Genomic DNA, 138523 nt, shown 5'->3' with positions numbered 1-138523 from the left:
CCAGGGATGTGCGGGGGGAACCATTCCCACTGGGGACCAAAGGGCATGGATTGCTGTGGAGGACAGATGAAGCCCAGTATTAAAAGGATGAGTTTCTACAAACTGACAGACAATACTCTGTGCTACAAGGATCAAGCATGGCAGGGACCAGAGCTCAGTCCCTTTTGCTGCCCCAGTGCTGAGGCCTCGGTAATGGGGCTGGAGATGCAGCCCAGAGAAGGCTTTGGGCCACTCTACCCATGTGACAGTGTGGCTGTGCATTCAGCCTCACTGGAAAATCAAAACCTCGCTGGTTAATTAAAGTCTTGGGCCCTGAGATCTGCTTATTCCGTTCTGCAGCTGTAATGCCATAAAAGTGTTCCGCACAATTTCAGCTGCAGCGGCTACAATCACAGTTAGAAACCAGCGGTTTGGGGCAGGAGCAGCTCTTCTCCTTATTCCCCAGGCATCGCTTTGCATGGACAGAACAAATACCACAGGAAAACATGTGCTGTGTGCACACATCCCCACGGCAGCACCTCTGTGCCTACCTGTGCTCGATTGCAGAGGGTGGTCCTGCCGTGTCCCCATCCCGAATCTCCACCTTTTAAACCCAAAGCAGTCTCATCCACCCCATCATCACCCAGCCTGCTGCGCGGGCAGCCCAGCCCCACAGCCCCGCAGGGCTTCAGGGCAGGGGCCAGAGGGGAGGGGGCCGTGCAGGCGGGTGTATGCTTTTTATTTCAGTAATTCTTTTATCTTGTTCTCGCACCCTGAACAGTATGAGCGTTCATCAAAGTAATTGACGCGGATGAAATTAGCGCTTCCTGCTATGTCGGACAGATAAACTTTGCTGAATATTGATTTTGCACAAAGAAAATGACATGTGCTTGGTCCTCACCCTTTATCTGGACGGAGCAGGGAGATGCTGGGGGAGGCGAGGGGGGAAGGAGGCAAGCCTTCGCTGGAGAAGCATCCATAAGAATTACTTTTATCTCTTCTTCCACAAGAAGACAACAGAAGATAAGGCTGGGCGACAGTGCTGGGGGAGGCTAAGGGGGAACAGGGGAGAGGAGCTCAGCAGAGACCTCTGTTGGAGCTGGACGCAGGGTTGAGCTGGGGGCTCTTTGTCAGCTGCAGGGTTTGGGCATATAACAGCTTCCCAGGGATGTGCGTCACAAAGAGTGGAAAGGAGAGTGGGCTCCCCCTCATCCCACCCTCAAAATGCCCCCAGCAGGATGCCCTGCCCTGCAGCCCCAGAGCAGCGCCCGCCCATCCCCCAGTCCAGAAGCTCAGCTCCATCCTTGTCCCCAAACCACCATTTCCCACTCCAATGTTTGCACAGAAGGTTTGCAGGATGCATTCACCCAGCTGCTGGGTTTCGTGTTAACACCACGCTCTGCAGAGAGGGGATGTGGGAACAAAGCTTGTACATGTGCTGCTTTTCCCAGAGCGTCATTTTCCGAGACTTGGGGTGACCTGAGCTCTGCACACAGAGCATTTCGTGGTGTAAGCAAGCAGCCATAGGCTTTTCAAAGGCTACAAAATGTATTTATACATGGTATTCTTCCTGGCACAGCACAGCGCAGACCCCTTCAGATGAGAAAAGCAGAGGTAGCTCTGACCCAGGCTGATGGTTCCTGAATCACAGGAAAACTAAGCACTGCCTATTAACAGGGACTTGTGGCTGTTCTTGCGGAGCCTGACATCCTTGTCAATATCAGCTTACATAGCAAGTGCTTGGGAAATTTGAGGAGTTGTTTAACATTGCCCTGTCTGAAGCCCCGGGAGCAACAACGCAAGACTCGGGGCAGGATTATGCAGGCCAGGGGCAGCTCATCAGCACTAGCATGGGGATACAAATGGAGTTTGTTTGAAAAGACCAAAACAAGAGGGTGTAGAAGGCGATCTACCTGAATTCCCTCAGCTATGCTGGGACAGGCTGGGCATAGAGCAGAAGGCAGTAGGGACCTTGGGGATGAGTATTGGGGGCTCTTCAGCCCTCTCCTGAGTGGAACCATCAGCAGGTTCAGCCAGCACTCTGCTCTCCTTGTCAGGTTCAGGAACTTCATATAATAATGGATACTTGGTGCCAGCAAGGTGGTAAATAGTGGTGCAGAGGAGCTAGCGGTGGTCATGGGGGATGCTTGCTTATATGGATTTTGTTTACACATGTAGATGTGAAACACCACAAAGCTTCGCAGCAGACAAAGCTGAGGTCCTCCTGAGCAAGGTCATCTTGGTCTTTCACTGTTTCCTATGGTACAAAACTACAGGTGGACAGAAGGTGGGATCTGCCCTCATCTTCCTCCCTGGAGCTGGTACTGTACCCCATGGCACTGAGCATGGGAGCTGGGCAATCCCGGGAAGAGCCCAACACCCTTCAAATACCAGGAGTGTGAACCAGCCCAGCTCTGCTCTCGTTTGACTTCCCAACATCCATCCCGACACCTCAACTAGAGGAGTATTCCTCGCCTCCTGTGTTCCTTGGCAAAACTCAATCCAATATTAATTACTTCCTATCTGCAAACTTCAGTGTCATTTCTGTGTCAGTTTTTCTTGGCTAATGTCCACTGATGAAGGCTTCATCCAGCGCTCTCGGCGCATTCTGTGTCCCACTCACATCAGGCTCTCCTGTTTTCTTCTTGGGTAAGGGGAAGAACAGCCTCACATTGGTTGGATTGTTACAATTTCTAACATCCCTTTCTTGATTTACCCCCTCCCCAGACATACCAGGCCTTAGGGGATAAAAAATTTTAAAAAATAATTTTAAAAAAAAAATCAAAGCCCTTATTTTGCTGCTTGTATTTTCCAGATACCATGCCTTGACATTGGGAGCAAACAGTTATTAAATAAATGCATTGTTAGGCATGCTTTTAGTCCTGACACCTCTGGTAAATCTGCATTTGTTATTTAGTGAATTAACTGGTTTTAAATCAAGTTATAATCAGTGGGTGCCCTTGTAAGTGGTATTTTATATCCTTCTGATCATGCTTTGTTTGCAATTTCTGTACAATTTCTTTAGGTGCATTATACGTTTTCCTTGAAATAACAGCATTCTGCGTTACAGTATCCAGCTGCATAGAAAACTTCCTGCCATTAGCATTAGCCCTTCTGTCACAGCTCACCAGCCCAAACCTTGTCCACATGGGCTCAGTGTCTCTATCTTGATGTGCATCTTTTGGGGTGCCCATCCCAGCTGGCTGCCGCAGCAGGTCCCCATTTATCATTTATCATCCCCATGTCCTCAGGGAGGTTGTTCTCTGGGGTCTCATTGCCCACCCAGCTTCTCCCTGAGTGCATCTGCCAGGTTCGGCAGATCAGTGCTTGCTGCACCAGCTCCCGCCCTGTGCTCACATATAGGCAGAGCCGGTCCTTATACTGCAGCTTATGGCTGTTCTTCCTTCTGCTGTGATCTGCTTCCCAGCCTTAGCCAATGTGAGGCCACACAGTGGCCAGTTTGCCATGATGTGGTCACCTCCATCTGCCCATGGCCTGGTCACCTTTGTGATGTGTTCATCTCCATCCACGTTGCGATCACCTCCATGGTCACATCCATGACAGGGCCATATCTACCTCGTCACAGCAAGGTCTCACATAGAGCTTAGAACCCTGATCTGATACTCAACGCAGCACTTCTGTGGCAAGGACCAGGGCTGAGAGCCACCTCCTCTAACTTTCTGGTGTCTTAAGTGAGCTCTCACAGCTTGACCTAACGGTGAGCTTGACCTAGCCTTATGAGGCCAACATTGAAGGCCTTAAAAATGCAGAAGCTAGGGCTTGACCAGGCCCCAGGCTTCCCAACAGCCATGCAGCAAGCCCTGCTCACCATCCCATCACAGGCAGCAGCAGTCATGGCATTGCCCAGGTGCTGCCCTTTCCTTGCTGCCCATCCCTGTCTTGCCCCAGGGTGGCATCCACTCCACCCCACTCCCAGTCTGTTTTCCCATTTATCTCCTCTGCCTGGTGAATATACATAAATATGAGCAACTGTGTCTGTGTGCGACCTTACCTGCCCTGACTAAATTCATGTAGTGTCTGTGAAGATAATTCTAAAGCCGTAAGGAGATAATAAAAAGGAAAGATTAAAAAAAAAAAAAGGGCAAGCATTGTGGTTTGTGTTCTCTTATCTAACCTACTGCAGGCCTGGGTGAGAGCAGTCCCTTGGTATTTAAAGGGAAGCTGCGTCTGGGAACATAGCAGCAAAGGAATGGGGATGGGTACCACTGGGGACAGGCCCCTGCCCTCCCCATAGGACATGTGGAGACTTGGCGTCAGGGGAATTGGCCACAGGGAAAGCCCAGTGGCTGCATCCCCCAAACATCTGCCCGGCTTGATCCTTCAACACAACATCTACAAATGGTGGGCAATGGGAACAGATGGGGTGTGCCTAGGGTGGCAGCAAGTAGATGCACAGCCCCATGGGCAGCTGACCTCAACGAGCTGGGGAGACCAAGCTGGGAAAAATGAAGCTCCAGGTGTGATTTTCCATCTAAAAATACCACTGCAGCTGCACACAGCCTTTGCATGAGAGCGCATCGATTGCAGCAGAGGAAATTATCAAAGGGTTCATCTCAGCGGTGTCATCGTTGAATGGAGCAGGTTGTCAGATAAATGTGAGCATGCAAATGGAATGATCAGAAGAGAAAAACCGTGGCAGCCTCCTCAAAACAAGGTTCCGAGGAGAGGGTGAGATGCCCCCAGTTGTCCACCAGCTCTGGAGGTAATGGGGGCATGGTGAAATGTCAGAAAACCAGTCATTGGTGATTGCTTTCTCACAGGAATCATGTGTGCTCTGAGCTCAGAAGGCACAATGCTTGGGGGAAAATAAAGATAAACTCCAAATGTACACAAGCTTTGATCAAGAGCACTTTCCTCTTTTTTCCCCCTTTTCTATGGGGTTTTTCATGACTGGGATCTAAATGCAGTAAGCTAAATCATCAGAGTCAGTAAAAATACTAAAACGGTACGGAAGAACCAAAAAACTCCCTGAACCTGCGCAAGGACAAAGAGGTTATTGGGGTCACCACACCTGTGGGCCTCCCCACAGCCAGGGACACATGGTGGCACGACATCCCCAACGGGCAGGCTCCTGTCTGGGGAGCGGCTGATGGCTGAGGACAGCCACAGTCAGACACGAGAAGAGGGACACCAGCCCACTGCCCCCTCCCTCTCCCTCCCCCCCCTCCCGTACATGGAGAGGGCTTTCTTCCGCCTTTGTTCGGCATCTCCGAAGTGCTGTCGCCACAATGGCCGAGGTGAAAGGGGTTAATTCGGGGGACAGAGGTAGGATGTGAAGATGCAGAGCGGGACAATGGGCTGCCTTCCTCTTTTGTCAGCGCAGCCATTGTGCCGCGTGTGAAAAATGAAATCTGTTTCATTTTGCTTCCAGATGCGATCGGGCGCCTCTATTTAGAAGCCATCAAAAAAAGCCATCCAAGTGCTGGGGGGGACATGGCAGGGGGAGCACAGGCCTGCCAGACACAGGCGCAGCCCAGCCCCACCCCAGAGCAGCTTTTGTTTATTTACTTGGGATTTAACACTTATTTAGATTTAACCCACTCCCTGCCTCTGCCATTCAAGTGGCTGAAACAATCGGCAAAGTCAGTGGGGAGAGTTTTAGTTTAAGGAGTATCCTTCTGCCACAGCATCCTCCACCCAGAGCATCCTTCCAACAGAGCAACATCCCACTGAAGAATCTTCCATCCAGAACATCCTCTCACTGGAGCATCCTCCCATCCCAACAGCAGCAAGCTGAATGCTGGGATGAGCTCCAGCCCATGATGCTCTTCATGCCCATCCCATAGCTGAGCGCTGTGACAGCTGCTCTTAATGTCCTACCTCACCCCCAAGTTTTGCAGGAAGGGTGGGCAGCTTTGGTGTCATTATTCATCAGCATTTCCCCTTGCTCCCAGCACTTCAGGTGACAGTGCAATGAAAGCCAGGCCCGCTGCTCTCCCCCTCCTTCTCCCCAAACCAATCTATGGGTTTGCTACCAAGTGAGAAATTTTCACATTCAGGGAAGGTGTGAAACTTGGCAGTTTTGTTCCCTCCAAGGGGAATTACAGCCCTTGCAGAATGCAAACAAACAAATGCAAATTAACCCTAAAGAACTTGTTTTTTCAGTGCACATCTTGGCCTTTGCCTCAAATTAACAAATCCAGCTGCAAACTCTCAAGATTTACTTTTCCCATCCAAATACACAGCTGTTTGTCCCTCAAGATGTCAGTGCAGGAAAGGGACAACAGGCAGTAGTTACCAGATTTCGACAGTGGGCAAAAAAGACCCAAAAGGCCTGGATTTGTGCACTGGGCAGCCCTCTCCTTCCTGAAACCCAGCAAACTCACTCCAGCCATGGCTGGATAGTACCCTGGGCAGTGGGGAGAGTGCAGGATGGCACTGCCAGCATTGCCCCAGGCAGCCCATGGTCCCCAGCCCCAATTGGCCATGTGGGGATGGGGCCACTCTAGTCCTCTCTTCTGCATGACCATCCCATGGCAGATGGGCGGTCCTGCCTCTTCAGTGACTGCAACCCCACCCCAATCCAGCCTTATCTGCTGGCTAATTGCCCCCCTGTTTGTGCCCACCACCACATGGTACTCCCCAGCCTCCTAGCATCACCAGCGAGTGAGACCTCCCTGCACAAGGCAGGCAGGATGGCAATGTGGCAGTGAGACCGTGGGTGTCACATCACATAAATCAAGCTCCGGAGCCTTCCTATTTAACACACTCTTCCCCTTCGAGTTGTCAGTGAAACCGTTAATTAATTAGCTAATCCTGCAATGAAGTGGATTCTAAATGGGTCTCCCCTCCCTTCCCCCCATTTAGGTAATTACTGCTGAGGGAGCTTTTGTGAGAGTAATTTTCCAGCAGGGACAGCCCCGGATGGCTGAGGAAGATGAATTTAAAGAGTGGGGGAAATAATAATGGGGGGGGGGGGGTGGGGGGGAGGGAGGGGGGGATAAAGGACTCCTTCTGCAGGGTGGCATGCACCAGAGACCCAGGCAGAGTCAGCAAAGTGCTCCATCACTGCATCGAGGCATTAGGGTCCCTGCATCAGTTCGTGCATGGTGGGACCTGCTCACCCCACATCTCCACTAGCATCTCCCATCTGCGGCATGTACACATCTGGTTGTAAAGCGTTTTCCATCACAAGATATTCTACAGGAGGAATGAAGACAAAACCCCAAAGCCCCAAGGGGAGGTTCTTTTTCAAGCCAAACAAAGCAAAAGGGGATTGGCTTTCATGGCTAAGCAGAGAAATATCGAGCAGTCCTCAGGCCAGCACCTCTTGGAGCATTTATTTCAGAGCCAAGGCACCAAGGTTTCTCCATCACTTCTTGCTGTTTGCCTGCCCCTGAGCAGCTTCAGACCCTTTTTTGTTCCTTACTATGTCAAACTCAGTCTCAAAGTGAAGATTTCAAAGGCACACACTTTCAGATCCTCAGTTTTGCCTGCACAAGTCCTGCCGAGTCCAACAGAGATATGGTACAAGCAGTGCAAGCTGCCTGCTGCAGCTAAGCATCCTTTGAACCGCCTCGCATCACTCACAAAAGCATTCAAAATCAAAGTCTGTGTCTGAAATTCATGGCCTGGCTGTACTCCGGGTGCAGACACCCATCACAGCTGCAGACCTTGGCCTCCAGTTCCTGGTGGGTGATAAAAGTCAGAGTCCTGGGGACATCCTCAGCCTGGGGACTGTGTTGTAAGAGCCTCCCTGGAAGTTGCTGCATGCTGGGCTGGGTAGGAAAGTGCAGGTTTGGGTGCCCAATCTTCAAGTGATCTCACTGTCTCAGGGCAAGAAGATGGGCTTGCTGTGGGCATACTGTCTCATTTTAATAGCTGTCTGCAGCTCTTCTGTATGGGAAATGCTTCCTGAGAGTTTGGAATGAAGTCTTCTCTCTCCTTGAGAGAGGTTCCCTGAGCCACCAGCTGATTTCCCTAGATAGGCACACTCTCTATCCTCTGCCTGTGATGCAGAGCAGCAGTGTCTCCTTTTGGCAGCTCAATGCACACCACAGCAGGTCCCAGAGGAACATCATCACTCCCAGAGGCGACCTGAGAGAAACAGGGATGGTGGAGATTACTTTCCTCTGGGCCTGAGGACATGATGAGTGGGCTGCTACAGCAGTGGCTTAATACCATTTCCCTAGGGCTCTTCCCAAATACAGCTTGGAGAAAAGGGGGAGGCACCTCTGCAGCTTACCGTTTCCTGCTGCTGCTGCTGGTGCCACTGAAGCATCCTCCAGGACTCCCCACCCTCATCTTTTTACATGGATCATTCTCTTCCAGCTGTCTGCAAACAGAGACTTCCAGAGACAGCTCTCACTTGCTGCCCCCTCCCACGAAGTAGCCTGAAATCCAGTGTTTCGTACTACTGCCTCAAGATAGAAGTGTGCTGGGGCAGCCCTGGGAAAGGCTAGAGGGCCCTCTGAGCTGGGCTGGGAGAGGACCCCAGAGGTGATGACGAGGCCACCAGGGTCCTTTAAGACCTGGAAGGATATTTCATAAGATGTTGTGGAAAATCTGTAGCCTTTCTGGGTTTTGAGATAACGCTGGCTAAGCTGCAAGGCTGAGGAAGATGGGTGGGGTGATGTCTCAGATTTAGGGTGTAGCATCAAGAACTGAAGTGACAAGGGCTCAATGCCACATTCCAAGGGATGCCGTCTTGGCCACCATAGAGTGAGATGGTGCCATGCCTGCACAGCAGGCTTGGTCCCACCAGGACAGCATGAGGAGGGGGCAGCCCAGCACACCTACTCCTTCCCTGTATCTTCCTGCAGCCACAGCACCAGCGCTGCTCCCTGCAGCCTGCATCCCCCTCCCTGCCTGGCCAGCAGCAAGTGCACTCGGCTGGAAAATTAAGACCCAGGGTTGAACCCGGAGGGGCACAGCTCAGGGCCAGCAGGGATGGGAGCAGCCAGCCGCAGCCCTGTGGCACCGCTGTGCCAGCCCCACTCCCCAGCCAGGCCCCAGTGTCACTGTCACCCACCCTGGGGCCGCAGTACATCATTGGTGACAGCTCTGGTGTGCATGGCACAGCTCACGCGTGCCTGCCTGCTCCCACGGGCAGCTGGCGCGGGCAGAGGTCCAAGGTCAGCTAAGTGTTTAATGGGCCTCCTGCGAGGACCTGCGATGAAAGGCAGGCGAGGAGGGAGCATATGTCACCGCCAGAGCTCCAGGGCTGGTGTGAAGTGACAGGAGGATGCTTCCCATGCAGATAGGCAGGCGCAGAGCATTGCTTTTCTGAGCATGTATTCTCCCTCCAGAGTGCTGAGAACATCAGCACCCATGGGCCTGCATCCCGAGGGGTGAGGGACACCTGGGTGCCCACAGCACCATGTCCTGCTGGGACAAAGAGACTGCTGTTCTCACAACAGCTGCAACAAAAGCCAGGATACAAAGCAAACTCAATACAAGTGATCAAAGCCTACCCTGAGTTTGAGGTTCTGGGTCATATTGCCTAATGCTAAGTTAGAACATGCTTTGCCTCTTCCCTACAGATCTGATTGCTCCAGAGTCCCACTTCACTCCTTACCCAGCTGCACATCCTCTCTGCCAAAAGCAGTGCCAGGCAATGATGTCTCCCAATGGCACAAAAAGCCTGCAGGAGAACTCCCTCCCTGTGACAGACCCCAGGGGTTGTGGGCTTACCTCTGTGTGCCCACATCGCTCTGAGGCTCAGACAGTTTCATTTCAGGCAAGAAACCCACAGGCTCAGAGCATTCCTACCCTTGCTATAGGGCTGAGCCATGCAAGGGGCTCACAGGGGCTGCCTGCACAAGCCAAGGTTTATTTGGATGAGAGCGCTGTGCAAAAGGACAAAGTGTGGGCATGTTTGCAGCACTGGTTTCAGGTGTGAGCAGGAGAAACACGGGAGAGCAACTGGTGGTGAGCTACCTAGCAAGAACATGCTGACTGTCCCCTCGAGGTGTCCATCCAAGCACACCCAGACCCAGGTAGCCAAGAGCATCTGCTCACCTAAGGAGTGCTAGTCAGCATGAATACAAAACCTGTCTTGGAAACTCTTCCCAAGCTCCTGTCCAAGCCACAGGCAGAAATGAATGACAGTTTCCACAGTGTATTCTCAATGTGCTCCCAGAATAAAGCGAATGCCGTCCTCTGACTCAAACTCAACATTTTAGAGCCGCTGAGATATTTTGGCATCTGAGTGTTTGGCATGTGAGTGAGATTTTGATCTCTCCATGTCACCTCATTGCATCCTGTAGTGATTCCTCAGTAGATAACGACTTTCCTGTGCAAGACTTTCTGGATGAACATGGGGGTTTCTCAAGCAAGAGAAGTGCTTCTCACTGCTGCAGCCAAAGGAAATGTAGGCTCAGCCCTGTCCCTGGGAGAGCAGCTGGTTAAAAGGAGCCATTCACAAGCAAATGAGGTGCTGTCCTGCTTCCTGCAGGCAGGACTGCAGCTCCCATAGCTCCTGTAAAATCTCTTGCCTATCTCCGAAAGGAAAACAAATCACTACCTCTGTCCCATGCCAGCTTTCCCCCTTCTACTTCCCCACAACCTGGCTAAGGACCAAAGCTGCACAGGGACTGTGCTTACACTTCACCAGCTTGCTTGTGCCTGCTGCTCAGGCAGGGGTGGCATCCCAGCAGAGCACTCTGGGCCAGAGTTTCCCCACATTTGAGGGCTGGCAGCCACCAGCAGCAGGAGGACTTTGCTGCAAGGGGTGCTTCTGCACCCTACCAGACACGTGCACCCCAACCAGTGCACATCCAGGTGTCGGGGAGGTGAGTTGGGCTGGTGCCAAGCAGCACATCATGTTTGGTGGCCCTGCTAGGCAGGGGGGTTGGAACTACATGATCCTTGAGGTCCCTTCCAACCCAGGTGATTCTGTGATTCTGTGAGAGGAGCCCGCTGAGGACGTGGGAGGCAAGGTTTGCTTTTGCAGACTGAATCAAACGTTGGAAAGCTGGTGAATTAGCAGTGTTTGCTGAGCAAACGCTGCTGGGTGGGGATAGGCAGAGGAAGAGTGTTTAAGCACACAGTCCTTTATTTGCTAGCAAACATCTCCTTCTCCTCCTCTCCCTCCCCTGTTCCTCCCAAGCGTTCCTGAGTTTGTGCTCCAAAGAGGCAGGATGGTTCATCCCAAGACAAGGAGGGGTGAAATTCCCTAGAGAGAAAATGTGACAGAAGCATAGTTTAGTTTCATCAGCCTGTCTGCACCATAGAAACCAAGGGGGGGGGGGGGGGGGGGGGGGGAGGGGAAAGAAATTTTATCTGAAACCTACATTCATCTTCAGTATTGTTTATTTTCTATCTTGCTTGAGCCGCACTCTGGAGAGCAAAGACACTGAGGGCACTGCAGAGCACTGAGTATCCTGCCAGGGTTAGGTGTCATTGCAGAGAAGTTTGGACTTGGTGCTGCAGAGTAGGAGTACTTCTTGCAAGCCAACGCAGAATGCTTTTGGGTCTCACATGGCTCCTGGGTTTCTGGTGCTGATCTCAAACTCTCTCCTGGCTGCAGCCCCAGGGTGAGGAGTTCACCTGGAAGTAGTCAGGAGGTAAAGCAGGGGGTGCCATGTCATGCAGCACTTGCATCCGCAGTTGGAGGGGTCCGTGCTGAGGTTGGAGTGGCAGACCCACATCCAGCCATAAGCTGAGACAAATCTCATCTCACTGTACTGCAGCTAGCAATAGAGATGGTGGAGCTTCAACTCTCTGGAGAGAAACTGATGAAAGCACCAGAATAGGCTGGATCACACCTGCTGTCCAGAATTCATCAACATCCAGCTCACTGGGAGCTGCTAAACCTTTCTCTCGGCTCCTTCATGCTGTCTGGTCTTTAAAGCCTACATGCACAAGTACGATCTTCTGCAGTCACAAACTCCTTGATGAGATTTTGTTTATTCTTTGGGCCCAAACCTGCACCTTTATGGTATGGAAGCAGCACCAGACCTGGAGCACAACTTTGCCAGCCATCTGAGCTGCTGCTGGTGACATTCAATGGCTTTGGCTCAATGGACAGGACTGAAGACAGGAGCTGTGAACTCAGCCCTTTCTGACTTCTAAGCAGGCCCTGATACGTCTCCACTGGAAACCCTAGCTGAGGAATTCTGCTATCTTCCCACATGTTGATGCTCCATGTTACTCAACTGCAAATCTTTAATCGCTGGCAAACTACTGCAAAAATGCTTATGTCCAGGTTGTCACTCTGTTCATAAAGCATTCCCCTCTGGAACTGCTGGATTGGCTTTTATGGAGCAGCTTTAATGTTCATTCACCCTTTGAAGGCCAGGTGCTTAAACAGCAGCAGTGTTGCACACGGTGCTGTGTGAATTACTCATCACTGACAACGCATGCATCATTCATTATTAAAATGCTTGTGTGTTTGGCCTGCAACTTAATCCAGTGTCACCACAGCGGCTGCAGGAGAAATTCAGCATTTTCTAAGAGCAACAGCAGCCCCATACCCACATCTGACAGCACTAGCACTGCCCTGGTATTCCCACAGCACCCCAGGGGGAAAGGGTTAGAAAGCAAAATGCAAAAAATTAGTGCTCCTCAAGACATAAATTACAGGTGATGAGAAATCTTCAGCTGCTGTAAATCAACAGAGCTCTGCTGCAGTACGTGGAGCAGTGCTGATTTACACCGCACAGCAGCTCGTTCTGACCTTTGGGTCTTTGTCTGGGATTAGCAGGAGGAATTGTTGGGGAGGGGAACAGGCTCATTACCTTGTCCTGCCCAGCGCCTTGCTTTGCTCTGGTGTGTGTTGTTGTTGGGAGCTGGATCTAATTAGTTACTACAGGAAATGCCTCGGCTTCTGTCCCACACTGCATGGGAGGGGGGCTAATGCTGTCCAATGTGGGAACATGGGAACGAGAGTTGATGCAAAGATCCCTCGGTCCCCTAACTTGCTCTACACAGGAGCACATGCCTATGCACACAGAGCCTGCCCAGCAGAGAAGATGCCCACCAAACCCCTGCAACAGCCCCAGGCAGGGTTAAAGGCCTGAACCAGGCCCAGGGGGTCCCTGACCAGTAAGGGCATGAGATAGGGCTGGATACAAGCTGCTTACACTAAAGGGCCAGAGAGGGGCAGCAGTGTTGAGCTTTGGGTGGAGATGGGTGGACCCCAGGTGAGGCTCAACAGAGTAATTAAGGCCAATTAGTGCCTGCCGGGCTCTGATGAGGCTTATCTCTGCACATTCATGATTCCCTCCCGATGAGTTGGCTTTAGTCCTCTTCCATCAAGTATCAACTGCAATAACCTCGCGGACCCCCAGGAGACACCCTAGTGCAGGACACCTGGCCTTGTCCTGATCTCTGCTTGTTGCACACCCCAGTTAAGGTTTGGGGTGCTAATGAAGATGTGTTTCTTTGCAGATGGAGCTCAGTGAGTGCTTTGTAGGCTGTGGAGCGATGGACATGTGAATATTGTGTTCTGCAGATACAAGGTCTCTCGTGGGGATAAATGAGTGTTAGCAGGACCCTGAGCTCATGGCAAGTTCTGGGATCCCACAAAAATCTGAACTTACTGACTGGGGTGACCTAACTCCTTGTGACATCAGGACTGTCTTTCCCAGCCCACAGGGCTCTTCAGTTGAGCTCTGGCATCTGGCTTTCAGCTCACATGCTTGCTAGGTGTAGTCCATGCAGCTCAAAGTACTGTGGTAGTGGTAAATGCTAACAGGGCACAGAGGATCTCCTCCCATTGAAGAGGGCTGTGGTTCAGTGTAATGCATTTAGCATTGCAGGATGGCACAGGGCTGGTTTACAGTGAACCCAAAAGGTGGGATTGAAGGAGAGGGAGGAGTTACCACCTTCTGCAGCTGGACCAGTGCTGGGAGATTTCTCCTCGTGTCTCAGCAGCTGCAGCTCACCATCTGAAATCCCACACAGGTCCCTTCCTGTGCTCCAGAGAGTAGCCTCCAGCCTACCCCTATCAGCTGGGAGATCCTACAGACCAAACCCAAAGGTTTCCTGTGGATAAAACTCATTTCATGGGTGTGGGCTGAGCCATGGAACACCCCTCAGCAAATTTAATTTCTTCTCTGTTCTTGATTTATAGTAACTGAACCTTTGGCTTGAGCAAGGACATCTGCCAAAATCCTCACTGCCTTTTGAAATCCTCAATATTCAATTATAAAATTAAAAGAGCAGGAAGACATGAGCTGCTCCCAGTGCCTGATGGGGACAATCGTCTCTTGATCCTGAGACCAGCCTTGTTATGCCAAACCCAGGTCTCCGGACGGGCCCTCAGCCTCCTGGTTTGGTTCTGGTGACTCAAGTGAACATGGGAAGACCCTTCCTAGAGCCCTTGACTGGAGCACTGGGTGTTATATCCCTCGGCACCCCCAGCTTTTCTCCTGAAGGGACCTACTGCCACATCCCTTACACTTGGAGCTGAATAGGCCATGCATAAATCTTTCTGGGATCAAAAACCACATCCACAATGTCAGGGGGAGATGAAAACCTGTAGCTGGGGCAGGTAACACACATAATGATGCACGTGCACACACAAATGCACCGCTCCCCATCTCCTCCTGCTCTTTCCATCTCTTTCATTCCTCTGAAAGAAAACTTTGCCATTCCTGGGCTTTGTTGGTGGCAAGGAGGACACTGGATAAAGAGTCTGAGAAAGAGAAAGAGGGTGCGCATGGCTGCAGAGGGAGAAGGAGGGGAGAGCAGGAGAAGGAGGGATTCTCGGTATCTACAAGGGAATTAAAGCGCTTTTACTGAAGTGAAGAAATCAGCTAAAGAATGGCAGGCGAACAAAAGCAGCAAGGCTATGGACAAGTCCCTCTGAATAGATCCAGATCCCCTTAAGTTTGTAACACCCCCTACACACTTCTTTTTTCCCCTTCCCCCCCTTAAGCCTTTGCTCCTCACTCCTTCCAAGAACAAATGCAGAGGGGGAAAAAAAAAACTAGAAAAATAAAAAACCCACGAGGGAGGGGAGGAGTGGAAGAAAGCTAAGAAAAATCAAATAAAATAAAAGGTAATCCTCAGCCACTTTGCCCCTCTGGGGGCTGCTCTGGGCCAGATTAAAGGTCCGGTGTGAAACCATTCTGCTATTCAGATGCGATAAGCAGGATTTACAAGCAAAGAGAAAGAGAGAAAAGAATGGGTGAGAGGAGAAAAGGAGAATTATTTGTGTCTCTTAATACTTGTTAAGCACTTCTCTTTTGCTAGACCAGACAAGACACAGCTATGCTCAAAGTCCATGCACAATCCTGCCCGCTTGTCCAGCCCCCCCTTCCCCTTTGGTTTGCTTTCCCCCTGCCCCCAGCCAAAGCAAGCAGGCAACACTTTGTTGCTACTGAGCTGAAATTGGTCTCCTCTCCGAGCGGCACACAAAGAGAATGGCAATTAACCTTCCGTTCCCTGGTGACAGCGATCTAATCAGCGCAGCACCAGGCCTGTGCCAGCAGCTCTGAGCAGTGAGCTGCTCACACGGGGGGGCATGGCACGAGGAGGGGACTCTGCGACTCTGCCCTACATCTAGGATGGAAGGGGTGCTCCGTGGACAAGGAAATAGGAATATTTCAAGCTGGACTACTTGAGTGGACAAGAAGGCCCTTTGGTGAGACCTAGGTGGATGCAGGTGGGAATAGGGTGGGAACTACGTGCCGTGTCCAAGTGAACCATGAGCCCTGGCCAAGTGCATCCCTGAACAAGGTCGACAAAATTACTACTGAAGTCAGAGGGAAGCAGCAGCATGACGCTCCTTCCATCAGACCATGTCCTCGGGATGAAGTGGTACAGCCCCAGCATGGATGGTCCACATGGAAACAAAGCACTGGCACTTTCCCCTGCACCAGTACTCACGGGTTAATCAGTTCTCATGTTTTTTCTGCATGTGCTCCAAAGCTGGGTGATGGGAGAACGCCAGCTCTGGGAGAAGGGAAAGGCCAGCTCAAGCTCCCATCACCAGCACTCTACTCTGGAAGAGGAAGGTGTTCCACACCCAAGAACTGCATGCTGAGACCTGCAAGTGTAGTCCTTAGTTTTAAAATTTCTGCATGGGTTTGAAAGCTTTTTTTTTTTTTTTTTTTTTTTTTTTTTTTTTTTTTTTTTTAAATAGAAAATTGGCTTGTTAGAAAAACCTCAACTACCCTTCACAAAAGAACCACTACTCATCAGTGACACTTTTCAGCAGTGCTTCTCCACTCCATATTTTTCCTTTTTTTTTTGCAAGAGCTGAAGATGAGAAGCAGCTAGCATCTTGTTAAAAGACCAAGATGTAAGTGTTGGGTTTGTACTACTTTCAAGGGAGAAAAGTGAACCTCTTGGAGGTCAGCTGAAAATTGAGAAATGCTTTATTTTTTTAAACCTCTGAAAAATACAGCCGCTGGTTAGTTCTCTAATTATGACCTTGTATCCAAGAAACTGAAGCAGAAATCTCAGAATCAGCCATTTCCCTGATGATGAGCCTGGTTTCAGATCCCAGCAATGTTGGAAAATGGCAATGGAATGTCCAACGGAGGAAAGGGGAAGAAAAGAACAGAAAAAAAAAAAAAAAAAAAAAAAAAAAAAAAAAAAAAAAAAAAAAAAAGGAAAGAAAGAGAGAAAGAGAGAGAGAGAGAAAGAAAGAAAATTAAGAAAGGAAGGAAGGAAGGAAGGAAGGAAGGAAGGAAGGAAGGAAGGAAGGAAGGAAGGAAGGAAGGAAGGAAGGAAGGAAGGAAGGAAGGAAGGAAGGAAGGAAGGAAGGAAGGAAGGAAGGAAGGAAGGAAGGAACTGCTTTCTTTCTATTGCTAATTCAAAGAAGAAAAGAATGTCACCTTAGTACTACTGATGGGGTTTTCTCAAGAATTAAAATTCACCTGTTCCTCAAGTGTTTCAATAAATATTTCCTGCTGCATCTAAGCAGGAGACCCATGCCTACATCTCAAGGATGTCATGGTGGGAGATGGGCATTAAGCTTGGCAGTTTGACATCATGTCCCACAGGAGTTCCTCCACTTTGGCTGAGTTTCCTTACTCATTGTTTGAAGTGTAACAGCGCACTCGTATTTATTATCTGATGGCCTTTGTCCAATACACAGTGGCTTTTCAGGGATGAAATTCAAAGGTGAACCGTTGTCCATAACCAGATGATTAAAAACCAATTCCTGCTTGTGTGTGTGTGCCACAGAGCCTAAAGCTCTAGTCCACCAGAAGGGTGGCAAGGGCTCTTCTATTGATCTTTTCCAGAACTGGGCACATCTCAGGATGCATTAGCATGACCCTCCGGCAGGGCTTTGTACTCCAAAAAGGTGCCAACTCCTGTAGCTTCCTAACTTGCCTAGGGACCTCCCTGCTCAGATTTAGCCCTAGCATGCCCCAGCAACAAGAAAGGAGTTGACTGTGGGAATCCTCTCATGAGCCCACCTAGGGCCAACCATTAGGAAGGTGATCTAGTCACTGTCCTCAGCCTCTCTGATCTACAGTGCTCCGGGGGATAATTGCGTCTACCTCAGACAGATAGGCATAAACATCTCAATTACACCTGAAGAACGAGCATAATTGAGCCTGAATTGACTCAAACAGAGGCAATTAAAGCAAAACTCAGATCCCTGCTGAGAAAGCAAAGGCACGGACTATTTTTTACTCACAACCACCACCGCAATAAATAATAATAATAATAATAATAATAAAGCGGCATTACACGCACTCCTTTCAGCTAGAACGGCAGAGGCAGAGAAACCAACGTCAGGCCGCCCCGGGCCCGGAGCCGCGTTCAGCACCGCGGACAGCGCCACCGCCCGCCCTACTGCGGCGCCCGCCCCGCCGTGCCCCCGCCGTGCCGAGAGGCGCAGCCCGAACCTTCCGGGCTCTCCCAGTTTCTGTCCCAGGAACCGCCGGCCTGCCCTTCAGCTGCCTCCATCTCTCAGCTACGCCAAGCCAGGAGTGACCCAAGCATGGCTCTGCAACTCCGTCGCTGCCACTGCTTCCAGGCTGGCGAGGTGCGTGATGATGCTTCCCCTATCCTTAGGTGAAGAACGAGGGTGAGGTTGGATCAGCGTCGCTCCGTATGCGGTGCAAACAAGAACCATCAATTAGAAGTAATTACCACCCCCTCCCCATAACTTAAGAGGCTAATATTAGGCTTCATTTTTAAGAAAGGTAATTTGACGGCCATAAATTACAATTATAAAAACTTCATTAGAGTCGGTAGTAATCCATCCACCATTGTTCTAATTACACACTGTAGGAGTAATGAATGCTAATGGTTTAATGTACAATAATTACCACAATTGAAAAATAATAATAATACAGAAGAACCTCAGTTATCCAAATGTCACAGGGGACGTGGAATGGGTTGGGGTAATCATGGTTTCAGATAATTGAGGGGCTCTTCAGTGTGATTAATAGGTGATGTGACCTCTGTGTGGGGAACGAGGAGATTTAAATGACTGCAGCATGGTCAAGTGAGGTGAGGCTCTGAGCAGAAGGCGAAAGTCGGGCACCTTCCATCTTAGCTTTGGATTTTATAGGGCATTTTAAGTAAATCTTGTTTTTCAACATCCACCTCCTGATGATTTTCAGGTGTGGTTGAAAGAGTTTAATATAGAAATAGAGGAACGGTGCTCTGAAATCCATTCATATTCAATCCCACTCTGAAAAGTGCTGAGGTGCATGAGCAGCATAATGGGCAGATCAAAAGAGGCATTTTCAGCCCCTTGCAGCAGGGCAACGACTCATAACTGTCGGATATTTCAGGTGCAAAGGGAACCTGCCCACAGCAAGTTCAATGCTGGGTTCAGGCTGAGCTGCTTCCAGTCAGCTCCTCCAAATGGGGATCCCTCACTTACCTTCTCAATCTGCCACCCTGGCTTTGCTAGGTTGGGGCACAAATTCAACACAAAATAGTTTCAACATCTGTCTGTCTGTGAGTGCTATGTGAACAGGTCTTCCTGCCAAACCTCTCACCACCTCCTCTTCACAGCAGGAGAGGGATTAGGATAGGAAATCCATTTGCTGTCTCCAGTTCCTCTGACACAGGCTGCTCAGGGAATATGAAAATATTACAGACTGCAGAAAGCCATTGACAACTAAGGAAAAGAAATAAAATTTCCAGAAGAGAACAGAACACATCTGTTGTCTAGCAAAACAAAGCAGAACTGGAGGTGCAGCACATCAGCTTGCCACATTTGTGTCTCCTTGTGTCCACACAAGTTCAGCATCCCAACAGCCCGGTGATGCCACATCCCTACAAGAAAAGTGCATGCTGAAGAGCATCACTGGATCCCTCCTCAGTGCCCTGTAGCATCACCCCGTGGCTCACTGGTGCTTCTGAGCCTCAATAGCATGTGCAAGGGGCCAAGGGATCTGGGAGGCTTTTTGAGAGGCCAGATTTAGGCTTAATTCTCATCTTAAACAGCCCAGTAGGAAGGGAAATGGTGGGAGAACTCAGACTTCCCAATTAATTTGCTCCAGGGACTGGAAGATGCCACCTGCCTACTGTTTTTCTAGCCTTGACCAAAGTCCTGTGACTTAGTTAAAGTTTGCTGATAAGACATCCCTCTTATCAAAACAAGAAGCTGAGGTAAAAAAACTGTTGGTCCTGGGGCTCTTCTTCACCAACGCTGCCAACATTACAAGGCTCAGAAAGCTCACTGTCTCTACAGTGTGAGTGGGCATTCTCTTCCCGTAGAGCTGAAGGGAGCCCAGTGCCTGTAAATCAGCCCTGATCCCATCCACATCCCACAGCCTGGCTGGGAACAATGAGTTCTTGGTATGCTTCCTCTCTAATAGGATCCTAATTTATAAGAATGCAGATAATATATCAATGGAAATTAACTTCACACTCTCCTTACCCTGGCAGGTTGAGCTGCAGGTGAGTGCAATGTAATTAAGAAATTAAAAGGTAATTTCCACATATGCTTTCTGCTAATCTAACTCGGCAATCATTTAATTTACAGCAGGGGACTGGCAAGGAGGCAAGCCAAAATAAATAAGATAATACCACGTTTAATCACTGGGTGGAATGACAATGGAATGGAGCAGTAAGAGGTGCAGTGACCCTCAGGGCAGAGGGCTGAAACAAAGCTTGTTCTGAACATCACTTCTGTGTGGGTTCAGGATTTCAAGTCACTGCTACCAAATTTCTCCAAGTTCTGAATTAAAAAATAAAATAAAATAAAATAAAAATAAATTAAAAAAAAATTAAGAAGCTCCCCTTAGCAATGATCTTTCTGTAATTGTTTTCTGATACCTGACAACGTTGACTTCCTGACCCACACAGAGGAGTGAGAGGCTGCTCCTAGCTTTCTGGGTCATTTCCCCAAGCTCTCTTTAGCCAGAGACAAAGCTGTTGAGTAGAAGGCACTGCACTTGGGACCTCTTGGGGAAACTGAGGCATAGGATGACCCCCCAAGCATTGCACCCCCACATCCAACCCCCAGCCTTCTGGAGGGGAACTGGTTGGGAGGAGGGGATGAGAGGTGCCACAGCCAGAGGGGGCCAGCCATGGGCTGTGGGCTGAACTCTGCGGGGGGATTTGGGAACACCTGGAGCCATGCATGCCTCAGCCCCTCAATAGGGGCAGGCACCAGCCCCGGGGCCTCAGCAGGGGATGCCTCCCATGCAGCTCCGGCTTTTTGTTCCACAGCCCACACCGTGTGGGGCAGGAATGCCTCCTAACTCCACGTCCCCTCCTCCAGCCTTCATGCAGAGACTCAGATGCTTCCCCTCTTCCCCCCTCGGACAGGGGAGAAGCATTCATATGGGAGCTTAATCCCCCAGAGATGTACAACCCAGGGAGATGGAGCCATCCCTGCTGCCAGGCCCTGCCCTGTCCCCACTCGTGGAGCACTGACCGGTGCCCGTCAATCATTCATCGGGTGAATCTCCACCTACTTTCACCAAATGAATTATTCACAGCGCATGGGGAGGTTATATTTGTCCTCTTCAGGAGGCTCTAGAAATGGTCACATAATATTTGCCCAGCAAATTGTTAAACAGCGACTCTTCTGTCACTCAGTGAGTACATCATTTGCAGAGCCTCGTTTGCTCAGCCCAAGCTGCTCGCTGCCACCCTGAGCAAGCGGTCAAGGGGTGACACCACGTGCTTTGAGAAGGAAGGGGTCAGACTCTTCAGGAGGGTCTGTGGCGACAGCACGAGGAGAAATGGTTTCAAACTAAAAGAGGGGAGATACAGGTGGGGAGTTCTTTATGCTAAGGGTGGGGAGGCACTGACATGGGTTGTCCAGGGAGGTGGTGGTGTCCCGTCACAGAAACTCAGGCTGGATGGGGCTCTGTGCACCTGATGGAGCTGTGGGTGTCTCTGCTCATGGCAGATTGAACTGGATGGCCTTTATGTGTCCCTTCCAGCTCAAACAATAGTATGAATGATGGGCAGTGTGTTGGAGGACTATTCATTTGTTTATCTATTTTTACCAGTGCATCTCTTCTTTAATCTTGGGTCTCTGGAATAGTAGAAATGCTACTGAAGGACTGCTCCTTCCTCTCCTGCTGCTCCAGCACAGAAGTGCCCCTTGCAGAATGTACTTGGCTTTAGCAAACGCTGCTAGGTGCTCCTGCCAGCTAAGTAGGTACCTTCCACCCAGCTGCACAGAATGCTGCCAGAAAAGGGATAATCAAAACCCCAATCCTGGAAACATGTAGAAAAATGATATCTGCCCCACTGTGCTTTGGGTAACATGAAGGCTGTCCTGCACCACTTCCCCAGGTACTGGGAGGGGAAGCTCAGGGAAACCCATCTAGAAAAATAATGGAAATCTGAATTAAGAACATCTTGAGAGGTTTTCAGAAATAGGAGATTTCTCACACACGCACATGCGTACACACACACATGTGAACACACATACATATGTGCACACCCTTCTGCCTCCCCTGCCCAGCCCTATTTTGTATGCATGGCCTGGGAGGGCCAGGGCTCTCCAGCCAGTAATTTGCTGATTGAAAAATGTTCCAGGGAAGGGGCTGAGGACCAAGAGAGGGGTGGGGGGAGTGGAGATGGAGGGAGTGGGGAGGGATGAGATGGGAGTTCTCAAACTGCGAGTCCTAATACTAAGCATGTGGCCATATATTATTTTAATAAAGCCAGCACATCCTGCACTCACGACAGCTGCTGTTCCCTTTCTCTCATCCTGTGAATCTCATTTATTCCTCATTAGCAAAATCACCTGTTTGTCAAATAGGGACAGATCTGTAAGACATTAAATCGTGCTGAGGCTGGGGGAGTCTGGGGAGAGTGGGCAGGAGGAAGAAGGGCCAGGAACCTCCTGAGCCAGAACCTGGAGCCCTCCTGAAGGTTACAGTGCAGAGGAGGGTTTGGGGGAGCAGGTGGTGCAGCATCACCACACTTCCCTTTTTTCGTTTCACCCATTCCCAGTGGGGGAACTGCTGCACTGGGGTGGGGCTCAGCACCCACGTGCAGGATGGGCAAACCTGCTCCCTTCTGATGTGTCTGAACTTCTCTGTGGGGCCGCAGAAATGGCTTCCAACGGTTCTGTAGATGTCATCTGTTTTCACCATAAGTAGCTACACGCTTCCTGCAGTTTGGGCAAGCAGCAAATTGTTTTCCCTTTTGGAAGAGATGGGGCACAAAATGTCATCTGACTCACTGTTATTGGTGGGGTTTTCTTTAAATGGAGTAAAAAAGTTGTTGGGACTAACCCGTTCTTTCAAAGAATTGTGGTTTTGTTGAATCAGGATTTTCCACTAACACTGGAAAAAAAAATCCCTAGACTGCACTAAATTAAGTGTCTGTCGCCCCACAAGCCTGGCAATGGAGGCTTTTTCTGCTGGTTTTGCAGCTTACGAGGTGCTTTTCCTAATGCCAGCCCTGGCTTTTCCCTTTATCAGTTGAATGACACTAGGGGAAACAGCTGGCTGAAAATCAAGGCTTCTGGTGTGCTGAAAATTCTCCCTGGCTCTTTGAGATTTAGAGTTTTGGTTCAAATTGGCTCTAAACCAACTGCATGCATGTGGGAGATAGAGGGAGGAACTTGAGGAGGGCAGGGAGACCTCAGCCCCTGCACAGCACCATCCTCCTGCCAAAACACAGGAAGGGAAGAGCTGTGGGGCTTCCCCACATCACAGAATCATAGAATCATAGAATGGCCTGAGCTGAAAGGGACCACAATGATCAGCTAGTTTCAACTCCCCTGCTATGTGCAATAGTTCAATAAGGCCAAGTGCAGGATGCTGCATCGGGTCGGAGCAATCCCAGGTATTTATTCAAACCAGGGGAAGATTTCTTTGAGAGCAGCCCTGCAGAAAAGGACTTGAGGGTCCCCTTTGGCAAAGCCTGAAACCCCAGATTTCCAGAGCTGCATCCTGGAAAACCTCAGCCAGTGTCAGGTGTTTTGAGCAAGAGCACTGAGCGCAAGCGCTTGGCGAGGTCACTCCATATGCCACAGGCAGCCCAATCCGCCCGGAAACCCAGGCGGGGATCTAAGTGGGCTCATAGCCCTTGTGGAAGCTGTCCTTAAACGTGAGGGGAACAAAAGGCTGGGAGGATGAGAACATGTCAGTGAACATTTTTCCTATTTATTCTCTTTCCTTCTGCTCCATTTTTCTTTCCCTGAGCATCCCTCTCTGAGTACATCTTCTCTCTCTCCCCTCATTCCCATGCCTCCCTTCCTCAGGCTGCTTTCATCCCCACCTCCCCACTCCCAAACCCACATCCCCACCTCCCCACCCACTGCCCACACCCCGCTCCACCCCACGGGCACTGCTATGTGTCCCATGCCCTGAGCCGGGGGTCTCTGTGGAGGCAGAAAACAGGGATGTGCTCTTCAGGACTTATCAGGGGGATACAGAGGGGGGCCATCTCCAAACCAGAGCCCTAGTACAGCTGAGGGGCAGGAGCAGGGCCATGGCTGTGGCAGAGCAGTGGCCGCTGGTCCTACAGCACCAGCACAGCAGCACGGGCTCCTTGGGGCAGCCCCACACCAGCACCGCGTGCCGATGCCTTCCCCCCCCTACCCTCCCATCCTCGTCCCCCCCTTCCCTCCTCTCTCTGAAAGTCATCAGGCCTAGCGAGGTCTTCTCCCACTTATGCAGCTCATGAATATTTAACAGCATCTGCTCTGGAGGCGATAAAGCCTACCAATCCTTGACAAATATGGCCTAATCTTTTCAATTTCGGGGTGCAAATATTCCTTCAGAGTCCTGTTTGTCACCTAGATTAATGACTGTGGCTCCCATAATCCTTTGGTGCTAATTCAAGTGGTGGCTGCCGGGGCCACGCATGGCGGAGGGATGCTGGGACACATCTGAAGGAGAGATTACCCGCTCGAGGGCCTTACTGCAGGTTTTGTTCCTCCCTCGGCAGTGGGGCGGGAGAGGCTGCTCGCTGTCTTGTTTTTAACCAGAGGCAGTGGCTGAATTCGTTCCGGGTTCAGCAGGGATGGGACGCAATGGGGCACAAGCTCACTCCAGCCCTGGCTTCCCATTTCCAGGGAGGCATGCAGACAGCTGCTGCAGGGCCACCACACTGCTGCCAGCAGTGATCCAAGCTAGGATGTGCCTCAAGGCCGGCTCCGTGCAGGAGAAGCCAGGATGTGTCCTGGTGCTCATGGGGGACTTTGCAAATGGATGAAAATGGCAAAGAAAATCCCCATCCAAATCCAAATCCCCATCCCATGCCCAGGAGGACATGGGGCTGGAGGTGTGGAGTGATGCTCAGGGCTCCCTGTGGATGGAAAAAGTGCACTGTGCTCCTGCCCAGAATGCCCTTTTTGAGGGCTCCCAAGTGACAATCTGCAGCTCAGTCACATGGGGCCAGCCACACATACTTACGTGTTCCCTGACCAAGAGGGAAAAAATACAGAAGAAGAAGTGGGAATCAATGTCAGGGCGGATCAGCAGTATTGGCATCTCGGCCACAGGGCTGGCACTCCATCCATCGCCTGCTGCCTGTGCGCAGCCGCTCTGAACACAGCCGGGTGTCAGCAGCATTAGCAGCCAGCAATCGAAGATTTGTTATTACCTCATGCTGGAACAATGCCTGGCTGGGTATATCCATCACCATGCGGCCCTCTGGAGTGGGAGTGAGTTGAGACTGCAGGTTATTTATTTATACTGGGGAGGAAGGGGGTGCTGTGCTTGGGGAAGGAGTTTTGCTCTGGGAAGGCTGAGTTTGGAGGAATAGGGCAGCCTCAGCAGCGCATCCCAACTGGATCTGCACACTGGCTCAGCACACACCAACCATGGGCACAGGATCACCCTGTGATCTGGGGGCTGAAGCAGCTCTGGGTGCACTGGGGGTATCTGGCCCCAAGGAAAATGTCCCCTGCTTGCCGGGCGGCAGAACTTCCATGTAACATGAGGAGACACGGAGTCTGGTTGTGTAGTTTTTAGCTTTGTTTCATATTTTTGTGGCAGAAAATGCTATCTCAGGCAGCCAAAAATACTGTGGACAAAATGAAAGTAGAAAAACAACATATTTGTGAGCAAAACCAGAAAATCTCCAGAAATCTCAGGAAAGAAGGAAGCATCTTCTGTGGTAGGGGAAAAGCAATAGAAGCAACGTTTTGCACAAACAAATTATTTTTGTTTGCTCCCTGCTCAAAATGAGGAGGAAAACCCATGAGTCCATTCCCTTCCTGGAGTTTCCTGTGGGATTTGCAGCCAGCCCTTGTTTGCTGCTGCCCTTGTTTTGTCATAGCTGATTCCTGCACCTGCCACAGGCTTTTGGGGCCAGCGTGTTGTAGCTGGCTGATGCGTGCTGGGGATTAAGGCCAGTATTTGCAGCCCCCAGTGTGCCAGGGCCAAACCCACAGACCCACACCTCTGTGCTTGGGGGCTTTGGGTCGAATTGGGATTGGCACTCTCGGTACTTCAGGAGAGGATAGGGGATGGGGGGCATGAAGAAAAGTATCAGCCCCTCCTGTGCTGGCATCCTGCTCCCTGCCCCCTCTTCCTCCTCTTTTTTTCCGCTGATCAAGCTCAAAAAGCAAAGCTGGTGCCTTTGTAATCTTGAAGCTTCGTTAGGGCCCTCGTCACACTGGGACAGGGAGCAGCTCATTAGGCGGCAGCTTTGAAGTGGGCTCTGTTTGGGGTTCATTTGTATGCCAGCAGAAGGGAAACCTCTGTGTTTCAAGGATGTTTTTTCTGGAGGGGCTTCTTGGAAACACAACAAACATGACCCCACGCCGTGCTTCCCCAGCCCACGTATGCCGGCGAGAGATGAAACGCGGGGCCAGGACAAAGGCAGCACAGACATGGCCCCAGCCCGTGAACAGAGAAGCCCTAGCCCCAGAGCACAGCTAGGCTGCTGCAGGAATGGCTCTGTATTTCCCCATCTCAAATTTCCCTGAGCACACCCAACACTGCTGGATACACAACTATGGGCATCACAAGTTTTCCTCCACTGGTGACACAAAGAGAAAGGAATCTTGAGCTTTATAGGGTCTGGGGAGACCTCAAGAGCATTCTTCCCTTCTCTTTGGCAGCTCTTCTTGCCCCACAGGGCTGCCAGGGCAGGGGACACACAGGGAAGGATGGATGGGAACACCATGTGAGCTCAACCATTGGAGGTCAATTGATCCCACAGAGTGTCAATTGCCATCAGCTCGTAGGGAGATGAAGTCAAAGGGAACTTTAGGATCACCATCCTTCCCCTTCCCTGTGCAAACCTGACTGAAGTCACCTTCTTCTGCAGCCACGAGGGCTCACCTCATTGTCAGGATGAACAGCAATTCCTCTGGGATGCTGTCCAGTCCTTCAGACAAAAAGTTAAGTGGACTCCAGCTTGGAAGAAAATCTGATTGATTATTTTTTGAAGACCAATTTTTCATTCTTCAGAATGTTTTCACAGAATGATTGAGAAATTCACCTCAAAAACACAAAATCTTGTCAAATATGGAAAATCAGCTTAGCTAAAAAGATGCGTCTAACTGGTAGCACGCAGGAGAAGTTGCACCACTTCATCTTGATGCTTTTAACTTTGGGGTGCAACAAGTTCATTCACTTTGATGAGAAAGAAGAAAAAGAAAACCCCTGTTGATGTGGAGGGAAAAAGCCAATGGAAATAATCTCCCTGGGAAGAAATGCAAAAGGCGCCAGAACTGGGGAAGGAGCATGGGGTAAGAGCCCAAGATGTCACCACCTGCATGCCTGCCAGGAGACACTGTTGGAAGAAAACAAGAAAGAAAAGCTGCTTGAGAGGCTGGGCAGGCACAGGAGCTTGGCACCAGCTGCTGAATTTGCAGCCAATTTCCAGCGAGCAACCTGGGAGCACAGGCTTTCAGCTGAGCACAGGGAGGCTGGTGTCCCTTCTAATCACCATTAGATGTCTCCCAGCTGCAGTGTCCCTGGACAAAGGCAGCCTCGCACATCAAGGCTTGCAGTGTGCTCAGGAGTGAATCTGTGTTAGCAGATTCAGGTTTGGGGGCTGATTTCTCTTGTCCCAGCAGGAGTAGCCCTGTGGCATTCCCCTCCAGAGGTACTGCAGGTTGAGGGATGAGCCTGGGAAGGGGGCTGGGGATGCCACAGTCCTGCTGGAGCTTGGTGGTGTTGGGAGGCAGGATGGAAAGCTGCGAGAGCCTGTCAGCCTCATTCACACATTATCAGATGGGGGAAGCCCAAAAGGCTGAGCGGGAGGCAATTAATCTTGGTCACCACAGGAAGGCTCCAGGAGAGGAGGGCTGGGTCAAGAGGAGGCCCTGTGGAAGGAGAGGTGTGAGCCTGGCCAGGGCTGTAACGCATTTTTGCCCCTAATGCAGAGCTCACCTCAGGTCTGAAGGCACATTTGTACTTTACCGTGGCTTAATATGGGCATTTTATTTGGAATCATCACTTTCTCCTCACTACAAAGACACCATATCACTGCAAAACACTTTTATGACACGTTTATCTGATTACCTGAAAGCACTTAATCAGCGTTAATTCATTAGGCTTCCCCACAGCCACAGCAGGAGGAGCAGACAGTGATCAGACAGTGGGATCCTCTGTCCCCAAGCCTCACCCCCAAATCTAGTCCTGAGAGCAAAGGAAGTGGGGCATCTGCACCCCACTGGACTTTGTTGCTGCAGCAGAGCCTTGAAGGCCCAGAGGAAAGTGAGATGAGCCAGCAAGTAAGGGCATGGGAAGGGCTGTGACACAGAATGCCCCAAAGCCCCCAGAGTGCTGAGCAGGGCCACCTATCCGCTCCCCGTTTTGTCTCTCAATTAGGCTCCACTTCCAGCATGCTCACTGCACTTCATTGGTTTCCACTTCATATTTCTCAAAGTTTTCAGTCATCATCACAGAGCAGCTCTAAGATTTCCATCTCCAGAGAGCCTTTCTATTCAGACTTGGGACATTTTATTCTCTTGGTTTTTTTCCTCATTTTGTCCCCCAACCCATTTGAGCTCAGCTCACCTGGGCCAGGTCAGAGGGGAGCTGCAGCTCCAGCTGTGCCTGTGTTCGTTCAGGCTGTCCCCCTCTGCTCCTGTGTCTTCCTGCTGCTCACAGCCCCTCTGCAAAGCCTCCTCTCAACATTTCTGTTCCTCCCCCACCAGCATCTCCTGCTGCTTTCAAGTTCTCCAGGCTCAGCATCATCCTCATCATCACCTGGGGATGGTGACATGCTCCTCTGCACATCCCTCTGGAATGGTTTTACCCTGCACCACTTGTGTAAGGATGCGGTTGCCCATCGTACAAACCTCATATGTGATCGACACATCACTTGCACCCCTCAATCAAATAGGTGATTCTGGCAAGGAGAAACTTAAAATAAATTAACAGAAAATGAGCACGTGTGTAGGTTAAGCCTGTGTTAGTGTTGGCAGGCTGCAGAAGCAAGTGGAGACTCCTTATTTTAGCTCCTATCTTGGCCTTTACTTCACCGCCTGGATGGCTGTGCAGCTGCATCCAACCAATCCATCTTTGCATCCCAAAAATATTATTATTTAACTCACTTCACAGCCACCTGCAGATCCTGATGGCCAAACAGTTCTTCTGCTGATAAAAAGTTGAGTATCAGTCAGTAAATCAGCAGCAGCAGAAATGCTGAATCATTAAAATCTTGCAGCATGATCTATTTTAGCTGGGCTTAGGAGCTGCTGGGAGAGCATGCCCGCAGGAGGAAAGCAACATTTCTGTCTGGAGCACTGCAGCCATTGCATGGCAGGGAAATGAGTAGGTGTTCATTAGCTCCTGGAGAAGTAGGTCAGCAATTGGCCACCCTGTTCTCTCCTCCTTCTCCTCTACATTCCTGCCTTCATCATGAGAATTGCACTCCAAATGAACCAAATCAGAGGTGCTACACGGCTGTACTCCATAGGTGAGCAACATGCAGGTAACTCAAAGACACTTTTTGAGCCCTGTCTACACCTGAGGCTCAAGAAAGTCAGAGCACAAGCCTCCAGAGAGGAACACTGCCTGATCAAATCAGAGAGGTATAAGTAGGGCATTTGGACAAGGCACAGTGCCCACCCCTATAGACAACCTTTATAGGACCTGCATCCTCCCTCCACATCCCATCACTCCCATTCTTGCATGCTTTCCATGCCTTGGTACCCAGAGCTCTGTCCTGTTTCTTGGAGGCTCACCAACTGACCTTCAGCAAGAACCTCTGCAGAGGGCCCCTCCCATCAGGTCCCACTTTGTGTGGCTGAAAACCAAAACTCCATTATTTTTTTCCTGACCAGCTTTGTGATGAGGTGGAGGACTGGAATCTCACCAACTTCACCATCAGCTTCCCATACAGCAGCTGTAAGGTGGCACCCAGAGTGCATTACTGTAAGAAACCTGCTTTAGCGGGTCTGTTGGATAAAACAAGCTCTTGGGGCCCCTTCCAGCTCCTACAGTTTTGTGATTCTGCAATTGATTCTGTGAAATGCTCCAGCAAAGTCACTTCTCCCCCATACCAGAGCGCCACAAGTACTTTTCTTGTTGCCAAGGCAAGTGCCCATTTGCTTCCCTCATTTTTCTTCTTTGCTGATGGCGGGGGTCAACAGTGAGCCAAAGGTCTCAATCCTGCCCTTGGCTCTCCCATCTCAGTGATGTTCAGCATCTCCCAGTTTGGAGCCAACCTCTGAGCACATCTCACTCCCACAGTAGCTTCCTCATAGTAGTGGTATTTCACTGGACAGTTCTAATTTGTGAAGATCTGTTTTTTGAGAAGGAAGGGCTGGAGTCTCCAGCAGCTTCTTGGGGGTCTTCCTCATTGGTTAAGGATTGCAGGTCTTCAGATGTGTGCTCATATTAAAACCTACCATCAGAGACACAGGCAAATCGAGAGGGTGGATAATGGGTGCTTGATGATAGAGGCAGGAGAAGGACGGAGAGTGGTGGTGAACTGGACAAATACACGCTGAGATGAATAGCTCTGCTTGCCTGATACATTCACTGGATAAGAAGAGGCTCCAGAGAAGTAGATGGAGATCTGAAGGGCTGACCAAGCTCAGCACAGTTCCCTGGCAGCCCTCGCTATGCCCAACCCTCCATCTCCTTTGACTTGAGGGTTTGCGGAGCCACTGCTGGAGGAGCATTGGTAGGGCGGCACTTCTAATCACCACTGACCTTGCTCTCTCTGGCACATGGCTGTCCCCACTGAGTGGCATCCAGTCCCAGCAATAAGCTCCACCACCGCATTGTCCCTCTGAGTTGCCTCCTACCCCCTCCCTGCTGCTCTTGTCTCTCCTGGCAAATTCTCCCCCTCCTCCTGGATCCAGCCGCTCTCATAATAGCATCCTTTTCATGGAGACAAATTGTCCAGCCGGGGGCTGCACCTGAGGGCTTTCACCCTTTAACAAATAGCCTTTTAATTTTCTGCCAGAAGGGCATGGAAAGAGGGGGGGGGCAGGGAGGGGAGAGGGAAAGAGGGGGCTGGAGAGGGGGTTGCACAGAGGAGAGAGAATCAATCAGACATCCATCTTCATCATTGCTGCCAAGGGACCATTTGCACTGGCTGGAAGCCCCTGGGGGAATGTGGGGTGAAAAAGAGAAGAGGTTGGGGTGAGGGGGAGGTAGGAGGCAGCGAGAGTATGGGGGGGGGTCACGATGTTACGCTTCTGAAAGCCATGTGGAACAATTGCCCTCGAGGAAGATAAACAGCAAACCTTGGAGCCCAGGGAGCAGCACAGAAGGCCCTTTTCCTGCTCTGCTTCTGCTCTGTGATGAGTCTGGGTCTGATTTGGAAGAGGCAACCCTGGCTCAGGGCACACAGCTGGGGGGCACAGGACAGCCCCTGCAGGCTGAGAGCTCCATGTGAGGAACAAAGAACCTCAGAGGGGACCACAGCAACGCCTTTCCTCGCAGCAAGGACAGACATTGCACACAGCTTCCATCCTGGACAGCTGAGCCTGAAGGTCTGTTCTCTTCAGTGCCTCCCAGCAAGGAGCACACCAACATTTTCCTCCCCTCTTCTCCAGATCCTCTGTCACACAGTGAGACCAAGCAGCAGTGCCAGCTTTGGCTGGGATCTGTCACCTTTCCCAACAAAAATAAGCAAAGAGGTTAATTAGATGTTTGCAATCCAATTTACATCTTGTTTGTGAAACCAGTATTTCAGCTGTAACCCAGCCCGAGAGCCCCTGTGCCCTCACTCTTTTGCTAAATTTATTTCACAGCTTCACAGAACTGGCTCGGCTGGGTCAGAACTCTCCCATTATCATTTTATCGTCGCCTCTTACTCTGTAATTACAAGCTGCTTCTCTCTCCCCTCTCCCCAGCCCCCTCCATGTGTAAAGTGGAGATGCTGGCATTGCTTTAAGCTTTTGCCTGGACTTGCCTCACCCACCTGGGCTGCTTGGCCCTGATCTCAGCAGATAAGCAAAGGAAGGTGGTGGGGAAAGAGAGGAACACTGCTCACATCCCCAAGGATTGTTGTATTCTAATTCACCATTAAATGCAACCAGACACAAAGAGGGGAGCTCACAGGCAGAGGTGTGTCCAGAGATGCAGCATTTCAGCAACGGGGACGTGTCGTCGCACGATATGAAAACAGCGGCAGGGGCAAAAATGGGCACTGGCAGAAAGGATGCTGCCTGCATGCAGGTGGACACAGCCAGCAGTGCCGTGTTTTGCTGCAAAAATTTGGCTTCTTTTCAGTCACCTGTGAGCATGAATCAGACGAGAACTCGCAGGCAGCATGAATGCACGCACACACAGCCAGCTCAATTGCCCATGAGAAGGTTCACGCAATTAACAGGCAGCCAGCTCCTTTCATGTGGCAAAGAAAGGATTAGGGGGGAGGTTATGTTCCTGGGGCAAACCCCTGTGTGGAAATTTCTGCAGGAGTGCCCCCGGGAGCGAGGAAATCCCAAAAATGGGACCTCAACGGCAAGGAGGAAGGAAAGACATAGCATGGGCCATCCTCGGAGGAGGTTGGAAAACCTTTTCCCAGACAAATTCCTGCTGGATGTGGAATGAAGGTGGGTGCCAGTTTCAGCAGTAGGCCTGGGGACAGCACTGAACACTTATGTCCACCACACACCATGCCTCTGTCACAGTGGGCAGCTGCAGCACAGTTTCCCACCCCCAGCTCTGCTCCATGCACACTGATCATCTGCAGGCACATCACCAGGCAGAGCCACCTCAGTGCTCCCCTAAAACAATGACCAAAGCTCCCACTGTGCACCAGTCATGACCAGAGCTGAGGATACCACGCCTTCCTTGCTGCTGGAGGAACACTGACTCCCCATTAACCAGGAGATGTTATTCATCATGAACAACACCCAGCGGGGACAGCTGTGACGAGCACCCAGTCCCCCCAGCTCCACAACACGGGCGCAGAGAAGGTAGGCTCATTTATAACCCACAGAGATGCTAGCTCCAGATAATGAATTTCCTCCACACCGCAAAAGAGAAAAGGTTTGCCAAGACTGGAAATAATCACCCTGAGGAAAGGCAGGCACTGGATTCCAGGCACCTCTCCTCCCCACAGATGATAATCCCCTTTGTGACTGGGTTAAGGGCAATGCAAAGAAACCACAATTTATCATCCATCCTCCAGAAGATTTCCAGCTGTGTGGCAGAGCACACCCAAAGAGAGCGATCCCAGGCTGCTATCAGCTGGGGAGGCTCTGCCTTTGGAGACCTCCTCAGGACACAGAGGAGACACTTGCAGGCATTGGATGCAGCAGACACGAGCAGGTTAACACCCCGAGAGCACAGCCTTCTGAACGCACGGAGGCTGAAGCCCCATCAAGCCCGCATGGCTCCATGATATTAAAGCTTTCCCCTCATGCATATAAGCAAGCAGGGGGGCTAATTGCTTCTTATGACACTATAATGGTTGGACTATTTACAATAGATTAAAATCCAATTCATAATAAGGTATAATAACTTCGTAAATGCCAGGATTTGTCAAAGGGTGAGAAGTACCATGAAGAGTCAGAGCTGAGCAGCCCTGGACCTGAGGTCTGAGCACTACCCAGAGCCCTAGAGGGCTCTTGCCAGGATGAGGATATTTTCTTGGTTGGATTCTCCCTCTTTGTTTGCTTTTCCCCACAGGTTTAGCACAGGGATTGGAGGAAAGGACCATGGCACCCAACACAACGGAGGGAAGGAGAAATGCACAGTTCTGCAAAGCTACCAGAAGGAGGGTGAGCTGCTGGTTTGCAGCCAAGCACCTGAACATCCACGAAGTAGCCTGGTCTTCACCTGCCTCACCAAACACAGATGCTGGGAAATCCTTCGGTCACACTGAGACCTAAGGTACCCTTGGGACCAGGATCCAGCACCCTTATGGAAAAGTCCCACCAGCCCACATACTGGATGATGCACAGCATGCTGCAATATCAGACCTCCTTGAAACCAACTGGCACAGCCAGCCCTTCTGAAACACCCTTATTCAACCACGAGCAAAGGCTCATGGGCTGCTCCAGTGCTTCCCCAGGCTCTGTCCTTTGTGTGCATGGAACTCCTGCAGCTGTGGGGATTTCTGTCCTGCAGGAGAATGAGGGCTGAGATTCAATCCCGTTCATGTTTGCTTCCTGCCTCTCTCGCATGTTTATGGGTATGACCTTGAATGAGCCCAGTGACACATCATTCCTGACTTGTTCAGAGGAGGCATTTATTTATTCTCTGGCAGTGACATGGGCTGACAGTGCCCTCTGAATTTCAAATAGGGCTCAGCTCTATTTTCATAGTCTGTGTGGCTCTGCTAACAAATAGCCACAGGGGAAAGAGTCCAAAAATCTGAGACTGAAACGGTCAGACACCAAGCTAGGAGATGTGGTGAGAACTCTGCCCAGGATTAGTAGGCTCTCCAAGCATGCAGGCACTGCCTCACTGCCTTCCCACAGCATAAAACCAGTTCTCTGCTAAAAAACGTGATGGCAAACACTCTGGAAATCTTGTTCTTCAGTTCAGAGTGCTGTGAAGGTGTCACTCATGCTGCTGGCCACTCACTATCCCCAGCTTGTTGCTGCAAAGTTGCATACATTGGGGTTGAGGAAAGCTAGATGCAATATTTGATTTCCTAAAGCATGAAGCCTTTTCTTCTCTACAGAGTCTTCCTCAGTAGGATCACTTAAATATCTGCTCCATGCATGGGAACATAATAGGAGGACTGAATTGTAAAAGCAGCCACAGCTGTAATATTCTTCAAGCTTAAAAGAAAGTCAGTCAAGCCTTAGATACAGCAGATAAACTGAGATTTGCCAAAGTCACGTTCACATCAGCAAAGGGCTCTGCCTGGCAAAGGCTCCACACAGTGCTGCCCATTGTGCCACCGTACAGCAGGGCCCAGGGGCATCACAGGATCCATCCCACCACCTCCAAGCCAGCAGTAATGAGGCAGATTTGCATCTGGAAATGCAAGTCAGGGTCACATCCAGCAGCACAGCCCAGGGACCAACAAGCTCCAACGACGTGACAGGCCCAACACCACGGCCAGAAGTGTGCTGGTGCCGTCACCAAGAGGATCTATGGGCAGGGGTAGGCAAGGCTGAAATAGGTGTACCCAGAGCAAAGCTCAGAAAGTGAAAGGCTCTGATCTGAGCTTCAACACAAGTTCCCAGTGTGGGCAGAGGGTGTTGGTGCAGGTTGAGATGTGGCTAGTCAGGGTCTTTAAGGCTTTTCAGTGCACACAGAGACCAGCAGCTGCCTCTGTTCAATGGTATGGGTGCACCAGATGGGGGCTTTGTTACAACATGGGCATGGCGTTTGCTCAGCATCCATGCAAAATGAAGAGGTGCTATCTGGTATGAATAAAGGTACTGGATCTCAGGTGGACACTGAAGCTTTTGGAACCGCAGAGAACTTGTTGTCTGTGGCAGCTCCGGGAAAGGTGACTTTTGGTAGCCCCAGAATTGTCTGAGGTACCCTGTCCATTTGGATGGCACTAACCACTGCATGTCACTGTGGAGTCACAGACTGGAGGGAGAACCTGGAGGAATTCCCATCAAACTGGAACACACCAGCCCCCCACCGCCACCAAACAACCAGCGCTGAAGCCCAAGGGCTGCCAGAAGAGTCTGGTGCCTCGGGGGGGAGAATGGAGCTTTCCTCCTCATCCCAGCAGGAGAGAGGAGATGTTCATAATCCCAACTTGAAGCACATCATACGTGTGGAGGCTGAATCGATATGCTCAGGCAACAGAGGAGATCTCCAGGAAGCTGACATGACATCTCCTGCACGACAGATTGACCAGTGCCTGCGAGCATTTGGCCACGTGGCGACTCTTAGCATTAGGACGGGACGAGGCTCCTTGGTCAGCATCTGAACCAATTAGCTACACAGTGCTCTTCAATTCACCAGTACCAGGAAGAAAAACAATTTTCCCCATGCTGGTTTTGTTCGAGGATGAGTGAGAGAGAGCTAGAGCAAGCATCAGGCTGAAGTGCACTGAGAGAACAGCGTGGCATCTCGATTGGAAGGAGCCCATGGCTGCAGCCCAAGTGAAATTCCAACTTTATTACATAATGGGCTTTTTCTAACCAGCACTCACTATTAACTCCAGTGCTGGCTTAAACCCCCTGGCCTCAGGCACAAGCAAAGCAGAGCTCATATACTGTAAATGTTAATACTGCTTTAGCACTATAATAAGATAAAAGGTGGATGCAAGATCTGGCACATTAATTCTTTTTTTCATCTTTTTAGCACATTTTGGGGGTAATATGAACAATAAATATTTGAGCTTATGAACACTAATGGGTGGATAGTCCTAGAGTCTGGCACTCTCCATTAGGAAGGCAGCAGCTTCTGTCTCACACCAGTCCCCAGAAGTGATCCTGCTGTTCCAAGGACTACATCAGCCTCCTCTGGCTGCTTCTGCTGCAACAATTTTGGGTGGCATGATGGTTAACCCTTCAGAGCAAGCTAGGGAATGAGTAGAGGTGGCTGGTCCTAATCTGCCCTAGGCAGAGCACGCTGGGAGAGGAGAGACATCCACCCATCCACCCAGAACCATCTCTATCTGATGAGCCAGGTTTGATAAGCAAAGAGTGCCCAACCAATTTGGGCATCTCAATACCACGGCAGTGAGATCTTGGTTCATCACGTCTGGGACAGTGGTGGTGAAGCAGGGGTCTGAGCACGCCCCGCTGTGACATCCAGCTGACACTCACTGCAAGAATGGACTCAAGACAGAGGCATGGGATGGGATGGAACTGACCTGATCTCCTGCCCAACCCTGGCCTAGTTTTGCAGAGGCCCCATGGAAATGTGCTGATAGGGCAGCAGAAGTTCCGTGAGGCAGCCAGCGGGCCCCAGCACTGGGGGACACAGGGTCAACAAGGCATGTCCCTTACCCTGGCAGCAGTGACAGGTCGTGCACACTGTCACACCGTATTGCTGAAGGCATAGGAGGAAACTGCAGTAAAAGACACAGCCCAGGGATCTGCTCCAGGGTCCGAGGTGCTGCAGACACCTGCACACCTAACGCTTCCACCCTGGAGCAGGCAGGAACCACCAGGCTCACGGGACAGCAAGAGGGGACAGTGAGAACAACAGGACAGTGGTGGGCAGGGTGGGTTGGAGAGAATGCATCTCTGTATCCCGATTTGGGAGCGGGGTGCAGCCAGGAGGTGGTGCTGGGCGCTGGCTTGCTGCTCACTGGCGTGTGACAGCGGCAGGCCCCCCCCCATCCCTCACCATCCTTGGGGGATATCAAGGGCAAGCAAGAGAAGGGATACCTGGAGGGAAGGGTTGCTAGGCAACACCCTTCCCGATTCCCCCCCCCCCCCCCCCCAACCCAAGCATTGCAAACCCAAAACTCGTTCCAGGCCTGCAACCAGATTAGCATATTAATGAGGCTGTAATTTCCCCGGAATTGTCTGCACGTCTATGCCCGCTCACAGCACACTGGCCCAGGAGTTTGCTATGCAAATAAACTGGTTTTACAGGCTGTGGCTTAATTAACTCATCAAGTTCATCTTCCTAACAAAAAAGGCAGACTAACTGCGGATTAATGGACCTGTGTTTGCTCTGCTTTCTCTCTCCCTCGTCCCACTCCGCACAGCACCCGCTCCCTCCAGACCTCCCTCTCCCAGCGGACGCCTGTCCCCGAAGGAGATAAATCCTGGCAAAAGAGATGGGGGGACATTAATACTGCTTCCAGCAGAGTCTGGGAGGTTTTCTCATCGACTTCAAGGGGAATAAGATGGATCAGGCCTAAAGGATGGTAATTACACCTCCAGTTGAAGCTGGCAGGTGACCATTTATGAGAAGGAGATGGCACATTATGACACTTGTCTCTGTAACGTGGTTGTCCCCGTATTGCTCAGGGATGGGTTTGGGGACAGAGATTAAGGCTTAGTGCCCAGAGGAGTGATGGCAAGCCTGCTCCATCCCTAACAGCACGGGGTCAGTGCAGACGAGGGGTGCCGCTGTCACTCCTGGTGAAATAGAAAGATCCTTTTGGGTAGCTAACCATGCTCAGTGACCCTCTGCCTCCCAGTAATGATAAATAAATAAACAGATAAGTAAATAAATAAATGTAAATGTAAGGATTCACAGAGTTGCTAAGGGGAAGCTCATACAGCCAAAAGGCTGCATTTAGCAGCAAAGCACTGGAGGGATCTTTGAACATTAATGTCATTGGGGTTTATCTCCTCCCCTCTTCCCTGCTTTTTCCATTCTCTCCCTTCCCTGTGGAAGCAGATCTCTGCAGGATCTGGGTAACCCTTAGCACAGAGCCAAGGGTGGCATCCTGTTGCCTTGTGCTCCTGGCTGCACAGCATCTTCTCAGCATTCAGTTCTATGGCAGGTCTGCACCTCTCCCGGCATCAAGTTCTGGAGCCTTCACACCACACTTGGCCAAAAAGCAGCCCTCTGTCAGACACAGTTGGCTTGGAATGGACTGAAGTTGAAGCTTTTTTCCACCAAAGTTGTTTTAAACTGGACAAAGTCCTTGAAAATCTAACTGCACTCAGAAGCTTTTCTGCATTCACAGGGAAATGGACTGGCTGACCTAAAAGGTCTTTTCCATCTCTAATTTCTGTGGCTGTGCGATTCATCCCTCTTCTTTGAAAGTGTTTCCTACATGAAACGTCTAGTAGAAGGAAAAAATGATACTAAATAATCTTTTTTCATTTCCTCTCATCATTGTCAGAGATTATGAGAGGTGAGGGATATGTCTGCTGTGACATTAGCCGAGCAGTGGAACAGAAAAGGCAAACCGGGATCCAGCTTAGCAGACAAGAAAGAGGCAATTCACTCGAGTTAGAATAGGAGGAGATGTGCTTTGGGCATCCTTTCCAGCAGCACCAATGGTCCTTCCTTCCTCAGACCCTGAGAAACCCCTGGCAGGAGAAATACAAACCTCTTACAGAGGAGAGCAGTGCCCAGCTGAGCATAGAGCAGGCGAGGGCTGGAGCAGCTCCCTGGGATGCTCTCCCAGGCACTGCAAGGCACCCGAGCCAGCTGTGCTCTCAATGCTTCCACCATGCCACCAGGAATTTCCCTCCTGTTAGCTGGTCCAGCTTCCTCTTAATCCACTAAGCTCCTCCAGCTAGGAACTGCACAGATAACTCCCTGCAAGGAAAGACAGCTGCTTTGGCTTGTTTTAAATCTTACCGCTATCACCTTCACTCAAGGATGAGAGTGCATGTTTGGCTCTGTGTTGGTCTCCTGGGAGCTGTTTCATGTGGGGAATGGAGCTGAGGGGCCAGTTCCAGTTCCTGTGCTGGGGGAGTTGCAGCACCCCTGGGGGCCCCACATCCTCCAGTCCCAGGATCGCTGAACCTCAGTGTCGAGGCTGAGATACAGGTTTGGGGTGGCACTGCCTCTCCTCCTCTACGGCAGTGCTGCTCTCCCCAGAACTGAGTGGAGACCAAAGGGACAAACCCCTGTGAAGGTAACCCTGGAGCAGATCTCAGGCCATTTACAACCAATATGGGGATGAGAATCACAGCCACCCAACCGGTCTTTAGAATTCACACCAGAGGTGTCTGAAGAATTGTTGTGTGTGTGAAAGAACTTTCAGTTCTTTCTTATTTCATTGATCTACTGGATTTTCTTTCCGTTTTTTTTTTTTCTTTCTCTTTAATTTTTTTGTTGTTGTTGTTTCATTTCCCGAGAGCAGGAGAAGTAATGCAAAACAAAGCCCTTCTGCTGCCTCACCTTTTTGCTGCAGAATGCATGTATGCAGATTTCTCAAAACAAACACTTCAGTTTGCTGTATCTCACTGTCTAGAATTACCCCAAACACCAACATCTCCCAGACACCATTCCCACCCACAGGAATCCTCAAGATGGACATTCCAGGACACTGATTTTTTTTTTTCCTTTCTGCTAGGCAGTCACCACTTCAGCAAAAGTGGAAAAGCATTTTCCTCACACGTACCAGAAGGGTGTATGGGAGAAGGGGGGACACACCAGGGGACTCGGTGCTGGGAAGCTGGATCTACACAAGACAAACCTTGGAGTAAAAAATCGTCTTTGATAACTTACAAGGAGGATAATGAAACTGAGGGCAGCAGAAACTTCTTTGGTGCCCAGGCCAGTGGTGTTGAGTGCGGAGGTGCCAGGCAGGGCGCCGAGATGGTTGAATTACCGGGCTGAGTTCAGTGGGTGAGGCTCTGCGGCTGGCGCTCTGCGGGAGGTCAGGCTGCGCCACCGGCAGGGTCCCTTCTGGCCCTAAAATCTATGAATGTATTGATGCTCTGAGGCTTAAAAAGCAGCAGCTGCTCCTATGCAGCACCTAGTTCTCATAAGCATTTGGAATAATGGATCCATATTGTGCCAATGCATACTAATGTTAATATACATTTGCAGCACACAATGTGATGGCTTTGGAGACACCCAGGTGTCAGATTGAATCAGTGTCAGCGACACACCGTACCAGGACTTTGCAGCAGGTCCCTGTTGGCTTCTCCAGCGGGAAGCTATCGCCTCTTTGAAATTATTGTGTTTATCCCTTATGCTTCTGAAGGAAAAAAAACACACATAATTTGTCCCCAGCCCACTGCAGGTCTGCTGTCCACAGCTTGCAGCCAGCCAAAGACTGGTTTTCAAAGGGTTTGTGGGAAACAAAGAGAGCTGCTGTGTGAGGAGTGACCACAGAGCTGTGAGATGCAGCTCTGTGTTCCCTGCTGTTCTCCTCACCAGTGCAAAGAAACTGTGATCCAGGGCAAGGTCTGCTCTCAGCAATGTACAGTACCTGCTGCAGCCCAAAGCATCTGCAAGCCAAAGACCTGACCTCCCTCTGCTGGATCTCATCCCCACTGGCTTTCAGGTGAAGAATCAAGTTCAGACCACAGAGAGAACACAGCCTCTGATTGATGCCATGAGTTTGGGGCACAGAGGAAGATTCTCAGCCTTCTCAGACGTCTCAGCCCTGTGCCATCTCTACCCAGGAGCTGTGTGCATGAACATGTGGGCATAAGTACACGGGGATGCATGGATGCATGAGCAGAGGCAGAGTGCCATGGAGTGCCAAGGGAAGGTTGCGATACCCTGGCCTGACCTGTATTGTTTTTGCTGGATGCATATGTGTGCATTGCCATCACATTTGTATATACCCATGGAGATACTTCATCTTTTCATAACAAGCAAGCCTGCATCAGCCCTGCCTGTATTCCCTACCCAAATCCACTTGTCAAGCCCATATGGGAGGCTGTCCAAAACATCATCTGTTTACAGTAAAATAATAAAGCAGAGCACCGCCCAACAAACTCTCTTGTTTGAATGCTGGTTGTTGCCTTTGCTAATCCATTGAACCAGCCTGTGCTGGGGACAAGGGAGTTTTGTCACCGCTAGGCAATGCAGAATTTGAAGCCATTCCTTGTTGGGACTCACCTGCTGAGTGCCTTGAGGTGCCCTGCCTCGCCGAGCATCTCTAAGGCCCAATGCCACACTCTGCTCACACTGCTCAGTGGCCTCCATGGGCAGACCAGCCCACGCCAGCTGGAAGAGCTTGCTTCCCATGGAAATGTTGAACCTGCTTGTCCCATGAAGTCTTTTGTCTTGCTCCAGAAACATATATATATATATATATATATGAGAAACATTTAAAGAAAAATAGGAAGCAACCGATCAACTGTTTCCCCAGCCTGCAGAGACTCTGCTCTCCTTCTCCCCTGGCCCATGGCACATTGGTACACTGGTACCGACGTGGCAACACATTGAGGTGGGCTGCTTTTGTGGAGAGGAGATAGTTCCTCTTTCATGGGGGAGGGAACAGAGGGGAAGAGAGGAGTGGAAAGAAATGTGACCATGTGCCCAGGTGACAGTGACGTCCCAAGCATGTTGGTGGTCCAGCCTACTCACTACCCTGGAGACAACGCAAGGGGTGTGCAAGGGAAGGAGTATCTCTGCAGAAGAGACAGAATGATTCTGAACATCACTTTTCCATGATACTCATGTCTTTTCATTCATGAGTTTTTTTCACATATACTGGGGGAAGGGGCTCTACCTGCCCACACCACAAATGGCAATTTGGTTTCCAGCTTTAATAGTAGCTACTGAGCTGAATAAGAGCATCACACTGGGCTGCTGCCAGCAGCTATACTGGATCCAGTGTCTGGAGCTGGTTGCTTATCCAGGAAGCATAGCTTGGCTTGCATTGAAGTGAAGTTGTTAGTGCTTCCACAGCACTGGGGAGACAGAGAGGTTCCAATGAATGTCTTCTAATTATATCATCATGTTTGTGAAATTTCCATGCTTTCTGGCAAACATACCTTTCTGTGTGAGGAGGGAGTGTGATGGGAAAGGAGGGGATAATGGAAAGGGAGACGGAGAGATCTGTACCGAATGTGAAATCAGAGGACAAAATGAGAAATAGTGAAAACAAAAATGGATGTGCTAGAAAAGAAGGAAGAGGAAGAGGAAGAGGAAGAGGAAGAGGAAGAGGAAGAGGAAGAGGAAGAGGAAGAGGAAGAGGAAGAGGAAGAGGAAGAGGAAGAGGAAGAGGAAGAGGAAGAGGAAGAGGAAGAGGAAGAGGAAGAGGAAGAGGAGGAGGAAGGAAGGAAGGAAGGAAGGAAGGAAGGAAGGAAGGAAGGAAGGAAGGAAGGAAGGAAGGAAGGAAGGAAGGAAGGAAGGAAGGAAGGAAGGAAGGAAGGAAGGAAGGAAGGAAGGAAGGAAGGAAGGAAGGAAAAGGGAAAAAAAAAAAAGAAAAAAAAGGGGGGGGGGAGAAGAGAGAAAAAAGGAATTGAGACACGGGGAAAAAAAAAGAGAGAGAGAGAGAAGTAAAACAGAAGAGTGGGGAAGAGTGAGAGAGCTAAGGAACGAAATAAAAGGAGGGGGGCCGGGGGGAAACAGCGGGCTGTGCGCGATGCCTGGCGCCCGCTGTGTGAGGCGCGGACGAGGGCCGGGCCGCCCGTGCCGCTCCCTTCAGCACCCCGGACAGCTCCGGGGCGCACGCACGGCGCGGGGCAGCGCGGTGCCGTGCCACCTCGGACCCCGCCCGGCTCGGGGCCGCCCGTGACCCCCGGGGTTTCCCCGCCCGAGGCTCGTTCCGAAGGACGGCGCCAGACCCGCCGCGGAGCAAAACTTCGTGTTCCTTCCCAGACCAGGGACGTGAAATACGGGCGCCCTCGCTCCCCGCCAGCAATCTTCCCAAATGCCCAATTCTACCCCCTCCCCTCCCCTTGCAGGAGATGCTCCCACCACCCCTTCAGTCCCTGTCTGCTCCGCTCTCCGCCACTGTATGCGGCTTCAGGGCGCGCCCAACACGCTCCACGCGTGCCTCCTCCTCATCAGCCCCGATGCGAGGGACGATCCACATCTGGGCTTGGTGAGACCCAGCCCCGCCATCCCTCCGGCTCTTCCCCTCCTCCTCTGGGGTGAACTCCAGATCCCCCCCACCCCACGACCTCAAAGCCGGATCAGCCTCGACCCCCGACGGCAACACGGGGAGGGGACCCGCGGCGAGATCCTTTCCTGCTCGGGCTTGCCGACACCGAGGCGAGCTTCAGGTCCAGATCTGTCCCCCGCCACCGCCAGCTCCAGGGGCTTTGCCCGACGGGGCGCAATCCCCACGCACCGGCTCGCTCCGTCCCGCCGCTGCTATTCGGAGCTCCGCGGTTGCCGCCGGCTTTTCTTATGCAGATTCCCTCTTTCACACCTCCTAAACAAAGGCAAACGGGGGCATCGCCTCGCCGTGTCAACACACACGCTCATTAGCGGGAAAGGCGGCGGGGGAACGGGTGGGAACGGCCGGGGCAGCCCCTCCGGGGGGGCGGTCACATCGACGGGAGGCTGGAGCGGGCCGGGGATCGCCCGAGGAAATTTGGAGCGAGGTCTTCACAACCCCCAAGTAAATAAGTTTCCGATGCTGCGGGCTTGGCAGCCTCCACTTCGTTTATTGCGAGACGCGTGGCTCAGCCCGGCTTTGTCTGAGCCGACGGCGGCACCGCAGGGAGCGGCAGAGCCGGAGTGCGGGGGGCAGCGAGAGGGAAAGCGGCCAGAGCCGGGGAGAGCAGAGACGGGAACGGGACCCTGAGATAGCGCAGGATCTAGGAGGGGCTCGGGGGGGGGGGGAACAATTAAAGCTTCTCCAATTACTGCCATCCGCGGGAGGAAAAAAAAAAAGAAAAAAAAAAAGGTATATAATATTATATATATATAAAAAAAATAAAACCAACCGATTAAACTGCACTGAGAAGGGAAGGGGGAAGCAAACGATAAAACACCAGAGAAATCCGTGCCGCGCGAAATCCGGCCCGGAGCTGTGGACGGGGCAATGGGGGGCAGCAGCGGGGCCGAGGTGGGGGCAGAGCACGGCAGGGCTGGGGCTGCCCCATGGCGGAGCGGGTCGGGGCTGCCGGCACCGGGGATCCGCGCCATTCCGCAGCAGCGCGGCTTCCCCTCTCCTGCTTTTGTGGGTTTGGGGTTTTCTTTCCTTGCTTGCTTTTTTTGTTCTTTTTCTTCCTTTCTTCCTTTCTTCCTTTCTTCCTTTCTTCCTTTCTTCCTTTCTTCCTTTCTTCCTTTCTTCCTTTCTTCCTTTCTTCCTTTCTTCCTTTCTTCCTTTCTTCCTTTCTTCCTTTCTTTCTTTCTTTCTTTCTTTCTTTCTTTCTTTCTTTCTTTCTTTCTTTCTTTCTTTCTTTCTTTCTTTCTTTCTTTCTTTCTTTCTTTCTTTCTTTCTTTCTTTCTTTCTTTCTTTCTTTCTTTCTTTCTTTCTTTCTTTCTTTCTTTCTTTCTTTCTTTCTTTCTTTCTTTCTTTCTTTCTTTCTTTCTTTCCTCTTTCCCACCTGCCCCCCCCCCCCCGCCCCCTTAAACGGCACCGAGCGAACCTAATCGCAGAGCCTTTCGCCTTTCCGGGGCCTCACCTTGACGCCGGATTTCGTTTTTGCCTGCCCTTCCTCCGACAGCCCTGGCTGGAGCTCGGAGGGAAGGAAACAATCAATTCGTTAAAAAACAGAAAAGCGGGGTAAAAAACAAATAAATAAATAAATCCCCCGATCCGTCGTTTGGATCGCGGTTTGGGGGAAGGGGGGCGGGGAGGGGGGGTTGTTTGGTTGTTTGTTTTCTGTCCCTACCCAACCCCCTCTCCACCTTTTAAAAAAACAGCCCCGGGGCGGGCGGGGGGCCCCGCTTCCCAGGACCGAGATGGGAAAAGAGGGGGGACCTGGTGGGAGGTGGGGGGATGTTGCGCCGCTGAGCGGGGTTGCGCGGCTCTTTGTGCGCGGAGCCGGGCGGTGGGAGCGCACCCTCTCCGCGCCCTCCGCGCCCGCACCTCCGCCACCCGCAGCACGTGGAAATTTCCACGTCCCAGCTGCCTTCCCCCCTTTAACCTTGGTGTTAATTTAGGACGGATCTTTTTAAACGTCTCCGTAATGCATTCAGACGCTGCTGGAGGTTTATCTTTTTTTTTTTTTTTTTTTTTTTTTTTTTTTTTTTTTTTTGTACGGTGGGTTATATTTACACCCAAAACAAAATAATTACACTTTTGTTGGAGAGAGAAAGCTGGTGATTAGACCGGGGCTCTTTGCAGCAAACCCTTTCTCAGTGGTACACCAGGACAATTTTTCACGGCTGGGTGAAATCAGACGCGGGAGGTAATGAATCCTGTGAGCTATTTAAATTTACAATTTGTAACGCAGTCACTCAGAAACGCCTATGGCCCGGCGAGGAGATGCTTGCTGGGTTTGTTTAATGTTAAAATCGCACTGTCCCGCTTTTGCCGGGTGGGGATGTGGGGAGGGGAGAGGGGGCGAGCGGTGGGAGCCCCGCACAGCCCCGCGGACGGCCGCGGATCGGGTTCGGCTCCCGGCCCCGCCGTCCGCGCTGCTCCGCCGCTCCCCGGCGGCTCCACAAAAACTAGTTGGAAATATCAACAAAGTCGGCGGCGGAGCATCCTAACAGATAGATAATTAATTACAAAACACAGGGGGAATATGCAAACCGCGTATTACAAATTCTACAGGGCTTAACTGATTGGAAACAGATTATTATCTTGTTTGTCTTTTGTCTGTTTCACTCATCCCTCTGTCGCTTGTTGTGCTGTAAGTTGATACACTTTATTCTTGAAAGGAGATTTTTTTAATGTAGTAAATTCCATCAACATCTTGTATAAGCGACGCCGCTCCTGCACGCGTTGCCCTGTTAAAACACAATAGGTTTATTAGTTACATACAGGCGATATTCCGCCGCCTGAATCACCAGCTGTTACCATAAGGAATGCTCTGGCGGGAGTGGGCTGGGGGGCCACCGGGCTGCGTTCTTGTTCTCCCCTCCCCGTTGCATTTATTTATTTTTTGGCTTCCCAACGAAACGGGGGGCCGAGCCCGGCGGCGGGGAGAGCAGCGCTTCGCACCCGCGGCCCCGCCCGCACGGCGGACACGGGGGGGTCCCGGGGGTCGGTACCGCAGAGCCGAGCCCCGCACGGCGCCGACGGGGCGCACCGGGAGCCGCCGTGGAAATAAAATCGAGCGTGAAAAGCGGCTCCGCCGCCCGCACGCTGCCCTCGCCCGGAGGTGTGCGCGCATCGGGGTGCGTGGCTGTGTGCGCACACGGCCGCAGGCACGCACGCAAACGGCAAACGGCTCGTTGGGTCCTGGCCCGGCCGCGCTGACGCCGGGAGTTGCGGGGTCGGGGCTGCGCCGAGATGCCGCCGGCTCCGGGGTTTGGCCCCGCACCCCCGCTTCCCGCAGCACGAAGCGCCGCGGAGCGGAGCGGACCGAGGTCAAACTTTGGCGGAGGCGCTGCGGCAGACGGCCCGGGGCCCCAGCGGCTCCTGCTCTTCGCTCCGTTTCCCTTTTCCTTCCTATTTCTTTCTTTTCCAGTTGTTGCTTTCTGAATTTCCTCCTCTCTTTGTTTTCTTTCATTTCCTTCCTCTTCTCTATCGCTTTCGCGGGCGCTTCTTTCCTGGCTTTCCCTTTTTCGTTTTCTTTATTTTCCGTTCTTTCTCTTATCCCTTTCTTTTAATTTCTTCCTCTTTTCTCTTCTATTCTTCTGTTGTTTTCCCTGTTTGCTTCTCCATTCCGTTCTTCTCTCATAATTTTTATTTTCCTTTTTTTTTTTTCGTTCTTTCCCCCCATCTTCCTTTGCTTCCTTTTCTTTTCATCTTCATTTTTCTTTTTCTTTTATCTTCATTTTTCTTTATTTTCCCCTCCTTTTCCGTTTATTTTCGTTTTTCTTTTTTTTGTTAGCCCTCGTTTGTTTGCTTTTTATTTCCTCCTCTCTCTCTCTCTCCCTCTCTTTTTTCTTTTTTTCTTCTTTTTTTTTTTCTTCTGTTTCCCTCTGCGGTTGTTCTGTTTTTCGTTTGGTTTGCTTCTGTATTTTTCGTTTTATTTTCCCTTTTGCTTTTTCTTTTCTTTTCTCTCCTCCTCTATTTTCATTTGTTCTGTTGGCGGTCTCCGCATTTCTTCTCTTCGGTTCTCTCTCCCCAAACTCACCGATCCTCCTTCCCCTGCCCGGCGATGCCCTTATCCTGCGGTTTTGGGGTTTCTTTTTTGGCCGCTACTGAGATTCTTTCAACCCGGCCGTTCTGCTCCTTCCTCCCCAGTGCGGGGAACGAGCGAGGACGGATGTAGAGGGGCGGCTGCGGGGAAGGGAGGAACGCGAGGGCCACCCCAGGGCCGAAGCGCGGTGTCCCGTCGTCCCTCGCCGCCGCCGGTTCTCGCAGCTCCGCCGCACCTGAAACTGAAGAGGACAAACAGCGGAGAAGTGCGGCGACCCCCGGCTGCGGCATCCCCCTCCTTCTCCTCGCTCTCCCCCCCTCCCGCTCAGTGTCAGCCCCTCTCCCGACAGAGCGGCCCGGAGGGGACACGGCTGCGCGACAAAGGCCGGCGGGGGGGGCACGGCACTGCGCGGACCCGCGTAACTTTTCTTCTCCTCTGTCCCCACCCCCGGGTTCCTCCTCCCCCCCCCACCCTCACCCCCTTCGTGCTTTCACCGCCCACCCCGGGCACAGAGCGGGCTGAGAGGGGAACAGCTGCGGGAGTGGTGCGAACAGTGACAGAACAGGTGACGGCCGCCCCGTCCCCGCTCGGGACCCCCGGAACGAACATCCCCATCAAAGAGAGAATTAAAGAGAGAGAGAGAGAAAGGCTGAGCAGAGCCCCCCCGGCACCCCAGGCCAGGTGCGTACTCACTTGGCGGCGCAGGTACAAGCCACCCTCAACAATAGAGGCGCGTTGTTTTTTTCCCTCTGTGCCAAGCACAAGGCTGGAGCCAATTTAGATATGCTATAAATTAAGAGGTTGCCATGGCCACCGCGCTGCCATTGGCCGCCGCCCGCCCGACGCGGGCCCCCACGTCACCAAATCTGAATAAGGATGCGCGAATTACTAAGGCGGGGGACAAAGCTGGCGATGGGGACAGCATGAGAGTGGCGGCGCGGCGGCGGAGCACAGCGAGGCACCGGGGCCGCCGGCCGCTGCGGGGGCGTTCATGCACCCCTCCCGCACCCGCACGCAGCGCGCCCGCCGCTCCCCGCCCGCTCTGCAGGGACTCGGGGGGCTTCCGCGGGGGGGCTCTGGCTTCTCTCGCTCGGGGCACCGCTTTTTTCCTACCGAGGCTCCGGAGAGAAGAGGGGGAAGAACTTGACAGCGATTCCGCTCCCCCTCCCTGATTTTTTTTCTGATTTTTTTTTTTTAATTCTTATCATTTTTTTTATAATTCTTTCTTTTTTTTTAATTATTATTACTATTATTTTAATTTTTTTTATTTGGTTGGTTGGTTGTGGATTTGGGGATTTTTTTATTTTTTATCTATTTTTTTTTTTAATAGCATTTTTCTTCCTGACGTCCGAATTTTTGAGACCCCGTCGTGTGCCGGCGCGGGGCTGATTCCTTTCGTCTGCGCGTTTCCATCCCGGCGCGGTGATGATGGTGCATTGTGCGGGCTGCGAGAGGCCGATTTTGGACCGCTTCCTGCTGAATGTCTTGGACAGGGCATGGCACATCAAATGCGTCCAGTGCTGCGAGTGCAAATGCAACCTGACCGAGAAATGCTTCTCCAGGGAAGGAAAACTCTACTGCAAGAATGACTTTTTCAGGTGAGTGAGCCCCCAGCAATCACAAGCCCTTCCAGGTGCTGCGGAACCGCTGCTCCCAGCTCGGCGGGGTAGCAGAACTCTGGGGCTCCTTCTGGGATCTTAGGGGAAAGAAGGGGGGGCACTTGGGGGCACCCCTCCAATCTTCATCCATCTATTCCGTGGGTCTTCGCCGCGTCTCTCCGGCGCGGTCCCGGCCCCGTGGCGCCCCGGGGCTGCGCCGCATCCCGAGCGAAGCTGTTCGCCCCCCCCGCCCCGGGTGACCTTGTCTCCGAAAGCAGCCGGGCCCGTGACCCGCTCTGCCGCCGCCCCCCCCTCTCAGCAGGCCCGGAGGCCTCAGGGCTGGGATCGTTTTCCCCCTCTAGACCGTCACAGCGGCCTTTCCCCAACTAAACGCCGCTCCTCGTGCAGCACTCCAGCCGGGGGCCCCCACGCTGCGCCGTGCCTTAAACGCCCCTAATGACTGCGATAAGGTGCCGAGAAGGAAATTAGGGGCTAGCATGGGTAGGGGAAAATGACTTACGACTTATAATGCCTTCACTACATCAACGTCACGGGCAGCAGTGCGGGGGGCTGAAGTTGTGCCGCGGCCAAGAGGGAAAAGGAGAGCCTAGGTGCCCCCCCGGTCCTGGCAGCCGCTGTGAAAGGTTTTGTCTTTTTTTTTTTTTTTTTTTTTTTTTTTTGTCTTCCCCTCGGGGAGTTCGTTTTCTGAATTTTCGCCTTCCCTGGAAAAAATAAAATAAAATAAAATAAAAGCATCTCCTGGAGAAGGGAAACCGGAGCTCTGCAAAGCGGCGGTTTCAAGAAGACAAAAAAGCAACGTGAAGCACGGGGTGCCCCGCACCGCACCCCGAATTGCCCCCTGCTCCGTGGCCGCTGCCAACCCCCGGTCCCGCAGCGATGTGCTGGGAGCGCGGGGAGACTGAAATTCTTCCCCGGAGGGCACGGAGAAAGACATCCTCGCCTTTTGAGGCGGCCCCAGTGGGATCTCTCTGGGAACCCGAAAACCGAGATTCGGAAGGGGTGGGGATGGGGGCCTCGGAGACTCGAGGGGAGCGGCGCAGTCCCGTCCCAGCTCTCACCTCTCGCCTTTCTCCCCTCCAGGAGGTTTGGCACCAAATGCGCCGGCTGCTCCCAGGGCATCTCCCCCAGCGACCTCGTCCGGAAAGCCCGGAACAAAGTGTTCCACCTGAACTGTTTCACCTGCATGGTTTGCAACAAGCAGCTCTCCACGGGCGAGGAACTGTATATCATAGACGAAAACAAATTTGTTTGCAAAGAGGACTATTTGAACTCTCCCAGTTTGAAGGAAGGCAGCCTCAACTCAGGTACGCGCGGCACAGCCCGGGGAACCGAACCGCACCGGGTCGAGTCCTGCCCGCTCCCCACGGGCAGCGCTGCGCTCCCGGTGCAGCTCCCGGCGCTGCCGGTGCCGAGGTTTCAACAGTGCCCCGTGGACCGGGAGGGGGTTTGGGGTGCAAGCGTTCACCTCGTGCTCCCCGCGGGACGCAGACACGCGTTGAGCCCGCAGCTGCCCCACCGAGCCCTCCCACGCACCCTCCGATCCCGGGACCCCCCCTGCGAGGCTGCCCGGTCCCCCCGCGCCGAGGGCCTGATCCTTCGCCTCCTTTCACCCAGAGGCAAAGCTCCCATTTGACTTCCTTGGAAGCTGTCTCTGCGTCAGGACCGCGGGATCAGGCCCCCTCCTGCTGGCCCAGCAGTGCCGGCCGCCCGTGCTCACCCCCTGCCGTGGGCTCTTTCTCCGTTCAGCACCCGGGGCCGGATCCTGCCACGCGAGTCAGTGGGGCCGCTGCTGCGAGCGAGGCGAGTAGAGCTTGGCCTGGGTGATGCCGGCATCAGGGTCCGGGGGGGCGGCTGGGGGAGGCGAGCCAGGTTTAAGGCAGTGACCGGAACCCCCCACGAGCCCATACATTCTTGCATTTCTCCCAGCGGCGCATCCAGGCTCCCGGTGTGAGAAGCGCGGCGTGGGGGGAGAGGGGAAGCGCCAGAGGCTGCGGGGTGCTCGGTGGGGAGGCCCCCTCCCCAGCCCCCTTCCGGCTGCACGGCCCCTGTGCAGCAGTGGGCGGGGGGTGCCGCCGAGTTTGCCTTTCAGATGTAGGGGCCGAACTGTAAGATGCTCAACCGGAGCTCATTGTTCTTTGGGGTGCTTCGGGGTTCCTCGGGGGCAACGGCCGTCTGCACCCCTTGCTGCTGCCCAGCACCTCTTCCCCTCTCCTGAAAAGCATCCGGGCTCGGTGGGAAGGGGAGGGCAGTGGAGAGGGGGGTCGATCTCTCTCCTAAGCCATCCGCCCCCCTCCCTCCCCTGCCCCCTCTCTGGGTCTCCTTTACAGTGTCCTCATGTACAGACAGGAGTTTGTCCCCGGATCTCCAGGACCCCATGCAGGACGACACCAAGGAGACGGACAACTCCACCTCCTCAGACAAGGAGACCACCAACAACGAGAACGAGGAGCAGAACTCGGGCACCAAGCGGCGAGGGCCCCGCACCACCATTAAGGCCAAGCAGTTGGAGACCCTCAAAGCCGCTTTCGCAGCCACCCCCAAGCCCACCCGGCACATCCGCGAGCAGCTGGCCCAGGAGACCGGCCTCAACATGAGGGTCATCCAGGTACGGCCACTCCACAGCCATCCCACCGCCCCCCATGATGTCACTGGGCCGGCCCATGACGTCACCAACCTGACTCGCACAGATTCGGGATGGCAGAATTTGGGCTGGCAGCAGGGAAGGGCTGGGGATGTGGATGGGGCCCTGGATGCGAGCACAGGAGATGGAGAAAAGGAGAGGCCACTGTGCCCTGCAGGCAGCCCTGTACCTTCCTACCGCGCTGCCAACCAACCCCCCCGGCAAGAAAATCCCTGAGGAAATGTAGGGATGAATGGGATTTATTAGCGGCGTTAATAGGGGAAGACGCTTCGGCTCTGCTGCAGGGAGCCCAGCTCCCGATGGAGGGAAGCAGGACCCGCGGGACGTGTGCGCATTCCAGATGTGCCCAGATGTGGGGGGAAATAGCGCATATCCCTCCTCCCTCCCCACCCACAGGCCAGCAGATCTGTGCTTTGGTGAGAGAACGCCCCCGAGGCAGGAATGCTCCCTGTTGCACCACCCTTCCCTTTTATTCCCGTCCCCATCGGCCAGCTTGCTTCCAGCTCCCTCCCCGCCTCCTGCCGTGACCCCCCCATTTATCCCCTTCTTTATCCCTCTCCCCCATTGGAGAAAACTTTCGGGGCACAGGCAGGCTGTGAGGACGGCGCACCCCACGGCACGCAGGGAGGTGCCGGGGCTTTAGCGACCCCTTTCCTTGCCTCCCAGGGTGTTACCAGCAGGGGGTAGTGTGAAAACAACCCCAAACTGGGAAATCCCTTCCAGCGAGATATCCCATCCCCGCCCCCATCATCCCTGGCCTAAGTGGGGAGGGCTGGCCCCGAGAATTTGGGGTCCCCACGGCAACCCGGCCCCGAGTGCTGATGCCGGCCCGGCCTCAGGTCTGGTTCCAGAACCGCCGATCCAAGGAGCGCCGGATGAAGCAGCTGAGCGCGCTGGGCGCCCGCCGGCACGCCTTCTTCCGCAGCCCGCGCAGGATGCGGCCCCTGGGCGGCCGCCTCGACGAGTCCGAGATGCTCGGCTCGACGCCCTACACGTACTACGGAGGTGAGGGAGCTGGGCCCCTCGTCCCGTCTCCGTGTCGTCCCACCGCGTTCTTCCCCCGTTCCCTTCCCTGCCTTTGTTCCTCTCCATCTCGACTCTCCCTTTCCCCTGCCGCCCGGACTCGGGGCGGTGGCAGCGGTGGCGGTGGCAGCAGCGCGGCCCCTCTCCCTGGAAACAAAGCCTCAGCTGCTGGCTTCTGCGCCCCTTTCAGGCTGCATTTGTCCCAGTTACCCCCCCCCCCCCGGGCCTGCAGCTTAGGGAAGGTCACCGCCACCCTGACAGGACGGGGTGGGACAGGGAGCCCCAGGGCATTTGGGACAGTATATCCCGCTTTTGGGCAAAGAGCTCTCACCAATTCCCCTCTGCCCCCACTGCTGCCAGAACCCCTCTGTAGCTAATACATATAAGTATGATGTGTGTTTTTCCTCCTATAAGTAAGTATAGTATAGTAAGTATATTTTATTTTTATATGTCTCCTATAACTCACCTTTATTTATGTGTTTCCTTTACGTATATCTTCCTATTAGATATGTATATAACTTTTATCTATATTTATAAATGCATACATGCATGTACATATATGTGCAGGTATATAGACGTGTGTATTTTTCTTAGTTGTAACTAAGAATGAAATTATGCCTACCCTCTCCCCCTGGGGCTGCCCCCAGCCCCTCCTGTTCTCCACTTCCCCCCCTTTCCATTCCATCAGCACTGCAGCCATAAGTACAGAGGTGCCCGTTTTTCTCCCTGCTTAGTCCCACGTTCATTCCAGCAGCACCGAGCTCCCCAGGAGGGTATTCTGGAGGGGGGAGGGGGAGGCACGCCCGTCCCTGCGTGGGGGTGCAGCTCTACTTCCCGCAGGCGCTCGGGGTGGTGGCTCGGGGACCGGCTCCAACCTTTCCCCACCTTTGCAGATTACCAAGGTGACTACTACGGGCCGGGAGGCAACTATGACTTTTTCCCCCACGGGCCCCCCTCCCAGGCCCAGTCCCCGGCCGACCCCAGCTACCTTCAGAACTCAGGACCCGGCTCCACGCCCCTGGGACCCCTGGAGCCCCCCCTAAGCGGACACCACTCCTCAGAAAACCAAAGGTACACGGATATGATCTCGCACCCCGACACCCCCAGCCCCGAGCCGGGGATGACGGGCTCGCTGCACCCCATCCCGGGGGAGGTCTTCAGCGGGGGGCCCAGTCCGCCCTTCTCCATGTCCAGCAATAGCGGCTACAGCGGGGCCCTCGCGCACCCCAACCCGGAGCTGAGTGAGGCAGCGGTGTGGTAGGGCCGAAGGGGAGGACTTCCCCGCCCCTCAGCCCCGGGGCACGGCTCTCCGCGGCCCCGTCGACGGATATCGGCCCCCCCGACGCCGCGGCCGCCCTCCAACGTCCGACCGCATCCTCCCACCGTGCCTCCCCCCCCCCCCCGCGGGGACACCGCGCTCCCTCCCCGCCCGCCCGCACCGCTCCGCATCCCCGTGCTGTTATGAGTGGGGGAGAAGGGGGCGAAACGCGCCCGGCCCGGAGCTCCCCCCGCCGCGTCGGAACCGCCGCTCTCGGACCAAAGCTGAACTCTGCAGGACGCGGGTCCCACCGGTGCGGGGGCTGCCGCGGGGATCCTCGCTCGCTAATCAGCACCCATTTTAATTATTCCCTTCTTCAGCCTCCGTTCATCCGAGTATTACAGTGGGGGTAACGGGGGACAGCAGGACGCTCCCTAAGCCCCCTCCCGGGCCCTTTTCCCGTTGATCCTGCTTCATCCCCGAGGAGGAGGTGGTTTTGTACTGGAATTTTGGTGATGGATGAACAGGGGGGCGGGAGGAGGGGTGTGCGGAGCTTGGGAAACCCGGGAAGAGGCAGAAATGGGAAAAGCAAACAGAAACAGAGAGAAAAATGGAGAGAACACCCGAGCAGTGCGGCAGCGCAGGAGGGCTGAGCCCCCCCGGCCCCGCGGTCTGAGGATGTATTATAGTTTTTGCTTCTAGTTTCTTTATTTTGTATAAAGGAGAAACAAATAAAGTATGTTTTTGTGTTTACTGATTATTTATTGTACTTTTAGTCATTGGAAGCTCTGAGTTTTTTTCTATTTTGGAGGCTGGGAAAGGGCGGTGGTGAGTGGAAGGAGAGAGGATAGAGCAGGGTGGGGAGGGGGGGAAAGGGAAAAAGAGAATGGAAAAGAAAGAAATAAAGTTGTGTTCTGAGCGTGGGTTTCCTGTCCCCACTGCCTCTTGCAGAGGCTGTCAGTGTGACCAGCTCGTGTTGTTCGATGTGAATAAAAATCATTTTAGTTACCTGCTCTGGCACCTGGTCCCTTTCATTGTGGGGTTTGAGCGATGAGCGGCGCCCAGCTAATATTTAAAATGCAAAATCAAGGCAAGAGTGTATCCCCCCCACACCCCGCCTTGTCTTGTAGTAAAAAGGTATAAACAGAATAAATTACCTTCCCTCACTGGCTTCCAAGAGCCCCTCTCTCTGACCTGAATTTTAAGTCCCGGCGTGGTGGTGCCGCCAAGAGCTGGTGATGGATGACAGGCAGCCACCTCGCTGCGTATTTTCCCTGTTCAGCCAAGCGGAGGAATTTATCCTTCCTGTGCCATGATGAGTGGTAATGAGGGGCCGCAGCCAAGCGGGGGGCACCCGAAGGACTCAGCATAAGGGAAACTAAGGCACAGACCCGCTGGGACCCCAGAGCAATAGGATGCGTACAGGCAGTTTGAGGGCCAGCAGACCCCCCTGCCACTGTCATTAGGAGGGCTGCAAAACAGAGCACAAGGGCACGCGCTGGCTGCTATTGTTATGAACACTGTGTTACTACTGTCCTGCTGGTTGCAGGGTGCACCAACCCACAGCACCCATCCCAGGCTGCAGGGGGGAGGTTGGCACGAAGTGGGGGCTCCGTGTGAGAAGGTCGGGGTGCAGAAGCTGGAAAGTAATCTGGTTCTGGACCCAGAACTCCCAGAACTGTGGGAGGAGGTTGGTCTGACTCCTTATAATTAATTGTGTGCCTTGTAATAAGACTCTCCAGCCTCCAGCACTCCCTAGAAACACGTTTTTACATAAGATATTGCCCACAGTGGAGCGGTGGGTATTTGATTTATGGGGTGGGTCCTCTGGGAAGCATGGTGTGGGCTGGCCAGGCTGAGGGGATTTATTGGGGAAAAGGGAAAAAAGAAGACGGGGAGGAGGAGGCTCCTGGGAGGTGGCTGGGCAAGGGGAGCCTCGTTAACTCTCTGGAGGGGCAGGAGGAGGCTGAGAGGAGTTTTGTGGCAGGAAAGGGCAGAATGGACACTGGAGTGAAATAGATCAACTGAAGCGAGTTGGAGCAGTGGTGTTAACTGGGCACCAGTCAGAGCTGGGAGCGCCAGCAAGAGCAAGGCCCTACAGCCCTGCCAAGGAGCCACCTGGCTGCAGACAGTGCAGCAGGAACAGAAGATTGTAAAAATTAATAATCATTAGAATAATAACACATTGAGACAATAGCAAAGTAGTCAGTCGGAGGGAGCATTCACTAATTGGAGTGGGGAACCATGGTCTGTGCCAGCCACAGCAGTGCAAGGGACGTGGCCGCCCCCAGGGCAGAGGGAGGAACGCCGCCGCGCCTCAGTTTCCCCATGCTGCACAGTGATGGGCGCGGGTCACGTCCAGCAGCCATAACTGCAGCACAGGGGGCCATGGGGTGGCCGTGCAGTGGCACAAGGGTCACTCCAGGCCCAGCTGGCTCTTGAGGTCCTGCAGCAGCGCAGCCGTCATGCTGCTGCCGCCGCAGACCACCAGCACCACGCGGCCCAGCGGGGTCCCCAGGCGTCCCTCACGCTGCAGCTGCTGCAGTCGCCCCGAGTAGAGCAGGGCCAGTGCTGCACCACAAGCTGGCTGCACCAGCATCCGCTCGTCGTCTGCAGGGATGGAGACATGCTGAGTGCCTGTCCCCATCACACCCCTCTGCAAGTTCCTGTCCCCGTGCCCTGCTCACCCAGGAACCTTTCCACAGCGCGCACGGCCTCGGCATCCTCCACCACCTCTGAAATGACCTGGATCTCCTGGGCACACTGCAGCGCCCGCGCTGACACAGTCTTGGCCCCCAGGCACTTGGCCACACTGGAGAACGAGTCAGAGTAGCCCTGGGATCCTTTGTCCCCTTGGTGCTCCACTAGAGCATTGGCTGAGACCTGCCAACTTGTGACATGCACCAGAGGCGAAGCCCCCTGCACTTTCTATGTCCCATCAGACTGGGGACCCCTAGGCTGATGGAGGTACCCCCATGCTGACACCAGCACCCACCTGGTGATGTCAGGCAGGGTAACGAGGTGCCCAGCCTTCAGTGCCGCGTGGAAGCTGTGGGCTCCCCAGGTCTCCGCGGCAATGATGGGGACATCAAGCCATCCCACCTGCTGCAGCCCAGCCACCACGCCAGCCAGCAGCCCTCCACCTCCCACCGCCAGCACGATGGCGTCAGGTTTTGCATCCAGCACGTCCTTCAGCTCCAGGACCAGGCTGGCATGGCCCTGCCTGCGGGATGGAGACAGTGGGTGGCTGCCTGTGTCCTGTCCAGAGCACAGGGGCGAGTAGCACTCACCACAGCAAGGGGTGGTCAAAGGGGTGGATGCTCGCCCAGCCCTCGTTCTGCGCCAGCTCTAGGGCTCTCTGGTTGGCTTCATCCCACACCTGGGAGGCAGTGGGCGCTCAGTGGGGCTGCCGCCAGCTCCAGTGCGCCATCCCCATTGCCCCTCCCTTGCTGCCATGAGGACAGTGGAAATCCAAGTGGCGTGTGGGTGACGCATTTTGGAACAGGGACACTGGGTCTGCACACATCCACAGCCTCACAGAGGGCTGTGATCTCCTCCAGCCACAGTTTGGGGCATGGGTGCCCTACCTTCCCATAGGTCTCCACCGTTGCCCCCAGCTCCTCCAGCCTGCGCACAGTGCTGGGGCCGGTGCTGCTGGGCACCACCACAGTGATCGGCAGCCCCAGCTTCCTGGCCGCATATGCTGCAGCCATGCCAGCATTCCCCCCTGCGAAAAGTAGTGGGTTGAGCAGTTCCATCGCCCCCCATACCCAGCTCATCCCATCCTCAAACTTTGCTAGGGGGGAGAAGGGACACCTGATCTGGATCAGCCCCAGCCCCAAAACCCAGTGGGAAGGCACAAGGACAAGGGGCCGGGAGCACGGGGGTGTTCCCTAGCACCTCCATTCCATAGACCCCTCGAGCCCCATGCAGGTCCCAATTACCTGAGGAGCAAACAAAGTGCCGGCAGCCCTTCCTGGCAACCTGCGGAGAGGGAAGGGGACAGAGGAAGGATGTGGCCATAGGAATCCACAGTGTCCCGAGGCCACACAGCCATGTAGCACACCCACCTCCTGGCAGAGGCGCCCAACGCCCCGGATCTTGAAGGAGCCAGTGGGCTGCACGTTCTCCAGCTTCATGTAGACCTGGGTCCCTGCTGCCCGGGACAGTGGCAGGCTCTCCAGGAGCGGGGACACGATGTGGAAAGTCTTCTCGCCCCCCCTGCATTGGGCTGCCATTACTGCAGGATGCTACGTGAGAGCTGGTGCGGGGCTTGCTGCATGTCGCAGAACGACGCTGGGGGACCGAGGAGGGCAAAGTGACGTCGGAGGGGCTGTGGTTGCGTCCCTGGGTCCTTTGTCAGCAGATTTGAGGACTTTGCTCTATTGGCCCGGGACGGCAGTCAGCCCTTCCAGGCAGCTGTAGCGTGGCTCGTTGGCACTGGAATTAGCACAGTGTGTCCCGGTCACAGCAAGTGCTGGGGGAAGGGCTCCTGGCGGGGCTGCACTGCTGTGGGGCCAACAGCCCTGCTCTGCCCTGGGACAGCCTCTTCCCATCAACCTCCAGTTGAGGCACTCCCCACACCAACACACTCAGAGCTGGCTCTGCCCTAGGCAGGGAGGAGCAGGATGGGTCCTGGCAGGACAGGGATGTGCTGTTCCGGAGGTGACAAATGCTGGTGTGTGCCAGGAATGACAGGGGCACAGCCAGGTCCGAGGCCGTGGGACATCAGCCAGCCTGGACCCGGTGGGAACCTCTTACCTTCAAAGCACTGTCTAATGTCAGCTCATTAATCCCCCAGTAATTACCTCGTTATTCCTAACGAGCCACACACATGGAGCAGATCAAGGGAGCTGCAGTAAGAGGATTTTGCGCTGGAGGTTTTGGGGCTGAGGGGGCACACAGGTGGCTGAGGAAGGGAAACAAAAGGGACAAGAATGGTCACTCTGTCCTGGGGCAGGCAGTGCCCCCCCTCCTTCACTGCTTGCCTGTTCCAGCTGTGCATGCTGCTGCTGCCAGGAACCAGGGGAGGCATCGCTGAGCAGTCTGAGCAAAGGCCAAAAACTCCGACCCGCTGTGTCCCAGCACTGCACTGCAGGCACTGCTCTGTGCTCCTGGAGCAGCACCCAGCAGAGAGGGAAGCACACCAAACAACATCCCTGAACAGGGTACCACAGCATGCACCGCAGAATGTTGGAAGAGTATGAAGTGCACTCACCAGCATCTCCATTGCACATAGAGCGTTTTATTTGTTACACCAACCCCGGCCATTCACCCCTCCCTACCATGCAGCTGTCCCAGCGCCAGCCCCACCTCCTGGAACCCGTCTTCCAGGAACAGCCTCCCAGAATGAGGAGCCCTGTGGGAGGCCTTCCTTCCGCGCTTGGTTTTGGGACTGGGGTCAGAGCCCACTGACCGTCCCCAGCCACGGTGGCACGGATGGGGCACAGGAGCAGCAAATGGTGAGAGAAGCACGGGGAGAAAAACACGGGGGGCGGTTCCCTGCAGCCCCCCATCCTGCAGAAACAGGGAAAGGCGTGGGGAGGTCCGGCTCAGTCCCATCGGACTTTGACAGGAGGGAACCTCCAGAGGTCAGGGTGGCCCATGCGCAGCAGGTGGCTGCATGGCGATGCGCTCCAGCGGAAGGGCGGCACATCATCCCATGTCGGCCCGCTGGCAGCCACCAGCCCGAAGGTGCGGGCCATGCCAAAGGAGGTGACCTGGCGGAGGGGGTAACGTGGAGATGTGAGTGCCAGGAAGTGACAGCATGGCAGGGCCCGGGGCTGTGCCCACCTTGGTGTCAGTGCCGCCATGGCAGCGCTGGCGCAGGGCGGCAAAGGGGTAGGTGCCGTTGGCTGGGTTGAGGTCAGAGCGGGCGGAGATGGCGTTCTCAGCGTTGTGGGGCGGGTCGCAGCCCCGGCACTGTGACAGCGGGTCCTGCAGGTAGTTGTTGGACCTGCCGGGCAGCAGGAAGAGACCGGGTGCAGGAGGTAACACGACAACTGCGGTGAAGATCTGACACAAGGGCTGGAAAATCCCTGGGGCCAGCACCCACCTCATCAGATGGACCATGGAGTCCACATCACGGACCTGAGTCTGGTTCCTGCGAAAGATCTGGGCGCGCGGGTTCTTGTCATAGGTGAACCAGTCACCATACTTCTGCACCAGCTCCAGGTTCCCGCTGGCATTGAAGATCTCCTCAAAATACCTGGATGGCAGGGTAGGGACAGTCAGCCTTGCCTGCCCTCAGCATAGGACCATACGGCTGGGCAGAAAGGTGAGGCTGGATGAAGCTTACGGCACATTGTAGCTGGCCCAGTACCCCTGCTGGTACAGCAGCTCTGTCTTATCAGCCACCATCACCAAACCCCTGTGGCGGGAGGATGGCAGCAGTCAGAGCAGAAGGCAAAGCACAGCACGGATGAGGGAAAACCCACCTGGGGGTCTCAAGCAGGGGGCCAGGAGCCATCACCCACATGCAGGAGAGCCGTAAACAGCAGCCCCGCTGCTGTCACACCTTGGCAGAAAGGCCACCACCAGCAAAGGAAGCCCACCTCGCCCACTGGGCAGCCTGCGGGCCGGGCACTGGGGGGCGAGAGGCACTCACGGGATCTGCTCCAGCACCGTCAGCAGGCCCTGCTGCAGGGCAGCACGCCCCGGAGAGAATGCCTTGTAGTCCACCAGCATCCACTGGTTGTTGTACCTGCAGGAAGGCACGGTGACCTCCTTTGGTGGCCGCCCTGAGGAGGGGACGTTTCTCCCCCAGCCCCGACCCTGCTCACGTGCCACTGTTGAAGCGCTGGAAGATGCCGGCCCACTCAGCACCGCTGCGGGCCAGCCGGTTGGCCACGATGTTCCGCAGCCACTCCAGGACGCTGCCCTGAGGCCGCAGGTACCGCCAGCGTGCCTCGTTGCTGTTCCCAATGGTGGTCTCCAGTGCAACCTGTGGGGACAGGAGGACTGAGCGGGGCCGGTGGGGGACGCAGGGCTGCAAGCGGCACTTACCAGCCCGCTGCTCAGGATGTAGAAGTCATCTCCGGAGAAGATGGTGCCGGGGTAGGAGGAGAACACCTGGATGCTGCCCGGGATGCGGGCGGTGCCTGGGAGAGCAGAGCAGGTCAGGCAGCAGGCGGGGGCACAGAGCAGCGCCCAGCCCCACACGCACCACTGGGTTCAGCATGGAACGGCAGCGTGTACTTCTTGATGAGGCGCAGCATGGACTGGTAGGGCGCCCAGGTGTCGTGGGCCACCAGCAGGTCCCGGCGGCCTGGCAGCAGCTTGAGCAGTGCTGAGCACGAACCGGAGCCCAGCGGGCGCCGCGGGGCAGAGTGGTTGAAGGCCGCCTCTAGGTCCTCCAGGTCCCCCCCCAGCTGCAGCAGGCTGCGGGCAGCAGGGCGTCAGGCCGGGGCAACCTGCACCAAGTGCCGCTCCCGGGGTGGGGGGGGGCTCGGTGTGCCCAGCCCGGGGACGGACCCTTCCTTACAGGAAGCCGAAGGGCGAGAGGGAGAGGCGGCCGGCGGGGAGGGCCACGCGCCCGCGGTAGCTGTCCTCCAAGCCCTGCAGCTGCAGTAGCGCCAGTCGCACCTGGGGGTAGACGGGGAGGCGGGACGGGGACCGACGTTACTCTCGGGCCTCGCGGTGCGGGGCCGACTCCCGAGGGCTGCGGGGCCCCGGCCCGGACGGCCTCACCTGGTGCCAGTAGGCACGGTCGCGGCCGGAGCCCATCTGCTCCTCCATCCAGGCCAGGTTGGCCTCCAGGTATCCCCGCAGCCGGCGGCAGTACTGCGTCTCGTAGCGGAAGGGCCCGCAGTAGCCCACGGCCGTGTTCATCCAGTGCATGTAGATGAGCTGCGGACACGGCGCTGGCACCCACTGCCGCCGGCACTGCCCCGCGCCCGCGCCCCGCACCCGCGCCCCGCACCTGCTCGGTGACGGCGGCCTCGGCCAGCCCCGCGGCGTAAGCCTGCAGGCTGTCGTTGAAGGACGCGTTGGCGGACACCTCGAGGAACGCCCACCTGCAGCGTGGGGGACCGCTCAGAGCGGGAAGCGCCCGGGCGGCCCTGCGCTGCCCCGCACGGCCCCGCACAGCCCCGGGCCCTTACCCGACGGCCTGGATGTGGTCGGTGAGCTCGGCCCAAGCGACGGCGGCGGGCTGGCGGCCAGGCAGCACGCGGAGCCGGCCCGAGCCGGGCTCCAGCAGCACGGAGGCGCTACGGGGCGGAGGGATCGGGCTGGACGCGACCCCCAGCACCCACGCGGCCACCGCGGCGGCCGCCAAGAGCGCCCGCACCGCCGCCATCGCGGGAGGGGCGGAGCCGCGCCTAGGGCGGGGGCGTGCCGAGAGGAGGCGGGCGGGGTCCGAAACGAGCCGCGCCCCGCCGTGCCCGGGTGCCCGGGTCTCTTCCGGCCGCCCATTGCCCTGCAGGTACCCGTTCCCCTGTGTACGCCCCGGTCCCCCGACATGCCACGCCCTACACGCTTCCTCCTCCCTCTTCCTGCCAACCCCCCGTGGCCACAAACGCTCCCTCCCAGCCCCACGCAGGGCGGACGCGACCGTCAGCGTCCCGACCCCGGCCACACCGTGCCCGGCAGGTGGCAGGTGGCAGGTGGCAGCCCCGCGGCCCCTTCCTGGCCGTGGCTGCCCACCCCCGCCGTGAGTTGTGCGCAGTGCGTGACACGGGAGCGCGGGTGAGGCGGGAGCGCGGCGGCAGCCCCGGCCTTACGCAATCGCGGCTGTTTACCGCTCCCCCCCCGCTGCGCTCGGCGGGCAAAGTCCCCAGGAGGCGCCAAGCGGGGGCAGCGGGCTCGGAGCCCCCCCAGCCGCGGGGAGCATGCGGCTCCCTCGGCCCGGCCCTGCGGCACCCGCCCTGTCTCACCCCGACCCCCCGCGGGTGCCCACCGGGACCTGGTACACTCGTGTCGGCGGCGTCACACCGCCAGGCCGACCTACGGCCCCGCACCCACGGCCACGCCGAACGCGGTGCCCTGAGACTGCCGGGCGGCGGGGGCTCTACAGGGTGGCCCCCCCGGTCCCTTTCTTCCTGTGCTACAAAGAGGCGCTGTCGCTTTAAGAGCGGAGAGTGGCGGCCCCTTTAAGGCAGGGTGGAAATCAGCTGCCCGTGCACGGCGGCGGGGCTGCGTGACACGGCGAGGCGGGGCGGGAGGGTGCCCGGGTAGCCCCGGCAGCCCCGGCCCCAGCAGGACTTCGTCCTCGCCTTTCGTCGGGTTGCCGCCGTCCCCTGGATTTGGGTTCCTTCCGCGGTGCTCCGTGCCACGCTCAGCCCCGATTTTCTCCTCCCGCGGGAGCAGAGCGGGGACGTGGCGGCTCGATGCAGCGCCGGGGCTGGTAACCAAGCCGCAGCCCGTGGCCTCTTTTAATTCCTATTTCTGTTTGTGTTTTTAGCTCTATTTTTAACCCTATTCCTGTTTTGCATTTCCATTTTCCTCTCCCGTTTTCATTCCTATTTCTATCCCCGTTTTCTCTTTCCGTTCGTATTTCTACTCCTGCTCCTGTCCCCGTCTCTCCCCCCGGCCATGGCTCCCGCCCCTCGCGAGCAATAGCCCCCAGCATCCGACCCCCGAAGTCTGAGCTGTCTCCGAGCCGTGGGACGCGATGGGGCCGCTGTGGGCGCTGCGCGTGGCCGGGGCGCTGAGCGTGGCCGGGGCGCTGGCGGGGCACGGCGGGTCCCAGCGCTCGGGGCCGCCGGCGGCTCTGGACGCGGGGACCCGGGGTGACGGCGCGGGACACGACCGGGGCGTGGACGTGAGTGGGGACGCGAGGCGGCGGGGTGACGGGTCCTGCCCTTGCGTCGGCCTCCGCCGCCGCCCCACGGACGTGGGACGGAGGGGGAAAGCGAGGCAGGGGCGGAAGCGGCCGCGACCCCGGGGGTGAGCGCCGTCCGCCCGCTAGGGACGCGTGTGGGACACGCGGCTTTTCCCGCAGTGCCGGGAGGTGCGGAAGCGCAACAGCTCCGAGCGGTGCCGCTTCGTGCGCGGCACCCCGGACTGCCGCCTGGACGACGGTTTCCTCGACTACCTCGGCGGAGCGTTCTGCGCCTTCCCCGCCGCGCTGCTCCCGCTGCCCGTCGGCCTCTACGTGAGCGCGGGAGCCGGGGGAGGTGGGCGGGCGGCCCCGGCTGGAGGATGCTCGGCCACGGGCGACGCGGCAGCTCTCTGCCCGCAGGTGCTTTGGCTCCTCTACCTCTTCGTCATACTCGGCGTGACGGCAGAGAAGTTGTGAGTTGTCCCGGGGCCGCGTGGAGTGAAGAATGGTCTGGCGCTGCGGCCCTGTGCCCCCATCACCCCACTCTGTGCTCTTCCAGCTTCTGCCCCAACCTGTCGGCCATCTCCACCACCCTGAAGCTGTCCCACAACGTGGCAGTATCCTTGGCCTCCTGCGGATGGGGGCGCGGGGCAATGATGGGGGATGTGATGGGGACCCGACGTGGTGGGATGCTCCTTGACGCCTGCTCTCCATGGTGTCACCTTCCTGGCCTTTGGCAATGGGGCCCCGGATGTCTTCAGTGCTGTGGTGGCATTCTCCGACCCGCGCACGGCTGGGCTAGCGGTTGGGGCCGTCTTTGGTGAGCGCTGTGCTGGCCAAAGGGGTGAGGGGCACGGGACCCTGCTGATGGGCTGCATTGCATTGGCAGGCGCCGGCATCTTCGTGACCACGGTGGTGGCTGGTGGCATCGCCCTGGTGAAGCCCTTTGCAGCAGCCTCCAGGCCCTTCCTCCGGGACGTCATCTTCTACATGGTGGCCGTCTTCCTCACCTTCCTGATCCTCTACTTTGGCCACATCACACTGGGGGAGGCTCTAGGTGAGCATCGTGGCAGGGCAGGGGCTGGTGGGGCAGCCCAGGGGTCCTGTAACCTCTCTGGCCCCATGGCAGGGTACCTGGGGCTCTATGTCTTCTATGTCTTCACTGTGGTGCTGTGCACCTGGATTCATCGCTGGCAGCGCGGGGATGGACCGTCCCAACCTGGGCCGTGGGAGCCAGGTAAGGAGCGCTCTGCGGTGCCGGGAGGAATCCCTCGGCACCCCCCACTTTCTCCTTGCTCCCTCACAGCAATACCAACAGATGCTGAGGAGCAGGAGTCCTCAGGCACCAACTGCGGGGACTATGGTAGGGTGGGCTGTGAGGCCGTCTCAAGCGGTGGACTGGGTGCAGGGAGTCTTGCGGAGCACAGCCCTGTGGCCCTACGCAGGTGATGAGTATCGACCCCTGCTACCCCACCACGATTCCTCGCTGCACATACTTGGCACTGCACTCAATCCCCTGGACAAGCAAAAGTGGAGGAGGAAGCCCTGGTACTGGCGGCTCTTCAAAGTGCTCAAGGTGAGCAGGAGGGGATGGGAGAAGGGCACTGTGCTGGGGGGTGCGGCACTCACGAGCCCCCTCCTCCCAGGTCCCTGTGGAGCTGGTACTGCTGCTCACTGTGCCTGTGGTGGACCCCGACAAGGACGACTTGAACTGGAAGAGACCCCTCAACTGCCTGCACATCATCACTGGGCCCCTGCTCTGCATCCTCACCCTCAATTCGGGGGCCTGTAAGAGCCTGTGGTATCCTCATAGCCCTGAGGAGGGGCTGAGACTGGGAGCCATGGCCCAGCACTGAGCTCCTTGGGGCCCCTCTATCCAGGTCTTGGGGGAGAAACAGGGCAGGAGAGTGCTGGCTTCAGGGGACAGGGCTCGGTACTGTGCCTTCAGGCTGGTGAGGTCCTGCCCAGCCTGTGGGGCCACAGTTGCCCTCTCTGTCCCTGATGCAGATGGGCTGTACCAGATCCAGGGCGTCTTCCCGGTCTGGGCGCTGGTTGCACTGGCTAGCTCCGTCCTGGCCATCATCATCTTTGTGACCACACGCAATGAAGAGCCACCCAAATACCACTGTGTAAGGTGCCCCTGTCCTCAAGCACCATGTGGGCAAGGACAGTGCCTCCATTGCCCCGAGAAGGTGCAGCCAGGGCCCAGCTCACCTGGTCCCGGCAGGTATTTGCCTTCCTCGGGTTCCTGGTCAGCGCTATGTGGATCAATGCAGCAGCCACAGAGCTGGTGAACATCCTGCGGACCCTGGGCATCATCTTTGACCTGAGTAACACTGTGCTGGGCCTGACCCTGCTGGCCTGGGGCAACAGCATTGGAGGTAAGAGCCCTGTGTTATCTGCCTTTGTGGCACGCTGTACCGCAGTGGGATGCAGGCCCCGGCATCTCCTGTTCTTGCCCTGCAGACACCTTCTCTGACCTCACCATGGCACGGCAGGGCTACCCCCGCATGGCCTTCTCTGCCTGCTTTGGAGGCATCATCTTCAGTATCCTTCAAGGAGCTGGGGGGTGGGGTGCTACTTGGGCCTGCTTCTAGGGGACCTGAGCTGCGCAGGATCCATCCTGGAGTCTGCCACAGGGAGGGAGGGGAAGAGGCTGCACCTCCCCAGGGTGCCCCAGACCGTGCCAGAGTGACCTGTCCTCGAGCACTCTGAACTTTGATGGCCTTATCCAGGCCGGGAGAGAGGGATGGTGCTGTCCCCATCCCGAGGGCTGGGGGGGGATGCCGTGCTGTTTCTTCACCCTGAACTGCCCTCAGATATTCTGGTGGGCGTGGGGCTGGGCTGCCTGCTGCAGATGACCAGCAGCCAGATGGCAGTGAAGGTGAGGCTGCTGGCCACAGTACGGGGCTGGCACTGATGGGATCCCCTCGTCACACGGTGTCCCTCTGTCTCTCCATCAGCTGGAGCCTGACAGCCTGCTGGTGTGGATCTTGGCTGGGGCCCTGGGACTAAGCCTGGTGTTCTCCTTCGTGGTGGTACCGGCACAGTGCTTCCAGCTGGGCAGGGCATACGGCACCTGCCTCATCCTCTACTACTTGGCCTTTCTCTGTGTGGCCCTGCTCACTGAATTCCAGGTGATCCACCTGGTTCCCACCTGAGCACTGCAGGTCCAAGTCCCTGCCCTGCTGCAGCCTGCTGGGCCACACATTTGCTCTCCGGAGAGAAAGCTGGTTGTGTTTTGGGAAAGACAGAGCATTTGTTAAGCACTAGCCATCTCCTCGCTCCGCTCTGTTGAACTTCATTTAACTTGGGGCGTCTCTGAACAAGGATGAGGTTAAAGGCTTGGTTGGCTGCTGCCTCAGGGCATAGGGCTGGAGCAGCTGCAGGGGAGCATGCGCTAAGACACCCCTTCACCTCTCCATCTGGGATCCTCTGGGGCTGGCAGCCATGCGCTATGGGGAAACTGGAAAGTAAAGGCTTGAGTGCAAATTTGGGAATGCCTGTCATTGCAAGGGGCAGCAAGCTGTCAGTGGGTGAATTGAAAGAGCAAGCGGAGGTGTTAAGGTGAGGCAAAGCACCAGAGCAGTTCTGAGGCTTAATGCACACAAAGTGTTAATGAGCCCATGGAAGCCTCCTTTCTCCTGCTGCTTTTTTTTTTTTTTTAAAAGCAATATTTTTCAATCTGAATCTCAGAGGGTGCACAGAGCTGTAGCAAAGGACTTGATATGCAGAGGCTCCCATGTGCCCAATCGCCTCTGGCAAAACTAGGCTAAGACACTGTAAGAATGGACAACTTGCAATTAAAAACTACACAGCTTCCACTGGTGTGTTTGCTGTGAGGCAGGGTGTGCTGGGCTGGGCTGCAGGGAAGACCGGGGGCTGCTCGTGGTGAGGCAGAGGCCATGCAGCACCGCTTGAGGCCACAGCTTCCTCTGGGGTCACTGCCTGCACGTTTCCCAACAGCAGTCACATGCAGCTGAAGCTGCTGTCACAGCAGCACAGTGCACGGGTCAGCACTGACTGCAGCCATTGGGCCTGATGCAGGCATGTACTGCTGTGGTTAGCCCAGTGCTGCTCTGTGGGGACAGAGGGCAGTTGCACAAGCAGCACTCTGCTGCTGTCAGCTTTCAGGCTCTCCTAGCCTGCTGCTCTTCCCTTCTGGGCCCAGATCATTCCTCTGTTCTCTGGCTGGATAAGTGCTTTCACAAGAATTCAGGTGCTGTTTGTTGGCTGCTATTGGTTTTGCCATGGATTTACCAGAGCCAGACCCAGCTTCCAACAAGCACCACTCAGCACAGATACTGAGGTGAAGGAGCAACAGCTTCTGCAGCCCCTCCTGTCCCTTGGAGGTAGCTATAAAAACAAAACGCACGTTTGAGAGTAAGGTGGTAACAGAGAGAAAAACTGGCAGGGGCACAGAAAGAAGCTGGGCTGTGAGCTGGCAAGGGCCAGGAGCAAGAGTTTGTGCATGTGACAAGTGCTGCAAGCAGTTGCCACTGGAGAGAGAGAGCGGGCACAGTTTCTTTCCAAAGGATGTGGCAATCTGTAAACTGAAACTGAGCTTCTGAAACAGCGGGCAGGAAGAAAGCAAGCTGCTGCCTCTACAAAGCTGAGGATGCTCTTTATTAGTGTGCTTGAAAAATCTAGAGAATATTTTACAGACATGTCCATAAAATTATATTTATAAACAAAACACCAGCATACAAAACCCCCTGGTGTTCCTCCTTCATTCCCTGCAAAATGATTGTCGTTAGTCCGTGGGTAAGGTGGGGAGGAAGAGTAAATAGTCGGGGAGGCCCCATACTCAAACTTCTTTTCTTACTTCTTTTCCTTCCAAAAAAAGTAAACTTCTGTGATCTTCCTTGCTTAAAAAATAATACATTGTGTACATGGGGGCAAACCCACATCTTAGTATAAAAAACAGAAAAGCAGCACCTGAGCCCCATAGCCCAGTCCAAGGGCTTCAGTGCTGCTCCCCACACCAGAGCCCTTCTCCCACATGTGAGTAGGTCAGTGCCTCTGCAGCACAGCGTAAAGCTGCAGCTCCAGAACAGGTCAGTGACAGCCCTGCCACGGTGACACAGACTTTAAACAAAGCCACATTTCCTTTTCTAACCTTCACAACGCCCACCCTGCCCATAGCTTGGGAAACATCGCCCCCAGCCCCAGGATGAACACAGGTAAGTCTTCCAGTCTGCAGTCCCACACAGAGCAACTGCAAGACAAATGCTGCACTGCTCATTAATTTGTGGTCAAATTTATGGTTTGGAAAATAGCCCTTTAAGGTCCTTCACGGTTCAGCTCAGAATTACTTTCATACCACTTGCAGAGCCCAGAAGGGAAACAAAGAGCTGCCCTGAGGCACCCAGCGAACGCAGCTGTTCAGAGGTGAGGAGCACACATCATGTTGCCTGCCTCTGAAAATCTCATCTTTTCCAAAAAATGTACTTGGGATGTGCGCCCATTCCCTACATCCCACCACCCCATTCACCCAAAGGAAGGGGAAAGCCTCCCATCCCTGCCATATCCACTGTAATCTGAACCTGAGAAAAAAATCAAACAGCAAGAGGTATGGTGAACCTCCACGCTGACAACGTTCACTCTCAGCACTTTCTGTGGTGACAGGATAAGAAAGGAACTTGGAGACAGGCTGTCACCGCTTTGCAGTAATGAAACACAAGAGATGAAGCAACCTGCCACAATCCCAGAGTTTACGTGTCAGAGCTGGCCAAGGAGCCTTTTTCCCCTCCCTCGTCCTCTCCCAGCTGCCTGGTCTGGCAGCCTCCTTGCCAGACAATGAAAAGCAGACAGATGAGAAGAATCATCGTCCTTCACAGTTCTGCAACCAGAACTGTGTAAACAGTAAAGCCCTTCAGCAGAGGATTCTCCTAAGATCCGACCCAGTCAGCACTTGCCAGCTTGAGGAACAGTTCTGCATGGGCGAGAACAAAGGAGGAGGAATGCTGCTGTGCTGACTGACCCTCCTGTTAAACAAAGCAATGACCTACCTGAGGGCCAACAAGCAGTACTGTTTGATGGACTCTCTGTAAGTTGCAGCCCCAAGCAGAAATAAGGGTTTGGAGCTGCAAAGTCCTCTCCTTCCCAGTCACTATTTGAACTAATGACTAGCCAAAGTCTTGCCATCTACAAGCAGGTGGCTAAGTGATGGAGCTCACCCAGCAGAATCACCCTTCCCTAGGAAGATGAGAGCTAAAGGGTTTACAGAAGTGATTCTGATCCCAGGCAGTGCCGTGGGCATAACTGACCTGCAGAGATGCAGATACTGCACAGCCACAGCAAAGAGTTTGTCTCCCTAAATTTCTGTCCCCACTATGGTCATAATGCAATAAGATTTCTGCCGCTCACCAGCTTCCACAGAATGGCTCAGGGACAGTTAAATTCAACAGTCAGAACTCAATCTACTGCAGGGACTGCATCCAGGTGTCCCAAGAAGGAGGGAAAAGGCTGCTCTCCATTAGTGCTGAAGTTCCATAGCACCTCCTCTTGCTCTGCAAAAGGAGGGCAGAGAGGAAAAAAACAACAAAAAACAAAACACCAAGCAAAAACTGCCTCCCTCCCTGATCTTTTATTCCTAGGTTAAGTGAAGCAGACCTTCAAAAAGGGCCTTTTTTTTTTTTTTTCTTTTTTAAATTGTAAGCATGTAGCCTCAGCACACTTCCTGCTGTTAATGGATTACACATCCCTTTCCCCAGAGTCTGTTACTGCTAAGACAAACAGCAGGATTGAGCTTGGGAAGCAGCTCAGACGAAGAAGGTCTCCATTTCTGCCCAGAAGATCACTCTGTGCTGAGCACAGCATCGTGCTCAGTCTGGTTGTAGCAGAGTCCACCTGTTTTTTTGCACTTAACGGAAGAGCTTCTATCCCTAACGCAAACCAGTACATGGAACAGATCTATATACATCATCCCAACATATATCCTGTGAACTCTAGGTTATTGCATAGAAGGCAGCTTGCACTAGCCAGGCCTAGATGACAGTCTGGGAACGTTGTCGGAGGCTCAGGGGCTTCAGAGAGCTCTGGGAAGCAGATGCAGACTCTTGCAAAGGTATCTGGGATTCCTCTTTCCTGGAATGTTCCTCATACCATTCCTGTGACAGAAGATCAGAACAGATCAGTCTCTGCCCCAAAGCTGCCACACAGACCAGCAGGACCCCAGTCTATGTGTCCTCAAACTGAGGGGCTTTTTCCAAGGCCCTGTTTATGGCCCACATAAACAACCTCATCAACCTCAGCAAAGCCACGAAGGGTGTGCTCACATATCAGCATTTACAGCCTGGGCAAGAAGGAGCAGCCACAGGTCAGCTCCAGCTAGCTGAGCTGTCAGGTCTGACAAACCAGAGCAAGGAAATATCACAGTCAAATGACCCCCAGTGCCCAGGGACTGCCATACTGAATCCCAGTGACATCCGCGGCTTACAGAGTTGCACCCAGGGTATTACAGGACATTACATCCCTGCGTCAGAGACCAAGCACAACAAGCAGGGAGCTTCACTGTGGATTACCAGCTCCACAATTAGTGTGCTTATTTTTGTTAGCAGGACTGAAGACTCATCCACAAGCTAGCTGCCCAGGGGACAAAGGAAATAGTCTAATGGTTATGAAATTAATGCCTTCATTGCTAATCATTATACTAGTCCATGACCTTTCAACAGTAGCCAAATTCATGGCATAAGGCTCCTAACCTCAAAGAACACTTAACAGTAGTGCCTTAAACAATCCAGAGAATCAGCTATTTAAACATTTCCCATCTTCATTAGCTTGCTATTCTGAAGGAACAACTGGCACTTGCAGGGCACTTGGCTTCTGTTGCATAGACACACCCAAGCTCAAACAATCACATTCCAGTGCCTTAACAAATTAGCATCATGCAGCCAAGTCCCAGGAACACTCCGTGCACTTAGCCCAGCAACCAATGCCCACCCTCACAAGTATGGGTAAGCTGGGCAAGCCGAGCACCTACATGCAGCCTGCACTGTTACTGCCACTGCTGACGCATATCATCAACACAGCTGGGCTCCTGAACCCACCGAGGAGGCTCTGACATGTTCAAGAAAGCCCCTGAACACTAGCACTAATGAATCTAAAGCACAGTTCCTCTACTGCCTGCTCCTTTCATAAAGCTGCCTGTGTCTCAGAGGGAGAACGCCTCCTGCGTTTAGAAATGTCAGGCAACATGAAGTGTTCTGTTAATGACAGAGGCTTACTGGTATTTCCAACTTACACCCACATACCTGAATCTCCTCCTCATACATCTTCATACTCAAGTCACTCTTGGTCCTTGATCTGCGTCCCAGAAACAGCGTTGACACTTGCTAAGGAGTTGGGGGGAAGGAGAAGATGAAAAGATGGCATTCGTCAGTCCCTGAGCAGCTCACAGGAGCTGTGCTGGAACTTTGGTGTGTCACCCACTGGAGAGCCTAGGCTGTTCTCATTGCCAGGAGACAGTGGTATTTTAGAGCACACATCACCTGACTAAACGCAGGCATCTGCTCCAGGCTGAGATGTATTTCGCTGGAGGGATCCCTGAAGGCTACAAAGAGCTGCAGGAGACCAGCTCAAATGGACACAGCTGTGTCAAGGGCACTCAATTTTGTCAGAAGAACATACCATCTGGAACAAGGCTCAAACCCAGACTTCCAAAGGAAGATCTCAGCTTAGAACAATTTCAGGTCTCATTTGCTTAGCACATACCACTTACTCCACAGGCCTAGACTTTTTAGATCACATAAGCAGAGGGCTGAGTAATGAATTACTCTCTGCCTATGAGTCATCTGAACAGCACTGAGAACCAAAGAAACTCCAGACCATCACTCTGTGCTCCACTGCAAGGCTGAAGACATCATCCTTTGGTTAACTGACTTGAAATCTGTTTCTAAGTAGCATCATCTATTCTATGTGAACAAGAACTCAACATTTAACTACCAAGCCAACCAAAGTAAATAAAGATCCACTAAGGGACTGCAGCACTGGCATTTTGCATACAGGATACACAGATACGATAGCTGTTATTAAACATTTAAACTCCTCTCAGATGCAAAAGCCAGCAGTTCTCAGACACAAGAACAGTTAGCCAGGTCAGCTCATCTTTCCAATTGTCCATCCTGCCCTGGAGTGAAAAGGTAAGTAATGATGCAGAGAACAGAAAGCTGCTGTTTGGATCAATATGCACACATTGTTGCATTATGTTCAGGACTGTCTGAGCCTAAGTGTATGATGGCACAGAAAGAGAGGCAGGAGAATAAGACTGGTTTTTCTGCAGAAAGATAAATATCCTCTTTCCAGCCAGTACTGGGCCAGGACAGCTCTATGTGAAGTCTGCAGGCTGTAACGAGTCCTTGTCAGGGCTATAGAGGACAGAGGACATTCAGCTGCTACTTTTCCAAGGCAGAACAACTATGTGCTATTTCCACACAGTTCCTCTTTGTGGCTCAGCTCTAAACATGACAAAGATGCATACGGATTTCCTTTGGAAGGCAGCAAAAAGGTACCTGCAGGCCTGGTGTGCCTTCCTCCCTTCAATCCAAGGACCTACATTATAGGTTTCCTCTTACCCCGTGTTTGTCCATCTGCAAAACAATCTTCTGCAGCTGAGAAATTTCAGTGGCAGCTGAACTCCACTTGTACAGCTCGATTATCCCAATCACTTCCTCCTTGGAGATCTCCTTCTCCAGCACAATGCCATTGTCTTCTGGACAGGCAAGAAAAAGAGGAAGAGAAGTCAGCAAGATGAATGTTGCTTCCATGACCCTGGAAGGCAAAGCAAACAGGCCCATGCGGGATTCAGGAACAGCCTACATCTACTTTTTTGACTGGAACACATATGTTCTTGTTATCCAACAAAAGAGGGATAAAGAAAATTAGCGTGTAGGGTCAGCAAGCGTGTCTCAGCTTTTAAGATACCAAGGAGCCTGATGTGTTAGCCTTGTAGCTTTTCTGCCACCTGCAAGCTAACTAGCAAAGCAAAAAACCAAACACTGGTTGCTGCCTCTTGGCCTTCAGCTGCCCAACACAGCTGGAGAAGTAAATGTTAACTAATGCCTTTCACTGCACCCTTCAAAGTGGGTACCTGAAGGATCAGGATGAGGAATGGTTCTGTAACTAATAATGCCTGGCTCCTACTGACATGACACCACACATTTGGATCTTCTGGCACCTAAGAAAGATCAGATGAGCTAATCGCAGCCATTCCTGTGACAGGGCTTTCACTGCATCTTTCTGCAAGGAAGATCCTCTGGCATATCAAAGTGCAGTAACTATACCTTCTCTGCAGAAAATTGTAAAGAATCAAGATTAGTTTACACAAAGTTTGAAAAGTCTGGGTGTAAATCACTTGAGAATAGCAGGGAGGGCCTTCAAGAAATTAATACGTTGATGGTACCTAAATTAGCAGGCCTTGAAGCTACAGATGCACAGCTCAGGGGACAAAGGACAGTGAGGAAGCGATGACTCACAGAGGTGCGACAGGATGGAGAGACCAGTCACATCCTGTTCTTAAAAGGTACAAAAAGGTGCATCCAAACACAGCGTATGGTCACCAGTCTAAGTACAACTGGGAGACAGAGAGGACTAGATAGGCAGCGTTCCTTGTTCTGCATGCAGGGCAGGGAGAAGTGATGGCCAGAACAGAAAGCTCAGATAGAAATGTACAAAAAGATAAGAATGAGCTTAGGAATTCAGGCTTTAAAAAAAAAATAAAAATAAAAAAAAATCTGGTCTTTGCTGGTCAATTGATTCTTTCCTCCAGACATAAATATAGAATCATAGAATGGTTTGGGTTGGAAGGGACCTCAAGCATCATGAATCTGCAAACTCCCTGCCACATGCAGGGCCACCAACCTCCACATTTAATACCAGACCAGGCTGCCCAGGGCCCCATCCAACCTGACCTTGAACATTTCCAGGGACAGGGCATCCACAGCCTCTCTGGGCCGCTGTTCCAGTACCTCACCACTCTCTTGGTAAAGAACTTAAGACGTAAGACACCAGAGAGAAGATGCAATGTTTGGGTCAGCCAGTCCTCAGTTCTAACCTTCTGAATCTTGGTTCTTCCGAGTGTAGTTCATGCGGAAGACAAAAGCCTCCAGAATAAATGCCACAATGATTGTCATCACCACCTGGGAGAGGACATGAACACAAGAGATCAGGAGGCTGCTGCTGGGGGATTCTTGCAGTCCAATTCAACAACAGAAAGCTGAGCATTTTGGTCTGTGCTTCAGCTCCTGGTGCTCCAAGACGGACACATCCCAATTCACACATCTGCCTGAAAGTCAGTTGATAAACCACAAACGGGCCAGAAAAAGGCTGTGCTGCTCTCAGCTTTACCCCAGGCCCAGGTTGTGCAGCATCAACTTTGTCAATGCTCATAAATGTAACTTCCTGCAAGTGATGTGGACTCACACCTTTTTCTGGAAGACATTACACAGAGAAACAAAGCTGTGCTCACTTAGGGATGGAAGCTCCCTCTGTAATACGGTAAAAGCTGCTTCCCCTCAGCCCCAATTTGATACAGGAAACATCTTCAGAAACTTACCATGGTCACAATATAGAAGATCATGAAATACAGGCGGCTCCAGTGGGTGGTTTCAGATGTCACCCCTTCCTAGAGAAGACAGGGAAAAAGTCACCAGTATGCATAAGAAGGGAGAGCTTGTTGATAACTGCTTGCTAACAGAAGTAAGGCAGCATGAATTCCGTCCATCTATCTCATACTTGTGGCTCCATAGCTAACACCAGAGGCTGCCTGCACAATGCTCAGTGCCCCAGCTGGGTCTTGCAGGTAATCCATCTCTAAAGGCAAAATGAGATTATCCTATATGCAAAACCACTGAACACTGAAGGCCTGTGGCTGTATGAACCATTGCTACTATAAGAATACAGCCTGGACAGCAGGGTGATAAATTGGAATATAGTGTGACTTCGCTTGTCCAGATTGCAAAATTCAGCCTGAGGGCTAGTCAAGTTCAAGAAGAAATCATGTCAGGTGGCATGTCACAGAGCTCAAATATCAGCCGGGGATTAAAAGGAACAATCGCATGACCACAGCAAGTGACAGTGTTGGGACTAATCCTGCCATCTCCAAGTGCAAGGGGAAGAAAGCAGTGGTGGCATGAAAGATCAAGCTCAACTGGCAAGAGACTGTGCTGTTTGTAGCTGAGGTTTACTTACCATGATTATGTACCAATCATTGACGACTGTCAACTCAAACAGTGTAACTGCATACAAGTAAGAAAAAAATAAAGACAGTTGCTTTATCCAACCTGACCTGCTCTAGGATTTCTAAATAAGGGACTTGACAGGGAAGACTGAAGCAAGATACCAAGCTTCAACACAGCCAGCAATTCCAGATACAGAATGCAGGCCCTCATCACTGCAATTTGTCATCCTCCCACTGATGACAAAAGGGAGTAGACACATAGAAACAGGAACATGGCTTAATCTGTATTTCTTCAGAGTCAGAAACAGACCTGACCCTCTCCCAACAGAGTATGGAGAGCTCTGAAATTCCCAGGAGATAAATATCTCTGCTCACACATTAAGAAAAATTGTTAAAAATAATCACCGTATTCAAATTATTCTTTATCAGTCAGTTTAAATAAATATATTAGCATTACTGCTAGCTCTACAGAAGGGCAGTAAGCTGAAGCCCTCCTTAAACATTTCTGGAAATCTGGTCTGCTTACCAGTCAGAATAGATGTGCTTGCTTCACATTGGCTTTTAAGAGATGTGTCTTGACTTTGTTGCAAAGCAAGCAGGCTATTACTCAGCTGACATTGTCCAGAAGAGAAGGATGCTGTTGGAGGTGTGCTAGGACAACTCTTAGAGAGTACCAGGTCTACATGAGCATTGCAGTGCTGCTATCCAGCTCTGCAGGAACGCAGAAGCACCAGGGAACAATCTTTGCTAGAATAAACTGTCCTTACCAAAGCTGTTCAAAATGTTGTCAAAGTTGTTGAGATAGTAATAGCCTTCTTCCACAACTGTCTTGTTACCAACTGTGTGGTTCACCCAGCGGTACGAATCCGCCACGGTGCTTGTGCTGGTTGAAGAAGACAAAGAATGAGAAGAGAGCAGCAACATCTCAGGGTTACAAACACAGAAGCTTAGAAGGTGGTGAGCTGGGTGGCAGTTTCTATCTCTTGGCTAACACTTGTTAGTTAAGCCCTCAGAGCTTAGCACAAACCACAGAGAGTCTTTCTAATCATTCAGCAAACACTAGACCAGAGAACCCGAATGTTTTTGTCTCCTTGGCTCACATCTTCAAAGATTAGCATTTCTGCATGGTCTGCCATCACTTACGATACAAAGGGCACAGGACAGCTTGGCTTCTAAGATGAGGTGAATTCAAGGTGAATTTATCATGTAGAAAGTTGGGTCCAATATGTAATATATGGCAGAGCAGCTCCAGTGCAACAGAAATGAAAATCTCAACTTTGCTCTACAGCAGAAATTAAAAGCATTCCTACAAAGCTACAATAGCAGAAAGAAGTTCTCCCAGTACATCTAGATGAGGAGCAATACAGATCTCATTAAAACTAGTCAGATCTTTCCTTTCCAAAAGCAATGTAAAAGCCATTTCATCCAATCTTACCACAAGAAGCGAAGCATGTCACATAGATTTTCCCAGCACATTGCCTTAGCTACAAAGCCTCACTCAGACACATTTTCGGGCCCTTTCCCCCTAGGAAGACAGGGCTGCCAGAAGCATTACTACTAGCTTAGCACCAAACCCTTTGCAGACAGGGATGGATTTGCAGCACTCACTTGCAGCAGTTCGGGTAGACCACACCAGCAAAGAATTCCATGCCAACGATGGCAAAGCAATAGTAGAAGATCAGCAGGGTTAAACCTAGGCTGGAGGCAAAAACCACAAATACCATAACACTGAAAAGTTACTAAGGCAGGGAAAATACAAAGTCACAGTCTGGTTGCTGTGGAAAGAATTTCCAAGGGATTGCAAGCGGAACTGGAAAACCACACACCACCCTCTTTGCCAGCATCGCCCTGCTGTTCTTTGTGCGTTCATTCAGAAGGTCTTTGGACAAGGAACTTTCCACTCACTCAAGGCAGAAACGTTCTAAGAAATTATAGAACAGCCTGGAATTCTTCCCAGTCTGTATTTTTTCTGCTAGAAAAACTGTGGAGAGAAGTTTGTTTAATTAGAAAACCAACACACTGGTTCTGCCCTCTCTACATCCTCGATTCTGGGACAGTGCCAAGAACAATGCTCTCTACCTAAAATGCTCTGCCCAGATCTGCTCCAAGAAAATAACATCCAAAGATGCCCCACTCAAACACCAAGCTCCTTCTGCCCCCCCCCCATTTCACAATAATGCTCTGAAGTGCCTGTGTGAAGGACAAGGAAACACCTGGGACTGAGCGCATTCCTGCCGACATTCCTCACAAATAGGCCTCCTTTCACCAGAGTCAGGGGGCAGAAAAGTAAAACACCAACTCTTACTTATCTTTATAGAAGCAGGGGGTGTCCCAGAATAGCTTCCCATCACAAATTGCTCCAAAAACAAAACAAAACAAAACCAACAACAGCCCTAGACACTAAACTTCACCCTTCCTTTTTCCAGTTTAAGAGTGTCAATCAGTACCTGGCCATCCTAGGGAACAGCTCAAACATCGTGTCCAGAACATTCCTGTAGCGTTTCTTCAATTTAAAGAGTCTGAAAGGAGACGTCAGAAGTTACCTATGCACTGCAACTTCTCCAGAGCTGTCAGGAATATTAAAAAGAATATCACAGCTCTCTGAACCTCCCAGGTTAACAAACAGGGAAGGTTTTCTGACACCAAATCCACAGGATCTCTACTTGTTCTAGTGATCTCTAGTGATCTGCTTACTGAATAACATTCTGCTGTTTCACCTGAATGCCTCCAACACATCCAGGTAGGTGCCTACAGGATTAGCAACTCTCAAGGAAAGGCCCACATCTTCTCATGCAGCACGATCCAAAGATTTTTAAATTATTGTTATTATTTAGGAAAAAAAGTCTCAACTAATCCTGTGTACAGAGTCAGGACTCAATATTCCTTTTCCCAGACGCAAACTTTCCTGAGTTTACTCTGTGACTGGGAAAAAACTGATGAAGCCACAGTGTGCCTGCTAATTTCAAATTTGGCAGTGCCATCAGCCTTTATGGAGAAGCTAAGCTGCCAAACATGGGCTTTGGCAAGGGACAGCATTTCATCCCCCTACTTGAGCATCAAAGTGTTCTTTAAATCCTCACTGAAGGGCTAAACTGCATTAACTTGCCTTTAACAAAGCAATACTTTGCTTCTCAAATGCCTTCCACCTATGACTTTGCGACTCTCTGAGTGGCCTGCAATGTTGAACAGACCTTAAAACAAGAGGGTTAATCAGACCCACTTTAGTGAGCAGCAGAGGTTACAAGCCTCAGCCTCGCTTATGGTGAAATGCAGCCAGAGCAGGGTTGTACTTCACCCCAGAAAGCAGTATCCTTTGAAAACTGTAATTTCAGGTAATTCAATGGAAATTATTAAATTGGCTCAGACTGTCTCACCATGGCAGAGGAGCTTTTCTCTGAACAGCATCAGACAATTCAGAGGAGGTGTAAGAACCCCACGAAGGCAGACATAGAATAATCTGCCCCCGGTAAATCCCTTGATCTCTATTAGAGATCAGCTTAAGCTCCAAAGCTCGGGATTTCATATCCCATCCCAAGTTTTTGTTATCATTCATTTTGATAACGCTGGCTAATCTCATTACTCTACATGATTTGCGTTTGCCATGGTCACGTACCCACAGAGCAATCCTTGCCCTCTCCTGGGTAGGAGCTCAGTCCCCAGCTGAAATGATGGAAAACATGCCATTTTCCTCCCCACCTGTTCTTTGTGCTCCCTGTCTCACCTCAGCAGCTGAAGAGGTCGCAAGACAACAATGAAGTAGAACGGCTCCATGTTGAACGCCAGTGCCATCAGCCCCAGGAATGCAAAGAGGGTGACCGAGAAGTCAAAGCTGGAAACGAAAAAAAAGAACAAAAGAAAGAGCAATGATAGGTTCCTAGTATTTCAGCAGAGAGGAGGCTCTTGGTGCTGCTTCACCCCAGCAGGATGCACAAGGCTACAAGCAGAAGCCTGCACTTGCTTCCTGTTAGAAGTCAGTCTTTCTAACGCAGCAATTTTTATCGCCTCTCAAAACATTACTGTGCACTCACAGATTCCAGCCTGAGGACAGGTACTCGACGGGCCCCAGTCCAGTGGTTTTCAGGAGCAGCTCCACACCATAGACTGTAAAACAATTTGAGAGCCATGCACAGAAATAAGCAGCATTATATGGAGGGCTTATACAAAAGCTTGCACTTTGCACAGGTGAGCAGTCTTTTGAGCAGAGGAATGCTGAACACTGGTTTCACAGCCACCCAACGGCCATCCTTACACTTGGTGAGATGAAAAGGACAACAGTTTCCCTCCAAAACAACACATGAGTGGCCTACAAAGCAGTTAGCTTGGGTAACACACTATAAATGCTGAGGCTCTCATACATAAGGCCAGAATGTTGTGCCAGAATTCAGTTTTGCTTGTGCACTTCCTTTTATCCCATGATAAAACACCCAGCAAGTGGATGCTACAGGTAGCCTAGGCTTGGCTTGCAGAAAGAGATCTCACAGAGGAATCATCTACTTTCCCCTCTGTCCTGCAGCATCCTGTGAGTGTGTTCTCTGGGAATCTCTGTCTATTCCCTCACTCCATTCTCAACTCATTATTTAATGACACAGTCACATCGGGAGGCATCAGCTTACTTGTGAGGAAGACGATGTAGCTCCATGGGACATTTCTGGAGAAGAAATTCCCTCCTGCAAGACACAAGAAAAACTTTTTCTAGCTCTCCCTTTATTCAATCACCCAGCATCATAGCCAAGAAATGAGCTGCAAGGTTTCCTACCTTGCAGCATGAAGGTTTCAACAAGAATCCAAATTCCATTCACAGCCACCACAGTATCTGAAAAACAAAGTAAAAATCCACTACAAAAACACTCCTAGATCACAGGATAACTACTTCCTAGGCTAACAAAAAGATTACAATATAGGCCATGTGGGAGGGACAGTATTTCCAATTCAACTAACTGACTTTGTAGCTTGGAAGAGTCACAAAACTCAGACTTTTGTCTCCAGAAGGAAAGAAAACAAACCAAACCAGCAATCTGAATCACGCTCAGTCATTTTTTTCCCAAGATTATTTTATACACAGGTATAGCAGAACGTATAGCAGACGTGGCACAACGTTTCAGCTTCATCTTAGTTCTGCATCCAGATCTTGAGAACCACCGTGTCCCCAGCAGCACAGGACAGAGGAAGTGCTCCAAGCAGTGCTAGGCCCCAGTCATCTTGGCTCTATCACTGCTTCACACCATTCAAACCTAGGCTCTGAAGGTGCAGGATTTTACCTTTTCACTCAGATCTCCACACACCCCTACTCCTACCTTTTGTTTAGCATCTCAATTTACAAAAATCTCTCCCCTCTGATGCTCAAAAACAGCCAACAAATTACTGAGCAGGAAGAGACTGTTTAGGCCACTAGAAGCAGCACCATGATTAAGCACTCCTCCTCAAGAGGAGCAGAGAATCATTCTCCCTGGCAGTTCAGTTCCCAAGCAATCTCTTCAGCGGCAATGGTGCATGAACCTTCTGAAAAGCAAACAGGCCAACTGGCAAGGCAGTTCCTCATCCAGCACACTTCAGTTGTAAGATAAAAACCTCAAGGCTTATGAAAGCTAACCACCAACGTATCTAAATGCAACAAGCCAACTCCTACGCAGTGAGATCACGAGTGTATCTTGAAATGGTGAAACCTGAGCCTCTCCAGAAGACTCAACACCGTGAGAGCTGCAAATTCAAGCTGCAGTATGGTCGGTACAAGCACACATTCCATCCCTCTTCGTCCAAACTCTGGAATTCATACAGGAATGGCAGCTCAGCCCACAGCCAGGCCCCACATGCCACATCCTTGGAGAGCCTAGCACAGACAGCACCCCTGAGCCATGCAATCAAGGGAGCATCACTTGCTGCTGCTACTCACACATGGTGTATTGGAATAGACGGGAATTCACAAGGATGTTGATGCCTGCAGGAAGGAAAGTATGACAAAATAAATGTTTAGGCAGTCTTTATATCTTACACACAACTTCCTCTGTCTTCTTTGAAATATTTCTCATACCAACCCTCAGCACAAAATTTAAGAGGATTAGTAGATTAGAAACTTTTGGGGACCAATCTGAAATTTCGTTAGGAATTTTAGTGGCAATTAACTCAGTATCCTTAACCCAGCAGATGCCTTCTCCCCACCCCTATACACTAGTTCTGTGATGTGGACAGAGGTAAAAACAACTGATGAAGAACAGCCCACCTTTACAACAACACATGCTGTCAAGAAAGAGTAAATGCCAAGATAGGTAGGACGTTTATGGCAGCTGTACATTTGAATCAAGATGCTGTTGTCTGTTTCCCTCCAGCATACAACACAAAAACAAAATTACAAATAAGGACTTATTTCTGAATGGCTACATGCAATCAGGAAACTTGGGGCACAGAAGATAAACGACACTTGCAAGGCAGATTACACGGCCAGGCATTTTAGATCTTCCCCATCCTGAGCAGCTGCACTTGATCTGTATGAGCACTGCATTCACACTGCGGGACTAGGAAGCCTAGCAGCTTCTGTGAAAACAGAAGTCCCACTCCACAGTCTCTGCTCTGAGTTGCTACATGGGATATGAAGAAACAAACTGTAAATTCTGCTAGACTCAGCAACCATAAATCCCCTGCTCTGAAAAACCTCTATGCTGATAAAAGAAAACAGCCCTCCATGACTTCACACAGGGTTTAGTTCACTACTGCCAACTACCTTATTCTACATAAAGCAAGGAAGCTCTTTCAGAGCATCTTTTCTTGGTATAGAAATACTTTTCTTATTATTTCAACACATGCTGTCATTTAAACACAGCTTGTTACCTTTAAAAATAAGGAATGCTGTCCGTGGAAGGTCATCAAACCAGTGCTCACGATTTCGTTTTGCCTGGAAGCACAAGAGCCACAACCGAAATAAACCAATGCTACCTCCACCCGGAAAACACGCAGTGATGGAGACCCACCTTATCCCTACCATCTGCTTTTCAATTGTCTTTCCTTCTTACCCACCTTCTCTTAAATCACTGACCTCCTTTGCTCTCCTTTCCCCATGCAATTCCCCTATTCTCCACCCAATACATACTTACCTTCCATTTCAAGCTAACAACTTCATAGAAATTGTAAAAATCTTTCAGACTGCAAAATAGAAAGAAACATCTGATCAGAGCCTTGGAGTTGATTAAATCCTTAATCATCCTTGTCAGGCATTGTCAGTAGAGAGTCTCTGGAAACTGCAAACTCCTTATTAGAACTGCAGCCACAGCTGATAACCCAACAATGACCTCTCCCTGGTCTGGCCAGAGGTTACTGGCTGACAATACTCAGAATGGCTTGCAATGCTACCTTCTTCTGTAAGACCTAAAGCCCGCAGAGGAAACTGACAGCTAACTCTGGAACTCTACCACTGAGGAAAGACCTCAGGCTTAGACTGCAAGCTCCAAGGGACAGAGATTGCACTATTCTCCATGAAGAAATCTTGGACTGCCTTAACTACCTGCATAACCCTTTTCTAGCACATTTCAAAATGTTCTTTTCAATGTAAGAAAAAGTGAAAAGGGACACAAAAACAAAAACCCTACCTGAGTAAAGGAGTATTGCCTTGATTCAGTGCTTTAAAAGTGAGATATCGCTCCCGACTGCACATCCGAGGCTTGTAAAACCGCAATAGCCCTTCAAAATGCCTGAAGGAAATTCCAGGTGGCCCCTAGGAAAACAAAAAGGAATGCTGTGGTAGGGACATCAGACAGAAACACACTAGCATATTCAATTACTGCTCTGGATTTGTTTTAAGCAGGGTTTCTGTATTACTGCAGGATGTTATGATAACTGACCCCCAAAGCACCAGAAGCTATTTATTTTAACCTGCTGACTATCCCAGAACACAGAAAGCTCTCCTAGCAGTCGGTTCTTCCAGTTCATGCAGAGCTGTTCTCTGTTGCCCCCATCCTTAGGAGCTGTTCAACCAGACATGCCAAGCAAAGTTCAACCACTCTTCTTGGGAAATCAGATGTCCTAACAGGTCCCTATTACTGACACCTTTTTCAGACTACAAGCCTGTATGGGAACTGCTGAATCATGGCCTGAACCTCTGATTGACCACCTGAGGCGAGCACTGAGTCAGCCCTGGGAGCACAGTGATGGCGATTCAGCTGTGCTGCCTGAAGGGGTGGAGCCTGGCTGCACCTCTCCCAGACCATTGAAGAGCTGGCTGCCAGTGGGGAAGGGTTTCTGCTGCAGATCTGTCCTTTGGAGATCTACAGTGAACCCAGGACAAGGGTAAGCCCTCTATCCTCTTTCTAGTATAATAACCTGCTTAGTCAAACTCTCTTGGTTATTTCATAATTATAACATCTGTACATTCATTGATTATACAAGCTCTTCCTCAGAAATCCTCAATACAACCAATATGCCCTAAACGTGAATCAATTTACTGGAGAAAAGAGAGTTATTCTTGAGCCTGACTTCTTTTCCCACTCCGTAAGTTAAACAAGAAACCAACTCCCTCCCAAAGCACTCCGCCCCCCTAAAGAATTGTTAGTAGATGAATTAGTTCTGTCTGCACTCCATTTATTCATGCAGCAGCTAGCAGCTGGGCTGTGCCTTCACATGTATTACATCCCCTCCTCTAAGCTCTGGTGCTCAGCAAGCAAGTCCCCAGGTCACCCACAGGAAGAACTCAATGACCACATGCGCTCCAGGACAAAGTTCTCTCATTTTACTGAGGTACCTCCATGGCCTCATGTGGGGGCTGGCATTCAAATTCCTTTTCTCCAGAGGCTGACCTCCCCACCTGCCACAGCACAGGCTGCTCTCAGCCTCCCTGCAGCACGCTGTACCTGCTTGGTGATGAGCAAGTGGTAGGCATGCTGGATGGCTGTGCGCTTGTGCAGCAGCAAGGACTTAAACTTCCTCTTCTCAATGTCATTGAAAGTGTCAAACACAACAGCAAGAAGCTGCAGAGAGAAGACGAGCGGTTTGTTCATTACTCTTTGCAGCAATTTGAGTCAGTGCTTCTCAAACAGGCAGGAGCGTTCAGTCTAGAGTGGCATTGCCTGCAAGAGGACTCCTACAGAGTGCTGCGTTGGCTGAAGCAGAACGGAGATAGTGAGGTGTCACTGATCATAAGGGCAAAGAGCACATCACATATGTGATAATTCTTCTTTTTTTTTTCTTTTCTTATTTTTCAGGGAGGGCCTGGTCTCTTAACTACTCACACTTGTTTTCCATAGCTAAGGCTAAACCTCATGTATTCTAACAGAAAGCAATATGAAAAGGTTTGCTAAAATGCCCTTGTGTCTTCCTGGTTTTGAGGGCTGCTGTCACGACTCATCCCTGACACAGAAGTTCCGGCATACATGTCAAATCCATCTAGTATGGCAATGGTGAAATCCAAGCCTCTTCCAGACATCAAAATCATCTCCCTTGGGTTGCAGAATTCCTCAACAACTTTGAAAAGCCCTTTTTCACTTCCCACATTATCACCTGAGCTGGTTTCAGCCCTGCTCTGGATGGTTCAAGAAGCAGAAGTACAGCAGCCACTCTCACACTGCATATGTCAGCACTCTTCAAATCCTGCCACCCTTAGCAATTTCACCGCTTTCAAACTGATTTAAAAGGGATTTTAGCAAAGTCCAAATATTAAAAAGCCATTTTACAATGAATAATTAAGACAGGAAAGGACAATACACTTTGTACAACTGAATATGTCACTCCTAACACGATATTAATGTGAAGAAAGCTGAAAGATACTCAATATCATTCTGCTTTCTGTGATTTAGTTCATTTCCTTATGGTCAAATATCAGAAGGCTTCTATCTGTAGATAAATTGCCATTTTTGGAATTATTCTGCCAAAGGGTCTCAGATTATTATACAGCGCTTTTGGGAACAGGAAAGACTCTGTTGGGCAGTGAACTCCAAATTTGGGCAGAGAAGTCAAAGGCTGTAAGTGGGTACTCACCAAGTTCATAATGAAGTACAACTCAATGGAGAGATACACTATGAAGAAGACACACGACCAAGGGTTCCGAGCATAAGATGGCATCATCACATCAGGGAAGCTGTATCCAAAAGACAAGTTGAAGCACTGGAATGCTACGTTTCCACTACATAGTTAACAGGTTGTGTGTGCACCCACATTCATGGACTTGCACTTTTTTGCAAATCACAGCTGCTTATGGCACTGGCAATAAGCAGCAAGAACATGGAGGCACAGTACAAAGAAAAGGAAAAAGCAAATTTCCTGTAAATCCTGAAAAAACAAAGAAAGATTTGTGGCATGGCTAAGGGTTGTAACACATAGCAGTGACAGCAATATAGCCCTGCTATAAGGAGAACTACAGAGTGACAACCTAAGATTTACTGTCTTTTGCTAATTTTGTAATCCTCAGAGCTCTCCCTAACAGCAGGTCAGTATTTGCTCACTGTTGTTATCCCCTTTTTACTAGATAGGGGAAGTGAAGCAGAGGAATAAGAAGTTACTTCACAACAATAAACTGCTATCTAACAAAGGAGTACAAAACAGAAACTTTCTCTCCTTGGACCAGGGCCCAATCTTGCCCTTGTTGCCCTCACAATGATGAACAGGCCTGAGTGGCCTAGAGATAACTCTGCATTTGGGGTCACAGCATCCTTAAACAAAATACCAGTCCTTCCCATGCAGGCTAACCCAGGAAAATCTCTCTCATGCAGAGGGAAGTGGTTACATTTGCAGACAGCATTTCTGCAAATAAAGGCTCAACTCAGCTAGGATTTCTTTTGGGATAAAAGGAAAGATGCTTTTCTAGCTCCAAACTTACTTTGAAGTGGTCAAAAGTACAAAGAGATTCACGAGGCTGTTCTCCAAGGTATTGAAGTACTGAAAGAAAAAACACTCATGATAAAATGCAAGCAGAATTTCACAGTGACATTTCATTCAAAAACAAACTATAAAACCAACACTTCAATACAGTCACTTCTACAGTTCCCTCATACTCCCAGTAGGAGGGTACTTTAGCACTGATCCTTTTTAAAGGTCCCCAAAAGGTGCCATACGAAGGCTTAAAACAATTAAAAGCTAATCTACACATTTTGTAGTAATTACACCCAGTAAGTTACAAACTTATAGCACAGCAGCAACAAGTGGACTGGTGGACTTTGACAACCACTGTCCAGAAAAGTCAATCTTTCACCCAGATCCCTCCCTTCCCTGGGGACAGGAGCAAGTGGCTTGTTTGACTGAATTAAGATACAAGGAACAATTACGTGAAAGCTCCCTTGGGGCTCTGAGGAAGCTTCCTCAGAGTACTGTCTTCCTTCCCAGCAGGTGTCAACCCTGGGTAAAACTGCCAGCTGCCTTGTCACACATAGCCTCTGCACTTCTTTTTATTGCTAGCACCAGCTAACGTCTGGCCTCCCCGTTCACCATTTAGAAATAAGCCACATCTATACGGTAATACTTGATTCTTGAACTAGACAAGATAGCACTTCAGCTCCCATTCAAAGACTCAGTGACACTCACGGGATCCGAGTGATTTGGAGAAAACAAGTAAAAACCTACAGAAACAGAAGAGAGAAGAAGAGAGAGAAGAAACATGGAGTCTGTTTAGTTTCAAGCGAAAGCAAGGTATCTCTGCTCACAAAGACCAAAATCACACCAAGGACCAGAAAGCCATTCTCCTGCATCATGGAGCACAGAATATCATAGAATGGCTTGGGTTAGGAGGAACCTTAAAGACCATCAAGTTCCAAACCCCATGCTGTGGGAAGGAGGTTGCCATCCACTAGATCAGATGGCCCAGGAAGCATCAGCCTGACCTTGAATGCCTCCAGGGATGGGACATCCACGGCTTCTCTGTGCAGCCTGTTCCTGTGCCTTGCCACCCTCTCTGTAAAAAACGTCTTCCTAACATCTAACCTCAGCCTTGCCTGTTTTAGTTTAAGACCATTCCCCTTTGTTCTGTTACTATCAGACCATGTAAAAAGTTGGCTTCTGCTGTCTTAGATGAGCTCCGTTCAAGCACTGGAAAACCACGGTGAGGTCTCCCTGGAGTTTTTTCTTCTCCAGAATGAAAAAGCCAAGCTCCTTCAGACTTTCCTCATAGAAGAGGTGCTCTAGCCCCCCGGGACATTCATTATCCTCTTCTGGACCTGCTCCTATAGTTCTGCATTCTTCCTGTACTGGGGGCCCCAGGCCTGGATGCAATACTCCACATGGGCAGAGCATAAGAGGACAATCCCTTCCCTGCCCACTGCCACCCCTCTGTTGATGCAGCCCAGGCAGGCCTTCAAGGCTGCCAGAGCACACTGATGCACTTATCCAGCTTTTCCTCCACCAGAACCCCCAAGTCCTTCCCAGCAGGGCTGCTCTCCAGGAGTTCTCTCAGTCTGTACTTATCTGTACACTTATCTGGAATTTTAAGCTCAAAGAGGGAAGGTTTAGACTGGATGTGAAGGGAAAGTTCTTCACAGGGAGAGTGGTGAGGTGCTGGAACAGGCTGCCCAGAGAGGTTGTGAATCCCTGGAGGCATTCAAGACCAGGTTGAATTGGGTCCTGAGCAACCTGGTCTAGTACCAGATCTGGAGGTTGGCAGTCCTGACTGTGGCAGGGGGGTTGGAATTCGATGATCCTTGGGGTCCCTTCCAACCCAAGCTATTCTATGACTCTATGATTGCCCCAACTCAAGTGCAACACCCAGAAATTGGACTTGTTGAATGTCATTAAGTTCCCATGAGCCCACTTTTAGAACCTGTCCCAGAATGCCCTGGTTGGCATCCCTTCCTTTGACTGTGTCAACTGCACCACTCAGCTTGGTGTCATCAGCAAACTTGTTGAGGGTGCACTCAATCCTGTCATCTGTGTCATGGATAAAGATGTTAAAGAGCATCAGTCCCAAGACAAGGGGGATACCACTCATGACCAGCCTCCATCTGGACACAGAACCACTGACCACAACCCTTTGGATGTGACCATCCAACCTACTCTGTGCCTTGGCTTCCCTGGTCCCATCCCTGAATATCCAGGAGGCAAAGAATCACAGAATGGCTTAGTTTGGAGGGTACCTTCAAGATCATCTAGTTCCAGTCTGTGGGCTGGGATGCCAACCATTAGATCAGGCTGCCCAGGATCCCATCCAGCCTGTCTTTGAATGCCTCCAGGGATGGAGTATCCACAACTGGGCAACCTGTACTCTGCCCAGGCCACCCATCTCTGCTTCCACTGCCTGTACTTTTCCTTTTCCTTGATCAGCAGGTTCTTGCCTAGCCATGCTGTTTCCCACCTCTCCTGCTTGATTTCTTATGCAGGGGGTGGAGAGCTCTTGTGGTCTCAGAAAGGTGTCCATAAAGAACTGTCATCTCTATTCCATTCCTACGTCCCTGAAGACACTTTCTCAGGTGATCTCATTCTATAATTTCTTTAAAGAGCTGCAAGTTTGCTCTCCTGAAGTTCAGGGTCTTGACTCTACTCTTTGCCAGGCCCACTTTCCTCAAATATCTGGGAAGTCTTCTCCATATTTACTGAGACATATTAGCAAATGACATTTCACTGATCTTTTAGGAAAACAAATATTTTGAAGATAGGACTGTAACTGGTATGCTTCATGGAAGTCCAGACTAAACTTACTGAAGTTGACAGAGCATCAAAAACACATACTTCCATAAATACAACTCACCCAGGATGGCAAAGATCACCATGAAGAAAAGCAGAAGGAGAAGAATGTCAATAAATGGTGGGAGGGACTGAAAGATCTGACGCAGGTTTCTGGAAATGGAAAAAACATCAATAAACTAAAACTTGCATATTTTATCCTCTATTTGATAAAAAAAACAACAAAACACACTTGAGAATTACCTTCCTCCCACTCCTCCTCCAAGGATTAAAAATAGCAAGGTAGACTGACTCCAAGCTCCAAGCTGACCCCTTTGCAGTCAGCTCAGGTACTGCAAGTGATGAGTACCACTGTCAGCTTTTTTTCTCCAGACTCTGACATTACCTCTGTAATGCACTGAGCAGTTTAAAAGGCAAATGTAGGAGCCAGAGGCAAGGCATCCCCACTCACATGCTGTGCTCCATGAGGCAGCTTATGCTGATGAGGACAGCACACATCAGCTTGTGTTCTGCAACTGGAGCCGAAGTTACTACCTATGAAATTTCCCTATACAGGCAAGGCAGCAGGGACGTTTCAATCTCAATTACAGAAGACTGCTGAGAACTGAACTGCTCATGAAAGACACCTCTCTTCCCCAAGCTGCCTGCCTGCCTGCAGGACCAGCATGCTTTTCCTTCACCACCTCCTCCACAAGAGCAGGGAACCCAAGGGTCTGACCGCTCACCTCCTGACTGCCCCGCAGTAGCGGCAGTCCACCAGGAAGATACAGCGCAGAGCTCTCGTTATGCGGACATGCGAGGTCTGGCGCACCAACACCACGATGGCTTCTATGAACTGTACAAACAGCACACAAGTCTGCAAAAAAGGGGTTTAATGAGAGGCACAGCTGCAGTCTCCCTTGGGAAAGACAAAGCTCTCACTGATCACCCATTTCTTTAGGCACTTGCAAGGTGGGAACTGTCTCCAAGAGCTTGGAAACCTCACAAGAATCATTTGGCAGCTGAGACACATCTCTATGCTGCACTCCTACAGTAAAGGCCAACAGTTACTGTGGTTGCTTTGGTTCCCAAAGATGCTGACAGAGGATCACTGACAATCAATTAGATGACTGTCAGCAGCTTTGCTGATGATGCAAAGCTGAGTGAAGTGGCTGACCCACCAGAACACTGTGCTGCCATTCAACATGACCTGGACAGGCTGAGAGCTGGGGGGTAAGAGGAAAATGAGGTTCAACAAGGGCAATCGTAGGGCTCTTACACCTAGGGAGGAATAATCACACACAACAGTACAAGTTAGGGTTAGGGGCTGACCTGCTGGCAGGGAGCTCTGCAGACAAGGACCTGGGTGTCCTGGAGGCCAACAGGTTGGCTGTGAGCCAGCAGTGTGTCCTTGTGGCCAAGAAGGGCAATACCATGCACAGAGCATGGTTAGCAGGATGAGGGAGGTTCTCCCACCCCTCTGCTCTGCCCCAGGGAGGCCACACCTGGAGCACTGCATTCAGTTCTGGGCTCCTGGTTTGAAGCAGACAGGGAATTGCTGGAGAGAGGCCAGTGGAGGGCCACAAAGATGATGAGGGGCCTGTGACATCTCCCTTATGAGGAAAGGCTGAGACCTGGGGCTGTTCCGCCTGAAGAAGAGAAGGTTGAGAGGGGATCTTATAAACAATTATAAATTTCCTAAGGGAGAGTGTCAAGAGGATGGGGCCAGACCCTTTTTGGTGGTGTCCTGCAGCAGGACAAGGAGTAATGGGCACAAACTAGAACACAGGAAGTTTCATCATGACTTGGACAGAGAGAAGTGACTCCAGTAGAACCTTGTAAGTTTAACAGAGCCAAGTGCGAGATATGCAGCTGGGTTGAGGCAATCCTCCCTACCGATACAAGCTGGGGAATGAAACAATGGAGCACAGCCCTGCTGGGAAGGACTTGGGGGTACTGGTGGATGGCAGCTGGACATGAGCCAGCACTGCGCCCTTGTAGCCCAGAAACCAACCGTATCCTGAGCTGCATCCAAAGCAGTGAGACCAGCAGGGCGAGGGAGGAGATCTGCCCCTCTGCTGTGTGCTGTGAGACCTCCGCTGCAGTGCTGTGTCCAGATGGGGACTGCTCAGTGCAGGAGAGACACGGAGCTGTTGGAGCACGGCCAGAGGGGCCACTAAAATGCTCCAAGGGATGGAACACCTCTCTGCAAGGACAGGCTGAGAGAGCTGGGGTGTGAGAACCTCAAGCCTGGGGCTCTGGGGAGATCTGAGAAAGGTCTTCATTTTCTAAGGGGGAGCTGCAGGAAAAAAGGGGACAGACCCTTCAGCGGGGTGACAGAACAAGGAGAAATGGTTTCAAAGTAAAAGAGGGTAGATTTAGATTGGATATGAGGAGAAAGTCTTTTGTGATGGGTGGCAAGGCACTGGCACAGGCTGCCGGATGTGGTGGAAGCCCCATCCCTGGAGACATTCAAGGACAGTCTGGGCCAGGCTTTGAGCAACCTGACCAAGCTGTAGATAACCACATTCATTGCAGAGGTGTTGGACCAGATGACCTTTAAAGGACCCTTTCAACTCTTAAGGATTCTATGATTCCATTTGAACATGAGAAAAAAGTTTTTTGAGGATGACAGAGCAGTGGAACAAACTACCCAAAGAGTTTGCGGAGTCTCCTTTTCTGGAGGTATTCAGAACCCACCTCGACACTTTCCTGTGCAACCTGCTGCAAGGAATCTGCTTTAGAAGGAATTGGACTAGATGATCTCCAGAGGTCCCTTCCAACCTTTATGATTCCACAGTTCTGTGAACTTACCTTCACCATAGTCCTCTTGTGTCTAATGAATGTGTGGAAGCCCAGCCATCTCATCTTCATTGAGAGCTCAAAGACTACCACCATTAATGCAAACAGCTCCAGGGTTGCATGGACCTGTTAAAATAAAGCAAAGCTTAAACCAGTGCTTTCAATTACAAGCACAGAGTCCATGCTTCTGCCTCTTCTTTCTCCAAGAAGCATGCAAATTTTTAGCTAAAGTGCACAAAATAGAGTTGCAGAGATAATTTGTGGTTGCAAATAACCACAGACTGTGTCCTGATCAGGCTCAGGAAAAACATGGGGGCTTCTGGCAGCAGGGAAGAACACCTTCTCTGTTGAAACATGCAAAGTGTATCACAAATACATTTTTATATATATATACATACATGTATATATTTATATACATATATACAATACAAAGAAATTTCTTACAACTTTCACTTTAGTCATAGCTCAAAACTCAAATGCTGTTATGCAGCTCTGACACATTTTGAGGAACATTTGGATCCAAAGGCTGTCAAACTCTTTTACACCTTGACACACGCTCAGGATGCCACTAGCAGCTCCAAAAGCAGATGTAGATTCTCTATCCAGGAACAACAGTGCTCCTAGCACTGTGTGTGACAGTGGTACCTTGTGAAGCAGCTGTGGACCAATACTACACAACACAGCTTGTCCATTCCTTCTTGAAAACTGTATTTTTTGAGTGTTAGACATCAAACTTCAAGTTAAACACACATGTGTTAAAAAGAGTTCTCACAACTGCAGGAGGAGGGGATGTGAGAAGGTTTAGCAACTCGTCCCAGGCTGAGAACCAGTGTGTTCTAGGAGCCTCCTATGTTCTAGCTTGCACCTACTGCCCCTTGTCCTATCACTGGATGTCAGTGAGAAGAGCCTGACTCCATCCTCCCAACACTCACCCTTTACATACTTACAACATTAATGAGGTCACCCCTCAGTCTCCTCCATGCGAAAGAAACCCAGATCCCTCAGCCTTTCCACGTCAGGGAGATGCTCCACTTTATCATCTCTGTGTGGCTCTGAGCTGGACTCTCTCAAGCAGTCCCCTGTCCTTCTTGAACTGAGGGGCCCTGAACTGCACACAATATTCCAGATGTGGTCTCACAGGGCAGAGCAGAGGGGGAGGAGAACCTCTCTCGACCTGCTAACCACAGGCCTTTTAACACACCCCCGGATGCCACTGGCCTTCTTGGCTGCAAGAAGGGCACAGTGCTTGCTCACGGTCATCCTGCTGTCCCCCAGGACCCCCAGGCCTCTTTCCCCTACACTGCTCACCAGCAGGTCAGTCCCCAACCTATACTGGTATCTGGGATTGCTCTTGTCCAGACTCTACACTTGCCCCTGTTACATTCCATTAAGCCACCCTAATCAAAACATACACACATTCCTAAGCTTTCACAAGGAGAAAAAAAAAGAAAAAAAGGCTTCTAAATAGCTACAGAAGTTAAGATCTGCCACAAACTTGGTGACCTGAAAAGTATCACTTTCAAAGTTGGTCTGTGCACTTCAGATGAAAACAGAAAAAACAGGATGTTTTGTTGGCTGGCGTATCTGCTGTCAGCCATTTCGCAGAACAAGCCAGATGGTTCTCTTGCTACTGCTACCTTCTTCCTCTCCTTTTAAACTTTCTTTTACTCTTACCCATCCCTGCAAAACAAGCAGAATTCTACATTATGCCCCCAAAGTACTTACAAAGATGCCAAGACGGAGCATAGGAACAGCTGGTGCCTCGCAGAGAGACAGCAACAGAAGAAGCAGCGCTGCACTCAGCTCCATTAGGTAGAAAAGGTGATTGTGTGCAAAGAGGTAGGCAGCAAGTGCTTTGGCATTTTTGGGGTGTGTGAAGAATTTATCATTATTTTCTCCTTCCTAAGGCAGTAGGGATAAAAGAAAAGAGAGCAGCGTTAGTGACTCAGTACTATACCAGAGCTTTCTACCTAACTTTACCTAATTCCCAGAGTTTTCCCACTTTACAGCCTGACATTCGTCTGCTTACTAAACAACACTAAAGATGCACGGGGCATCCCCCTCCATTCATAAGCACATTTCAGCAATGAAACTCATCAATATCCACAAATCTCCATTTTGGAAACTCTCAAGTCTTTTCAAACACAAGCACAGCCCTGGAAGGCTTCATAAAGGCAGGCAAACTTCAAGTCTACATCACAACACAAACACTGCACATAATTTACTTGCAACCACTTCCACATGTCTGCAGCCTTCTTTGATTAAACTTCTCCAGGACAGAACACAAAAACACAAGATAAGCTCTAGAGCACATGGCTGACAGTTGCTCTGCTCCTTATCTTGCCCTTGTAGGATGCCTGCGTGAAAACAAGCTTCAGAACAGGCAGTAAAGGAATTTGAAAGGAGAGACAAACTCCACAAAAAATTAACATGTATCTATGCTGATATGTCACTCCTTCTTAATAAGAGATGTTAATATGAAGGGGACAAATATTCCATCTGAACAAATTGTCTGCAGCTGATTTTAAATAGCTGCATTATCACTATTTTCACTTCTATGAAAAAACTTCTTTTGCTTAGAATTCAGAGCAAGTTTTTTCACGTAGAACCATCCAGTAGCTTGTTTCTTGAGCCAATGGTTCAAGCCAGGGGGCTTCTGTCACTTAAAGGAAACTTTCTGGCTCTTGAAAACTGTCCTAAGAGATCACTTTTTCACAGCTGAGATGTTTTTCAATCCTGAAGCGTCATAGAATGGCCTGGGTTGCAAAGGAGCACAGTGCTCATCCAGTTCCAACCCCCTGCTGTGTGCAGGTCGCCAACCAGCAGCCCAGGCTGCCCAGAGCCACATCCAGCCTGGCCTTGAATGCCTGCAGGGATGGGGCATCCACAGCCTCCTTGGGCAACCTGTGCCAGTGCCTCACCACCCTCTGGGTGAAAAAAATTCCTCCTAATATCTAACTTAAATCTCCCCTGTCTCACTTTAAAACCATTCCCCTTGTCACCACCCACCCTCACAAACAGCCGTTCCCCCTCCTGTTTCTATGCTCCCTTCAAGCACTGGAAGGCCACCATGAGGTCTCCCCACAGCCTTCTCTTCTCAAGCCAAACAAGCCCAGTTCTCTCAACCTTTCCTCACAGCAGAGCTGCTCCAGCCCTCTGCTCATCTCAGTGCCTCCTCTGGACTCGCTGCAAGAGCTCCACGTCCTTCCAGGCCCCAGGCCTGGATGCAGCGCTGCAGATGGGGCCTCACAAGAGGCGATAGAGGAGGATGATCACCTCCCTGTCCCTGCTGGCCGCCCCTTTTTAATGCAGCCCAGAATGCAGCTGGCCTTCCGGGCTGCGAGTGCACACTGCTGACTCACCCCATTCCCCAGGACCCCCAGGTCCTTCTCCGCAGAGCTGCTCTCAATCTTTCCCCAGTCTGTATAAATACCTGGGATTGCCCCAACCCAATGCAGCACCTGCACTTGGCCTTATTGAATCTCATTAGGTTTCATGTACATATTTATTTAAATATATTTCCAGGTAAGCAATTACTGTAAAGACGGTAAAAGTTACTACTGCAACAGAGTAACGGATTGCAAATGAGACTAGAAACAAGACTAGGAAACAGGACGTCCTTTAAGAGGGGAGGTATTCAAGATTCATTCAGGAGATGGTTTCAAATGCTTCTCATTTTGGCATCTCACAGGCAAGCTCACATTCTGAGTAACAGCAAACAAACACTGCCAGGTCAGGGAGCCAGACTATGGGCAGGACAAAAGCAGCAGCAAGCTCCATCCAATGCAAGCCCCGCACTCCAAGGGAGAGCTAGCTTAGATCAGCAGGGCATTCTTATTCATGCCTGAAAAAACACATTTGCAGAATGAAAAAACAGTCTAAATTCTGCCTCTTGGTAGCCAAGCAATTATAAATGTGGCTGGGCAGTAAAGTCTCCTATTCAGATGTTTGCCTGCAGCTACTGGTTCAGGTAAACAGTCTGCATACTTTAAAGTTATGCTTACTCCATTTCAAGGACACTGTCATTATGGACAGCAGCAAGACTAATCTGCATCTGAAGGGCCGAGCCTGCTGCATGCATTAACATCAGATACTGCAGCAAATCAGTGAAGCTTTGCAGAGCATCTCTGATAATCATGAGTTTAAACACAAGCCCAGGAGAGGCTGGGGTTACCATTCCATTGCAAGCTGAAGTGTTACCAAGGCCCTTAGCACAGAGGTTACAAAGCGTCAGGGGAGCAACAGTCCTCAGTTCTGCAGGGTAGGAGCTAGGAGGAGCAAACATCAGACACCCTGCGGCAGCTCAGGCAACAAAACCAGCTGGGTCCAAAGCACCTAAAGTTGCTATGCAACTCTCTTTAAAGAGAACAAAGAGGAGCAGGAAGGAAGGATGGCCAGAGAGCCAGCACCACCATTTTCTGTTGTCCCCAAGTGTCTTGTCAAACCCTTCGAGGTACACTCTGGCATATTCCCATTCTTTGAGCAGACTCCTTTCTAAAACATCTATTTATTTCTTTTTTTAACCTGGAGACTGAAGCCCTCTCCTTCTTAAAATCAAGAACTATCATAACTTCAGAAGACTGTTTTTTGCACTGCACACCAAGCATCAGGGCTCACCTGGAGGTAGATTGCTGCCTCTTGGTAGTTCATTTCCCAGTTGTGTTGGGCAGAGCTCTGCTGTGCACAGCAGTCCCCTGCAGCAGGGCTGGATGCATCGTTAATAATGTCATAGCTACCTCCATCTGCAGCAGTACAAAAAGAGAAAAAGAGAAAAATTGGTTTGCAATTAAATGAGTAGAGACTGATTGGGGAGAATACAAAATAGCTAGGCAGTAGGACAAGATAAAAGCATCAAGACATGGCAGAAAAGCCAAGAAAACTGGCAGTTTGTACATGGAGTAACAGACTGTTCCAACAGGAACTTTTTTTTAAAAGACACTCCAGGACTCAGCACTCTGACAGCTACAAAGGTCCTGAAAGATATCACAGACCAAGATGTGCTCATGAAGAAGCCCAGCACTGCTGCTTCCCTGCTGGTGAGGGATGAGGAGTCGCAGGAAACCAGCTTCCATTTGCAAAGAAGAGAATGCTGAGTAGCAATACCAGCTTCTTCTCAGGTTGTACCCCAATCAAAGAGGAGATGGACTGATGAGCCACAACCCTTTTTTTAAAGGAAAAAATGAAAGTGTTGGGAACTCCTGCTGCAGAACAGTGCTGGGGGCTGAGCTGCCTGACAGCTGGCAGCAGCAAGGGAGTCAACACCGATTCCTCCTAGAACGAGATTGCGTCCAGTTGTGTGTGCCCCTAGAAAATCATCAAAAAAGACAGAATCCTATTTAATGCCAGAAGTGGGTCTCCTGGCACAGGAGAATATATAATCGCTTAAAGGCTTCTCCCTCAGCCAACACCTCTGCAATGCACAGGTCTCCCACAGCTCCATCAGCTGCTCAGCATCCTGTCCAGCCTGGCCTTGGGTGTCAGCAAGGACAGAGTATACACCACCCTCCGGGCAGCCTGTGCCAGTGCCAAATCACCTGCACTGTAGAAGACTTTCCTTATATCCAATCTAAATCACAGAATGGCCCAGGTTGGAAGGGACCTCAAGGATCATGAAGCTCCAAACCCCTGCCACACGTAGGGCCAACAACCTCCCCATTTCACAGCAGCCCAGGCTGCCCAGAGCTCCATCCAACCTGGCCTTGAACACCTCCAGGGATGGACGGGGCATCCACAGCCTCTCTGGGCAGCTGTTCCAGCACCTCACCACTCTCTCTGTAAAGAACTTCCCCCTGACATCCAACCTAAATCTTCCCTCCTTCAACTCTAAACCATTTCCCCTTGTCCTGTTGTTATCTACCCTTTCAAAGAGTTGATTCCCCTCCTGTTTGTAGGCTCCCTTTAGGTACTGAAAGGCTGCAATGAGGTCACCCCACAAACTTCTCCAGAATCTACCTTCTTTTACTTAAAAAACATTTCCCTTTCTCCCATCACAACAAACTCTGCTATAGTTTGTCCTCTTCTTTCTTACAGCCCCATTAGATACTGGCCTTCTCTTGTCCAGGCTGCACACCCCAGCTCTCTCAGCCTGTCCTTGCAGAGAGGTGTTCCATCCCTTGGAGCATTTTAGTGGCCCCTCTGGCCGTGCTCCAACAGCTCCGTGTCTCTCCTGCACTGAGCAGTCCCCATCTGGACACAGCACTGCAGCGGAGGTCTCACAGCACACAGCAGAGGGGCAGATCTCCTCCCTCGCCCTGCTGGTCTCACTGCTTTGGATGCAGCTCAGGATACGGTTGGTTTCTGGGCTACAAGGGCGCAGTGCTGGCTCATGTCCAGCTGCCATCCACCAGTACCCCCAAGTCCTTTCCAGCAGGGCTGTGCTCCATTGTTTCATTCCCCAGCTTGTATCGGTAGGGAGGATTGCCTCAACCCAGCTGCATATCTCGCACTTGGCTCTGTTGAAGATCCCATCCCTTGGTGTGGACTTACCACACAGCTTGGTGTCATCTGCAAACTGCTGAGAGTGCACTCGATGCCACTGTCAGTGTCATTGATGAAGATGTGGAAGGGCACTGGTCCCAGTACTGACCCCTGAGGGACATCACTGACCTCCATCCCGACATTGAGCCATCACACTATGACCACCATGACCACAACTCCCTGGGTATGCTCTCAAACCAGTTCCTCATCCATCAGAGTCCACCCATCAAATCCATGTTTCCCATTTGAAGAGAAGGATGTTAGTGGGGGACCACGTCAAAGGCCTTACTGAATTCCAGACAGATGACACCAGCAGCTCTTCCCTTGCCCACTAACAGTTACACCACCATAAAACCCACTAAGTTGGCAAGGCAGGAGCTGATCTGTGCTGTCACATTCACAAAATACAACCAACAATCAAACTACAAATAAGCTAACAGAGGTCTCTGGGGATGTTCAACCACTAAGTAGACATCAGCTTGCAAGAGAAATGCTGGTTTTTGCATTTAACAGCAAGAGGACTGGCGAAGAAGGGAGCACAGGACTACAGACAACATGGGAAACCAGTCTAAGAACAGAGGCTGTACAGCACACCAACAGCAGTGGCATGGTATTTTCAGAACATCCCATTTTGTCAGAGCTCCCCACAGTCGTTAAACAGTGCATCTTTGCATCCTCCTTTTGGTGTAAATATACCGGTATCCTTCCAGTGAAAGAAAAAAAAGACAAAAAATGGATTTTTCTGATCTCAGATTTATTTTAAATTAAGAGATGCATTATAAAGCAATGCTTCGTTGAACAAGACTTCCAAAAATAAAAATTCCATTTTAAATATACAATTCAATTGCAAAAAAGCAACTGCCAAGCACACTGAGTGCTCTTCCCAGGAAAGTTAAGCAGGGCAGGTGTAGAAACACCACAATACTTGCTAGTGTTGTATTCTACAGCCTCAGTGCTATTAAGACACATGAAAGCAAAGCCAAAAATGCTGCAATCATCATGTATCATGCAAAAAGATAGCATCATTTTGTTTCTTCTTCTGGGAAGGGAACTTTTATTTTGCAGCTGTAGGGCTCTATATGAAGGGCTGCCCTTGCACTCAGGTCCCAAACCCAACAGCTCCCAGACCACACAGGGTCTCGCTCTTATGCACTCCCATCCTCCATAGCCTCCTGTTGCCAAAAGAGGGAACGTCTCAAATTACCTTGACATGCAAAAAGTGCTGATTTCCCCCTTTCAGAAGCACAGAAGCCGTGATGGAATAGTTTGTGTTAGGGAAGTAGACAAAAGTGACAGATTCTTTTCCTGAAGGCATGTTGAGGATTTGCTGCACCTCTTTTCTATGATAAAATAATCCTTGCTAAACCAAGAGATTCTGGCTTTCTAGAAAGCCCTCAGGAGTTACAAGGGTCTGCACGCAAAACTGCACGCACATCAATAGAAACAGCACTGCTTGCCCTGCGCGGTCAGGAAGCCCCATGCCAAATCACAGCTGTCTCTCCCACCCACATCACACAAAGCTCACTCCTACCTGAGCCTTGTGAGCAGATTGCTGACACTCGCACAGCATTAAGCCTGCTTCTCTTCCTCGCCTTCTCCATTCTCTAAAACACCACTGCAAGTCTCAATGTTCCAATGCAGCCCACTGCTGCCCAACGTCCCCACGCTTTGCTGGGCAACAGGCGCCAGCACAGCCTCCTCCCATTGCACCAAAGCCATCTGTGCCAGCCTAGCACTACTGGAGCGGCTCTGAAGCATGACACCACAGCTCCTGAGCTGCCTGCTCCAATCGGCCTGCGCTGCCAGGTGGAGCTGCAGGAGCAAAGCCCAGGCCCTACACAGCTCCTCGGAACAGCGAGCACACGGCGGAATCCAGCATCTCCTGCGATTCAAAACGTACTGAGGCAGCAAGGAATCAACACCTTGGCTACACCAGCTCTTCCAAGTAAAAGGGACATGCAAACCAGGCTACCAACTGTGCCACTGTGTTACTGGAACACGTTCAAGTGTTAAGGACATCAGAGCAAATCTACAAAGTTGTGCAGTACTGAAAAAAACGCTGGGATGCTGCACCTACCAAAAGCTGCCAAGCCACCTCCAATCTTCAAATAATTCTTTCAGAGACAAAGCTGGCTTTGTGAAGGACTAACTCAAGGAAAAACTGTGCCACAAGAAAAAAACAACAACAAAAAAAAGAGGATATCCCTTTGTGCTTAACATACAGAAGACTCACAGCTGACACAGAAGGGATGGCCCAGCCAGATCAAGTTTGTAAATATGAAACAGTTATCAGAGATAGAAGTTGGAAGCAAACAAACAAACAAGCAAGCTTTGGAAGACAAGACACCCTCCTCCTGTCTCTCCTGTCTACACCAGCAGCATTTTGCAGGCACAGAGAACAAACAGCATATTGGCAAAGCAGTGCATAGCTGCATTTTGAGGATCAGCTCCTTCCCCCATCAGGTACCAGAAGGCTGCTCCAGCACCCCCGAGGCAAGAACATCATCTGGGCAACAAATAATAAAAAATAATAATAAATTTGAAGATCATCTCTGACTGTTTGCTTGGCAGCCCTCCAGCTAGCTAATTTCCTCAGCTGCTCCCACGATAACAATGACACAGACTAATACAACCCCTGCTCCGTGCTGCAGGACATCCCCAGCAGCTTTACCATTAGTACTGAGCTCAGTGAGATAGGAGGATCTCTCCACGGGGCTCCCACAGTCCTCGAGGTAGATGGCAGGCATGGAAGCCGTGGCACAGGAGCGCTGCGTGTTGGAGCTGGGGAGCAGAGGCAAGGCAGCGCTGGGGCTCCTCCGTCCCAAAGCCAGTCCTCAGTTATGGGACAGCATTTTCCGTGCTCACTGCAGAACTGCACGCGTTCTCCCCTCCCTTTGAGGAAGGTGCCTCAGATCTCAGTTGAAGTGCTTCCCCGCTGCCGTCCTAGAGGAGGATATTTGAATGTTCCGCTGCTGGACAAGGGGATTTTAAGTGTGAGCGCAGCTGTAAAGCACGGCTTTGCACACCAAGCTCTCTAATTTTGGCATGTAGCAGGATTTGCTCACCAGAGAGCATGAGGAACTAACGGAAAAAGAGTCAGAGTGCTGACACTGCTGACCTGTCATAGCAAGACTTCTCCCCTACCTCCCTCAGCAAGAAAAAGAATATAGAGGTTGGCAAAGTTCACGGTGTGAGGGGCATGACGGCAAGCAAATGGAGCTGCTCACAGATGGCAGAGCTTCCTTCCACACTTCTGCAACTTATCCCTGGTACTCCCTGAGATGGGAAAGAGGGAGGGGAAAAAAGAAAGACGGGGAAAAAAAAAAAAAAAGAAAAAGCAAAACCAGCTGGCTGCTTACACAAGGCATCCGGAATGACACTGCCGGGACTCCAACATTTCCATTCAGTGCAGTGGAGCATGCTCCTGTATAAATAGTTTCCATATGTCATCATTACAATAAAAAACGAAAAACAAAAAGAAAGGAAGAGTGAGCATAAACTCTCCAGAGCCCAAACCCTTCCCTTCACAAAACAAATTCCCTACTTAGGGGAACTAAATGCTCTCTGGGCAAACAAATTTCTTTCATTCGGAGGGAGGAGGGGCAGGCGGGTTCCTGCAGCTGTTTTGGGAGCACAGGGCAGAGGCAAGGAGGGGATGGGGAACAGAGCATGCTCACAGGAACCAGGGAGAAGCCATCCTTCCCAGCCAGCCTATTTTAAGCTAAGCTGAAGACAATTAGGATTTTCAGTGCTTTATCTTCAGTACTTGCATTTGTTTTACTAAATGAAATAATTTAAAGATCCAACTGGTTAACCTCCTACCAGCTAGCTAGCTACAGGCTAGCTCTTACATTTGCCTCTGACCTTCCCCAGTTTGGCTCTCATTAGCCTGTTCTGCTTTCCAGATCCAACACACTGTTTACAGTGTTTCATTGAAGCAGCTTCAGATGGCTCCAGTTAGAATCCAGAGCCACGCATCTTCACCTGACTTAAGAGGGCCTTCTTTTAGAAGCTTGAGGAAGGTTTTGGTTGTACTGCTGGCTGCCATGCTGTCTACACAGTGCTGTTTTAGTAAGTACATCCTGTTAGCAGAGAGCTGCAAACTGCATGGAAGGCAGGGCAAGTAATGTAATTCAGCAAAAACGTTCCTATAGCTAACTATGCCATTCATACTGCTGACATACGCCATACACTCATTGTAGGACAGCAAAATGCAATCTGCTGGTGTGAGGAGTTGCATTCACTAGCAGCATTTCCCTTGGCAAGCAAACAAGGAAGTGCAGAGGATTTGAGAATTAGGAGGCAGGACATCTTCATTCACAATGCCTTGAGAGACCCTGACTAGTGTGTACATCACTTCTCTTCAAGGAGCATACTTTTAGAGATCTTTCCCTGGGACAGCCGCGTCCCAGTTGGAGCTGGACACCGACACAGAAGTGCCTGCTGACCAAGGCTCTTGGAGCTGGGCATGCTTCCAAAGCGTGCTGCACAAGTCCACAGACATGCAATTCAGGCTCAGTGTGCGAGCACCGCCCTTGCTGGGACTGATCCCTGTGCAAGCAGCAAGAGCACAAAGCAGCCCACACTGCAGTTTCTCACTGATTGCTGCACTTCACCATTTAACTGGTGTCTTCTCATTTCAAGCACTGCATTTCTCAGTGCCATACCACTTCAATTTCTTTTACCATCCATCTGGACTGCATACCCGTTGTTACCCAAACTTTGTTAGACACAGGTTCACGCTTTCAGTTTAAGGGAAAAGTAACCAGGAATCCAGCAATGCTGTATATGCACCATGGAAGATGGCAGATCCCACCAGCACCAAAGCTGTCCTGGGGATCCAGCACATGGAACTGGTTGTAGCATCAGATTGCCATGCTGGTTCCCTCAGTAACTCGGCTCCTGAGAGCATGAACCAACAGTACAGAAATAGGATGGCAAAGAGTCTTTGGTACCTCCAAAGACTCTCAGAAGCAATCCTCTCCAGGATAGCTCTCCATCAGCTGAACCACGTGGTTCACCTGCTACAGAAGATGCAACTTCATGAAAACACGAAAAAAAAGGTGGCAACCACAGAATCACAGAATCACAGAATCACCCGGGTTGGAAGGGACCCCAAGGATCATGTAGTTCCAACCCCCCTGCCTAGCAGGGCCACCAAACATACACATTCAGATCAGGTTGCCCAGGACCCCGTCCAACCTGGCCTTAAACACGTCCAAGGACGGGGCATCCACAACCTCCCTGGGCAGCCCGTTCCAGGGCCTAACCACTCTCCTAGTAAAGAACTTCCCCCTAACATCCAACCTAAATCTTTCCTCCTTCAACTTAAAACCATTTCCCCTAGTCCTGCTGTTGTCAGCCCTTTTGAAGAGTTTACTCCCCTCCTGGGTGTAGGTTCCCTTCAGGTATTGATAGGCTGCAATGAGGTCACCCCGCAGCCTTCTCTTCTCCAGGCTGAACAAGCCCAACTCCCTCAGCCTGTCCTCATAGGGGAGGTGCTCCAGCCCCCTGATCATCTTAGTCGCCCTCCTCTGGACCCTTTCCAAAATCTCAATGTCTTTCTTGTACTGAGGGCTCCACACCTGGACAAACCCTTCGTCAACACAGGCCCTAAAGGTACCTTCAGTCCCAAAGCCCAGTCCCAAGTCCCAGGACAGCACACAAGGCAGGCAAATTGCCAAAGCAGCCAAAAGCAGCAATGTCCAGAATGCAGGCAGATTCTAACGGTGTCCAGTCTGTTAGCACCAATGATTTCCTCTTCCAAGTGTCTACAATGCCACATTGCTTCACCTCCACTTCACCTCTTCACTGTTTCACTCCCCACCAATGCAGTCAATAAGAAACTGCTCCTTTTATTCAGGTGCTGAGCCATGAACACTCATTTGTCTCTGCAAGGCCAGGATCACCGACCTGGGAGAAAGAAAGCCGGAAGCTGCCTAGAACGCACAGCTGATTTAGCTCCTAGCCATGCATCTCAGAGGTGAGAGACAGCAGAATCACAGCTGTTAGTGCTTGGCTGCCAATTCATCTCTGTGCCAGTTGAAGCATCCCACAACAAATCCTATAGACTCAAAACATCCCAGAGCCCATCTTGTTTTCAGAAGATGCTACGGGAAGGAGTTAAACAGCCACAAGGAAGCCCCAAAACAATTTACCATCAGTTTGCTGCATGGGAAAAACAGGGCATCTCCAACAGAGCACAGGTGCAGGAGTAACAGCACGCTGCTGAACACCTCAAGTCAGCAGAACTGAGTCAGAACGCAGCAGCAGCCTCGGGCTCTTTGTCTTGCTGAATTCTCACAGCACTCGCTGGCTGTAAGCCTCAACAAACAAAGCCACTCCAGCTTCCCAGGTAACACACACAAGCTTTCAGAACACGCATGTTGTCTCTTCCTGTTAGTGCTAGAAAACAATTGCGGGTTCCCGTCCTTTCATCTGAGGAGGCAGTGAGTTCCTGCAGCACACACACCAGCTCACTTTGTGCTGCCATCCGCCACGCTGCAGGGAGCTGAATCTGCACAAACGATGAGCAGATGTCCCTCAGCACGGTAAGCCACTTTTTATACATTATTGCCTCTTATCGACTGTGCTGCCTATCTTCTTATATGGAATACAATTCAAACTCCGGGTTGTTTACAGGACTGCTATATACTTGCTAACATCTGCACCACAAACACTTAAAAACACCAATGCACAAGCTAAACTCAATGACAGAAGAGCCAAAGCGTCGCAGGGAATTGCTTTGTTCCAGCAGGCGCTGTGCTTCCAGACAGCTCTTGCTCTCAGAGAGCAAAGCCAGCACTGAGGTCACAGCCTGCTCTGCACTCAATAACTGCTGAGCTGCGAGGATTCACACGAACGTTTCCTTCCTGCTCCTCCCTGCTGGGGACAATGGGACATTCCTAAGTAAAATTAAAGAAAATAAACAGTAAGAGGCTTCAAAGAAAACAGGGATGAGAACAATTCATAGAGTTCATGGGAAGGTCCACATGCTCCCACAAGGGAGCCAGAACCAGGCACCTGCACAGTGTGAGTGCACATAACGGAGGAGGCTCTGCTTCTTTTAACAAAACTGGAACTGCAGTGCTGGATCCAAAGCATTTATAATCAGCAGGAGTCACAGAAGAGGAAGGCTGCATTAGGAAAACACCGTTAAGAATTACAACCTCAGCTTCTGCATTCAGCCAAATTGCTGCCTTCTTCACACAATTTGTGATCTTACCTCCAAACCACAAGGGGAAGCCAAAGCCACAACAGAAGGATCTCCTACAGCCTCACATTACTCAACTTTTAGCAAGGGATGTGCCCTATGATCCTGCCAGCCCAAGCACTTTACAGCAACCAGGGCTTTAGAAATACAGAGATAAGATTATTCTGTAACTGAAATTAAAGAAGCAAGCTGTTGAAGCAGCTCACTTTGGACGGATAAAAAAGCCAACCAAACCAAACACACTACCGTTTTTGTTGAACCCAACTAAAAAAGAGACAAGCTGTGCCCGAGGCTCTGACTCAGGAGAAAGGCCAGACATGAAATGTATGCACGCTTTTATAACCCATAATTTTTAAACGAAGTAACAAAAAAGGAAAGAGACAACATCAGAATCCCTCAGATAAAGGTTTGTATTTTTTTTTTTAAACACATCCTGTTACATGAATGCATTTCCTCTTTTTGTTCCAAAAAGGGAAATGAACACCTCATGATTTTGATAAGTTAAAATGTTAACGTTCAACACAATGCTTTAGCATCAACACAACATCAGCATTTTAAAAACATGCTCCTTATCTTGATTCCCCAAAGCAGAGCCTTTGGATTTTCCTGATGCAGTTTGGAAAGATGCTTGACAGAGCTGCAACCCGACCAGATCTGCCTTCCAGCTACAGCTGCCTGCAGCTCCCTGGAAAAGCTGCAAGGTCAGCAGCAGGAAGCAAAGAGGAAGTGCTTTGCTTACCTGAGAAAGCAGCAAGAATCTCAACAACAAACCTGCATGGCTATAGCTCTCAGGTTCCTTTCAAATTAGCCGAGCTCCCCACCACACAATGCCAACTCGTAACATTCTGCAGAGCTCAGCCCCGGGCAATCTGGGCCAGTTTCTTTGCAGAGGACGAGCTCCCTGCAATGAAGCCCCCTCAGCTATTGCAGAGAGGCAGCTGCCTCAATGATGGCCCTCCACCTCCATTGGTCTCTGCAGCCCAAGCATGCGTTGCATCTTGGTGCCAGCCCTGGAGCACAGCTCAGATGCAGCTGGCCAAACGCAATGGTAACTGGGCGCATGTCGGCTGGCCTGAAGACACAGCAATAGCAAGAGAACAAGTGAGATTCAGTAATTTCACAGCAATATTCTTCTGTCTTTCTGCTGCACGCTGAGATCAAAGAAAGTGATTTACAAAGCCCAGCAGAGGTTGTGGTGTTGGTGGGACTCTGCTGCACCAGTTCTTTTGAAATACGGCACTGCCACATTGAAACTTCAATGTCCCAGCCAGGGAAAAGTAGCTGCCAACAGCAGAGGAAGATGCTTGTTGAGGAAAGGGGAAAACCCCAACCTCCAGTGCTGTGTAACTGCTCTCTTCAATATTTTTTGAAAAGGAAAGATTCCTGCATATTTGGTGCTGCTGGCAGGCACTAGAGAGGTCACAGGTTGGAGAAGAAAGAAGGAATTAAACCATGAGTTTGGCAGCTTCAAGCCAGAAGTCAGAGGGCTGTTCCCAGATCGGTCCTTACATCAGGTCTGACCTCATATGGAGATGAAACACATCTGATTTTGATTACAAAAGTTACCAGCACTGCAGATCCCCTCCGACCCTTGCAGCATGGTTCCAAACCCTGCTGTCAGACACCTGCCCAAACCTCTCCAGCTTCAGCCAGCAGGCAGGCACTGCTCCTGGCCCATCTCACAGCCTCCCGCTCAGGGCACTGCTCTGCTCTGCCCTCGGATGAGCTGGAACAAGGGCACTGCAAGCATGCCAAGCATTAACACACATCCTTTATGGCACCAGATGGAAACCATCACCTCCCTCCCATGACTGTTACTTATTTGAAGAATGCAGGAATACATGTGCCCCTAAGAAAGCATCAGCTGAAAATGCTATGCTAGTGCCAAGACAAGGATCTTGTCACCTCACAAAATAAATAAATGCATGACTTTGGGTTCATCTGATGCTCTTGCTCACAAGCCCACACTGACTGACATGGAAAACCGCCCTTTAATTCCAGGTTTTAGAAGAGCTACTGCTGGCTTCCCATTATTTTGCTTGGAAATCCTGTCTGGTTGGCTGGCCTGCAGTCACTATCCTGTTGATCTCCTTTTGGGGCTGGAAGAAAGACACTGTCTTAGCAGCAGTCAGACTGTCACTCTCAGAGCCTGAAGGAAAAAAAATGAAATAAAAATCTGCTGATACTTAAATACCGAACTTCAGAATCAGCTAGCACTCAGCGTTTTGAAGCCTCTCCTTCCACAGCTATTAGAGATAAGGCTCTGTCACCACTCTTGTATTTAAAAGGAAGGGCATTAGCCTTGGTCACTTTCTTCCCCCTTTCCGACCCTAATGCCAACATTCTCTGTACTAATTCTCAATTCATCAAAACCAATGTGGTCACTTGTTTGCACCTGCCAGCAGATCAGAACAAAGCGGAGTGCTCAATATGACTCAAGGGTGACAGGGCAGATCCAAGAGAGTTTCAGCAAACGCTCCTCTGCTCAATCACATTTCCAGTGCTTCTGGTTTGTTCAGTATCCTGCACAGACAGCAATCCCCTCTGTGCCAGGAAAAACAAGCAGCTGTGCAGCCAACAGCACCATTTTCCTGTTTCAGTGGTGACTCACCAGCAGTGAGCTAAGTGACCAGCTGGGTATAGTCAGCCAGTGTTGTAGGAACATTGCACATGGGGACAGATTATGCCCCAGCCCTTGTGCCTCTAAGCAAGCTCTGATCACTCCTCATCCAGTGTGACCACCCCATGGGGAGGAGGAGACAGGCTGTGGAAATGCTGGTAAGGCTTCTGGCTTTGGAGCCCCAGCACCGCAGGCTGACAGCCTGTCATTCCACCTGTGTCTGATCACACTGTGAGACATGCAGCCACTTACTAGTGCAATTTGACCCTGGAGAGGTTTTAGCATTCCCATCAGCAGGATAGATCACTGAGTCTGAATGCTACAGGCACTTGTTTGTTTAGCTACCAAGAGGGAGAACATGTCTGCATAACCAGTGAAATCCCTCAGAGGGCTGCATTGCTCCTGCGTACAAGCCTTCCCAAATCCATTGAAGATGGTGCAAGTGTTCTCAAAAATACGGTTATAGTTGGAATAAAATACAGGTGATCAGGCATTCCCAGCTGACAACATCCACACACTCGTGTGAGAGACAGTCACAGAGCTGCTAAACCATTCAGCCCCCCAGCATCAGAACACTTAACACAGCAGTGCATCCTCAATTTCACTTTGTGTGAGCACAAAAAGCAAAGCCTTTCCTTGCAAGCCAGACTGAGATCAGAAAAGCAGCACTGGATACTCCCGGCTATGACTCAATGCCAGCAGAACCTCCAGCGCCCTGCAGACCTTTGGTATGTGCTGGGTGCTGCAGCAGAGCAGAGCAAAGCAGTGCAGAGCAGCGCACAGCCCTACTCGCCCCCAGCCCAGCTAGCAGCACTGGAGCCCAGCTTCCTGCTGCACCGCTCCAAGCAGCAGATGACTGAAATCCTAAAGCTGCTCTCTGTAAAGAAAGCAGCCATGTAAAAATCAGGCTCAATATGCAAAAGCAATTATGATAGAGACAGAGAGAGAGCCCTGCAAGGTCCAGACCAAAAGCCAGAGACACTGGAGGGGAGAGAAAGGCCGATCAAATTTACCACACTTTTCCCAGCTTAAGGATCAGAAATGGAGTGTTCTGGCTCATAAATTCTACTTCCAGCAAATTCGAGCTTAAATCCCCTGAAGGCAATAAGGAAAAGGCAATCAACAACAACTCTAACCACTTCACAGATGCTCCTGTTTAGTTTTTACAGCACTTCTTACAGCATTCAAATGGGTGAAATGGGATTTCAACGCAGGGGGGCTGACAGCAGAAGGCAGGATTCCTCAGTGAAGATTCCAAGGGCAAAGGAAGTTCTGAGACACATCATATCGGTTATGATGAGTGAACTCAGCGTGCTCTGCCTTGGCTCATTTTAATCTGGCAGTAAGAAAGCTTGGCTAAACTGAATATCCTCCAACTACAGGGCCTTAAAAATCCACAGGAGCCACAAAAATGAGAGGAAAAGCGAGCAAACTGATGCGTTCCCTGGGAAGCCATGAGAAAACTAATTGCTGTTTGTCTCCAACTGTTGTTCCGCTTCCTGAGCCAAATGTTCCCAAGTCAGCTGCAGCGGCTGAGGAGTGACCAGATAGAGCTAGAAAGCTGTCGATTGAAAATTGCAGCTCAGACACTCTCAGACTCCTTAACGTCTTTTATAGATCCAGGACCACCTGTCTGAAAAGCAGAGCCCTCCACTGCTGTGGCACAGGGCCGTATGCACACATCTCCAGCTAACACCTCAGCTAACGGCCTCACCTGACCTGTGCTCACAGCTGGGAGGTGATGGCAGTGTGCCGGGAAGAGACGTGCGAAGGGATCGGCCGCTTCCTCCAAGCAGCACAGTCATTTGCACAGAGCACGAAGAAGCTTCCAGAGCCCTCACCATCCTCTAGTCTCCTCACAAATTTATGGGCACGAAAGATGACATCCATCGCCAGAGCACTAGCGATGACAAAAGAGAAGGAACCATTTGACACCGGGATAATGCAACGCTAACCCAAGTCAGCTTTACCTTGAATACGCTTTTACTCGCTCAGATTTGAACAGCATGGGGCATTCAAGACTAAATCACTATGATTTTTTACAGCAAGAAAGAGTCAACAGTGCAGGGATTCTGTTTGACAAAGCATCCTACTGTGAAACACACAATGTCTGCATTGTGCAAATCGATCTCCTGCAGGGCTAAGAAAACAAGGCAGGCTTGGAAAAAATACACACACTGATTGCAGCCCACAATGCCTCCTGGTACTTCACTCACAGTTTCTCTTCTGCAGGTGCCACATTTTCAGAGTTACACTGAGAATCGCCTGATAAAAATGCTTTTGTGAGGTCTGGACAACACGGAGTGCTGTTCCTCTTGAATCACAGATATCATCTCTACTCCCTCATTACTGCAAGTATTTAAGTGCAGCCGAGGCAGTCCTGCCTTAAAACCTGAATTCTCAGTATGAATGAGATTCCAGAGGATGATGTACTTGGAGCTTCACAGCAGAAACACGTTTTCCACTACTTCTAACATGATATTGAAGGATGCCCAACATATCCTAAAAAGCAGCCTCCTTCCTCTGAGTTTACGGAGCTCATCACCCAGGGAAATGAACTGTAGAGGAGAAATTGACTGAGGGGGAAAACAATCTCCTTATGCTTTGGGTCTTCGTTTCCCTTTCCAAGATTTTCACCCCTTGCTCATCTCAGACGCAGTTTTGCTTTGCTTGCTTAAAGCATTCATTACAACCCATCTAAGCCAGGTAAGGATTAGAGAAGCACTGGCAGGAGCTGCAAAAATGCAACGTTGTTAGATTGGAGAAGAGACTTTCAGAGGCATAAACAGCAATTCAGCACAGAACTTGCACTTCAGAGAAAACAATTCCCTGTATATAAATTTTAAGTAGGTACATAATAAGAAAAGCAAAATCATTCACAGAATTGCAAACCAGACGCTCTTGATAATAAAATAATTTTGCCCAGATGCCCATTCCGACACAACTGTACATCCACACTTTGCAGATGAGACAGGTTAACCACAGCAGTGTTACGCAGTGTCTCTTAAGTAAAGGACCAGATTCAACGCAGAGCCAGGTCACTTCAGGAGACAAGATCCCAGCCTGTGATCTGGCTGCGCTTCACCTCAAGTGCCACAGAGAAAATGCTGCCACTGGAACTAATTGAAGGCAAATTAGTAAAACCAGGAGCCACGATAGGAGAGAATGTCCTGTGTAGCATTCAAGAAAGCAACCAGACAATCTAAAGTCTGTCAGAGATCTCGGGGTGTGCAAGGCCGAGGCAAGCATTCCTTTTTCACTCATCCCCTATTTCTTCCCAAATTAGCTACAGCATTTCCACAGCAAAACTAGTGCCCAAGTCCATGCAAACAGCTTCTAAGTACTCACTGGAATTCAAAGATCAAAAGCCAGATGATCAAAGATAACTTAAGTCCGCTAGACAGCTAACATTTAAAGCACCTATTTTTCTTCAAAATGCTTTCAATGCTTTCACAACACCTACAGTGGTTCCTCATAAAGTGCTGTGATCACACAAACCTGTAGTAGCATTTTCCCAATAAACAGGTACTTATCCAATTTCCAGCGGCTATCCATTCCTGCAGACCAGGAAAAAAACAAACAAACAAAAAACCCACCCATTTGCAATGTCCCTCCTCCACTCTCTGCACTAAAGGAAGCAAGAGGAGGAGGAAGGCAACAGGGCCCTGCTGGCCAGATAAGTTGCAGACTTTAAGGACAGGCTTGTTTTCCTTCTACTGCTGATAGAATCATATTCTAGAAACAGATCCTGCAGAGAAGTCCATCACTGCAGGTTGTACTGATCACCGACAACATGGAAATCCAGGCTGCACAAGTGTCTCAAAAGAACATTAGCAGTCCATTAGCTGTCCAGGACGCTGTTGCACTCCCGGAGGCATGCATTTACCTGGTTTGTAAAATGGTTTATTCAAAAGAAAGACAAGCTTGTTGTATACAATTCCAAATTCACACTGTAATTCGTGTTCAAAAACATCACAAGAGTTTCCATCAGTCAATCAGAACAGCTTTGCCACGTGCCCCTCAGCACATTCCATCAAGGACCGGCAGAAGCAAGCCCAGAATACAGACCCTCCTCCGGGAGCCCAGGGAGCCAGCAGACCCTGCACTCTGATGCTCTGCTCCACAAGAGGCAAGCAGCAGTCACAGAGGTGACTCACCTCGTCCAAACCCAGCCCCTCCATCCCCACCTGAATGACGTGTGCTGTCTTTATGCACTTTGGGCTGCCTTCTGCTCCTCAGCAGTGCACAGACGGGAGGCACATTTACCAACAGCCCCATCATTTCTACACAAATGGTCAGGCTGAATCCATTCTTCCTGAAAATTTACTCTATGGGCAGCAGGAACAAATGGCTCACCTCACCATTCAAAGTTATAAAAGCCTTTTTTCCAGCAATGCTTGTAGAAAACATCACACTTTGCTGCTGTGTGCTCCCCCCATTTCCTCACTCACACACAGCAATTCCTTTTTACCTCAATAGCAGATGCAGTTGCTTTCACATAAGAATCCAGAATTTAAAGACGACAACATCTATTGCCATAATCCATTGTGTGGGAGAAACAGACAGAAAATATCATTGTTCCCTGCACAACACTATGAGCTGTACTTTCTGCACTGAACACACTGAGCTCCACTTGAGGCAACAGCAATTTCCATGCAGGAGGCAAAGGAGAATTTTATATCTGATCTAATACAGGATAAATCAATGAGTACTCATTTATTTCTTACACTTCCCATCAGCTCAAGGAGAGACACTGTCCTAGAGTTTCAAGGCTATCCGCGCTGCCTTTGTGTAGGAAAAACATACCTCACACTTTGAGAACTGTTTGAACACTTCCTTGGAGTTCTGGGAAGGACCAGAAATCACCTGGCCCAGGCTGCTGCTCAGCAGTTACAGTGCAAGACTTTGGGCAAGGTCATACAACAGCATCTCTGTTTCTGCTTTCTGTAAAATCCATTCATGACAAACAAGCGTTGGAAAGCTTAGTTACATGCACAGAGCATTCAGATTCTCAGATAATTTGTACTAAGGAAAGGCAGATTTGTATTAATTAGTGTATGCTACGGATTCAAGGGATGAAAGCTCTTCTCTCTGTCTCTTCCAGCTGCTGGAGCTTGTAAGAAAAATTACCCAGCCTCACAGTCCTCCACACTGCACTCAGAGAACCTTCTGCAACACAGTAACCACACTTCTCTGGCTGCAGCCTGAATTCCAGTTGGCTCTGCAGGACTCTGACCTTCTAGGGCAACAGAAAGCAGGAGCTCCCCTGCAGGCATGTATTTCAGCACAATTCGAGGAAGGCAGAGCTTTAATATTCCTCCCCACGCAAGTATTTTCTTCCATTATGAACTAAAAGCTGCGTGATTAGGGAGATTAATTTTTGCAGCTGGACATTTTCTTTAAGAATGCCATTTTCCACATAGTTTTCTCATTTAGCTCCTTTATTCCAATCCCAAAGCAATCACTTAGCCAGTACAGACCTCTCCTGCAAGATTCTGAAAGAAACATACACTTGCTCTTTAGTCTTTTCTTTTTTACATCAGCAACAAGTTTGTTTTCAAAGAACTCTATTGCTACTAATTTCAACCTTGTAGTTTGTCTGCATTTCCAGACAACCAAATCTGTCTAGAATAGAGATTCATTTGCCAAAGGATTTGGTGGCAAAAGCTGTGTCGTGGATCAACTTAAGAATGGCACAAGAAGTTCCTTCAAAAAACAAACAAATGAAAAACAGTAGTGAGATCTGAACACACATCTCAGTGAGAGAGGGCTGAGACAGCCCTGGTTAAAGTTTGGAGTGGTGAACGACACAGCAACACAAAACAGGCGTGCAACTTTCAGTTACACTGAAACACATCCCACTTTGCCTTTCCCTCAGTCACCTGTGAAGTGAGGTGGGTGATTTGCTGTGAATAGCTGTTACCTGGGGATAAACCTGAACAAATGCATTACATTTAACCCACCCAGCCCCCCTCAGCCCACAGCCAGGCATAGTAACAGCTGAGCTGTTGCTCCAAGCTCTGGTTCAATGATTTCTAATCAGAGTTTGGGCAAAAGAAAAATAAAACAGGAAATAGCTCCTGTCCTCTGATTTTCCATATCCTCATCCCTCTGGCAAGCTTTACCTCTCACGAAAACAGGACTTCTCACACACTTTATCCCTCCAGAGGACAAGCCTCTGATAAGAACAAAGAAGTGCATGCTTTTGTTTGTCCCCAGCAGACCAGGGACACATTGGAATTCCTCACAGCCTCCATGAGGCACAACTTCTCTGTGTTGCACAGAACATTTTCTTCATAAGCAAGGAGGAAAGCTGGACCCCATGCCCCATTTTTAATGAGCCTATTTTGCAAGTGATGGCACTGGTCCACTCATTAGCTTAAGCCACCCAGTTCAAAGAGATAAAGATGCCCCTCAAGGTGTTGATGCCAGCCTTCCTGTGTCAATCTGTCATTCCATGCCTGCAGCACCACTGTGTTCAGAGGGCTCCAGAGGGTAATCCGGGATCACTTCCATAGAACAGGCTTAATATTTTTTCAGCAAGCTCAACTTTAACAGTGATTAAAAACATATAGTGAAGTAATAGTTCTTCAATATCAAGAGACACCCAGGTTAAGGAATTCCAGGAAATGAATTCTCAAAAACCACGGGGCTATCTTCTAAGAAGCAGAAAATTAGTTCCTCAGCAATTTCACTGTATTTCAAAGGGAGCAAATTGTGGACTATTTTTACTTATTAATATGCTCATTCCCACACTTGTGCTTCAACACAACCCTGTTGGCTTTAATCAAACCCATATAAAAACCCATAAAGCCCGCGTAATTTCTTTAAAGGGTGGAAGAAAAACGGACAAAAAAGTTAATAATGTTATTCAGTAGAAAGCCTATAAATACATGACAAAACAGGGATGCAGTCTCTGCTTAAATTAAAACAAGAAGATACGATGGAGCAGCAGTGAAGGATGGAGTGGTGATTTAGCCACAGACATATGCTGTAGGGTTGGGACAGAAGAGGAAAAACTGTGACTGTCAGAAACCAGGAACTAGCTCAGGAAGTCAGAGGAGGAGATAACTAAGGGAACTCGTAAGACTGCAAGAGGAAATCAAACCACAGAAATCACAGAGGAGATGGGGAAAAGGGACAAAGTACAGTGAAGAGCTACAGGCCAGGAAACAATGCATCTAATAGAAATGCTGTGCTTGCAGAAGCAGAGCTTCCACAGGATCACAAGAGCCTGCATACCTGCAACATCAGCTGGGAGTTGAGAGATGCGTCCAAAAAAGCTGCTAAACCACATTCATAAGGTGTCACATCAAACAGGAGTCCACAAGCACGCTTCAGTACACCTGATGTCTGCCTCTCACCTGCTGAGGGTAACGGCTCTAGCAAACGCTCACTGAGGTGAGAGCAGAGCTGCTGAGCGATGGGAGCTTTTGTGTTCCCTCTCCCCAAGACTGGCTACGTCCCACTGAACAGCTGGGTTAACAGGGCTGCGTATAAATTGTCTCCAAACGCTCCTGATTCTTCGATAACAACACAATAAGGATTTTAAAGGCTATCAGCACACATCCGTGTCCTTATTGCAGAAGTCAAAACCTAAACTAGAAATAGGCAAAACAACGGCTGCAAAAGCCAGCTCCTGATGGAAAACAGCAAATTCCATCAGTGCAGCTGCTGCACCTGACATCGCGATGGCACAGCAGCACGGCCGGTGCGAGGAGCAGCTCTGTACCAAACGGGAGAGCTGAGCGTGACGGCAGGGAGTCACAGCGCGGTATGCAAAGGACAGGTAGAACGTGCTGGAAAAGGACGGCTGGTCCGCCCCGTCCTCTGCCGTGCCTGCCGCAGCACGGCTCTGCCCGCACCGAACTGCACCGCAGCCCGTGCCGAGCTGAGGCCCAAGGCAGGACGGCACTGCCGACATGGACATGGAGCCGGGCAAAGGTGAGATAAGGTAGCACGCCTTACTTTAACCGGGCAGAAATAAAATAAGGCAGCACGCCTTACTTTGGCCAGGCAGCTCCTCCTGATCCGTGCTGTCCCTCGGGGCCGAGGCGCCGCTGCCGCCGTCATCCAGGGTGAGGATGAGCGGGACGTCGTCATCCATGCTGACGGCCATCCCCGTCTTCCCGAAGCTCGTTTCCCGAGCGGTTCGAACGAGGCCTTTTCCACCTCCGCGCACGGCTGGGTTCCGTCAGATCTCTTTCCCGTTACGGCTCCCATCGGGGCTCTCCCGCAGCCGCCGGAACGCGGAGCCGCACTCCCTCATCCCCGCCCTTCCGAGGCTCCGGACGCTGCAGCGCGGTTCCCACGCCCGGCCGCTCACGGGACGGCGCGGTGCCACGAGGACGGGACGGCCGGGCGTGGAGCCGGACGCGGGGCGCTAAGCATGGCAGGCCGGGCCGGGCGGCACGGCGTCGGCTTTCCGAGAGGAGCAAAGCGCGGTAAGGACGGGCCCCGACAGCGCCGCGTCCCCGCGAGGTCACGGCCGGCCCACACCTCCCGCCGGGCTCGAGCCGCTCCGCCGCCCCGCGAGCAGCACTCGAAACCGAGCTGCTGCGTCCCGGCCTCTGCCGCCGGTACCGGTACCCGTACCCGTACCCGTACCGCTACGGGCCCCGCCGCCGCCGCCGCCGCCGCGCCGCGATTCCGTCCCGTCCCGCCCCGCCGCCCCTCATTGGCCGCCCAGCGGTGCACCTCCTTCCAGCTCGCCAATCGGCGCTCGGAGGTCCTTACGCCCCGCCCACCTCTGACTTGCCGGTCCCCCAGCGAGAGGAGCCGGATTGTTCCCGCCTCCTTCTAGCGTTTCCTCTCGTCATTGGGCAGCGGGGGTGTTTATCTGGAGAAGAGAGGATGCCGATTGGCTTGAAGTGACGCGTGCGGCATCACGGGGCGGGCCTACGCCTACGGACGGGAACGAAAAGGGCGGGTTCTCGGGAGAGCGACGTGGGCTGCTATTGGCTGCGCGGTGTGAGGATGCCCCGCCTCTTCCGGTCAGGGACGGATGTGAGCGCGGCGGTCACCCGGCAACGGTGGCGGGGTGGAACTGTCGGTATGGTGTGCGGCTAACACTCGAGCAGTGGAGCGCTGAGAGTCGGGGCTGGCTACCGGAAAGGCTCTGCAGGAGGACGCGAGGCCCACCTGCGGTGCTGCCGTGTTGGGCTGCCGCCCGCGCGCTCACTGCGCGGCTCCGGTTACCGCAGGCGGTACGCGGGTGGCGCTCCGCCGTAGCGCGTCGCAGCAAATCGATTGCGAGCACTGAGCCGCTGCCTCGGCTCTGCCGCCTCCCACTGCGATCGCCAGGCAGCGTCGCCAGTGGCTCGACGCGTCTGAGGCCGAGCTGACCGCACGTACGGCCGTGTGAGGGATGGATGCCGGCTGCGCTGGAAGCTGGGCAGTGCCCTAAACGGGAAACGGGTGTGCTCCTGGGAGACATGGTGAGAGTCGGTGTTGGGTCAAAGGTAGGAAGAGTGCTGCCTGTGAGGGCAGGGCATGGTGTCTGAGCACAGCAGCTGATGCTGAGCTGGCTGCAGCTGGTCACACAGCAGAGCCGAGCCGCCATCAACCTGTTTCCTTAGATAAAATCTCATCATTTTAGAGGCTCCGTCCTTCAGTTTCTCCAGCATTTCGGCACTGCATTTTGCATCCTGCTCTCGGGTTCAGCAGTTCTCCCAGGTGGATTCAGGACATTTACTTCAGTTTCTTGATTTGCTTCCCAGCATCCACCTGCTGCTAGGGAACGGGGCTCTCATGCGTCAATTCTTAATCCTGCTGTCTCCATCTAGTGTCCAAATTGCACCTCTGCTCCTCTCAGCCCCTTGGAAAAACTGCAGACGTAACAGCCTGTATCACTGCCCCAGTATCCAATGAAACTTATCGGGCTCAAATTCGAGTCAGTATCCATGGTGCCTCCAAACGATAAGGGACTGCAGGAATTTAAAGAAGCATAAAGGTATTTGGACAAGCACCTCTTGAAATATTGAATTGAGGCTTGTTTCCTGGCTTTGATTGCTCTGGAAAGGCTTGATTCTGCAGCCACATGCAGTTCAACCAGGGTTTGTGATAGCTGGCAGGTGTGCAGGGCACTTGCTGGAGGCTCCCCACTTTGCAGCTGCTGCCTTAGCAGGCTGAGTGTTGAACACTCTCTGCACCAAGGCCCATCTGGCTTTGAAGGAGAATCATACTGTGCTTGTCCTAGAATGGTTTGTTCTCAACTGGATGTGAGAGAGCATTTCTCTGGTATGGGAGGGGAACCACCAGACTCTCCCTCACTACCTGCATTTCTTGATGCTTTTTTAGAAGCACTCCCTTAAGTGCCTCAGAAAACCAAGTTACTCTTTACCACCTGTGGGGCAGAAAGCGGGTAGGGATGGTTTTGCTGAAACATTTGGAGCTGTGAGTTGTGCCCAGGCCTGGACTTGTCAGGGCCAGAACACCCAGCAGCACCCTGCATACAAAACACAGGCCCCAGCAAGTTTCCTTTCGATCATTTATTTGGTTACAATACTGAACTGCTGCAGCAGTACTCATAACCTTCAATATAAATCATGTTATAAATCCAAGTCAGCACTCCCCAATCACCAGAAGCTGTCAAAATCAGCGGTTGCCAAGGATCACAGAATATCCTGAGTTGGAATGACAAGGATTATCAGGTCCAACTCCTGACTCCACCTGACAACCCAAAAGAAACCTCAGATGCCCCTCATGCTTCCTGCTCTCTGTCCTCTTCACCCAGTGTCTCCAGGATCCTTGCTGGCACCAGCTGCTCCTGGGGCTCCACCTGGGATCTGCACCCCAGCCTGAGCCATGATTGACTGGCAGCCATGCCTTCTCCTGCAGCTGGATATCTGCTGGAGGAGGTCCTGTCCCCTGTGGCTCTGCCTTCCTGGCCAGACACCACAGCAAAAGGAATCTGACTGGTTACCTCGTCTTTGCTGAAGATTGCTGGTAGGCGAAAATTGCTGTTGCCACCACAGCCGGACATCACATCACCACAGCCAGCCATCCTGCCCTGCCGCCACAGGGCTGCCTCCTGCCCAGCTTGCTGTCCTTCCAGTGCTGTGATCGCTTCCTTCATCCTCCCCACGGCTCCGCTCGTGGCCTCCATCAGCCCCAGGTCCCAGCAGACGTCTTCGCCAGGCGGTCGGTGCCCGGCTCACGTAGATGAGGGCTGCACACACGCGGAGCGAACTTTCATTTTACCGCCACGGAGGCTTTGCCTTGCAGCCCCGCCCCGCCGTGCAGCTCCCGGCAGAATGCCCGCACGCGCTTTTCGGCCGAGCCCGGGGCGGAGGGGTGGAGGCTGCAGCAGGAGAGCCCCGCAGTTCACGCCTTTCTGCCTCGGCACGGCCCAAAGCGAGGCGAGGCCGATCCGAGGAGGCGTTCGGGCGCCCGAGGGACCGCAAGCATCCTCCGGGAGAAGCGGCTCGGACGCCGGCATCCGCGCAGCCCTCGAGATGCTCGCAGACGCCGGGCCGGCCCCGCCGAGCCGTCCCGGAGCCCGCGACGGGCCGCTCGGCGAGGTCTGGCGGTCGGGCGGCCGGCAGGGGGCCGCTGGCGGGGCCGCAGGGGAGGCCGGGCTGGCGGCGAGGGGCCGGCGGCGGGCTCCAGAACAGGGAGTGCAGCTTGGCCACGTCCGCTCTCCCCATCCGCAGCACCCGCGTCGGCTGCCGGCTGCCGAACAGAGACTCGTCGCAGTAGGACGGAGCGCGGCTCCGCGACCTGCACGGGGAGACAGAGGGGACGGACGCTGGGAGCGGGGCCGGCCGGGATCCGACGGCGGCGGCGCCGACTGCCCGGCCACCCTCACCTCCACCGGCTGCCCGCCCTGGGGACGCTGCTGCGGCCGGCCGGACTTCCGGCCGGGCTCCCGGCGGGCCCCGAAACCGCCGCCATAGGGCAGCAGCTCCGCCCCTTCCGTGCCGCTGTGCGGGGCCGCTGCACGCTTCCGCCGCCAGCAGCGCGACACGAACGGGTGGGGTCGTGATGGGAGGGGGGTTGTGGTAGGGGAGGGAGAGGCCTGATAGGGGTGGGTCGGGATGGCAGGGGCAGGTCGTGATGGTCGGGACGGGTCGTTAAGGGGGAGGTCATGATGTCCGGGGCGGGTTGCGGGCCGTGGCTGCGTCCCGTGAGCCCGCAGCTTGGATCCTCTCGGTCTCCTCGTGGCCCCGGCCGCAGAAGTGGCGTTTCCAGTCCCTGTGACCACCGGTGCTGATGTCCATAATCCCTGCTTCCAACAATAATATTTCGACTTACCTGTGCGTGTGCGTGCTGGTGAAGGCACCTAATGGTTGTTATTAAGCAGAAGTAAATTTTCTCATTTGATTGTTAAAGTTATGTGTGACTTTGTAAAATAATGAGTTGGCAGGCCTGTTGCAGAGGAAATGTCCAAAATACTTGCATGGTGCTGACAACCTGTAATTTTCAACATCTTAAAGAACAAAAAGCAAAAAGTAATTTGTTGTTAATTAGTTATGCTGTATGTATTCAATCAGTGCTCTGCTATTCCAACCACATGGGGTTGCAATGATCCCCAGCAGGGAAGCAATGATCACTGAAGGAACACGTAGCTCTTTGCTCAGCCAAGCTCGCTAAAGCTGGGTTTACAAGGATGTCACATCAACATGACAGGCCCTGTATGGCCCAGGGAGGTGCTTTGCTTCGATGTGGAGCTGGGTGGGATCTCCTGGGATGTAGCTGGGCTCCTCCTGGGACTTGCAGAAGGAGAACTGTTTGCTCCAAGGAGATGATTGATTTGATTGCCCTGGGGAAAAGCTCCAGGAATGTACTTGTGTGCCCTCGAGAGATGGTTGTGTGGTTAACAAATGTGCTTGGGTTCCACAAAGAGATGTGTGGATGTCAGGAACACGCTTGGTTACCTCAAAAATATCCTTGAGGAGATGCATTTTGTTTTCTTTGTGCAAAGAAACCCATGTCTGTGTGCAGCCAGTTCTGCAAGCAGAATTGGTGGGAACTGATGTGGAAACATTCAGCAATGGCTTTGTCGTGGGAAAAGCTGAGATTTTAACTTGAGTAGTGGAAGTCCCATGTGACTGATAAGAGAAATGGCAGGTTAGGAGGGCTGGGATGAAGGTTGCCCATACAGTATCTGACAAAAATCCTTTCCCACCTATTCAGACTTGAAATGCAACAGTCTGAATCCATATGAATGGAAGATTGTTGATACTGCTTATTCCTGAAGCAGAAAAACAAAGAATGCTGGAGAAAGAAGAAAATGTCTTGTTATTTCATGTTGAAATCATTCATTTACACCAAACTCCTGGAATCTCTCTAGTAGACCACACAGGGGGAAACCTCATTGCTGTCTATAACTACCTGAAGGGAGATTGTAGTGAGGTGGGGGTTGGCCTATTCTCTTGTGTGGACTAGAGGGAATGGCTTCAAGCTGCAGCAGGCTGGATTTAGGCTGGATGTTAGGAAATACTGCTTTTCTGAAAGAGTGGTCAGGCACTGGAATGGGCTGCACGGGGGGGTGGTAGAGTCACTGACACTGCAGCTGTTCAAGGAACGGTTGGATTTTGTGTTGAGGGATATGATTTAGTGAGAACTATTGGTGATGGGTGGATGGTTGGACTGTTTGATCTTATAGGTCTTCTGCAACCTTGGTGTTTCTGTGATTTCTGTGACAAGAACAGAAGAGTTAATAATGTAGAAGATGCAGAGGCTTGTAAAGGCGCAGTGCGTTTCCATGAGCCTTCTGGTGCCAAGTTTCCAAACTGCAGCTCCTAAAGACCTGAACGGAACAAGTCTCCAAGTATTAAGTCAGTCACAAGCCTCCAGGTTCTGGGGGTCTTAGTGTTTCCCTGGCGGCTGTCACTGATGATGAAGCCATGAAGGGAAGCGTTGGTCCAGCTATCTTTCCCTGGGGCTGAAAGAAAGTGGAAAGTGGTAAAGTAAGCACTGCTTACAGGTAGCACAGGACGGTGCAGGTGACTGGTGATGCCACCTGAGCCCTTGACTTATTTCACTGAACAGGACAGCCAATTTCAGACTCCAAACCCAGATATCCTGGATCCATCCCTGCTTCTTTTTTAACTGTACCAGAACTGAATTCCACATCCTCCTTCCTCTGCTTTCTCAAAGTGCTCAAGTGCAAAAAGACTCCCCCATGCTTTTTCACACTGCCTTTAGCACACTCCCTGCTTTGCACGCATGTTGCTTAATCTGGAAGATCAGCACCACATAGCCATTCATTCCCCTCTCCTGGTGAGAAAGGGGAGAGAACTGGGGAAAAAAAGGTAGGACTTCTTGTAGGTTGAGATAAAATTATTTACTAAGAAAGAAGGGAGAAATAATAGCAGTGATGATGTTGTGCATGTATGCAATATCTACAAAACAAGTGGTGCGCAATGCGATTGCTCACCATCCACCCTTTTCCTGAGCAGTGGCTGCCCCCCAGCCGACTATCCATTTTAAAGCTTTCTCAGGTGACATCATACAGTAAGGAATATCCCTGGGTCAGCTGTCCTAGCACAGTCCACTCTCAGATCCTTACTGGCAGGACAGTATGAGAAGCTGAAATGTCCGTGGTTCGCCTCCAGTGCTGCATCCAGGTGTGCAGTGCTCAATGCAGGAGAGACATGGAGCTGTTGGAGCGTCCACAGGGGGAGCACAAAAATGCTGCATGGGGTGGAACAGCTTCCTGCAAGCACAGGCTGAGAGCTGAGGCTGTTTGGCATGGAGAAGGCAGGCTCTGAGATGACAAGAGAGTGGCCTTCAGTATCGAAAGGAGCTGTAAAAAAGAAGGGAACAAACTCCTTTGCAGTGTCTGTTGTGGTTGGACGAGGAGAAGAGGTTTCAGACTAAAAGAGGGGAGATTTATATGTCAGATAAGGAAAAAGTTTACTACAATAAGGGTAGTGAAGCACTGGCACTGGCTGCCAAGAGAGGTGGTGGTTGCCCTGTTCTGGTAACATTGGAAGTCAGGCTGGATGGGGTTCTGCACACCTGACTGAGCTATAGGCATTCCTGTTCACTTCAGGGAAATTGGATTACATGACCCTAAAATGTCCCTTTCAACTCTAGGGATTCTATGATTGTCTGTTCAGCACTGCTCAGCAACAAAGAAAACATGGGTGTGTTGTCAACATTGTTTTTCTACCAAAGCCAGACACTATGAAGAAACTCTCCCATCTGAAAACAGTGCAATATCTGTTCCTTATTCTATATCATTTACAGCAAGTCCCACACTTACATCCTGATTGGTTACTATCACCTTTTCTGCCTTTTGATATATATACACACATATCACTCCTGCAAGTGTGTGGGCTATCCCTCTAAATCACAAGTGCCAAACCTTTTGTGCCTGGCCACACTGAGTGAAAAGGAATTGTCTTGAGCTGCATGTAAAATGTATAATGGAGTTTATGCATATATTCACGATATATATAATATGACATAATTACTGTATATTTCTTCTGCAGTGAATATGCTAACTTATCAAATTATTTTATGAAATAGCACAAGCCCAAAATTAATAATTAAATAAGAAAACTTACGTATCTGCTTAATAACAAAAAATGTCTTTACAGGCAGACATGTGTGTAGGTAAATTGAAATATTATCATTGTCTATCACCAGGTTCTACTCACAAATGGCAAACACGTGTGTCAGTGTAACATATGCAGGTTAAGATCTGACTGAGTGAGTATGGTAGGCATGAGAGGCAGTCAGCCCTGCCCTGCTCCCTCCCCTCGACAGCATTCCATAGTCTCCTGTGCAGGCAGTGCTTGAGCTATGTGCAGTCAACTCATGAAAAATATTGCTAAAAGTCTCCTAGTAATGCTAAAAGTTTGCAGTCTTGTGGGGATGTGTTACTGACTGCCCAGGGCTGAATGTGGCCCACAGGTTGGACACACCTGCTCTAAATTGTCCATGGAGTTCCTTTAGTCCATGACTTTGAGCTCCATCTGTCATAACAGACCCTCAGGGCTGGAGGAATGATGCATGCTGTTGGATTGCTGCATGCCATCCAGTGCCCAGGTAGCCAAGAGGGCCAACGGCATCCTGGCCAGCATTAGAAATCAGAAAAAGCAGGAGCAGGGAGACAATCATCCCCCTCTACTCAGCTCTGGTGAGGCCGCACCTCAAGTACTGTGTTCAGTTTTGGGCCCCTCACTACAGGAAAGACACTGAGGCACTGGGACATGTCTAGAGAAGGGCAATGAAACTGGTGAGGGGTCTGGAGCACAAGTCTTATGAGGAGCAGCTGAGGGAGCTGGGATTGTTCAGTGTGGAGAAGAGGAGGCTCAGGGGAGACCTCCCTGCACTCTACAACTTCCTGAAGGGAGGCTGTGGTGAGGAGGGGTTTGGTCTCTTCTCCCAGGCAACAAACAGGACCAGGGAAATGACCACAAGTTGTAGCAGAGGAGATTTAGATTAGACATAAGGAAGACCTATTTCTCTCAGAGAGTGGTCAAGCACTGGAATGGCTGCCCAGGGAGGTGGTGGAGTCTCCGTCACTGGCAGTGTTCAAGAAGAGTCTGGATGAGGAGCTGCGAGATCTGGGTTAGTGCTTGTGGTCATGATGGTAATGGGAGGAAAGTTGGACTGGATGATCTTGCAGGTTGTTTCCAACCTTGTGATTCTATGATTCTGTGATTGTATGATTGTATGATTCTATGATTCTATGCTGAAGCCCGTTCTTGTTCCACCAGAATTCATTCTTCATTAATGTAGATGATTCTTGAAGCAATAGCATTGATAAGGCATATAGCAAACCTAGTAGTGATGACATGCAGTATTAGGTAGCAATTAACACAATACAACTGAAATCATTGGTTATGCTCATTCATCCTCAAATCGCCTTTGAAATGAGAGATACACAGCAGACTTCCATATCCTTCTACATGATCCATCAGGTGCGCTCAGGTCCTTGAGCAAAATCAATCCCATGGATAGGCTAGCCTTTGTTCAAGGCAGGAAGAACCAGAACTATCTTGCCCAGCATGTTATTCACGTGCATTACAGGTACTTTATTTCCTTTTACAGGACACAGGAGTTTTGATTGGGCAGGGCCAGCTTGACTGGCAGATTCCCCAGTGTTTTCTAACCAGGTGGCTTTTACTAAATGTGTGTCCGAGTGTTTAAATGTGCCAGCACCTGTTGCTCTCAGAATAGTCTTGAACAGTCCATTGTATTATATGATGTGGGATAGGCTGTGTGATATACCTGTGCATACTACTTGGCCCAGGTGTTTGTGGGGTTGTTTTGGAAAGTCCTGTTATCTGACTCAATTATTTCTGGGTACCATGTTACCACAAGACTTGCTTTTCAAGGCCCAGGATATGTTTCTAGCCATCCAGTGGTTGCTTCCACCACTGCAAGCACAGAACACTTATGACACTTGCCATAGCAGGTCTGTGGGAGTCTGATATAACCCACCTGCCAGGCCTTCCCATATTGATATTTCAGCCACTGTCTGCCATGCCAAAGAGGCTTTATCTGTTTGGCTTGCTTGATTACAGTACATGTTTCATGTTTGTGGATAACCTGTACAGTAAGGTTTTCCCCTCAGTTCCTAGCCCATCTAACTGTTGCATCTTTTCCTTGATGGCCTAGGGTGTCATAAGCTCAATGAGTTAAAAATAATTCACCCTTATGTTGCTAGTGCAGATCTACTTGAGTCATTTCAGTCCTACTGGCCTGATCCACCTGCTGCTTGTTTTGATTCTCTTCAGTTGCACGACTCTTAGGTATGTGAGCACCTACATGAGACCTTTACAACCAAGTTCTCCACTCAGACAACAGTACCTTTCCACAGTGCAGAGGCCAGATGGGTTTGCCACTGTGCTGCCAGTTGTTCTGCTTCCATTGCAGTAAACCACACCCATAGGAGATGGCCACTATCCAGGAGTCCGTGTAGAGGTAGAGCATGGCACATTCACCAGTATCTGAAGCCTGCTGGATGGCCTTCACTGCTGCAAACTGGCCCCACTCATCTTCTCCTTCTGCAGTTTCTGTGATTTGTCACGTTGACTCTCCATATAGCAGCCTTCCACCTCTGATGCTTTCCCACAATGTGACAGGTTGCATCAGTGAACAAGGTATGCTGCTTCTTACTCTCTGCTAGTATATTATACAGTGGAGCCTAAAAATTCCTAAAAACTGGATTTCCTGTGTAGGTCCCTTGACCGTTGTTTATGACAAAACCAGATCTCATTAGGATTTGGATTATTTTCTTCCCTTTCTCAAAAACTTCCTCTGCTGTGTTGCTCGACATGGTGATGCCACCAATGACTGTGGGTGTTCAGAAGCTTCTTCCTTTTTCAGAGCAGTCTGGATCAGCCCATGACAAATGGTAGGGCTGTGTTTCCACCTCTGGGGCTGTCAATTCCAGGCGTACTAGATGCCCCTCCAAATGGAAGCAAAATGTGGCCTCCACTCTGTTTCTCAATCCAGAGGGATTGAGAAAAAAGTATTGGTGATGTCAGTTGTGGCATACAACTCGGCTGCCTTTGACTCCAATTTGCATTGAAGTTCTAGCATGTCTGGCACAGCAGCCCTTAGCAGTAGTGTGACTTCATTCAGGCCATGATAGTCCGCTGTTAGCCTCCACTCTACACGGGACTTTTGTACTGGACATATGGGGCTGTTGGTGAGTGAAAGGGACTTTCACCTTGGTTCTTCAGTTGACAAATCAACTGATGAATGGGAATCAGAGAGTCCCAATGGGTGCAGTATTGTCACTAGTGCACTGTTACAGCAGTGATCTGCACCTACTGTTCTACTCTTAGCAACCCCACAACAGAAGAGTCCTCTGAGAGACCAGGTAGGGTAGACAACTGCTTAATTTCCTCCATCTCCAAGGCAGCTATACCAAAAGCCTACCGATACTCTTTTGGGTCCTTGAAGTACCCTCTCCTGAGATGCATGGAGACTATGAGCCAGTCACTCATAATGGAGTCCTTTTGCCATTCATTCATAAACCAGTGTTACACAGTACATAAAATTATTATCAATCCAGTCCCCAGAGGTGATAAGCAGCAGCACAATTGAATATATAGAGAGTAAGTCAGGTGCTACATAGCACACCTCTGAAAACAGGCACATCAACTCTGAGAGCAGAAAAATCAAGACCATGACGAGCAATTATGAAACTTAATGCTTATAATAATTTTGTTTTGACACACTCTGGTCAGATCTCTGTTGTCTTAACCCTTCGGGCCCCACAGTGGGTGCCAAAAGGATGGTGTGGTTTGACAGGCCGGCAGCCTGCTCCTGTGCTTTGAAGACTTACTCCTTGAACAGTGACCAGCATTCTGGGCCCCTTTATCCTTCAGGACTGAATCCCAAGGAATTCACCTTACCATTTTCCTGGACAGTTCAAAGTCTGCCCTCTGGAAGTCCAAGGCAGCAGCTTTGCTGCCTCTTCCCTGATTTCACCAACAACTCTACCATTTTGTGGTCACTCTGTCCAAGACAGCTCCTGATCCCCACATCTTCCACCAGACCCTCTTTGTGAACAGGAGTTCTAGAGGGGCACCTCCCCTGGTATGTTCTCTTACCAGCTGCATCAGGAAGTTGCCTTCTGAACACTCTGGAAAGCTCCTAGATTTCTGCTTCTGCGCAGCATTGTATTTTTAGCACATATTAGGGAAGTTGAAGTTCCCTGTAAGAATATGGGCTGGTGATCACAAACTTCTGCCAGCTGCTTGTAGAACACCTCATCTGTCCCTCCACCCTGGTCAGGCTGTCTATTAGAGACGCCCACCAAGATGCCCGTCTTGCTGGCCCTCCCCCTGATCCCTACCCATGGAGATTCAGCCTTATCATTCCCAAGCTCAACAGCATTGAAATACTCTCCATATGCATATATATGCACGATATCCCCTTTTGCATCGGGTGCCTAAAGAATGCCTGCTTTCTAACTAAGTCTTAAGAGTTTCATGATGGATCAGTTTATAATAACATGCAGAGTAATGCAGTAGATTGCTGTGGTTTAACCCAGCAGTAGCTGAACACCATGCAGCCATTGATCCCCAACCTCCTCCCAGTCAGATGGGGAGAGAATTGAAAAAAAGAGTAGAACTTCTGGGTTGAGATAAAAGCTATTTAATAAGACAGGAAACAAAGAGAGAAATAACAATCATATAAATTTATAATTGTCATATCTGCATCCATACGTACACAAATTAAGTGGTACACAACACAATTGCTCACCATGCACTGACAAATGCCTATCCTTTCACCAAGCAGTGGCTGCCCCTCGGCCAATTTCCCTCCATGTTATAGTTTTATCACATGATATAGGTTTCTCATATGGTACAGAATATCCCTTTGGGCAGTTTAAGTCAGCTATCCTGGTACTGTCCCCTCGCAGCTCCTTGTGTGCCCTCTCAGCCCCCTCACTGGCAGGGCAGTACAAGAAAATGAAATGCACTGCTCTGCAATAGCTGCACAACAATGCTGTGTTATCAAAATTGTTTTTCTCCTAAAGCCAAACCATGGCATTATTCCAGACACTCTGAAGCAAATCAAATCAACTCCATCCCATCTGAAACATGGCCAATAACCACACCTTATTCTGTACCATTTGAAGCATGTTCAGGTCCCACAGTTTCCCATACACCCCAATTACCATCACTTCTCTTTACAGCAGGTATCGTTCTGTAGTTTACAGGTTGTCCCTGCAAATGGATGTTATAGAGAGTGATGAAGTCTTCCCTCAGCCTCCTTTCCTCCAGATTAAAGTCACAGTTCCCTTGTACGTCTGTGCCTTATTTTCTAGTCCCTTCATCAGCCTTGTTGCTCTTCTCTGCACATGTTCAAGCAAGTCAGTAACCTTTTTGTAGCAAAGGGCCCCAAACTAAACAAGATATTCACTGCACAGCCTCACAAGTGCTACACTTGTGAGGGGACGATTGCTTCTCTGGAAATGCAGGCGGGAAGAAGAGGGAAATGGGATTTCTGTAAAAATAAAATAATTAGTTTGTACACCTGAGAATGATCAAAAGGGGGAAATTTACAATTGCTGTGGTTTTTTTTCTTTTCTTTCTTTTTTTTTTTTTTTCAATGCCCTGTGTTCTCCAAGAGAAGGGCAGGCAAGACTAAGTTGCAGTTATGTAACCTAAAAAGACACTTGAATTTGCAAACCTGAGATTGAAGCAAAGGGAACAGAAGTGCTGACCCACTTGGAAAAGGAGAAACAGTCCTCTGTCACTATTTGTGCCTCCGATGGTGGCCCATTTCCAGTCTGACAGCACGGTTACTGAAAAGACATCTTGATTTTCTTCCAAAGATATATTAAATCTGTGTTGTTGGCAAACCTTTTTTCTGTTCTGAAAGTTTAAGAAGGTCATGTCATGAATACAGATGTGTAACTTAGCTGAGGACTGAGAACATTCTAGAAGAAATCTTTTCTTGAAACTTGAAACATCCCTGAAGCTGCTGCTCTTTTCTGCTATGCTTCAAAAAACAGTCCAGGACAAAATCTTTATGCGTGGCTTTCTGTTTTCCAACTGAAAGTCTTTTTCAAAATTTCTTTCACCTCCTTGTTTCTGAATGTGTAGATGAAGGGATTTAGCAGAGGAGTTATAACAGTATTTAAAATGGTGATTATTTTGGTCAGTTCCAAGGAAGCTTTGATGGAAGGCTTGACGTGGAGAAAGATAGTGGATCCATACCAAACAGTTATTACCATGAGGTGGGAAGAACAAGTGGAGAACGCTCTTCTGCGGCCTTGTGCAGATGGGATCTTCAGTACAGTATATATGATATAAGTATATGAGACCAAGGTAATGACACAGGAGCCAAGGATGACAACGGCAAACATGATGAAGCACACCATCTCCACAAGGGAGGTATCTGTACAGGAAAGGATAATCCAGGGAGAGATGTCACAGAAAAAGTGGTTGATGACATTAGAGCCACAGAAAGACAACCTGGAAATCAAAAATGTGGGCACTGAAATGGTCAGGAAACCACCTATCCAAGAAACCGCTGCCAGCCATGTGGACAGAGTGCTGTTCATGATGGTGGTGTAGCTTAGGGGGTAGCATATGGCCAAGTAGCGGTCGTATGCCATGACAGTGAGGAGGAAATATTCTGTGCAACCGAAAGAAAAGACGAAGTACATCTGAAGGAGGCAACCTGTGAAGGAAATGGATTGACTCTGTGACCCCAAATTAACCAATGTCTTTGGGACACAGGCAGTGGTGAAGCAGATCTCCAGGAAGGCAAAATTACAAAGAAAATAATACATAGGGCTGTGGAGATGACGGTGCGTCGTCACCAGAATGATAATGGAGATATTGCTCATTACTGTCAGGACATATGCAAAGAGGAGGAAGAGAAACATCGTTAGCTGCAAATATGGAGAGCCAGGAAATCCAACCAGGATGAACTCCTTCACATGGGTGCAACTTCTGTTCCACATCCAGTCCTAACAAGCAAATAACGGACTCACTGAAGATGGATGCACCGGTGCACCCCTTCCAAACCGCCAGAGAAATGTTATACCCAAATTCACCATGGATTTGAGTGCAGTGAGAAATCAGTCACTTGGATCTGGATTCATTCTACTAAACCTTAGCCATGTTGCTAAAGAGACAGACCTAGAAACAGGGACAATTCTGTGCACTTGCCAGGCAGTTAGCCTCTCTGAAGTGTAATTCAACTTACCTCTTCTCAGTAGGGTAATCGGGATGGGATGAAGAGCCTTGTGGAGAAGACAGTATTTCTCTTCTTTGGCCATAAGGGGGAACTGAGAGAATTAGCTTACACCTGGACCACAAAGGTTGCGGTGTATCCTATCTTCTTCTCAGCATTTTGGTATGATTTGAGAGAATGGAGTCGTCTTCATCTGAACTAGTTATAGCCAAAGGAGACAGACGGGCACTTAGAGGTGCAGTTTATATCAAAGCAAAATGGTTTTATGCTATTTTAATAAATCACATCCTAATCTGTATATCTTCCCACTGACAATGAGGAAACACTAGCAGCTGTTTCCAAAGGAGGTAGTTGAAATGTAGATTAGGTCAGCTCCTGATGCCTGTAACAGCCAGACAGAATCTGAGCAAATTCAAGATCTGCTCTCTAACAGAACAGCAGAACAGGGTGCAGAAATGAACAGATGAACAAATGTGTATTTTTAAACAATTATTGTGCATGAAGCTTTCACTTTCAAAACTGATTTCATTTAAGATCATGAAGATAAACTCCCAAGAAGACAGCAAGAAAAACAATAAGAAACATTAGTAAACATTAGTACACTTTTTTTTTTTTTTTTTTTTTTGGTGAAAAATCAAAGTATCTCTTTCTGTCTGAGAAGAAAATGAATCCATCTAATCCTTCCTGACCTCTGAGGGGAATCTCATCATAGTGATGCACTTTTCAATGCAAGTTGTTAAAGCTTTGCCAAAGAAACATGGTTATTTCCATGACTGCTAAATTTCCCACAGAATCAATCCATTTCTACACCAGTTCTCTATCTCAGTACACACTACTTCTTTCATTCCTCTGCCTGGCTTTCTGACTGTAATTTTTGATGTATTTTTAATTAATTGACTATACTGGACTACACTGTCTTAGCAAAAACTGAAATTGTATTACGCCCTTCATTAAAGCTTCATCTAGGCAAAGTGCTGAGCAGACAAGGCACTGTTATTTCACTCTTTCCTCAAAACCCTTGGGCCCCTCTGTCTGCTGAGAGTTATATTCCAATTATGCTTTCCTAAAATCAGAGTGGAAGAGTATGTTCTGCTCTTGAGGATATAGGAAAATTTTCACCTACTCCCCTGGCAGCGGAAAAATTTTCTGAAAAGCATCTGTGTTTTTCCAGAGTCTTTAGGAAGACTGATTGATCCATAAGTCTTAGAAAAAAGAAAGCAAGAGAATTAAATTGGTTGCATTCACTTTACAGAAGCTCACATTTATACTGGGATTTTTAGAGGGGAAGTCTTCACACACCTCCTAAAGTTGACAAGGTTGCCAATCATTGCTTGTAAGAAATAATGTTGCAAAATAGAAATGAGAAGATTGCAAATATTAATGTAGGGCTTTTTAGGAAGATGGGATAATTTTGCTGGTCAGCGTAGGAGAGACATGGAGCTGTTGGAGCACGGCCAGAGGGGCCACTAAAATGCTCCAAGGGATGGAACACCTCTCTGCAAGGACAGGCTGAGAGAGCTGGGGTGTGCAGCCTGGACAAGAGAAGGCTCTGAGGAGACCTCAGAGCGGCCTTCAGTATCTAACAGGGCTGTAAGAAAGAAGACAGCTTTCACCAAACCCATGGCCAACTTCCTCTGGGATATCAGGTCCATTTCCTATGCAAGTTATGCTGTCCGGATCTTTCTCATCACCACTGGAGCTCAATTTTCTTATCTCACTGTCATAGCCTATGACTGCTACGTTGCCATCTGCAAACCCTGCTCTATGGAACTCCTCTGGGCAGCAGTGCTTGTGCCAACACAGCAGCAGCTGCCTGGGGCAGTGGGGTTATCTGTGCTGTGCTGCACACTGCCAGTACATTTTCAGTACCTCACTGCCAAAGTAAGCCTGTGGAGCAGTTCTTCTGCGAAGTTACTGGCCACAATAAGGTGGCCATTATCCTTATATGATAACCAGTGTACCTCACATTAGCAAAGCCCATCTTTTCTTCATAGTTTTTGTAGTTTCATTGTTGTAATTAAGATAATACATGTGCAAAATACATGCTGTAACATCTTTCACTTCCTCTTTAACGTCTACCTTTATTTTTCTCACCCTAAGTCCTTGTGCACTGATGGAGTCAGATTCCCTAAACACATAAATCAAGTAAGGATAATATTATTTTCCTTTGTTCCAACCTCTTCCTTTCTCCTCTGCAGGCAGGAGCAGGCGATGAGGCCTTCTGGGACATAAGGGAACACTGCTGTTTCATAGTCAGCTCGCCGCCCGCCAGGACGCCTCCGTCATTCCCTGCAAGGCTCCCCTCCAGCAGGTCAGCCCCTAACCTGTACTAATGCATGCAGTTATTCCTCTCCACATACAGGACCTTGTGTTTCCCCTTGTTGAACTTCATGATGCTCTTTTCTGCCCATCCATCCAGCCTGTTGAGGTCTCTCTGAATGGCACACAGTCCTGTGGTATATCTTCCACTCCACCCACTCTGGTATCATCAGCAAACTTGCTGAGGGTACACTCTGTTCCTTCATCCAGGTCACTGAGGATGAAGTTGAACAAGATCAGACTCAGTACAGACCTGTGGAGGATGCCACAAGCCACAGGCCTCCAGCCAGACTCTGCAGCTGCTTACAGCTATGAGCCCCGTCATTCAGCCAACTCTCAATCGACCTCACTGTCTACTCATCTAATCCACATCTTCCAAGATTGTCTACATAGATGTTATGGGGAAGAGTGTCAAAAACCTGGTCAAAGTCCAGGTAGACAACATCCATCCCATCTACCCAGCTAGTCATCCTGTCAAAGAAAGCTATCGGAGTGGTTAAGCATGATTTCCCCTTGTTGAAAAAGTGTTTACTGTTCCTGATCACTTTTTTTGCCCTCCACTTGCTTTCTTCTTCCTCCTGATATATCAATTTTTTTTGTCCATTACACCCCTTGACAGATTAAATACCAAACAGGCCTTAGCTTTTCTGCATATTCTGAGAACGCTCCTGTATTCTTTCTAAGTGGCCTGTCCCTTTTTCCACATTCTGTACACTTCTTTCTTTTGTTTGAGTTTTCTCATCATCTCCTTGCTCATCCAAGCAGTTCTCCTGCCTCCTTTGCTAGAATTCTTACTAGTGTGAATGCACTGACTCTGAGCCTGAAAGATGAGATGCTTGAATACTGACCTCCTCTCTTTAACTCCTCTTCCTTCTAGTGCCCCATCCCATGAGATTCCTCCAAGCAGGATCCTGAAGAAGCCAAAGCTGCAATTCTGTTTGTTGCTTCGCATCCTCCCTGAAAGAACCTGAACTCTACCATCTCATAGTTGCTGCTGCCAAGGCTACCCACAGATTTTACATTTCCAACCAGTCCTTCATATTTGTTAGTGCAAGGCCCAGATACACGTCTCCTTCTTGGCTTTTCCATCACCTGTGTCAAAAGTTACCATCGGTTCTCTGCACAGACCCACAAACCTCTTGGACTGTTTCTGCCTGGCTATGAAATCTCTCTATCAGATATCAGGTTAGCTGAAGTCCCCATGCATGAAGTTCTGCAGGGGTTGTGATTGTGAGGATGCTTCCAGCTGACTGCAGAATGCCTCATCAACTTCTCATCTCAGTCAGGTGGCCTGTGGTAAAAACTCACAACGTATCAACTGTTAGTCTGCCCATTAATTCTTACCCATCACCACTTCTGTTGCCTTTCCTGCCTCTCCCTGTCCACTTCCTTGGCTCCATGTTTCTGTTGGACCACAACATGTATGGTCAAATGTATTTCTTTGCTATCATCTCCCCTCCACTTGCCCTGTGTGATGACACAGTCGGGGGGAACATGTTACATTTAGGCCTGGCAGCATTCATGCTTAATGACTGTGACAAAGTGTCTGCTGAGATTGGATTCTATGGTACAGAGGAGACCTTATGGAGAAAAGTTGATGTTAAACAACAGTTTAAAAGCAGTGGTCTCCATATTGGTGCCCATGAAGAGGGTCTATTCCCCTGTTACAAAAAAGACCCACTGATATCAAGATGCACTTATTTTTTTCAAGCTGTTGCTGACAGAGGTCAAGTCAGTCTGCACTCACTCCCATGGGCTTTTCTGTACACTGATGCTGGCTTGGTGCTCTTCCTTGCTCTTTCTCTAGCATAACTGGCATTGGTCGTGGCACAAGATCACACTGGAGATCTGCCTTCTTCGTCACATTAGGCTCTAAGACAGTGCCCTTCACTTTGCTTCAGTTGTTTGCTTCAAGATAAAATGGATTAGTTCTCTTTCACTAGTATGAGGCACAATCCAATGCTTGTTGCCTTCTGTCTCTACTGCACAATAAATTTTTATAGTTTTCCTTACTCTGAAGATAGACCTGAAGGGTTTTTTCACATGGCTTCCTTTAATTTTCCCAGCTAGAAGGGAACATGTTCCACACTGGGAGCATGAGAGGAAGCTGAAAGGTTCTGCCTCAGCCACTTGAAGTGACTTGCTCTGAATCTTTCAGCCTGTGTTTGCCACAGATGACCTAAGATGGTTCAGAGACATTTTGGTGTCATTTGATAAGAATAAAGCCAAGTTTCTGAGGTTCCCACTGGCCATTTCAACTGTGGGTCAATCCTAAGAGCCCACCAACTTGTCTCTGGGAAGGTTTTGTGTGCTGGGTTGGGCAGTTTGTAATAATTAATAATAAATAATAATAAATAATAATAAATAATAAATAATAATAAATAATGCCATCCTCTCAATATAATGTAACACTGCTTGACTTCTGTCTTGAAGAAATATGAATTTTCAGAGTGCGTAATCACTGTAGAAGAATTATTGATCCTTCCCTTTACTTGCATTGCCACTGCTCAGTCATGGTGTGCATTTAGTCTTCTTAATCTTCCAGGTGCTTTCATCTACCCTGATTATGCTGGAAAGCCACATTTCCAGAATCCTGCCTGGACATATGCACTTCCCATTGTTCTCCAGATATTTTATTATCTTACTCTTTGATCACTCAGATCCTTCTCACCTGCCCAGTTGCTGCTTTGAGTTTCAAAGCATTCAAGTTTGCTAGTCTTTCAGTAGTCTGTCTGTGTCCTTAGCCAGCTTCACAACGTGTTTATTTTTATTATTTCCCATCTCTCTGTACAAAACACTTCTTGTAGAGCTATCTGTAGGGGAAGATGAGCCTCTCTGGAGATATACAGCTGAGGAGTGGACTGCATTTCCTGCCTATCTAGTTCTTCACAGAATGCTACTTGGGTCAATATCAAGTGGAGGATGGTGCTTGAAAAGCACAAAATACTGACAAAGTTTCCAGTCTTCTATCAAGTTATGGAAGAGATGTGACTCATTATTGCTTCTGCACTGCAATGAGCCCCATGGTGTGTTTGGTACTAAGTCTACTAAGTTGAGGTATTGAGATAAGAATGATGTAACTCCTTGAGAAGGTAAACTCAGAAGGAAAAGTTGAAGAGACTTGCAGTGTTAATGGGCCCCATTGAGGGCCATTACTTACAAAACTCCCCATGGACTTTATAGAGCAGATAATTGAAGACAGGCAAAGAACTGTGCTGAGAAAACTGTCAGAAGGGCCAAGGTCTGATCTCAGACACTGGGAGAAGAGATCTACCGTTCATGCATTACTGAGGGCCCTTCCAGGGCAGCATGTGGGATGTATGGAGTGTTTCCAAGTGAAGGACGATGGTATGACACCTCTCAGCCTATGCAAAGAAGCAACAGGTCCTCCGTGCCAGGAGTATAATGCGTCTCCTCATTAGCCATGGCTAAGGGATCAAAGATTTCAGTGCAGTTGAGGCCTTCCATCCTTGCCAGCGCCTTCTACCTGCTCTGCTGCAGGTTTTCCTGTGCTTCTTGACACCTACCTGAAGGCCCTAGACACCCAACTCCATTGCCAATCTTGCTCTCACCCTGGCATTTCCCTACAATCATGCATGTGTCTCCACCTTCTCCAGCTGTTCCTTGAAGTACAAAGCTGTGAGCTGACCACAAACTATATCTAGGTGACCTCTGGTACCACAGTACTGTCCCCTTTTGTGACATTTCTTCCTTCTTGTGTACCTAGGCTGTACTTTTTTGGGCATTTTTTTCTCATTCAAGCTTTTGCCATTAACGAGAACTCTGTTATCTTGAAAACCACTATTCAACAGGCATCCCATCCCATCAGCTTTCTCGTGGCCTGTTTCAGCTGAACAGAAGCAACCTCAGCACAATCATCCAAGGGGAATAAAATGGGAAATCAATGGACCAGTGAAGGGGAAATCTATAGGAATTAAAGGGAACATCTAGGGGAAGGCAAAAGACAACCTAGGGGAAGAAAAGGGACACACTGGGTAGTGCATGGGTAAACCTAGGAGAAGACAAGAGGCAGTGCAGGGGAAGGCAAAGGGAAAGCAAGGGGAAACCTAGGAAAAGGAAAGTGATCACCGACTGGAAAGCAAGGGGAAGACAAAGGCAAACTACTGCAAGGCAAGATGCAACTTACGAGAAGGGAAATGGGAAACATAGTGGAAAATAAAGGGAAACCTAAGGAAAGGCAAAGGGAACACAGTGGGAAGGTAATAGACAGTCAATGGGAAACCTAAAGGACTTCAGGGGGAAACCTAGTGGAAGGCAAGAGGAAACCTAGGAGAACACATATGGCAACACAGTGAAGGAAAAGGGAAACATCAGGGAAGAGCAGGGGCAACCTAAGCGAATCACAGAATTACAGGGGCTTGAAGGGACCTCAAGTGTCACAGAATCACAGAATCACAGAATCACAGAATCACCCGAGTTGGAAGGGACCCCAAGGATCATGTAGTTCCAACCCCCCTGCCTAGCAGGGCCACCAAACATACACATTCAGATCAGGTTGCCCAGGACCCCGTCCAACCTGGCCTTAAACACGTCCAAGGACGGGGCATCCACAACCTCCCTGGGCAGCCCGTTCCAGGGCCTAACCACTCTCCTAGTAAAGAACTTCCCCCTAACATCCAACCTAAATCTTCCCTCCTTCAACTTAAAACCATTTCCCCTAGTCCTGCTGTTGTCAGCCCTTTTGAAGAGTTTACTCCCCTCCTGGGTGTAGGTTCCCTTCAGGTATTGATAGGCTGCAATGAGGTCACCCCGCAGCCTTCTCTTCTCCAGACTGAACAAGCCCAACTCCCTCAGCCTGTCCTCATAGGGGAGGTGCTCCAGCCCCCTGATCACCTTAGTCGCCCTCCTCTGGACCCTTTCCAAAATCTCAATGTCTTTCTTGTACTGAGGGCTCCACACCTGGACACAGTACTCCAGATGGGGCCTCACAAGAGCCGAGTAGAGAGGGACAATCACCTCCCTGTCCCTGCTGGCCACCCCTCTCCTGATGGAGCCCAGGATCCCATTTGCCTTTCGAGCTGCCAGAGCGCACTGCTAGCTCATATTCAGTCTCTCGTCCATCAGGACCCCCAGGTCCTTCTCTGCCGAGCTGCTCTCAAGGACCGCTCCTCCCAGCCTGTACAGGTGCCTGGGGTTCTTCCGGCCCAAATGCAAAACCCTGCACTTTGCCGTGTTGAACCTCATCAGGTTCACCCGAGCCCAGCCCTCCAGCCTGTCGAGGTCCCTCTGAATGGCATCCCTTCCTTCCACCGTATGAACTGCACCACTCAGCTTGGTG

At 50.7% G+C, this 138523-nt stretch overlaps 8 protein-coding genes across 15 annotated transcripts; 3 read left to right on the top strand and 5 right to left on the bottom strand.

The window, feature by feature from the left end:
• The first annotated feature begins 48067 nt into the window (after positions 1-48067).
• Positions 48068-53663, top strand: LHX5 (LIM homeobox 5). The gene is made up of 5 exons (XM_048964137.1): positions 48068-48717; positions 49819-50042; positions 51066-51343; positions 52219-52384; positions 53296-53663. The coding sequence occupies exons 1-5, from the start codon at positions 48545-48547 to the stop codon at positions 53661-53663; spliced, it is 1209 nt and encodes a 402-aa protein (XP_048820094.1). The 5' UTR covers positions 48068-48544.
• Positions 53664-54390: 727 nt separating this feature from the next.
• Positions 54391-58054, bottom strand: SDSL (serine dehydratase like). Its single transcript, XM_048963813.1, has 7 exons — positions 57731-58054; positions 57605-57644; positions 57248-57387; positions 56951-57039; positions 56656-56883; positions 56348-56472; positions 54391-56270 (listed from the first exon to the last, which is right to left on the bottom strand). The coding sequence occupies exons 1-7, from the start codon at positions 57896-57898 to the stop codon at positions 56077-56079; spliced, it is 984 nt and encodes a 327-aa protein (XP_048819770.1). The 5' UTR covers positions 57899-58054; the 3' UTR covers positions 54391-56076.
• Positions 58055-58885: 831 nt separating this feature from the next.
• Positions 58886-61997, bottom strand: PLBD2 (phospholipase B domain containing 2). 2 transcript variants are annotated; one of them, XM_048963809.1, is made up of 12 exons: positions 61763-61997; positions 61582-61675; positions 61350-61508; positions 61144-61244; positions 60826-61040; positions 60666-60760; positions 60443-60603; positions 60268-60363; positions 59959-60030; positions 59716-59868; positions 59454-59616; positions 58886-59380 (listed from the first exon to the last, which is right to left on the bottom strand). In XM_048963809.1, exons 1-12 carry the CDS (start codon positions 61957-61959, stop codon positions 59213-59215), a joined length of 1674 nt encoding a protein of 557 aa, XP_048819766.1. In that variant the 5' UTR covers positions 61960-61997; the 3' UTR covers positions 58886-59212. The 2 variants fall into 2 exon arrangements, with proteins under 2 accessions (XP_048819766.1, XP_048819767.1); XM_048963810.1 differs by lacking the exon at positions 59959-60030.
• Positions 61998-62789: 792 nt separating this feature from the next.
• On the top strand, positions 62790-69194 carry SLC8B1 (solute carrier family 8 member B1). Of its 4 annotated transcripts, none has more exons than XM_048963807.1 (15): positions 62793-63423; positions 63604-63756; positions 63844-63896; positions 63983-64041; positions 64139-64243; positions 64313-64480; positions 64553-64660; positions 64742-64786; positions 64869-64999; positions 65070-65211; positions 65431-65552; positions 65651-65804; positions 65890-65970; positions 66243-66307; positions 66387-69194. In XM_048963807.1, exons 1-15 carry the CDS (start codon positions 63274-63276, stop codon positions 66582-66584), a joined length of 1734 nt encoding a protein of 577 aa, XP_048819764.1. In that variant the 5' UTR covers positions 62793-63273; the 3' UTR covers positions 66585-69194. The 4 variants fall into 4 exon arrangements, with proteins under 4 accessions (XP_048819765.1, XP_048819764.1, XP_048819762.1 ...); XM_048963806.1 differs by having other exon boundaries at positions 62794-63423; positions 64730-64786; XM_048963808.1 differs by lacking the exon at positions 64742-64786 and having other exon boundaries at positions 62790-63423; positions 64791-64999; positions 66236-66307; positions 66387-66504.
• A 125-nt stretch (positions 69195-69319) lies between these two features.
• On the bottom strand, positions 69320-116931 carry TPCN1 (two pore segment channel 1). Of its 4 annotated transcripts, none has more exons than XM_048963800.1 (27): positions 116284-116931; positions 96584-96708; positions 93692-93868; positions 91979-92092; positions 89911-90041; positions 89250-89338; positions 87098-87132; positions 86397-86455; positions 85559-85658; positions 84436-84552; positions 83179-83303; positions 82687-82735; positions 82424-82487; positions 81492-81536; positions 80358-80414; positions 80215-80268; positions 79630-79702; positions 79323-79430; positions 78049-78120; positions 77210-77299; positions 76369-76484; positions 75613-75659; positions 74978-75046; positions 74477-74561; positions 72999-73135; positions 71679-71759; positions 69320-70535 (listed from the first exon to the last, which is right to left on the bottom strand). In XM_048963800.1, the coding sequence occupies exons 1-27, from the start codon at positions 116393-116395 to the stop codon at positions 70413-70415; spliced, it is 2454 nt and encodes an 817-aa protein (XP_048819757.1). In that variant the 5' UTR covers positions 116396-116931; the 3' UTR covers positions 69320-70412. The 4 variants fall into 4 exon arrangements, with proteins under 4 accessions (XP_048819757.1, XP_048819760.1, XP_048819759.1 ...); XM_048963803.1 differs by lacking the exon at positions 116284-116931 and adding an exon at positions 111775-111867; XM_048963802.1 differs by lacking the exon at positions 116284-116931 and adding an exon at positions 101115-101326.
• LOC125701581 (uncharacterized) lies at positions 101791-111761 on the top strand. Its single transcript, XM_048963812.1, has 2 exons — positions 101791-104994; positions 105086-111761. The coding sequence occupies exon 1, from the start codon at positions 103246-103248 to the stop codon at positions 104311-104313; it is 1068 nt and encodes a 355-aa protein (XP_048819769.1). The 5' UTR covers positions 101791-103245; the 3' UTR covers positions 104314-104994; positions 105086-111761.
• A 351-nt stretch (positions 116932-117282) lies between the features above and the next one.
• Positions 117283-120246, bottom strand: RITA1 (RBPJ interacting and tubulin associated 1). The gene is made up of 2 exons (XM_048964023.1): positions 120086-120246; positions 117283-119997 (listed from the first exon to the last, which is right to left on the bottom strand). Exons 1-2 carry the CDS (start codon positions 120169-120171, stop codon positions 119475-119477), a joined length of 609 nt encoding a protein of 202 aa, XP_048819980.1. The 5' UTR covers positions 120172-120246; the 3' UTR covers positions 117283-119474.
• Positions 120247-128407: 8161 nt separating this feature from the next.
• Positions 128408-130788, bottom strand: LOC125701699 (olfactory receptor 6F1). Its single transcript, XM_048964111.1, has one exon. It carries the CDS (start codon positions 130670-130672, stop codon positions 129731-129733), a length of 942 nt encoding a protein of 313 aa, XP_048820068.1. The 5' UTR covers positions 130673-130788; the 3' UTR covers positions 128408-129730.
• Between the last annotated feature and the right edge of the window lie 7735 nt (positions 130789-138523).

Source organism: Lagopus muta, chromosome 17, assembly GCF_023343835.1.
Source record: "Lagopus muta isolate bLagMut1 chromosome 17, bLagMut1 primary, whole genome shotgun sequence".
Classification (NCBI taxonomy): domain Eukaryota; kingdom Metazoa; phylum Chordata; class Aves; order Galliformes; family Phasianidae; genus Lagopus; species Lagopus muta.
This window is presented reverse-complemented; position numbering and strand designations above follow the sequence as displayed.

What these genes read in the sequence shown, in the direction of transcription:
- LOC125701581 (XM_048963812.1), top strand. Translation starts at nt 103,246, where the DNA reads ATGGCAGATCCCACCAGCACCAAAGCTGTCCTGGGGATCCAGCACATG.
- PLBD2 (XM_048963809.1), bottom strand. Translation starts at nt 61,959, where the DNA reads ATGGCGGCGGTGCGGGCGCTCTTGGCGGCCGCCGCGGTGGCCGCGTGG. An exon ending in GTTCCATGCTGAACCCAGTG is followed by an intron (nt 60,761 to 60,825) that starts GTGCGTGTGGGG and finishes CTGCTCTCCCAG; the next exon opens with GCACCGCCCGCATCCCGGGC. An exon ending in ACATCCTGAGCAGCGGGCTG is followed by an intron (nt 60,604 to 60,665) that starts GTAAGTGCCGCT and finishes CTGTCCCCACAG; the next exon opens with GTTGCACTGGAGACCACCAT.
- RITA1 (XM_048964023.1), bottom strand. Translation starts at nt 120,171, where the DNA reads ATGGCGGCGGTTTCGGGGCCCGCCGGGAGCCCGGCCGGAAGTCCGGCC. An exon ending in AGGGCGGGCAGCCGGTGGAG is followed by an intron (nt 119,998 to 120,085) that starts GTGAGGGTGGCC and finishes CTCCCCGTGCAG; the next exon opens with GTCGCGGAGCCGCGCTCCGT.
- TPCN1 (XM_048963800.1), bottom strand. Translation starts at nt 116,395, where the DNA reads ATGGCCGTCAGCATGGATGACGACGTCCCGCTCATCCTCACCCTGGAT. An exon ending in AGCATTCCTTATTTTTAAAG is followed by an intron (nt 81,537 to 82,423) that starts GTAACAAGCTGT and finishes TCCTTCCTGCAG; the next exon opens with GCATCAACATCCTTGTGAAT. An exon ending in CAACATTTTGAACAGCTTTG is followed by an intron (nt 75,660 to 76,368) that starts GTAAGGACAGTT and finishes ACTTGTATGCAG; the next exon opens with TTACACTGTTTGAGTTGACA.
- SDSL (XM_048963813.1), bottom strand. Translation starts at nt 57,898, where the DNA reads ATGGCAGCCCAATGCAGGGGGGGCGAGAAGACTTTCCACATCGTGTCC. An exon ending in TTGGGCGCCTCTGCCAGGAG is followed by an intron (nt 57,645 to 57,730) that starts GTGGGTGTGCTA and finishes CCCTCTCCGCAG; the next exon opens with GTTGCCAGGAAGGGCTGCCG. An exon ending in ACCCTGCCTGACATCACCAG is followed by an intron (nt 56,473 to 56,655) that starts GTGGGTGCTGGT and finishes CTCGTTCTCCAG; the next exon opens with TGTGGCCAAGTGCCTGGGGG.
- LHX5 (XM_048964137.1), top strand. Translation starts at nt 48,545, where the DNA reads ATGATGGTGCATTGTGCGGGCTGCGAGAGGCCGATTTTGGACCGCTTC. An exon ending in TGCAAGAATGACTTTTTCAG is followed by an intron (nt 48,718 to 49,818) that starts GTGAGTGAGCCC and finishes TCTCCCCTCCAG; the next exon opens with GAGGTTTGGCACCAAATGCG. An exon ending in GGAAGGCAGCCTCAACTCAG is followed by an intron (nt 50,043 to 51,065) that starts GTACGCGCGGCA and finishes TCTCCTTTACAG; the next exon opens with TGTCCTCATGTACAGACAGG.
- SLC8B1 (XM_048963805.1), top strand. Translation starts at nt 63,274, where the DNA reads ATGGGGCCGCTGTGGGCGCTGCGCGTGGCCGGGGCGCTGAGCGTGGCC. An exon ending in CGCTGCCCGTCGGCCTCTAC is followed by an intron (nt 63,757 to 63,843) that starts GTGAGCGCGGGA and finishes CTCTGCCCGCAG; the next exon opens with GTGCTTTGGCTCCTCTACCT. An exon ending in GCTGTCCCACAACGTGGCAG is followed by an intron (nt 64,042 to 64,138) that starts TATCCTTGGCCT and finishes CTGCTCTCCATG; the next exon opens with GTGTCACCTTCCTGGCCTTT.
- LOC125701699 (XM_048964111.1), bottom strand. Translation starts at nt 130,672, where the DNA reads ATGTGGAACAGAAGTTGCACCCATGTGAAGGAGTTCATCCTGGTTGGA.